The sequence below is a fragment of the Centropristis striata genome, chromosome 23, assembly GCF_030273125.1.
Source record: "Centropristis striata isolate RG_2023a ecotype Rhode Island chromosome 23, C.striata_1.0, whole genome shotgun sequence".
Classification (NCBI taxonomy): domain Eukaryota; kingdom Metazoa; phylum Chordata; class Actinopteri; order Perciformes; family Serranidae; genus Centropristis; species Centropristis striata.
Genome location: NC_081539.1, coordinates 19037454 through 19181632, shown reverse-complemented (window position 1 = coordinate 19181632; position 144179 = coordinate 19037454). Strand labels below are relative to the sequence as shown.

Sequence of the window (144179 nt, the reverse complement as noted above, 5' to 3'; positions counted from 1 at the left end):
TTTATGCCAGACAGAGGTGGGAAAAACACATCTCATCCCAGAGAATCTTTAAACAATCCACTTCAGTCCCAACAGGGCAGAAGAAGCGCAGGCAGAGAGTCAGCAGAACTCTTGAATGTAACTCACTTTTCAGGGGGAACACAATAGAGCCAGAGCAGGAGAATAGAAACATTCTCTTGTTTCATGAACAACATAATCACACCACTGTATTAGCCAACCAACACTGTGTACAGAAAAAAAGCACACTCCTGGCAATACCTCTAGAATTACTCCATTGTCTTTTACAGCAACTGATATCCTTATCACAGAGGCTCAGTACCTGGCTAGACTTTTAATAGACTTAATGTTCCACAACAAAATATCCCTCGAAACCAAACTCCCACTTGTGTACAAAAGTATTCAACAACAAATGACCACTTCCTCTTGTGCAAAGAGCTTAAAAAAGTCAAAGTGAGGTCAGCTTAGGGTGCTTTAAGTGTGCAATCAACAAAATAAGGTGTTCACAGGCAGGTTTCTAACTGAGGGCTCATTCTTACTCCTGATGGTTTATTCAAGGAAGACTGAGATGTTATTCAGATGGAATAATAAGTGGTTTGTTATGCAGTGCTGGTGGTTTAGATCAGACCACACATCCTCTGTGTGGTTTCACCTTCAGAACTGAGGCAGCATTGTGCCTACCAACGTGGTAGACTACACATTCACATTGGTGCCCTGCACAGACCGGGAAAGGGCATGACTCATGAGAGTCTCATGTCTGGAGTGTGTGCAGTGTTCGCAGCCCAGGTTTTGGAAAACAATACAGAAGGTGTAAGAGAACACACAACTGTGTATTCTTACTTGTTTATCACTTTCTTTGCTTTTCTTTCAAGGGCATAAGTTTGGTTTCAGACACAATAAAGTCAGAGGTCATTCAGTGAATTACTATGTAAATCTCTGCATCATTAATGCGGCAACCCTGTTTAAAATCAGATTTAGGTTCCTTGTTAGAGGCATGATACTAAATTATTCTCTTTTTGATTAATGTTCAGTTCTTTATGAAGAATATTAGCTATGACTATAAAAAAAGAGGTCCTTTTATTATTTTATATATTTTTTATTAATTTGACACAAGAACATGCAGTGGAGCTGGAAGAGCTTTTTTCTGTTTTCTGCCCCAACAACCTGCAATAGAGGTTGCACAATGCTGTGTTGCAAGAAGCTCTCGGATCCTTTAAATACAATAATGTAAAAATTACAAGTCAGAGACCTGCAATCAGCATCGTACTGAAGTAAAAATACAGGAGTACTACCAGCTGAATACTTGATGGTAGGGTGATGGTGATAAAGGGGAAAAAGAAAAAAGTTCTTTGACGCAAATTTGGAATCAGCATTCTGACTCTTTAGGGCTCTAATCTTTGCTTTTTAATAAAAGATAATTGTACCTCTTTGTGCCTCCACCAATTACCTTAATGAAACCATTTATGAAGTTCACAGGGAAAATGTCTCTTGTTAACAACTCATAGACATTTGAAACATGACAAGTCCCCAGCGATTCGCTGTTTTTTTAATAAGGCGTCACAAGACAAAAAGATTGGGAACCTAATCCTTAACACTGCATCTTATTTTTAAATCTCATCATATGAAAAAGTATGTAGATCTTAGGGCTGGGAGATATGGCTTCTATCTTGATAGAAGTCATTTCTTATCTTGATAGCAATATATCACAATATATAATATTTTCTGGTAATTCAATAAATAAATAATCCATATAAAATAACCAGAATCCAATCGTTAAGCTTGATATAAATATTGCTATAACGCAGTTCAGCCACTTGTTTCTCGATATCCCAATGAAAACACTATAGAAAAATATATACAATAGACGTTTTTACATAGTTTTGACAATATATATATCATTATATTGCACAGCCATAGTAAGTATGTATTAATGTACCATGAAAGTATTGAAAATTGAAATATAATCAGTTGTTTTCCACCACACTATGTAGATTTGGAGATGAAATCCAGGGCAAACCCAAATATATCTGCTATAAGTGCAATATTGTAAAGTGACTCCAGTGAGAATATTGACATCTTTGGACTTTGGTGCCAGCATTTGAATTTCACTGTTGACAGTAAGAGGACATTTTTTGTAGAGAGATTTTAGTCAAACAGTAAAGTGAGGAAGACATGCCTCCTTGATCCCCAGTGGAAAGTTTGCCTTCATTTCCTCTTCCTTCATCTTGTTTTTCTCTTCTCTGTCACTTCTCCTGTCTCCTCTTGTCGTCCCTTCTCTCGCTGCCTCTCTCTTGTCTTGTCCCGTCCCGCCTGTCTGTCCCTCTGTCCGTCCCTCTCTAAGGACCTCTGGCACTGACGGATGAATCCAGCAGACAGATGCATCCTGGGACCGCCTGGCCCGCCGCCTCTTGAGAGAAACTCCTCCTTGTATATTTAACAATTCCCCTCAAACCCGCTCAGCCTGCCTGTCTGCTCGTCAATCCTCATATCCGCCCTTCTATCTCTACATAATTCCTCTTCCTTTTTTCTTTTGCCTTCTCTTTTTTATTCCCATTCAAAAAGCAGGCGCCGCCCCTCTTTGTCTGGCAAACTTAAGTTCTTATCTCTTCACCTCTATCTGCGCTGTCTCCCTTCCTCTCTTCATATCTCTCCTCTGATCTCCCTCTGTATCTCTCTTCCGCTCCCATTTTTTCCTGCGTGGCCGAACTACAAGCAGTTATCTTTTAGATGTTATCGCAAACTTTCATATAAGGTCGGATAAAAAGAATATAGGGCGCTCTGTAATTTGGTTTTTCTCATTCATCTGCAGAGGGAAGCATCCTTTTGCAACTTGAATATTTCCTTTTTATTCGAGGATATTGCTCTGATTAGCCCTTCATAATGATTTCAAAGTAGAGATAAATGTTTTCATTTGCAGAAGATTAAAGGATTTTCTGCATTTATATCCTCTCATTGATCAAATTAGAGCTTCTTTGGCTGTTTGCAGCGGTGCGATAGATGAAGATCTGATAGTTCTAAACACATCACATCAAAAGAGCTTCTTATCGTATAATGATATGCTCTATAAAGATAAGACGCAGCGATGCACGTCCCATGAGGGGGAAAAAACTCAGCTACATTACCGCCCGCTGATATGAAAAACATATGGCATACAACATCGCACGAGGTGCAAATAAACACGCTTCCCTGTGCACCTGCTTTGGTAATAGGTGTGGGCTGCTAATTTAGCTGTGACTATACATAGCGAAGAGTGTCAGAGTCTCACAGGAGGCAGTCCAGTTTTGCTCTCACCTCAGAGGTACAAGCTGCAGCCTGAAAGAAGAAGCAGCTCCTATAAAAGAGAAATATACGAGCTGAGCGCCGCTATGAAATGATCCTCTCATTCATGCTTCAAAGTCATTCATCTTCCAGAGAAATACAGCTGGGTGACGGCCCAGAGAGGGAAAAAAGTGCGTTTCTCTCTGTGTGTGTTTGGTGACAACTCATGACTCATTTCACCCTTCAAATGGCCCTGTGGCGCTCATTCAGTCAATAAACAAAGACCAGCAAAGCCTCTTCACTCTCTCTTCCTCAAGCTCTCATTTGAAAATCTTCTTTTCCCCTCCGACTCATTACACCTCTCTCCCCCCTCGCTCCCGTTCTTCTCCTCCCCTTGACTGCTCCCTGGCTCGACCTCACTCATACAACAAACTCCAAACTTAAATAAGTTTACAATAATCGCCTCTCCTGTTGTCACAGAAGTTTGGATCCATCTCTGTTTAACCTTTCAAACATCCGCTTGGCTTGATCCCCAGTGAAAAAGAGGCTTTGGGGATTATTTAATCGTGACCCAAATAGAGTCTCCCCTCTTCTTCCTGTACTAGTGGTTTAAAGACAGATTCCTCTGCTATTTGAGTGGGGTTTTGAGGTTGTAGCGGAGAGAGTGAGAGAGAGAGAGAGAGAGAGAGAGGGACAGCACTAATGTAGTGTTACAGTGCTGGAGACTGAAGGCTGCTTCAGCGGCGCTAATTCCCTTTGACGTGCGGACATGAAACTGGATGTTTTACTCAAACCACAGACGTTCGTTCTTGGATCCAAGAAGCAGAAATAATGGCGCATGGTGGATCACATATCGCTTGCCTGTGTTTCCCTGCCACACGGTGAACTCAAATTATTTCCTACACCTGCCCCTGTGCTGTTTCTGCTGTTTAGCATGCAGTGTGAAATTATCACAGCTTCCTCTGCCTGTTTTACAAGGATCTGTCCCGTCAGAGAACTGCTGTGTGTGTGTGTGTGTGTGTGTGTGTGTGTGTGTGTGTGTGTGCGTGCGTGCGTGCGTGAGTGTGTGTGTGTATGTGTGTGTGTGTGTGTGTGTGTGTGTGTTTGTGTGTGTGTGTGTGTGTGTGTGTGTGTTTCAACACAATGTACACGTTTTATCACTTCGTTTCCAGCTCTTTTCACAAATCTGTCCTCATTCTTCATACCTGTGTATTGTGTTTTCCCTTTAACTCACTTGACTCCAGCTGTGTCGCATTAAATGATAATATTCCTTGCAGATAATAAAGTCACAATGTGTGAAAAAAAAAAAAAGTCACAACGCAAGCAACAAAAACCTTTCCGAGCTGACCTTGACGGAGAGAGAGATGTAACTCCGCTTTATCTGTAATGGAGACTTTGGTGAGGATAAACAACAGATGCTGTGGGGCTGTATTGTGCACACCGCTTGATAGCTTCCTCACGATGTCTATGGCAACTGTCATGACACTTTGGCCTTTAAAGAAGAGAGGTGCCATGGATGATAAACTTTCATTTTGCGGACATTTGCAGCTTTTTTGTGACTGACAGGGCACTCAAATCCCTTGCAGGAAACCTTGGAGTAGCCATAGCAACATCTCGCTAAATAACTGGTGGAAAAGAAAGCTGTTTACTTACACCTTGGCAACTTTCTCTGTTACGCAGCAATAGGTCAGGACGTATCTGATTATGCGGCTGCAAATAAACACGAAGATCCACTAAAAAGGAGCATAAATATTTTGAATCTTCTCACATGTGGGATGATTCTCTGGAGCTACAGTCTTGAAATCAGAAGTGGCAACGAGAACAAGGGAGGGATGAGATAATGGCAAAGTGGTTGTGATGTATAAATAGCCTGTGGTGTTGAGAGGACAAAGCACAGCAGGGATGAACAGCATACTACTTGAGCTATTGTTTGAGTCTCCAAGTTTACTTGCATAAGAGCAATAAATCATCCACTGAGGAGAATCTGTACGATCGGGGCTTCCATGCCATTCTCAGCCAATAAAGTCACATCTTTTGTGAGGATGTGTGTACAGGGACAAACTATCCCAAAGCCCCATCTTGCTGGTGTCAGATAAATAAGTAACCAAAGGGCCTTAAAGAGCGCCCAGGGGCCAGAGGGTAATGGCTGTTTGGTTTACACGTGCATGATAATGCCTTTCACTTTCACTCCCAGCAGGTCTCGACCCCCTGAGGGGACGCCGAATCACAAAGGTCGACGACAATGGGCTTGTCATTCAAACGGTTTCCATGGCGACCACACAGCCTGCCGAGGCCGCCAGGGTCATTTTCATCATGGAATCCTCCTGGCTGGGACTAATTGCTGTGTTTGTGCCGGTGTTCTGTGTCAGTGGTCGGGCAAATTCCCAACACAGAGCAAATATCAATCACGCTAATCATATGCTGCTTTTCACTGGGTGCTGGAATGTGTGGCTGCTTTACATTAACACAGGCTCATCTGCTGCTCATCTCTGCTATGACTCCATGGGGCAGGAGTGGAAGTGTTAATGTAGTTTAGGTTCTGAAACCAACAATTATTTACATTATCTATTAAAATACAAAATATAACTACAATATTCGTTTACGATTTAGATTGACGGTATTCTGAAAACACTCACCGTCTGAGGGATGAAGAGATTACTTTATCAACAGGTTATTTCTTCTATTTGGTTTGTTTGATGGTTTTAATCAGCAGGATTACGGAAAGTCTACTTGCCTGATTTTCATGAAAGCTGGTTGAGGGAAGAAGAACTCATTAAATTCTGTAGAAACACATTTACATTAACAGAATTTTTTTTAAGTGCAACAATGTGTGTGTGCGCTGTTCACCTGCCATACAGTGATGACAAAGGAAAGTCAGGAAACTGTCAAGAAGGTATATGCATTAATATAAACTAAAGAAGTTTTCCAAAAATAAGTATTTAGGGGAAAAAGTATTGAAGATATGTTACTTCATTTGAGTAATCTAAAGGAATACGTTAGAAATGACATTTTAGAACTTGTATTTAGAAATCTGTAGTGGAATATGTTTTAAAACTAACCCTCCCAACACTGCCGTTCAATCTGACACATATTTTCCAAATTAACTGATTATATTTAGTCTGTAAAGTGCCAGAAGATGGACTTCACGGTTTCATAAAGCCGACTTTGACATATTCAGTTTTCTCAAAGATATTAAATTTACTAGAATGAAAGATCACAAAATCCAGAAAATATTCACATCTGGGAAGTTAGAACGGCTTGAAATAAATTAGTTTTTTAGTTTAGTTTAGTTTAGTTTTTAGAGCGTTTCAGGGTCCAAGAGCAGAAGGTGATGTCTTTAAATATGTGAACAGTCCAAAAACAATGGATGTTTAGTTTACAATTATATAAAACACAGCAGAACAGCGAATCCTCACATTGGATTTATCCAAACAATGTATGAGTTTTTTAGCTTAACAAATTAAATTGATTTCTGCAACTATTCCGCTAATCGATCATCAATCGATCGCTGCGACTCTAATGTTGTTTTTTCTCCAGTGTTTCTCTAGCACTTCAGCTAGAATATAAACTGGCAATTTTTGCCAACAGGCATCAGGTCACATGATTCCTTGATTCAGCATTTCCACCCCTCTCTCTCCCTCTCGTTTTGTATTTCTTTTTCATCTCTTTTTCCTCTCTTTTCCTGGGGGACTTTAGCATCCGATGTCTAATAAAGGCCTGGACGCTGTGAGCCCTGAGTAATTCTACCATCTGGATGAGGGTCCCTTTTTTTCCATTGGTAAGCACAGTGTGACAGGATGGATGAGCCACAGCATCCTCGTGGGTCTGAGGCCATAAGATCAGAGGAAGCTGACTGTGTTTATCAGAACTGCAGCTTTCAAGTCCCGAAAGGTAGCACTACAACAACAACCGTCGACCCGCATGAATTCCAATGAAATGGAAAAGAGTGCTCTAGGTGCTTTTATACTCTGGACACAACATCTAAGTAAGAATTTGCATGTTTTCTAAAAAGGTGATCGCCTCAGGCTTGAAAATACAATGGTGAATAAGTGACTTAGTTAACAATTATGTCCGGCTAATCGTACACCAATCAGCACGATCAGGTTTGGAGATTAGCATTCATCTAAATCCGCTGCAGGGCCCGGTAAGAGCCAAGGACAGAGCCGCAGGGTAACTGAGGCGCACATGAACCACATATATATTATCTCTTTCACAACACCATTCACATTTTCACCTACAGCACAAACACAGCCTTCACCATTGTGTATTTACCTTGTCTAATCTTCTAGAAACCACTCACAGACAAAGACTATATTGGATGCTTTGTCACGGAGGGTTTTTGTGGAAGAGAAATTGTTGGTTTTCATTTAGAATATAAGAAAAGTTTCAATGAAGCTTTTGTGAAATAACTTTTTTGATAGTTTTATAAAACCTTAGAAGCTTTCAAGGACTCAGCTCTGGCTCTACCATTGTGTGGGAAGCCATGATGTTTGAGGTGTATGACTGGAAGGTCTGAAAACCTCAACAAAGGGATGTGCAGAATCAAAGAAACCTAGCACGTCCTGTCATTTCAATTCAATGTGAAATACGAGAATTAAACACTACACAATCAGCATGTCTCATAAAGGGCAACCTTTCTGTTCTTCTCCTGGAGAAAAGTGACATAATTTCCCCAACAGAGAACACAATGAAAATCTTCAGACTCTACTAGAAGCAAATACACTGTAAAGGTCACTTATAAAAGCAGAGACAATGGATCAGCAGCCACTGAAAACTTATTATATCCAGAAATCTTAACACAATTAACAACAGAGTGGGAAAATCTCCCATTTTGCAACTGAGCTTTTAAGGCACTGATATTTCCAGTACAGATCTTTCCAAAAAACTCTTCTTTTTTCAGAATCATGCTCAGTCATATTTCACATGCTCATACTTGTGCACTTGATGCAGTGAGCGCTGCTGAGACTTTTGCTTATGATACCTGAACATGATCCATTGTTATAAGATATTGAAAAAGGAAATGTATTTGTAGAATATAAAATACCTAATGATGGGGGACCTGGTGATGGTTGCACTCTGCCAGCACCACCAAGTGGCCACACGCTGCAGAGCAAAATGCAAAACTTCTAAAACTGATTTTTTATTTTGTAGGATTTTGGGGGTTTGTGGAGTATTGTGTGTTTGATGTGAGATTCTGGCATATTTGTAATCTGTATTGTATTTTAAATTGTGTTTTGACTGGAAAATATATGACAAGAAGTGAAAGTCATGGGTTTATTTTAAGGTATAAAGAAATACACTGCCTTTAGAAATGCAATTTCTGCAAAACTGTGACATATCTTTAGTATATACAGTACAATGTATAATAAAAGCGTCTTACCAAGTGAGGTGCCCAACTCCGGTTCATCTAGTAGGGAGCGAAGCTGCGTGTCTTGTCCCGGTGAGAAGAGTGTTACGGAGAAACAAAAAGATAAAGATGAGCTGAAGATGATATATCCTCCGTTCCGCTGCGTCTCTTGCCACAAATCGACCTCAGTAAAACTCCTTTCTCTCTCTGCAGAGATCCCTCTGAGCTCTCTCTCGTCCCTCCGGAGTCCTGTGTGCTATTTCTGCCCCACAGAGGAGCGCTCTGTGCCGGTGGCTCCTCGGCGCACGGGTTGTAATCGGACACCGCACTGTCGCGCTGCGCCACAGACAATGTGCCTCCGCTCTTGGTGGAGGAGACGCGGGTGCCAAAAAAAGGCAAACGGGCGCAAAAAAAAAAAAAAACTGTCCTTCAACTAAAACTAGTCAGAGTTTGTGCAAAGGAAGCCCAAGCGTGAAGTGGAGGTGGGCGATGTGTCCGATGCTGCTCTCAGTCACAGCTGCGCATCTCACGAGCAGGGTTTATGATGGCTGAGGAGTGCGCCCCCACTTCGCGCGTCCGCTCCAGCAACGAGGAGAAACGTGGCAGCGGCGCACAGCTGTCCTGCAGGTGGAGGAGACGGACAGTAACCAGTGAAGCTACAAGTGGGATGGCTCGGTTTTGGACTGTTTGAGCTAATTTGACATCTTTACCCAACCAAAATCTGCTGCTCTATTGATTCCAGCAGTTAAATCCCCCCGTGGGTTTGTCTCTTCCAGGGAGGTCAAAGGTCAACATGAGACAAAGAAAAACACTCACTTTGACTACTGGAATGTGAATCTTAAGGAGACACTACCGGTGAATAGTTTTAATTAATAGATATCAACATGGATGCAAATATTTGATGCATTGTCTTTTTTTTCCAATTAAACATTGGATAAAGCCAGGTTCAAAATTATTGTTTCATTATGTTGACAAATATGAGTCAAAAGTCTATACAGGGAATTTTAGATATCTCTTTTTATTACTCTGCACTGTCAACAGCCATAAGAAAATCAATATTGGCCACGTTTTTAGGAATAAAATGTTCTACAAATCAAGTTATGAATGATATATGAACAAGCCCTTCAGTTAAAACCTTCAGAATATTAGATAGGAATGAAACTGAAAAGTCTGGTGTATGTGTGTGTTGCTGAAGTGCAGATTTATGCCTCAGATGATAAAAAACAGATTCTGAAGAAACAGCATTTAAGCATTATTGTTAAATCCCATACATTCTGTAAGACACTACGGGATATCAGAACGAAACTTCCCCAGTTGATTCACACAATGTTTTTATTTCGTAATACAAGTTTTCTGAAATGTTATGCTTAAATATGCAAATGCGGCATTTTGTGATGCTAACTTTAGTACATTGAGGCATTGATACATTGAGGTACATCTACAGACGCAAATTGACAAAGGGTAGCAAAGTAAACACCTAACACCTGTGTGTTCTGGATGTTTTCATTCCACTGCTGTGAAAGAAGACATGTCATGAAAGCAAAACAGCCCAAACGGAAAGCTGTCTCAACCTTATGCACTTGGCCATATAACCCTAGACATCTAAAAACGTTCATTTTTAGAGTCTTCTCACCTGCACATCCTCAATACAGCGCTCTCTGTGACAGGGCTGGTAAAGATTCTGTTTCAAGGACACTTCAGCAGAGGAGATGCTCTCTAAAAGGTGGGCTTGAACCCTGTCATGCATATCTGTAACCACAGGGACCCAGCTAATAGTGCAGATGAAGTGTTTTGCATCTGCTATACACAGCCCAAACATTTTTTAACAAAGAAAACTAGCAGTAAAGAGAGATTCATTCCTTCACAACACAACAAATTGATCTCTTTAGAAAGCAAGTATATGTCATGTCTGATATGAGTGTGTGTGAGTAAGCAAGACAGAGAGCGACATTGCTGTTTCTGTGCCTTTGTGTATTTTAATAGTGACAACCCCAGTTCAATTACCTATTTATCCTCCAGTGAATGAAGGCAGCCTCTATCAAGCTCCATAAGCCCAAAGAGTGTCATACACAGCTTTAGGGCTGTGACAGCAAGTGTGTGTCTGTCTTTTTGACAGACATGCAGCGGAGTCAACAACAGCCTGTTAATACGCCTCTTCGTTCAACAGGAACGTGCTTCTGTGAATGCCCCGGCTCCTGTATACCCACATCTATATTCAAATCAGGTAATTTTCATAAAAATGTAGCTACCCACAAGGAGGAGGGAGGGGAGGAAGTAAAGCTGAGATTTACATTTCAAGTGGCCTCCGTGCAACTCTGGGAAATGCGTGGGTAACCTTTTCCTTTCTCTTGCTGCACAGGGAGCTTTCTTAAAATATCAGAACAGATTGGATGAAGGTATGGCACGCCAAAGGCCACGACAGTGCTTGACAAAACAATAAACTAAGTTCCCAAATGTTAGTTAGAAAATCATCAAAACATAGTTTGATCCACGGAAAGTGCTCTGACCTCCAGAACTTTTTCTCCTCGCTTCAGGAATTGCAGACTGTGCATGGGTTGCTCTCCAGTAATATAGATGTTTTAAAAGTGAAACCCACAGAGCTCCAGCTCTGGTTCACAGTGAGGCTTCAGCTGCCTGAGCCACACCGACAGGGCAAGTTTCATCAGTAAAAATAATGCAGTGTCTCTGAATGAGCCATCAGACTCTGTGATGGATGGTTTTGAGTACATTAGTTCATGATGGGAGGCCTGAGACAGAATGAATCAAACTGACACTGGCTTACTCCTCTAGTGTGTTTGTGTTTGTTTGTGTGTGTGTGTGTGTGTGTGTGTGTGTGTGTGTGTGTGTGTGTGTGTGTGTGTGGCCACCCTTGTTGCTCAGCATTCCTGTTTTGATGTCAAGCTAACGTAGTCAAGTTGCCAGGCAACCACAAAAAATTCAGTCACAGAAGGAGCCTCCTATATTTCACCTGGTCGTATAAGATCTCAGTAGGGTGTATTTGTGTGTGAAAGAGTGTGTGGCTGAGTGTGTGTAGTGTTTTATCTCTCAGCTTTGTGAGAAAATGGGTTTTTATATACTTTGTAGTCTACTAAGTGCAGAGAACAAATAATATTTTCAAAGTAATGTCATAGTAAAAGAAACTGAAGGCCAACTTTTATCTTTGCATTAAAAAAAGCCATACCAGAGGGGACATGATGATAATTTCAGAATATTCACTGACATCAGGGCCGTAGTTTTTGACAGGCAGAGTGGGCGCACTGGGCTCTCCAACAACGTGTTGGGTGGAGAACAGGTACTTGCGAGTGATTTAGATTTCTGCCACAAAAATTCAAAGAAGAGCTTGTGTTTGATTATCTCTGTGCCGCCTGCTATATACCCACCTCCATGACGTCAGACAAACAAACAGGTACAAATGATTTGGTAACGCTGTATATTAAGGTCCTTGTAATAACCATTAATTAACAAGTAATAAGGCCCTTGTAAGTCCTTACAAGATGCTTATTAACATTATTGTGTGCATTATTATAAGCTTATATAAGTGTTAATAATGGCATTACAAACACCCATGACCCACCCATTATGTCTTTGCCATGCCTTTATTAATCTTATTTTGTTTGCTTATTGATATTAAAATATACTTTATTGCTCATCTATTATAAGTTAACTATAAGTTAACTATGCTATTTGCAACTAGCGGATCTAAAGCGAGAACAATGCCTTATTACTTGTTAATTAATGGTTATTAAGGACCTTATTACAAAGCGCTACCCTGACTTCTTTTTTTTAAACGTTTGACAAATGCTCGGACGGAACTATTTAAGTGTTAGGCAACAAAACCGCTTTTTTGAGGTCACAGGAGAAAACAAGGTCAGGCTTAACAATCTAATGGACGCAGTTACATCATTGACCTAAAAAATGAAATAAAGAAAGTTTCTACACTAGCGCAGATGTTCTGAGTCAAAGCCCTGGGCAATGTCAGGTCTCTTTCTGGTCATGTCGCAGGACATAGAGTAGCTAGTTTAGGTGCAATTGGTTCCACTGTAAAATCCAACACCTTGTTGGTAATATAGATATGTATATATATATATATGCATATACCTAATGCTGTGGATGTGTGTGCATAGTCCACACCGAGGCCCCCCACGCCACTGCCTGGTAGTCTATTCAGTGTTTGCTTCCTGTGCATCTGTAATGGCTTATGTGCATGGTAAGTGTATGTATAAAGTGATGGAGGGAGAGATGCGAACAGCAGGCCAAGGCCTCGCTTTGGTGCCAAACCTCGGTTGACCGTAGCCGAGCCCCCGAATCCCTCTCTCAAACAGGCCATCTGTCATGCAGTTTCTCTGGCGTTTTCGAGCCCCAGGTCAGCTCATACCTTGCAAACACAAGCAGCCAACCAGCCAGCCACTGGGACATGCAAAACACACACGGTCACTGACACATGAATGCAACATTTTCACATGCGGGGGCTGAGATATGAGCAAATGATTTCACATATGCATGATTGTGCAAGAATGGCTGTGCATTTGAGTGAGTCAGAGAGGTGAGAGGACAGGTGACTGAGAGACAGAAGGGATCATTTCCCATGAATAAAAGAGCTGGGGGGGGGGGGGGGGGGGGGGGGGGGGGACAGATAGAGGGAGGAAAGGATGAAAAGCTAGCAAGGGTGAGAAAGAGAGAGAAAAGCTGGCCAGCTGTGAGAGACTGCAGTCATTCTTCACTCCGAGCTCCATACCTGCAGACTCAATGAGCCATCCCACGCTGCAGCAGGGCCAAAGCCATGCGATTTCTCAGGCTTACTCAGCCTTACTGCGCCCCTGCAGCAGCAGCATCCAGGGCCTTGTAGTGCCAGGACTCCACAAAGTCTACTTTCACTGCCACGCTCCACAGGAGGAAGGATTGGGCAATGATGCCGTAACTGTCACAGTGTCAGAGGAAGTATGTCTGCGACAGCGGGGACAGTACTTCTGGAGGTGACAGACTCAGCAAGATTATTACGAGCTGAAGTTTACCAGATCTGAGATAATACTTATTGAGACTTTGACCCCTTACTTTTTCAAGTCAAGCTGGTGTGGGTCTTAGGATTGGTTTAATGGTTGGTTCATCGCTTTTGTCCACACTGAAAATCAACCAGTCGTTTGTTTTCCCACAAAATTTGATGTAGATATTCATGGTGGCCAAAGGGCGAATCCTAATGACTTTGCTGATTGCCTATATTTTTCTTTAGCAAATTAAAGTTTTCACTTATCCTATGAAACATCTCAACATTTACTGGCTGGGCTGGCATCAACTTTAATACAGACATTCATGGTTCCCGGAAGATGAATCCTTAAGACTTTGATGATCCTCAGACTTTTCCTCCAGTGCCACTAGCAGATGGACATTTTGGGATTTTTTAATATCTCAACAGGTATTGCCAAGATATTTAATACACACATTCTTGTTCCTTTCAGACTTATTTATTACACATTTGGATCCATTAACTGTAAAAAACAAACAAAAAAAAACAAAAAAACTTTTTTTCAATACTTTGTTTTTACCACCAAATGCATGCAAAACTAACGGCATCCTATCAGCCTCAGATATCCTTTGTGTTTAGGGCCTGTCAGAGATGAGAATATTATTATGATTGTTATTATTATTATTATTATTATTATTATTATTATTATTATTGTTATTATTACTTATATTATTATTATTATTATTATTAAAGAAGCAAGATAGCTCACTGTTTGCTTCTTCCATAATCAGCTCTGGAAAAAAGAGATATGTGTGAGATGTGTGTTGAAATATGTGTTGAAATGAAATCAGAATGTTGAAAGTTTTAACATCTTCTCGATGGGAAGGTAACATTTCGTAACTCACCAAAAAACATCGTTCCACTTTTCCTAACATTACTTAAGTTAAGTCTGAAAGTTGAGCCAACAATACCCACCTCTTTAACAAGTGAAGACCGTTCACTTGTAAAAAGTTGTTGTAAAAAGGAATACTTCATAGTGTGAACTTCACACTCCCTGTTCTAACATCATTACAGAAGTTTACTTCATCTTCATCCAACCCTTACGGGTCACAGTTCACATCAGCACGCTACAGTGTAGAGGTGTGATCGAGTGTTGTTGGGGCTCTGTCCGTCCAAAGGTAGTGAGTGAATGGACTGCATGAGATAATGAAATGCAGCACCAGAGTCCAGTGGGGTCATCTTTCTCGCTTTCTGCCCAGATTCCGGCTGGCTGTATTTGTCTTTGTCCTCCCCTCTATAGCCCATGATGGATAGCAAAAAGAATATGGCTGATGGTGAGAGTTTTCTCTTCTTTTACTCTTCTTCTTTTTTAGTGCCTTTTTTTTTTCGATCACCATTAGCAAAGTGGCAAAGTTAAGGGCTGGAGAGATGAACTCTGTGAAATTCAATCATGGGAATTGAAGGTTTGGAGGCGTGAGGTCTTGGCCCCATGGGCAGTTTGGAGATTGCTTCAGATTAATTAATGTCAAAATGGAGAGGGTAAGGCTGTAGAGGACAATTATGTATGTGACTGCTGGGCATGGCGTTCACCATTCACAGTAAAGAGTGCAGTCTGCTGATTTTCCTCTGTGTTAAGAAGATATTTTATTCCCAGTCAGTAATTTTGAGAAGCCAAAAGCAATTTAAGTGAAGATAAAGTAGGAAAAAGCTACCCATGGCTAAATGGATAGAAAAATAAAGCCACTTATGTAAGTACTCAAGGCGCGCATAATCCAGAGAAGCCACAGTGGGGAAAACTAGCACCATCTCCAGTGCATTGTAATCTTCTGAAGGCAGACCCACAGTTAAAAGGGGACTACCACTCAATTAAAGAATTCATATTTCATTTATAAAGCTTTAAAATGTCCAGGCAAAACATATGAACCACCATATTGTGTATATTTATTTTAAATAATCTTGTGTTACTATGGCAATGCTATCAGCTAAAAGTATGACCTTATCAGAGAAAATCATCCTGCAGTCGCAACCACTTCATAGTCAGCGGAGGTTTACATCCCAGATTAAGCAGACAAACTGTACACTGCTCCTTCTGGCCGCAGGGGACTGAAGTGATTGTTCACCAGCACCAGTAAAGAACTGTCTCAGGAAACAGGAATAAATCCTCCAATTTCTAACTCAGCAGAAGCAATTTGTTTCTTTCAACGCCATCTTGTGTTTCAGGGTGACTTCACTGGCCTCTCGCCGCACGTTGCTGTCTGTTCTCTCAATGCACAAGTGTGTCCTCAATAACTGAGGCCACAGATGTCATACACTCCAATATTACAGACACAAACACTAGATAAATTAAATGTGCATGAAAGACTTAGCACCTTTGTCCTCGTTTTTCTCACTCTCACATGCAAACTCAGAGCAGAGCTAAACCCGCACACCGACCCACGTAGAGGGAGTTTGAATATGCGTGAACCGTGATGCACTCTAAGCAGGTGTGCACAGAAAATCAAGATTGGTCTTCTCGCTACGCTGGGTTTCTATCTCCAGAGTTTTGGAAAACCTTGATTTATGTGTGCTTCTTAGGTCTGCAGAGGAAAGAGAAAAATGTCAAAATCTGAGGTGTTTTCATAGTTTGCTGGTCTAACAGATGTACACAGACTGAAGAAATTAAAAGAAATGTTTAACTTGCATTAAAATATGTATGCTCTTGGTAAATGTAATACATCACTGGCTTTGTATATTACAGAGCTGATTTTTAGATCCCTTACATAACATTGACTTTCATAAAGCGTCCCATTAAAGGAAGGAAAATAAGCAGCAACCAAAACTTACATTAACTGATAATAATCAGTCTCATTACCGGGATATTATCATTTCTTATTATTCTCAGTAATGCAGATTCTGTTTTTATAATGAGCCTGCAATATGACTCAGGAACTCATTAGAAAGAAGGCACCTCTGGAAATACAGACATCCATCATCTCTGCACGTCTGCTGTTGGGGCCAACTCTAAAGGACTGGAGTGCACTGCCCATTCTTCTCATGACAAACGAACGTTGTTGACAAGCAAGGGGGTGCTTGGGTAATTGTTTTTGCCTCACTTTGGACAACTTAATTAATTTCAATTATTGGCAGCTCTTCAGTTTAGGGTTAGAAGTCAATGCCGGGCCAGGCTGTGCAGAAGAAGAAGAGTCTGATATTTATTTTTTATCAAAGAAAACATAACTGTACGTTGGGGAGGCAGCTTACCTGGGAGTATATTTAGACACACTTCTCTCTGAAGTTGTCTTGAGAGCCGCTCTGCCTACTGATACCGGAGAGTGAGCTCATGAGTGTCTAGCTGTCTCCACACAGTAGAACGGGAACCGTCAAAATGGCATTATAAGATGGAAGCACCTGCTTGTTTTCAGGGTATTTAGGCCATGCGGCAAAAAGGAAGAAACTCTTTTGCTTGGGCTTTGAACAAGCTTCCCCCCACCCCACCTCCCGCAGCCACTTTCACCTTTTCCCATCTTTGAGGCATGCCTTTGGACAAGATGAAAGCAAATGTCTGAACACATCAATTGGGGTACTCCAGACAAACTATATGGAGACAGCTCATGTGAAGTAAAGTGCCTCTAAAAGCAAGAATTCAAAGGAGAACAAGAGACTACCGACAGTTTGTAATGGTTTAATGGTATTGGCCAGACTGCATGCTTTTGCACTAAATTGAAAAAAATAAAAAATCACCACATGGTGGAAAAAGGTTTTTAAAGCAACATACTGAGGTGACTGGTAGGCAATGCAGTGCTTAATAATGAAGTCACCTCAATAAAAATGCTGCCGTTGTGATATTTAACCAACAATGCTCTTTCTCAGTCAACTACAATCCCAGAGAAAACCTGTCAACATTGCCTTTCACTGCTTCCTCTCAGCAGAAACTCAGCTAGCTTAGCACTTTATATTTATATAAGCACATTGAGTCTACGCCTGTTGTATGAATGTGCTATATAAATGAACTTTACTATTGTTCTGCTAATAAGCAGCTAGCATTAGCTAACATTTGCTAAGGTACGTTTTCCTCTGTCAGCCTTGTTTCTATAGTGAGGAAAGGTGACTACTGTAGTTTTCTATAGTACGGCAGTTTTACGGTCAATCTTGACCAGTCAAAATAGTTTGGAGGTGGAGCAAGTCACATAGCAAAAATAGAGACAGGGTGAGTAGTTTATTAGACAAGTGACACGTTGATCAGCCTGTTTACTAATGCACAGAGCAGGTTAGGACAAAATTTAACAGTCTGTTTGTGTGTTTGCATTACGTCCAGTTAGGAAGAGGAGAAAGTCCGTGAGGAGACCGACTGCCTGTGTTGTTTTAAAGGAGCAGTGTGTAGGATTTAGGGCGATCTATTAGCAGAAACTGAATAAAAAAAGTTTTTATCAGTATCTAATTACCTGAAAACTAAGAATCATTTCATTCACTTAGAATTACCTGTATAGGGGGCGCCCCGGTGGCACACCTGGTTGAGCGCGTACCATAGAGGCATTGTCCTCGTGAGCGGGCGGGCCGGGTTCGAATCTGACTCGGAGCCCTTACCGAGGCCCAAAAAAAAAAGGCCCAAAAATATCTTGAAAAAAAAGAATGCCCCGTATACAAAGTGGATGGTCTTACACAAAAGTCAGCCATATTGCACTGCCATGTGTCTACAGTGTCCCAGAAAGGACAAATCAAATATTGCCTCTAGAGATTTTTGCATGCTGATGTTACCTGAAGTCAACCGTAGGGACGGGAGAGTGAAGAGATATTCAGTTGGTTGTAATCTGCAACATCACCACTAGATCACACTGAATCCTAGAGGATTAGAGGATACAGGTACTTAACAACAAACCATAATATTGGGATAATTGTGAATTAAACCTCTTACGATGCTTCCTCAAGGAAACATCAAAGTTTGTAACAAATTTCATGGCTAACCAATCCAATAGTTGTTGAGGCATTTTACTCAAACCGACAGATGTCAACCTCATAGTAGCACGAGAGGAAAACTGAGGGGCTCATCATCTGGGAACCATGAATGTCTGCACAACATTTTGTTGCTCTACATGTTGACATACAACTGAAAACCCTGAAGTAGTTATTGAGATTCAGAGATCTTGGCCTCAATTTAATCAAAACATGACCAACTAACTATGTCAGCAGTGTAATTACAAAATATGATTAACCAGAGAGACATTACAACCCACAGTCTACAATATTTAACAATTAGTTTAAACCCTGGAGCAAGTTAAGTGGCATCAGTCAGTGAAGCTGTCAATTATGCTTGATGATATTTGCAGCTTGCTTTTATGTTGCAACATTCAATATTAGATCTTCAGCAGTTTTTCTTTTTCAGGCGATAACACTCTCTTCAGCAATTAGTCATCATCAGCTTCCTCAGCACGCAACACCTAACGGAGACTGTTCCATATGTGAGACATTTTGTTAACTGATGCCAGGAGATGAATGCCGCTCTGGTCTTCCTGAGTGCTGGATGCATATAGCTTCTGGGCTTTTTAAAGGTATTATATTGCTGTGTGAATCATGCAGGAGATAGATCAGTAAATATTACAAGCTGTTTGCTACAGATTTAAAATAATTAAATATTTATTTCCCTCCCGATCCATTATTAATTTGAGCGCTCATCCAATGTCTGGAAGAGTCAACAGCAGAAACGGAGACGTTCATTCTGAAGCCCATTATGATCAGAGTTTTTCATTGGCTTTTATAAGACCAGGATGTGCCCCTTTGTGGTGATAACAAAGCAGACATTATCAGTGCAGGTCTACATTTTAAGCAGCAAAATGCTAATTATTTCTTAATTGTATACTTGAAAGCTTTCCCCGAGGAAGGGCACTGATTTCCCAAGTGTGACCTCTCGGTTGGAAGAGGCAACAGAATGAATAAACAGCCTGACTTTGTCGAGCCAAGTGCATGCTTCTCACTTCAGCGACACGTGTATTACCATAATAGCTACATGGGGCCCCATCAGCACCCTGATTGATTGGTTAATTGCTCACAATCCCTCAACTGTACCCCGATGACCGCCTGGTGTCGCCTTAGGGATTGTAGGATTGTGTCAACATTTCCCCATGCCATCTCATTCATTCCCTCTTTCTGCTACTCTTCCACAGAGCGTGAAGCATGAGATTGGATTTACAGTGTAATGGAATAAAGCGCATTGTTCTCATCTGTGAGAGAGGAGGATAGAGCCCGATAAACCCCCCGACTTGCCCAGCTGGAAAGTTGATCAAAAGCTGCGCATACAGGAAGGAAGTATTGTGTTTTTTCTCGCCCTGTTGTTTAGTTTACTTCCCACAGAACACCACATATTTGGGTTTTCTCTGTGTTGTTGCTATCGATTTGCTCTGCTGTCTTATGCTGTGTTTCTGGAAGCAGAGTAGGAGTGAATAAAAGAGGTCATCATCAGGAGATCAAAGGCTCTGATGTGACAGGTGTAGTGTTTTCCTCCAAGACGCCTGTTGTGCAATTTGTATAGAAATAGACATGATGAAATTCATACTCGTCGGTTTAGTGCATTGTTGTGGCAGCTGTGATGAAGATTACTCAGCACTCTTGGCATTCATGCCACCCCAATGTGAAACTTAATCAGCAGAAATAAAATTATCTGCTTTTCTTTGAGATCTACAGAATGTCCATTTTTCTCTTTGACTTGCACTCTTTCATTTCTATTCACCGACTTTCATCTCAGTGAATAGGGCGCCATTATCAGTTAATTAACTCTTATCTGCTCCACTGTTACAATGATAACACTTTCCAGTGTCACGCCGAAGCATAAGTTACAATGTCGCCGCCGCCATCTATTACCACAACTTTATTTTCATCTCCATATGCGTGAGGTACAAGCAGAGAGAAGAACATCTATTTGTTCGGGTTGAAGCAATGAGACTGGAAGGTCAGACTAGATGTAATTAGTCGGAATCCTAATGACTTCTTTTGGAAGCTGGAGCTGGCAGCCTGTCGTTCAATTTATGCTCTTGACTTTTCAGTTGCTCTTTATCAGTGCGATAATGCAGAAGTTAATCACTATCTCGTTGCAGTGAACAGCACTTGGATGAAAGCTGCAGGTGCCACCGTCTGGAAATAATGTAATAATAACAATTGAAATTAGCATTTTAATGCATTTTAATTGCATTGTAATGGGTTGGGCTTCCGTCCATACCACTGCAAATGAGACATAGAGTAAGTATGGTCCTTTACCTGGTCCTTTGTGTGGCAAATCCACTGAACAATACTTTTGAAATAGCACTGGTGCTGGCCTAATGAGAAAATGGGAAGAGAAGACATTTTCAAGCAGAACACTTAATTCAATCTTGAAGGAGAGAGGGTAAACAGTGTTTCAAGTGGTTTTACTCCAACTATTAACTTGTTTCAAGACTGTGAAATCGGTTTATATTAGACTTTGAGAGACAGAGGACGTAGCAGAGAAAGGATAAGACAAAAACTTTTTTTTTAATTGGCCCTTTGATAAAAGATAATAGCATGTTCTGGTTGGATGGACATTCATGGTACCCAGAGGATGAATCCCAGACGATCCCCTGACTTGTTGCTCACCATAGCCTTATTAATTGTGAAGTGAAATGTGTTAAAAAGCTATGGGATGAACTGCCAATGAAATTTGATACAGACTTTTAAGGAGAATTAGAAATATTTTGGTGATGCCCAGACTGTTCTTTCTAATGCTTTCAATAATTGTGTTTACCTGCAGAACTAAAGATATTCCAATGAGACTCAGCTGCACTTTGTGTTTAGTGCCAGTTAGCCAAAATTAGCATGCTAACACACAAAGATAAAAAGGGAAACAGGGTAAACATTTGACCTGGTGCAACATGTTAACATTACTCCAGACTCTCAAACACATGGCAGAAACTCAGTGCATTTAGGCATGTAGACATGGTGAAGACGACCTGCTGAAGTTCAAAGTAAGCATCAAATTGGGGACGAAAGGTAATTTAAGTGATTTTGAATGTGGCATGGTTATTGATGCCAGACAGGCTGGTCTAGTATTTCACAAACTGCTGATCTAACAACTATCTCTAGGGTTAACAGAGAATGGTCAGAAAAAGAGAAAAATATCCAGTGAGCTGCAGTTCTCAGGGCCAAAATGCCTTGTTGATGCCAGAGGTCAGAGGAGAATGGCCAGACTGGTTCGAAATGAAAGAAAGGCAACAGAAACTCAAATAACCACTCGTTACAACCAAGGTCTGCAGAAGATCTCTGAACACACAACATGTCCAACCTTGAAGCAGATGGGATACAGCAGCAGAAGACCACACCACCACTTTATATATATAAATATATATATATATATATATATATATATATATATATATATATATATGTATATGTATATATATATATATATATATATATATATATATATATATATATATATATATATATATATATAATAGTAGCAAGCTTGTAGCCAAGATGCAAAAATGTAATTTTAATAAATTACAGATGATTCGACATGAAAGTCTTGTTCTGGTGTATTACCCTGAAGAAGACACTCAATTAATATGCTTCACATACATCCTCGTTTATTTGCCAAATCATTTCACATTATACTTATTATTATTTACTTTTGCACCACACTCCTTGCATGTAAGAATGAAAATGAAATTTAACCTTTGGGAAACTGAGACATTTTAAAACAATTATTTAATTATTTGAGAAACTAACCTGCAGGTAAATTGTTATTAAAATAAATTGCTTGTTGCCGCCCTGCAACTTCATATGAAAATAACCTCTGAAACAGTTGCAGATGCAAACTATCTCTCTGTAAATGCACAACAAGTGCACCACTAACCACTAACACACCAGGCGTTGCAAAATTAACTAGGCCCCCATAGCACGCCCCCCCATTATGTCTGATATAATATTCTAAATAGATGTAAAAGGTCGACCAAACAAAGACAGGTGCTGACGAATCATATCTTTTATCTCATATCTTATTAGACTGAATCTACAGCATCAGCAGAGTTGGCCAACATGCCGCATCAAAGAGAGTGTAGGTGTGGATGCGTCCATCCTAATTACAATGATAGAACGCTGATCTGTGAGTGATCTGAGAACACACACACACCTTGAGCCCGACTCTGATACCCTGCTGTTTGCAAACACACACACAAATTCCAACTATATTCCTGGCAATGGAGGCATGAAAACTCTTGGCACATTTAAACTCATTAAAATACATAGAAGCTGATGAGAAAATACACACACACATAAAAACCCAGCTGTAGTTTTGTGACATTCTTACACACACACACACACACACACACACACACACACACACACACACACACACACACACACACACACACAATCCAAGAATATTCCTGGTGTTGGCAGCATGACCAATCTTGGCACATGAAGTTGAATTCTGCATAGTCAATGTGAATGGGTCTGACTGCCTGTCATCTTTTGTGGACTCACACTTCAAGTTGTTTCTGTGAAGGAGCTCCAGTTACTCAGCAAGTATAGTTTGGCCCAAACATCAGGATTCAATTAAAATGTAAATTCTCGCTAAGCTGATAAACGGGAACAACAGTCTTCTCAGTCTCTCAGGCACCAAACAGGAGGCGTCGCTTTACAAAGAGACTTAGAAGTTGCTGTGTTGGACAGCAGGTGAACGATGAGGCACGGCGGGGAAAAGGCGAAATTAACATAAGGGTCGGAGGTCGGCAGGTTCCAGGCCATTCAGAGGGATTTACAGACTAGTCTCGTCTCTCACCGCTTCCCTCGCTTCCTGCACGAACACCTATCTTCTGTGTATTGCAGGTCTTTGTCTGCTGTATTGACAGCTCCCAGAAAAACTCAATCTGGTCTGCACCTGCACCTTTGAAGTTTTTCTACAAACTGCACAGGCGGAGACACATTGTTTGCAAGAAGCTGACACACTTCTTCGACTCGTGATACTTTAAAAAAAAAAAAAAGTCAGCAAATGCACGTCACGTCAACCCAATACGCCGGAGGGCAAATGCAACACTTTGGAACACTGACTCCAGATAAGAATTACAACATTTCTGCAAGTCAGATACATATTTCCAAACTTTTTCTGCACCAACTCTCAGCTGAGGAGAGACTTTCTAATTTTCACTTTTCATCATTCACATTAAGCCAGTGGTGGATATAAGTCACAAACTCACTTGCCTGGATGACAGTTTTCCATTTGGAGAAATTTTCTTAGATTAAAAATGCAACATATACTGACTCCAGTGACCAAGAAATTACCTCTGGGAAGAGTGCACTGCTTGCTTGCCATTCGGTGGATCTACAATAAGTACTGGAGCCATTTAAACTGATTATATCCAACATTAGAACAAATTCTTCAATATATCTATGCTCACACGCATATACCTGCCTGCTCCAGGTGCTCAACCTTCCCTCCTGACATTGAGACATCCTCACTTATCCTGTCATCACACAGACACGGGAGCAGGCCTGTCCCTGCCCTCTAGATTGCATCTGTGGTGGTGGGCCAAGGAGACACGATGAACCTGCTTATCATGCTGTTGACACTTGATGTTGATGAAAGCTTGAATGGACAGCAGTATTTTAAAAACACTCTGTGAAGCGAACCATACACTCAGTCCTCTGACTTTTAAAAAACTTCCTGTCCGTCATAGAACATTACACTTTGTGACTTGTCCCTTTCATCAGTGGTTGAAGAAGATCTTTTACCTATGAAAAAGCACCAAGAAAACACTTAAAATACTATATTCAAGTAAAAAAGGCTTGCATTTAAATCCTGCTTAAGGGATGACACTGCATTGGGTAGGGTAACCTAATAGATATCATGATGCTTCTGAAATTCTGTGTTTAAATATGCAAATTAGGTGTTATCTTATTAGCTATGTGCTCATTTGCATACATTTCCAGAATTGTTTCAGTTTGGTGGCATATTAGTGTCAAGGGTGCCTTTTTGTTTTAAACAGACGGAGTTCTGAATACATCTTTTTTATCCATAAATCATAAAATACTGTCAACAGCCATGAAAAAAAAAATCAATTTTCACCATGTTTTTAGGAATAAAATGTGATATAAATCAGGCTATGAATGATATATGAAGAAACGCTTCTGTAAAAAACCTTCAGAATATAGATAGGAATGGAACTGGAAAGTTTGATGTATGTCAGTGCTGCTGAGGTGAAGATTTCTGGCTCAGAGTATGAGAAAACTACCTTTAAAGATATGTCATTTAAAATTCTATACATTTTGCAAGGCACTGGGTGAATCGGGTAAAACTTTTAATTACCAGATCAGCATAAAACTTCCATAGTTGATTACTTACATTAAGATATTTGTTATTTGTTTTACAAGGTTTTATCAAAATGTATGTTTGAATATGGAAATGAGGCATTATTTAATGCAAAAGTTTCATGATGGTTGTTTCATACAACAGTAAATTCTTGGGGTAATCCTTGTATGTTAAATATGTTGAAACTAGTTCTCGACTGATGCTGATCCTGATTTCAGAGGGGTGAAACCGATATGGTGGTCGATATAGTCATTTTTTGAGCTGGAATCATTCCAATATCGACCTTTTTATGTGGATTGTGCAGCGATTTTTCCTCTGCAAATGGACCCAAATAGCTACTTTCTGAAATATTAAACTTTAGACATTTTTTTTTTAACATTGTTATACATTATTATACATTATAGACACAATGCTTTTCATTGTGGGCAACGCAGTGGTGTGGTGGTTAGCACTCTTGCCTCACAGCAAGATGGGCAGGAATGTGGATATGTGGTTAAGGATAATGAATAAATGAATGTTTTTCATTTAATCAGCCAATTCTATAAATGATAATTGAAAAAAATAAGGAATAAATAGGAATAAAATATATATATCTAAATAAATATAATTACCGTTCAGTTTTAGTCAACTGCAGACTATTTAAAAACTAATAAAAAAAACTAATAGCTAACACCATTTATAAATCACACCAAACAACATTCTCTGCATTATACATATATTGTGTAAAAAAAAAAGTTTTCATAGCAGCACATATCAGACGGCATATATACCATTACAGATTTGAAAGGCCAATATAGGCGGATAGTCAAGCTCTAGTTGAAACCCTCCTGTGGGGTCAGATTAGAAAGTAGGAACAGACAACGTATGTAGCGTATGTGTTGGAGGGTTAGGGTTAGACTTGTTGGGATTTTTTAAAAGTTTAATTTTGGGCATTTTTAGCTTTATAAGACAGTGGCAGAGAGAATGGATGGAGAGACGGACGGGAAGACAAGGCAAGGCAAGGAAGCTCAGGTCGGATTTGAACCCCGGGCTGCAAGGACTCAGCCTTAGTGGTATGCACTCTACCAATGATCCACCAGAAAGCCCCACTTGTTGGAAAGTTTTACCTCTGTTGGACCACAAACAGTTACTTAAATTAAAAATCTGAGCGGTTTAGAGGAGCGATCATTCTTTGGTGGAGCTGCTCTAGTAGTGTAAAGTAGAATAAAATGGAGATCTCAAGTAAAGTGAGTTCTTCAAACTTGCACCTCAGAGTAGTACTTGAGTAAAGTACTTTATCACTTTCCACTGCTGATTTTCATTATTAAATGCCTCATATGAGCAGCAAACAGAAATCAACAGTAAAATGGATTTTGTGTGACGTGTAAATGCCAGAGGAACTGTTTAGTGGGCAGTTTACACTTAAACTGACATGATTCACCCATCCACTTGAGATCTTTGTTTTTTTTACCAACCAACAAAACTGTTTGAAAAAGATGCCCACTTCCCAGAAGATCTGCTAAAGACCAGATGCTTATCAAGCTCACTTTCCCTATATATAATAACAGTGTAGGTCCCTCCAATTCCTTATTATTTTATGTACTTTAAATGCACATAAAAAAAATGTATATTTCACTGGACATCTGGTTACATCACACCAAGCCAAACCAAAGTAAAGTGTAAAAAACAGAGTGAAAAGTGAAGGTGTTCATACAGAGGAAGGGAGAAATCTGTTAGCAGTTAAATGACCTGTGAAACTCATTAACGTTCTCTCTGTTGTGATGTTTTACAGTCCTCGCACAAGGATGCAATATGAATTTGTGGCGAGTAGATAAAAATTTAAACAGTGTAAAATAACACCTCTGACGGCTTCCCCTCCTGAAATGACTCTGAGGTGTGAAATCAATAACAGCCGTATTTCTTGACATCTTATCCATCCTCACCCATGCCTGGAATGTGCTTTTCTAGCTGAATTCAAAAAAGGTGTGGCTTTTTTTTCAGCAACCACTGCATGCACACCACCTTCAAAATACTAGTCATTTCCTAGGCACTGCACCTATGCAAGGCTTGGAAGTGCAATACATCTTTGACAGACAACAGAGGGTAATTGAGCCGTCTATTCGGCTTCTCAAACGGCCTTGAAGACCTCAATAATCTTGGAAGGGGTTCGGTGAATATCCTTGAGGAGAGTGTTGTGTGTTGTATCCATTATACAGCTGTTTATACCGAGATGTAATGATTAGTAAAGCAGTTTAAATGATGGATTGTTGCCTGTTTCCCAAAATGCAAATATTTCCCCTGAAAGCATCAATTACTCACAGTAAAACCATGCACTGCATACATGAGTGACAAACACAGAGTGCTTATCTAACTATATTTAACACTGACACAAGATATACTCTCACACGTGAATACATGAATGAGTGAAGGCTGTATTCTTGATTTATTACCTTAATTTCAATGTTTGATGCGATATCTGAATAACTGCTTCAAAACAAATAGAATAAGGCATGCACATGGATTTTAATTTCCAAAATTATATATATTTTTTATCATTTAAAAACAGGCACTAGATGAAGGCATCTTTTATTATTATTCCAACAGTTCCACATTTATTCATTTCTCTTTTGTGGCTTGTTTTTATGCATCTGCCCGTTAAAATTATCTGATCTGTCTCATACACAATATTTTGCTTACCAAAAAAGGTTTATAATCAAGTGCACACACATTGTGAACTGTTCAAGCTCAGCTGATTTGTATGCAGCTTAGTGATGCAGCAGCTGAGAGGCTAAGATATGAAAAATGAATGTCCTTGAGTATCCACACTATACATTCCACGAGAGGGCTGTACAATTGATCTTGATCGAGCCCAATTATTTTTTTCCATCTGAAGTTTAAAACTTTGGAGCAAATGTCGATGCCATTTTCTGTCACAGAAATGTGTAATAAAAGACATCAATCAATACTGAAGTGATACAGGCTGAGAGCGCTGCTCAGCAACAGGTGCAGGCCGCTCGGCAACGTGGCTGACATCATCACTGGGGCAACACTGCTCTCTAGTGGCACATCACACTCACTCTTCCCCCAAGTTGGTCTTAAAGCTATACTCACATGTTCATGTGCTTTCACTTTCAGTCACCATAATCATCCCTCAAGTCCATGCTGGCTGTGAACAGATCCATTTTTTCACAGGAAGTTTCTGGAGTTCAAATCAAGCAAGTATCCTCAAAGTTAGTGTTTTTTTCAGTACAAAATCCCTCCACTGCAGCAAGAAAACACTGCTCGGGGGATTTCTCACCTAAAAGCCTTTTCAGTTAATTGTTTTATGTTTTGTGTAGAAACAAACTAAAAATAAAATTTGGGTTGTTTTGACATGATTTATTTTTAAAGGGCACCCAATGAGAATTTACCAACACATTTCTATTAAGTCATTGTAGAACCTGATAATGTAATAAATTCCCGATGATGTAATAACCCCGATAATGTAATAAAACCTGATAATGTAATAACTATCCAATAATGTAATAAAGTTCATTTCCCAATAATGTAATAAAGTATAACATTAATGGGAGGATATTACATTATCAGGTTAGCCTTCATTTAGCAAGTCCTGATAATGTAATAATTCCCCAATATTGTAATAAGCACACCACCCATTATTTGAGTTCAAGTGGTGATACTGTGTAGGCAACTCTAGCTCAAGAGCTCTAGCGCCACCAACAGGTCAAAGTTGAATGTTTATTAACTTTTGACCCGTTCATCCGTTTTTCACAAAGGAGGTATCCATGACACACGAATGACTTCAACAGCTTCTTGAAATCTAAAGGTGCTTGGTGTTATACTTTATTACATTATTGGTAAAAAGTGTATTACATTATTGGGAAATGCACTTTTTTACATTATCAGGAAGTTATTACATTATTAGGTTTTATTACATTTTCAATGGACTCAAGTGCAGATTTTTATTACATTATCAGGGTTATTACATTTTCGGGAATTTATTACATTATCAGTCATAACAGGGAATTTTGAATTTTGATATAACACTGGTATTAAATAGTTGTCCGTGGCCGAAAGGTTAGAGAGTTGGGCTTTTAACCATAAGGTTGCCAGTTTGAATCCCAGGACTGGCAGGTAATGGACTGAAGTGCCCTTGAGCAAGGTACCCAACCCCCCCGGGCGCAGAAATATGCTACCCACTGCTCCTAAGCATGGTGTGTTCACTGTTGTGTAAAGGATGGGTTAAATGCAGAGTATCTTAATCTTAAATAAAATTTGAAAAAATACTCCAAAACTCCTTTCAATACCACAACAAAAAGTCAATGGTAAACAAAAAATATTCTTTCCTTGTTTTGAAACAATGGTGGTACAGAAGAAGTCACTGAACACATCCTGACACATAGATGATTTTCCTTCTCAATGTTTCATCTTTGCACCCTTCAGCTGAAAAAGTTAGATAATGTTTCTATGGTTCTGTAGGAAGCTTCTCAATGTAAGAGAGTATAAGCCTGATGGTGTCTCCAGGTTTCTAATGCTACATTTCCACTGCAGTTTTTTTGGTGGGAGGTTTCCAATTAGCAAAAGTTGTGGATAGTACACCCATTTCAAAAGAAGTTGGAGCACTGTGTAAAATGTAAGGACAAGAAAAGAATGCAGCAAAATCAGAGGCAGGTGAATGCTTAAAATGGAAAAAGGGAACATCTTCTACAATGTCTTCTTTTGTGCTTGTTTAGCATGTGACTAAAACATAACTGAAACTACACTGCAGTCTAAAAAAGATCTAAATTAGCCTACCGACATTACTAATAGGTCATAATGAGCATAAACTGATATGATCTTGTAAGAATGCAGCAAGGGCCTAAGTGCACGTAAGATGCTGGACATTGAAGAAATATCTCTAGCCTGGACTTGAAGTTGGCAAAAGTGAGAGGTTAAGCATTTGAGTTTGTTAAAAGGTGAAATCATTTTTTATCATGCCGTATATAAGCTACATATTTTCTACAACTGAAGAATACAGATTGTTTATGGGCTACAGCAATGATAAATTAATGTTAAATGTTAAGAAATAATTTCGTATAACTTTTTTGTCACAGCCACAGGGAGCTCCAGAGCCAGCGGTTGCCTACCCCTGCCCTAACCCCACTGGCTGGTAGTCAGGTGGGTTTTAAGAGGTTAAATATATTGTCTTTGCACAGTTTCAATCGAACATTTGTCACAAAGTATAAGTAAATGATCACATTCTGTTTAAGTTTTAGAGATTGGCCCATCTTTTTTGGAATCGGGGTTGGGACTGTTTCGAGCACCACCTTGGTCAAGTTTCCAGGCGAGCTGAGCAGATAGGATGGGGTGGAGTTAAAACAGCAGAACACGGATTGATCATTAGTGCGAGACAGGAAATCCTGCATAAACCCACATTTTAAAATGGCCCAATTCTACACTTTACATTACTGCAGCATACAAAGTGAGTGCAGACATTCCTCGACTTGGCGACTGTCATGTTGAAGATTATGTCCTACGGCAATCAGATGAGATGAGAAAGCTGCAGGTACCATCAGCAGTGGGAAAAAGAAATAAAGGAATCTACCAAAAGGAGGTTGAGTCAGACCATGCAGTAGAACAGAAATACAAGACAAACCTTTTTAAAATCTGCTTGAAACAGAAACAAACACAAAGTAAAGCAAGAAAACACCAGCGCAATTATGAACAACAGTTTAATACAGAAGACGGATTTCTCCCGAATCAAAACACAAAAGTCAATTCCCCTTAACTCACAACGCTACTGAGTGGAGATCTGATACATCAACCACCATGGGAATGAACATGAAGTGAACAAACAGGACGTACATTACAGTGGGAGCCTTTAACACTATGGTTTAGGTGTTCAATCGCCTCCATGCTGCTGCTGTTAGTGATGTCAACAGAGTTCAAAGTTACATTCAGATTTGTACCTTCTGTTGCATGCTTCAGATTTTGAAATCACAGGAGAGATTTTATTTTAAAGGCGTCATTCAGCAATCCCCCACGATTTGTCATCACAATACGAAGAATCATCATTAAAACACATTTCAAATTCTCAAAGATCCCCTTTTATATACTTTCCCCAAAGGCCCCAAATACATTTATACAGCATTCATTTTGTTTTTCTTTCTTGTGTTTTTTTCCTAATGTTCAGAAACTGTACACAGATTATATTGTTGCTGAAACAAAACACGGGAGGTGGATCATTTGGGAGCATCTTGATACAGTGTCATTTCCGGATTCTTTTAAATGCAGTGATACAAAAAAGCAACAAAAAAAAGCAGTAACAACAACCCTTCCCAAAGCAATACTATACCAGAAAATATAAACACAAGAAATACACAAAGTTGGCTGACCTCTACCAGCCTGTGGCAGAATAACATGACAAGGAACAGATGCTCTTGTTACAAAAACAAAAACATTTTTGGTTAGTCTTTAGCAACAATTATGAAAAAAAGTAATAACTGAGTTTTGTTGATGATTTTTTTTAGCCTTTAGCTCCAAAAATAGGTTGGGCCTTAGCTCACAGCCCTGTTTTTTTTCTGCTTCTTAAGCTCACCATTACAATTCATAACTGACGTGATTATCATACTGCTCAATCTACAACTATAGAAAATGTGTTTTTGTATGTTGAGGGACAAAGCAACAATTTCTAGAGACCTGTTGTCCAATTCCACAACTTTTAAAAAACACAAGAAAATGCATGTTTATCCTGTTTGCACTCATTCTTTCTGGCATATAGGTGCTAATTTAAAGCAGCAACAGACAGAACCCCACAGCAGAGGTGCTCGTCAGCAGAGAACAGTCTCCCGTCTACTGCCACAAAGAGTTCATTTATTTTACCAAGTTGTTCCGCTTGTCCTCACTCACTTCCCTTCATAGATGTAATAGGCACTTGAATTGCCTAATGTCCCACTATAATCACCGTGATATATTAAACATAACCAGTTATGCTAATGAGGTAATTATTTAAGACAATTAGTGCATTCATTATCAGATAGTTCTCCGTCTACATACTTTGTCTTCAAATAACACATGTGCAGCTTTAATGAAGCATTTAGAGTAATAACAGTTTGCAGAAGTTGAATGTGCACATTTTTGCAGCAAGTTGCACAAAATCTAATTAGACTGTCTACACTATGAATAGTCTATAATGCACCATTATTAAGTCACTGTATTTAGAACAAAGTCTAGAGACACACACAAAGATTGGAACAGTAGACGGAACTAAATAATATTCATTTCCCCAATCATGCTTGTAGAACGAGACAATTGGTTTAGATCTGTGAAAGGAAGTGGCCACAGCAGGGAATAACTTTATAAAACAGAAAGTATCTGTATTTCTGCTTATCTGTATCTCGCTGATTCCCTTTGAGCTCCGAGGTCAAGGATATTATCCTCATCCTAGCTGGGAGGCAGGTTCTGCAGTGCTGACTGAGGCACACAGGCTTGCTGATGTCATCTGTTATTGCCGAACTCATCAGATGACCACTTTTTTTTTCTTTTTACACAATACAAAGTAGAAAAACAACTTGGATCTAAAAACCACCAAACACACATGCATTCTCACACACACACACACACACACACACGCACACACACTCGCATCCAAATAAACATCTGCTCTCATGTGATGAGAGTTAGGCTGGCAACGATCACTGAGGTTGAATGTAGGAAGGCAGTGCATGGAAAAGGCAAATTGGCATCAGGGATTGATTAGGTGGGCCTGCTCTGTGGCTCACTGTGGCTCACAGGGACGTCTTGCTGACTGACTTGTGTAGGGGGAGACAATGTGTACGGGGGTGGGGCTTCGTTTACGCTAATGGTGTCTCCCTCAGAAATGAGGGGAGGAGGATGGGAGGGACGAGGAGCGTCGGCGTCGTCGCCATTTGCGCACTCGCTGTATGGAGGGGGCTTCAGGTCATCCTCTGAAAGGAAAGGAGAAAACAGGTTAACCAATGGATCAGCACTCTGAAATATAAAAACTAGATTAGTGGTGCACGATTCATTAAAATAATATCTTGATTCATGCAGGCAATCATATTTTTATGTGTCAATAATTCTGCTGCATTTGTGCTAGTGAGGAGCTCCACTGTATCAAAACAACACTTCCAATTTCTCCCTTAGCTGCAACACCAAATGACAAGTGTGTGTTACACGGCGTGACAGACTCCACAACAACAGAGGGGCAGGACATTGATGTAAATAAATCTTACATGTTTCAGCTATACAGAAGCAGAATGCAGTGACAGAATACTTTTTAAGAAATAACAAAAATGTGTCAGAATCTCCAAATCCCAGTGATGGTGAGGAAGAACAGACAAAATGTTGTTGAAAAAAACTGACTCATTTTCCGTTTTGAATTTCTTCTTGTGGCCAAGTTGTTATCTTAGTCTACTGTCTGCTCAAATAATGTTCTGGTTTGCTGCACTCTTGATACAAAATTTACCCATTACCATCTTTGCAACCGCGGTACGCCCTCTCTCCCTCCATGTCTATTTTTGGATATCTGATGTTAGACACCTCAAATAGCTACAAAATTGCAATTTGATGCAAAAAACAAAAACAAAAAACAGAATGCAAAGTTGTGTCTGTGCAGAGGCTTTAGAAAAGTGCAGGATTGAGCCAATGGATGGCTGACCGTCATTGGCCAATGTGCCCAAAACCTTGAATTTAAAGCCTCCTGTCTAAGTCCTGACTGTGTTCAACCACAACACATAAAGTTGGTGGTCTGTGGTTTGTGCCAGGTTGTTGATAAACCAATATTTCTGTATTTTGTCTGATGTTACAATACCAAATCTATGGCTTTGATGTGATACCTTTCTGAAATATTTCTATAACAATATAATGTGATTACAAAGCAAACACCTAAGTTGAGCAGTTCAGATGGAGCGTAAAACTGCATTACAGAAGACAAAACAAAAACCCATAAAATGATAATAAATTCTGATGAAGCTCTGTGAGAAGCTGAGGATGGAAAAGCTGATAAAATCAGGAAAACAGCAGAGTAATTGTAGCGGTCCTGAGTCGAAGAGACATTTGTAACAAAGATAAAATAAAAACATACATGGAAAGAGTACAAAAAAATATAATATCATCCATGGGGATTTTTCTCTGTGGACATCATGATGTGCTCAGCTCTCATAGGACGCAAAGCTAAACTACAGTTATTATGATACATGTAAGCAGCATTAACAAAGTTAAAATATGTATATTACAGCAAGCTCTGAGACACCCTCTGGTATCTCCAATTAGAAAAAAAGTATAACGTGGGGACAAAAATGACGTTGCAACGTGTAATAAAATTAGCGCTGAAATGTCACCTCTTCCACCCGCTGTAACCACATCCTGCTGTCACACAGAATGAGCACTCCAAAATTCAAAATCAAATTAGATGGCACTGGCAAAAGAGGAGACTCTGAATCTTGATACAAAGATCCAACAGCTGACACCTTGGTAACTTGTGTCTTTTTTTTTTTTTTTTAAACTCACGATGACATGTTTAGAAACATGAATAGTGGAACATAGAATAAAGGAACTCAAAAAATGGTAAAAATCAACCAGCAGTATGTTGACTACATGAGCCTCTCAGTGGAACAAGTTTTTTTCCCTTAGCTTTGCCTCTGCAAGCAAAGCTAAGAACAGACAACACAAATGAGTTAACTCTCAACTTAACTTACACAGGAACAGCAGACATGAAGGCCTGTCCCTCTGGCAGACAAAAAAACCCTCGATGCTCTTGATTTGATTATGATTAAGCTACTGATAAGGAGTAATTTGTGTTTTTAAAGCAAACATAGATCTTTGGAGGGCTGGGACAATTTGCTTTTCTGCTCTGATCCTATCCCGATCATTGGCTGACAACGCAATATGTATATAAGTATTGCAGTTTGATATTATGATTTACTGCAATTTTTGCTTACTTTTTCAAGACCACACCATGGAAAAAGTTTAATCATACACTTGTTGGGGCTGCATATGAGGCATATATCCAAAAACAATGCTCATCACATGCCTGTCAGTCTTTCTGACTTCTTTCAGTAGCATCATATACACAAACTTAATAGAAAAGTGGTAAACAAAATGTACAACAGAATAAAAATAGACTGTTCAAGCTAGTTGCAGTGTTTTCTTTCCCATACATTGGTCTATTTGTGGTGAGCATGGTCAGACCATACGCCATCTTGTACTTTCTCACTTCGCTTTTGTTTTTCTTGGAACGGATGTGACACCACATTACTCATAGACTACCAAAATAAAAGCAGTAAGTCCCTTCTATCTCCGCACTGACTAAAAATGCAAATTGACCCAATACTAATATGGGAATCAATTTTTCCCTGACTCCTGGCACTATGCCCACACATATTTCTGAGCTCATTTAAGCCAGAAGAGACAAGTTTACCAATATAAGTACTGTACTTCAGTATAGGACTGCAGACTCCACCTAGGGTTAATTTGCTGGTTGTGGCAATCGCCCCTACAATCAGTAAGGCACAGACTGGCAATCACTGCAATGATTCTGATGGAGTCATAATGCTGGTGGTGTTAACCAAGATGGTGGCAAGTATTTGTCATGAATACTTCCAAGAAAGCGCACAACAGTCACTGATTGGTTTACGTGTGGGTTAGGTTAAAGGAGTAGTAGTTTTGGTCTTACACTGGACTTACACTCATGTGAAAAGGGTTTTGCTGCACCCATGGGGGCAGTGACAAAGGCTCTGTTTATGCTGTAACCAACGACACAGGTGACGTGCACCATGGGCTGTTTGAGTTTCAAATGCCAGTAGAGATCGTTCAAAGAGATTAACATTTACATTTAGTCATTTAGCGCTCATTTAGCATAAGTCGCTTTTATCCAAAGCGACTTAAAGGAAAAAATGGGAACAATCAAGGTATAGTGCAATAAGAGCCATTAGTGCAGCAATGAGTGCTAGTGACAATTCTTTAAGGAGTAGAATTGTGGTGTGGTGCTAGGAGAGAAGATGCTCTCTGAAGAGCTGGGTCTTCATGAGTTTTTTTTTTTTTTTTTTTTTTTTAAAAAGGTAGAGAAGGACGCCCATGCTCTGGTAGGAACTGGTAGTTTAAAAAAAACAAACAAAAAAACCTGTGGCGTGTAGAAGCAAAGGCTCAGTTATTTTCTCCTTCACGTATCAAAGCCATTTCCACTGAAAACTTTCTCACAGTGACCTCTGCTTTTTATCACAGCAAGGGAAATACGTAGCAACCGCAGAGAATACTCAGCGCAGGGCGGACTTTCCCCTTACTGCCACTGTGGCTTACAGGAAATTATGAATGAAGAAGTAGAAGGGGTAAAAAAAAAAGCAGAAAGCAATCTCCCCAGCTGAACTTTGATGCACTTGGGGAATGAGGAAGCAGCAAATGCATGGTACTGTGTTAAAAGAGTGTGTGTGCGCTACCTCCAGAGACTGCTTCATACGGTGGGGGCATGTCCAGGTGGGAGAAGGATGCAGCTGGTGGCAGCGCTGTGGAGGGCTCCTCTATTGACAGGTCATCTTGAACACCGTACCAGCTAGGCCACACAGATGTTTGCTGCAGAGGGAAGGAAACACAGCAAGAGTTAATGTTACGCAAAAAAAAGCAGAAGCACTTATAAATACACCGGTGCACATAAATCTATTAGCAGTGTTGATATTTGTATATTTGGCTTTAGCTAACACCATTAGGATACCAACCAGGCTGGTTTTACTGCACACATCTCTAGAGAAGACATTGCTGCTGGTAATTATAATCACTAAACAAACAGTAAGACAGTGTTCTTGGAGAGGAATGAATGAGACAGTTGGTGTGCTGGGCTGCCAGTATTATACCTCTTCTCTGTGTTTAAACATGTGTTTTCCAACAACGAGATGACCAGTATGGAACGTTTTCAGCCCAAACATGACGAGCCGTGTCAATCCCCCATAAAGTCGTTTACACATCTACCAGTAAACCGCAAAAAACAGGCAGTGATTTACATCACAGTGATCTACATTACACCGGCCTATGAGACTGTTAATACAAATGTCCAAGATATATTTTTATAATTACGTAAATAAACATACTGAAATTGCATGCCAGACATGCAACAAAAATCAGCATTTGAATGATGATTTTAAATTTCAATGTTGACTTTATGAAAGAAGCTTCAAACTATTCAGTACATTAGTTAGTTATTTTTTAATATGATATGGAATTAGACCATATCACATGTATGGATATAGCTCAATTTTTTTTCTTTTATATATAAATGCTGCACTTACTAGGGTTTGTCATATTTACTTCTTTTGTAATGTTCTTTTCTCATATAAATATATTTATTTCAGAAAAAGTTTGGCCTATTATGTTTCATAGGCTATTTTTATTTAAGATATTATTTCATTTAAATGTATTTATGTTCACTTAAATAAACGGATTCAATAAGACGACTTGTGAGATGTCATATTTGGCTTTGACTTTGACTGAACATTTGCTCTCACTTTGCGATAAAAAATATTGGGATATATATCATATATCTATATTGAGCCTAAATATATTGGAATATGACTTTTGGTCCATATCGCCCAGCCCTAACATTAGTAAACACATCTAAGGTTTGAGCATTATAAGCTGTCTTCTGTGAAGAAGCTCTCAATGTGTTTTTAATGATTGACGCCTTTGCAGAACGAGATCTTAATTACTTCAAAATTGCCATCCTGTTGTTGTGGGCGTGATAGACAGTGATGAAGAAAGATGCAGCACAAACAGACCACACCGAGTTCAAGATAATTACCACACAAATAACCTATAATAGTCACTGCTATTTCTGTAGGCCTAAAACACCGGAGCAGACCAAATAAGATGAAGTCTAATCATCTACAAACAATTAATCTCCTCCATTACTCTCTAGGGCTTTCATGCATCAAAAGTTTTTCCTCATAGCTCTACTGGGTTCACTTCATCTTTTCAGGTAGCTGCGAATAAGACTATCCAAGAGGCTTAGTGAGTGATACTACATCAAGAGTCCCCCCCCCCCCACACTATGTTTGATTCATTTAAGCTCAGGACTCGAGTCGTCTTGGCCTCCCTCCAGAAAACTTTCAGGGTGCCGGGTTATGGATGACCGCGGGGCCTCCCTGCTGCACATTCCATTAAAATCTAAACAGGGAACATTATACACCAGAGACGGCAGAGGGAACAAGGGGGAGAGGAAGAAAGGAAGAGGAACAGCAAAAAAAGTAAACGAAAGAGGAGAAAAGGGAAGGATGTAGGAGAGGTTGAAAAAGCAAATAGAAGAGCTGTGGAACAAGGACAGATAAGGGGCTGGAGGTATGGGAGAAAAGGTAGAAATAGCAAAAAGAGAAAAAATGAGTGTGAGGAAGAGGTAGAAGGGCTTCTGGGGTGGTTAATGGCTAATTCAAAAACTCTGAAGACAATTTTTTCAACTCCACATATTAATTGCCATGTTTTTCTCTAGTCTTGTTGAAGTGTATGTCCATTATTTATCATTTCAACAGCGAAGAAAGAATTTATTAGAACAGATTTTTCACTGTGTCAAACATTTCAGTACACCGTTGGTATTCCCCACATTGGCCCCACGTGTATTGCTAATTAGACACAAAAAAATGTCAACCTTAAACTGGATTTGACTTCAGCTAAAGATCAGACAAATATTTCAGATAGAACACAAGATATTATAACTGGTCTGGGAAAACCCAAGACCAGGCACCTCTCAGTTTCAATATTATCATTTATTTATTTTTACAACTGGGCCACTTCCTGTTGCACAAATATTCCAAACATTGCTAAAAATATCGTTGTCTGTGCCTCTTAGATGCAACTACTGCAATGATAAATATCTCAAAAGCTGGGGCAGTGTCAAGATGAACGGGAAATGACTAAATTGACTTTTTATGCACACCTCCATTTAAATGAATCATTTCCTAGAGAAATGTGTCAATGCCTTTGAAAGTGGGCAGAGAGGGCGAGAGTTTGGAGTGAGTTAGAAAAACGTCAGAGAAACCTGTTTTATTTGATTCACGGAGCATATTTTGGGAATGTTCTAAATCATGGAGATTGCTTCCAGGTGTTTTAGAGAGGCAGTAAAGCAGAAAGGCCCAGGGGGAAGCATGATCACGATGGCTGTCTAAACCTGTAGCATAGCTGTCCATACAAAAGACTCCATACAAACTGATGTTGAGGAAAGGCATTGCTATTCTACACGCATCACTGAAAATATCAATACATGTAAAAATACATTCAACTAGAGCTAGCACTTGAAGGGAACAATAAAAGATAAGCCTGCATTTTGTGGCCAAAATATGTCATCCAAGTAATTAAATTACTTAAATAGCAGCTCAAACTAGCCACATAAACTCACAATCTCAAACAAATTAAAGATGAGATGAGACCACATTATCTCGTGATTTTCAAGGGACAGGATACGTAAACTAAGATTTCAAGGAGAAATTGCATTCAACGCAAAGAACCTGTGTGACTGACAGCTGGACGTTTTGAGATGTAAAGATATAACGAGCTCTTCAAAGAGACATACATTGCTGTCAGTCAACGCCTGCCTTGCTGTCTGTGTCATTACTGATATTTGCACACAAAAATTTCACATGCATGGTTGAAATTTTACAAACTTGTTCCAAAAAAGAAAAAAGTAACAGTCAGACTTTCTAAACTGAATAACTGTCCTGCCAGACCTCTGTTGTCAACAAGGTCAGACAAACTCAACAGGAATATGTATGCATTCAGGTACATGCTAACCAGACACGTGTGCTTATACATCTACACACTTGCTCAGCATGTCAGTCAAAGTGAAATGCAGCCTTTCTCATCGTTCTACTAAGGGTGAAAGTGACGGTCTGTAAACCACATGCCCTCTCAAGAGAGAGCAAACAACTCCTCTGCAAAAATGTAACACAACTGTGACCTTATTTGACTTTCTCTTACTCCAGCAAACTCCAGTTGGATGAAGAAGGTGACAGTTCTGAGAACAGGGCCGGACCAGTTTCAATGTGTCCGTCACTGCGCTAAACAAAGCTTAAGTAGGTAAAGAGGAACTACACGCTTATTTTATTCTCATTGTACATAGAATACAATAGATTCTTGTTGGCAGGTGATGTTATCAGGATTACCAAACAACATTCACACAAAATTAGCTTGGATTTGAAAGTTTGGTTCAGCTGAATTATCTGGCCTCTCCCTCACTGTGACAAAATAGGCTAGACTGAGGTCTGTTATGCAAGTTAAGCTATTAAAAGATATTGGGGGCAATTGAACAGTAATGTTAACTGAAATAAACAGTGTGGCTACTTTGTACTGACAGTCTCTTGTACAACACATGTAAACAAACAACGACTCTCTCAAAAGGACCATAAATGTGTTTCTAGTGACTGTCAAAGCTCCTGCACATTTCAAGTCTTTCCAGCCGAGGAACAGAGTCTGACAGTAGTTTCTCATGGCTGGATAGCTCTGACTACCAGCTCTATGTCAATGTCCTTGAGTGGTGGTCAGTCAGTGTCCCCCTGTGTCACTTGAACCTCCTTTTCTGACTGCAGTCACACCAAATCAGGTGTTTTTGGAACGAGGGGAACAGGGTTGTTGGAGGTAGTAACAACGCTGCAAAGGTTGAGCCAACGTCTGTGTTAAAAGGTACAGCCATGGTGGGTCAAAAGGTGACAATAACAAAAACAGCCAATGTCAATAGAAACCAACATTTCTGGAAAAGGGTCAATATCGGTTGACCAATATATCGGTGTTGCTCTAATTATCTTCTCCTCTTTCTCTCCCTCTCTATTACATATACACACACACCTTGGAGAGCGATGCATAAAGAATGTGACATTCTCAGCACCGTTGTTTGGTTCAGTGTAAAAAAGCAAATTACACCATTCATTACACCAATATAGCAGAATATTTGTAAATCTCTACACTGTGTCACTCTGTTGCATTTTTAAAAATGCAGGGGAAAAAGGGCTCTAGAAGAATTTGAGATTGTAGTTATACTTTAAGCTCACTGTGAACAAGGTCACTTGTTCAGTTGAACAGCAACTTTTTGAGCTACAACAACCAAAAATGGTTCCATTACAATAATGAAATCAAGCAGACGCGCCTTTAGTACAATGTTTCTGTCCAGGCATGAGCTTGGACACCCACTCCGACCACCAGGGTTATCAAGAAAAAAACTCTTTGTATCTTCGCAAATCACAAGGGTGCCAAATGGCAACTTCTTCTGAAAGTTGGCTCCTATATTACTCAGCAAACCATACTCAAGTCTCTCAGCCAACATGAAAAGATTCTCTGTATTACAAAACCTTACAGTCTGCCACAATAAAGAGATATTCTGGAGGTGCAAAACCACTTGAGTAGTTGGCAGCTAGGTTATATCTTTCAAATGTAGGATGCTTTTGTGTGTATGTTGGGGTTTGGACTTACACTCTGTCTCTCACACATCTGATGAAGGTAGGCCCTTCCTCCAACAATGACTATCTGAGCATTGCGTGGGTTGCTCAAATATGCTGCCAGTTGCCTCTGTCTTGACCGGTACCAGCACACATAAAAGAATATCTTGATAATGATGAATATAATAACAACTCTGTAAAGGAAATGAGAAGGGGAGTGAGAAGGAGATGGCAACTTTACACATGAGCTTCAAACTCTAGTAAGATGGGAAAAAAAGGTGTAATCATTTCTACATCAGTTATACTCACATGTACCAGTACAGCTCCATTTGTGTGTGTTGTCAATCAGTGAGTAGAGGCTCTCATAGCTGGGAAACAACTTGCTGATCTCTGGCCAATACCACAACTTGCCCTGAAAGCATAAAGAATTTGGGGATTTTTTTTTACCCCTTAGAGGCTAAAATTATTAGCTTGCATTCTTTAATCAATTATAGATACATTTTAAAATACCAGACGCTAAGATGATCTCATCGGCTGAACTACGTTGAGTTAAATGTGAAAGCACTTTCTGTAACTTAAAACAGATGGTAAGTTTAGCACGACAGCTCCTCCGTTTACTGAGCTACCTCACTTAGCTAAATGCAAACACAAGAAAGGGGTTTTGAACTTACTGTATAGTGACAACTCGGCCTTGTGAGTTAGCTGGAAATGTGTGCCATGTCCCTTATCGTTTCGAAGATACGATGCAAGGAGAGCTTCAGGAACCAGCTGAGGCTACAGCTAATTTAGCTAGGCTATCGTGTAACAGATAGCAGGCCACAACAACAACAGCAGCCCTTACTCTATTTACCCACGCCGAGAGCAAAACAACAACTGAAACTGACCTTCTTTGTGAACATATCTCCTTGGTCTTATATAAAAGGCTACCAGATAGTTACTACGCAAGCTACTCGTTAACGTAACATTGAAGAAAAACACCAAAACTAGTCATACAGAGTTTAAGCTAGCGTTGACTGGCTCAGCACATCCCTGTGCGTTAACACTGCCTTTGGTTTAACAGTGGGCGGAACGACTGCTGCCTTTAGTGCTTCCCGTAAGCTGCTCCCCCACAATACACACGTAGATATTATAATTAATCGCTTAGTTTTTGTGTTGAAGTGTTGTTGTTGCTGCTAGAAAATGTATTTCGATTTTTTTGTGACCGTTGTATTAAAGTCAAACAGCACGGAGCTCCATTGTACAGAAAGCCCATCTCAGGTAGCTTCATGTTTAATTTACAAAAAAAAATGTAAGTAGGCTATGCCCCTTGAAAAAAGTACCGAACAGTTTTATTAAACGATTCAAATAGCAATACGCTATCTGCCTCCCCGAAGATTACATCTTTATATCAGCGTTGTAACAAATTAATTATTAATATTTTTAAAGGTCTTTCTATGGTGATTGCTGTGGCGTTGTATTTAGGTCCATCGTGAATGTAAATATTTCCGAGGGTCATTAAAGGTAGCATAGGTTCGTCTCACAAAAGAAACAAAATCAAAAACGTGTCATCAATAATGTCTTCACATTATACATGGATACACATATTTATTACTAAAATAATGTACAAATTGAAGGGACTGGCGGGATTACATTTAACTGGAATTGTACCTTTTATGATTAACGTACATGTGACAAATAAAATGTATTGATATATAAACGTATCAAAGGTGTATTTAAGAGACAAGAGTATTCCAACCATTAAATGGGTGTTCGTCGGGTTTCATCGTGATAGTACAATGATCAATAAAACTGCATGTTCAAATGTTTGTAAAACGTAAATAAACCATATATTGTAAAATAATCTAAAAGGTCATATCAGGTCTTTCATATCTCTCGACTCTTTGCCTCCATCTTGTGGCCAATGTTTTGTATTGCAACCTACAAAAGGACCATCAAAGGACAATACTTTTGCAGTAGATAAAGACTAAAATACATATGTAAATAGGGAAGAAATGCACGAAATTAACTAACTGGATGTGACAGCTAATTTCTAAGCAGCCCAGAGATGGTAAGGAAACTGAAGGGAAGGAATCTACGCCATTTTCAAGCTCTCTAAAATGACACACTTAAGTTTTTTTTAAACAAATGTTTTATAAGGGTTTTGTTAAAATAACTGCCAAAGCCCAAGTTAAACCATAAATCCAATTCAATAAAGCTTAAGATCAATCATAATGTCACCCATGGTTTTCAACCCAACAAAACAAAAAACTAGTATTTTGTTTCATGTTTGTTTCTGTGCATTTAACAGACAAACACTTTATTACAATTTAAAAGCATTACAGGTCATTTCAAAATTCAGGACATCCTGTAGTCTTTTAGTCAAAAAGTGATTCGTAGCATGTGTATTATTTATAAAACAATAACACATGATTTTTGGTGAAAGTCTTCACCAAATGCTCAATTGCTGTTGTGGTAAAGTTAAAACAAGCCAAATGTGTTGATGTTTAATACAGCAGCCTTTAATGGCAAATTAAAGTTCCATTTCCAGGAAATCTTCAGCTATTCATCCAATAACACAAACACATTTTATCACATTTTCATTACGCCTTTTCAAATTAGTGACAAATTGGAGTCCATTATCTTTCGGTTATCTTCCACAATGATGGTTCGTCTTGGGTAGGTGTCCACTTCCACAAATATGTAACGAAACTCGTATTTTCCAGTTTCGGGACTCTGTGTAATAACAAAAAGTTAAAACAGCACCTCAACTGGTGGATATCTGTAAAAACATTTTGAAGTAAAGTCAAGTCGAGTCAAAGTTTATTTATAGAGCACATTTGAAAAAAACAACCTCAGTTGACCAAAATGCTGTGCAGTTATTAAAATACAATACAAATCATACACAAATATAGTTATAAATAAAAACAATGAAAGCAATACTAAAAACAGTAAAACAATAAAATAGTAATAAAAACTCAATCCAAAAACAGTCAGAGATAAAAAATAAAATAAAAAGGTAAAAAGGTAAAAAAAAAAAAAAAAGCCAAGGATTCTTGCCTAGCTGGGACTGAACGCCAAGGAGAATACATAGGTTTTTAATAATGTTTTAAAGTGCTCAAAAGACTGTGCAGCCCTGGCTCTGTCCCCACGAGTACAGAGTCTGGACCGCGGTACGACCAGGAGCACTTGGTTAGACGACCTAAGTGCTCTGGAAGCAGTGGCGGTTCTACACAGGGGCCTACAGGGGCCACTGCCCCTGTAAAGAAGCCCTTGGTCCCTGCTGTGGCCCCTGTGTCAAATTAATAATAAAATGATCAATTTATAACGATGAACGACGGAAAAATTCTTACCTATTTTTTGTTCAAACAATATATCATTGTACACAAAAGGAACCCAGAATGTGTATATTGTATAATAGTTTAATTGTGCAATAAAAGCTAAATATAAAGATCATTCTCACTGTACTGCACTTTCAAAATAAAAAAAAGTAATTGTGCACAAAAAAGAGAAATGTCATTGACGTACAAAAATAACTGTTAATGTTGGTAAGTCTCATTGTTTCAATCAATGTAGTTCTTCCAAATATGAGGCTTTTAGCTAAAATTTGAATGCATAAATATCATTTTTGACGATTTTTAATGTGCCCCTCTGATTAAACACTGGCCCCTCCTTGGCCCCCGCAGTAAAATTGGTCTAGAACCGCCACTGTCTGGAAGTACTGTGGGGTTTTAAAAGCTCTGATAAATAAGACGGTGCCAGACCATTTAAGCACTTAAAAACAATTAATAAAACCTTAAACTGGATCCTAAAATTTACAGGTAGCCAGTGCAAAGATTCGCGGATGGGGGTAATGTGCCCACGCCGTTTCTTTCCAGTCAGCAGGCGGGCGGCTGCATTTTGGACAACCTGTAAGCGGCGCACTGCTGACTGGTCAAGACCAACAAACAAAGAGTTACAGTAGTCTGGGCGTGATGTAATGAACGTGTGGATGACTCGCTCAAAGTCATTCATGGGAAGATAAGTCTTTACTTTTGACAGTAGTCGTAGCTGGAAGAAGCTAGTTTTCACTGTTGAGCTTATCTGTTGAGTAAACTTGAAGTCAGTGTCCAGAATAACACCAAGTCTAATGCCCATATTTAGTCTTTGCTGTCACGTGTGAAATTACTTATAACTTATTTTTATTTTTCTTAAATATTGGCAAAGCTCAACATGAACTGAATTTTAACAAAGAAATGTACCAACCTCTTTTGACTCTGAGTGTACAGTTCCTTTGAGGCCTGGCTCAGAGCCTTCAATGTAAAACTTCAGCCTCATATGCTTCAGTCCATCCTTCAGGTACTCATGATGACTGAGGTGGAAACACACAAACAAGATACAAATACTCTTACACAAATGTGCAGCTTACTCATTAAATCATGTAAGAATACTCAACATCTTATTTACACAAAGTAACAACATTCCCACCTGACTTGCTGCCTCCTCCCTCGACGAGTTGTCTCTCCATAACACTTGATTGGCTCCCCAAATGCACCAATCACCTACATATTCAATACACAAAAAATGTGTTTTTGCACTTTACTTTTCAGCAGGAGATGAAATCAAGGTTTTGTACTGAACTCCATGCAGAATAGGTAACACACAAACCAATAATTCACAATAAACTCAGTGCATTGAGATACTTTTTGATCTCATTCTCACCTCTGGGTCTAACTTGACTTTGTTGAAGGCTTTCCCATAGACTTTATTTGGACTTGAGGAGGAGAACAGCTCCTGGAACACCACATATAACAGCCCACCTGAAACACACACAGAACAGCACATATTAGTGCCCATATACATGACTGAACTTGAAATGAGTGATACATGTGCTTGAAATTTTGAGGTTGTAGTCACCCGTCACTCCAATCCCGATGAGTACTACAATCAAGTAGGTGAAGTCTCTTCCAGCTTCTTTCACTGGAAGAACAATCAGTCAACTATAACAGTTTGGCACTTTATCATGTAAAATTTCCAAACATTTGCTGGTTACTCTTAAATAAATAGTGCTTTATTTGGCTTCTCTTGGATCAGATTTTGAAGATTTTGCATTGAGCTCTGGTCAGTTGTGACTGTGATTTGTCACAATTTTGAAACTTTCAATAGACTCGATATTATAACAATTAAGACTTATATGAAAATGATTAGATCACAGTCTGTAAATAACAAAGAGGTAAAAACAATCTTGCTACCTGAACTGTCATGTCTTGAGTGTTACCCTTCTCTGCATTTGAAAAAAGCCAACCTGTATTTGAATTTCAATGCAGTATCTGTTTGATATGGAGTAAGGATGGTCTCAGATCTATTATTACCAGTGGTGGCAAAAGTATTGACATCCCTTACTTAAGTAAAAGTACTAATACCACACTGTGGAATACCTCAACTACAAGTAAAAGTCTTGCATTCAAAACTTACTTCAGTAAAAATAAAACAGCATCAGCATCAAAATGTACTTAAGGTATCAAAAGTGAAAGAACTCATTATACAGAACGGACCCACTCAGGTTGTTAAATATATTCTAAATATATTATTAGATTGTTTGTATTGATGCATTTATGGAAGCAGCGTTTTGATTTTGTAACAATAGGGCTCATTTTAACTACTTAATATAATGTGATGAGGTTTAATTAAAAAAAAAAAAGTCTAATCACTTTAAATTGATTATGTTTTTTATGTTAAATCTTGAGCTGAAAAGTAACTTAAGACAGCAGCTAAATGTAGTAGAGTAAAAAGTACAATATTTGCCTCAAAATGTCGTGGAAATATTCAAGTAAAGTTCGTCAAAACTGTACTTAAACGTACAGTACTTGAGTAAATGTACTTCGTTATATTCCACCACTGATTATTATCGTCACACTGTTAAAATAATCGTCTAAGTCATTTTATATCAAAATTGTTTTTTTTTTGCCTAAATCATCTCATGACGCCAGCCACCTATGGTAAAATCACCTACATCCTCAGTTGATCAGATCATGTGATTTTACCCCTTTAAGATAATGGCCAGTCATGTCAAGTGTGTGTATTTATTATGCCTAAGTCAAAATAAATTGTGACTTAGGTAATTTTTTGAACATGCCTTTGTGACGTAAGAAAGATATGGTAACACTTTATTTTGAAGGTGTCTACATAAGAGTGACATGAGCGTGTCATAAACATGACATGGGATGTGTCATGAACATTAATGACACTTTGAAGTAACATTAATGCTCATGATACTTGTCATGTCATGTTTCTGACAGGCTTGTGTGACTCTTATGTAGGCACCTTCAAAATAAAGTGTTACCATATCTTGCTTAAGTCACAAAGGCATGTTAAAAAAATGTCATTTATTTCTCTTAAGTTACATCATTTACACACAGTGTTATTACTGTGCCAATAGCCATCCTTTGTTACATCCTTTTGGAGTGAAATGATCAATAAATGTCATATGTTACACTTTGAGAAGTTTTTTGTGTTTCCTGCAAAACTTGAAAAAATGAGTCTTGTAAAAAAAAAAAAAGACTCGTCTTTTAAGTGTTAGCACAAATGCATACATATTTATGAATCCAAGTTTTAAAAATATCTTTAAAAACATTCTATTTCCATACTGAGTAGTAAAATATTCCATTGTAAACACACAACACTGCCTAAGAAAATATCATGAGTGCCTCGCTTGCCTTTTTGTCCAGCTGAGGGCTTTGGGCTCCCACTCTGGTACCTGGAGACCGACCTGTCTCTGTCCTCAGGGCTGCTCTGATTCCTGGCAGTAGAGTCCAGTGAAATCAACCTCCGCCTCTGTGCCTGAATGAAGCAGCTCAGCACTGGAAAGGCACAAGGAGCCTCCACTCTCCTGTGGAGGCTCAGTCTCGACACTTTAGTAGATATTGTCCTGTGTGAGTGAATGAGCAAACTGACTTGTGTGCGTTTGCTGTACTGTGCTGCTGTCTGTTGTAGATTCCGCTGCAGAGCTTTCAATATCAGCGTGTAAGCCATGATCATGTCCTCTGTGAGTTACCTGCACAGTAAGCTAGCAAGTAGCAGAGTTAGCGCGTGTTTTGGCGACACTTCATAAAGCTGTAAAAACTCAAATACACTTACTCCAAGCTAAAGTATTATGAAATAAAGCATTGTATGTTATTAATGGACAACTTACAACACAAACTAACCTACAACTCGGACATGTTGTGCTACAGGGGCAGGCTGTCAGATAAGTGTTATTTGTAGTCCTGCGCATACTTTAGTCGTCACGTACCCTTCAAGGGAATCATGGGAGGCTGAGTTTTTAAGCAGAGACGCGATAGGGATTTTAATTTGTATTTATTTATTTATTTATTACAGTTACAAAGAAGAAGAAACAGGTTACGGAAAGATAAACAATGCAAAAAATAAAATAGAAGTAAATAATATTTTAAAAATAAAATAGAAGAATAATTAAATGGAAAAGAATGAAACAAAAAACAAACATGTTTAAGACATTAAACACATTAAGTGCATATGTTCACAGCTTTCTTGTTTTGTAGACAGGAGAGAGTTGAGATATACTGTTCAAATTCTGACTTCAACAAAAATAAATTTGTATTTTTTACTTGAAAACTTACATTTGTGCATGTGGTATTTGGCAAAAAGAAAAATTTAATTTATGCATCATCATCCTTCTTTTTGTGATCAAAACAGCCAAATATGCCATTTTTATAATTCAAAGTAAACCCAATGAATATATTTGTGTTAACCAACGAGGCAATGTCCTTCCAGAGTTTGTATGTGAATTCACAAGACCAAAATCAGGGAAAAAATTATCACCATGAATCTTCCCCAATTGATGACTTACATTGAGATAATCATTTTTTTTTTGGAATTGCAAGTTTCCTGAAATGCTATGTTTAAATATGAACATTATCAAAACAGAAATCTGAACACTGGCTATTTATTTTCTTGACATTAGATTTTCACAGAGGAGATTTTGGATATCTTCTTCAATCACTCCATAAATCATACAACAATAATATATTTGTATTTATGAATGTGCAAATTAGGAATTGTTTAATGCTAACTTTTGGTAAATTTAGGAGATTTGTGAAGATGGAAATCAAGATCTCAATGCATATTTTGGATGTTTTCTCTCTACCAGTCTGAAAGAACATGCTATGGATGCAAAATAGCCCAAAAAAACAAACAAACACAATTGCACAGTGCAAGAAAAAACAATGCTTTTTGCCTGTACTTAACTATGTAGGTCTTTGTATTATTCAATCGTTTTCTTTCAACTTGACCTGCAAATAACTATTTTAATCGTAACTGTCAAAAGGTGATGAAGAATGACAATACTGCTTACATGCTATTATTAATTATTAAAATTGTGCTTTTTTTTCTTCCAATTTTAACCTTATTTCCTTTCCTTCAGTGTATAGTGTATAGGTCAGCCTGTCAGTCTTTTGAATGTTCTTAAACACACAGCATTCAGTCATCCATGTCACACCTTCAGTTTAACAGCCACTATTACACTCACTGTGAAATAGATTCCCAAGGTAAAAGACTGTGTTCTGAGAAATGTGGTTCAGACATATTGTAACATTATGTAAATACAACACACACTGATGGCAAAAGTGAGCAGTTAGTTTTATTGAAATAAAGACCTTGTCTGCGTTTTCAGTTCCTTGCCTGTATGAGTTACAATTTGAGTGAGTTCACATGTGGCTTTTCTATTTCTGCTTGATCTGAAATCTCTTCCGCATGTTTTGCAAGTACATAGAGATTATGCAGTGTATTAAAAAAATAACAAAAAGGTGGCACAGTGATACAATGATCAAAAATAGGAGTACAACTAACAAACAAAATGATCACAGCATTACTTCAACAACCACAGTGCATGTGAAATTACATTTTCTACCTGATTTGGGAGATTGTGATTGCTTTAAGGTATTACTGTTGCTAGTAGAGATACAAGTAATATAAAAGGGGAACTTGATATTAAGTTATTGATGTCTGATATACATATGGAATATATTTTACATTCAGTTAGATATTTTGCTATTACAAAACTCTCCACGTGAGTTTCAGCTCCACGGTTTCTCCTGTGTGTATTAATCCTCAGGTGTATCTTCTTCTTCTTGTTTCATCTGAATGGATTTTCTAGAATTCCTCTGACGTTGCACAATCCTTTCCCGCAGGTCTTGCCAACATACAGCTTCTCACCAGTGTGATGTCTTCTCGTGTGGACATTCAAATAATCACCACAGCTGAAATCTTTCACTATATGGCTTCTCACCTGTGTGGATACTCGCATGCCTGGTCAATGCTGAAAGGTTGAAGACGTTTCATAGATGAACATTTGGCAAAACCGACAACCATCAAAATCATAATAAAACTTTAACAACCATCACTGGGCACTCACCGTTTAATTATTATTTGACTTTAATTTGGGAAATTACGATTGTTTCAAAATACAGAAATATAAATCCACATACAGCCACATGAAGGCAACTTTACACTTAATTATAGACATCCCATCTTCATATAAAGTGTCTTACACTCAGTCACAGAGATGTTCCTGTTATAAGTGTATTTCATTCAGTTAGTGAACACATCTCTACAGGGGTTTCAGCTCTTGTGTATACTTATCTTCATTCAAGAAAAACTTGTTTCAAAAAGTACAGTGATGATGTTACTCCTCACTTGTGTGGGTTCAAACAGAAAACCTCTTGTCTGTATGTAGATATGTAGGCTCTTCTTATTTGGACATTTATACCAACCATATGTCTGAAATCTTGCCCACCTTTCAAGTTTACAGCTTCTCACCTGTGTGGCTACTCAAGTGCTTTGTGAATGTTGAACGGTGAGAGAATGTGTTACCACAGGTATTACACAGGTACGGCTTTTCACCTGTGTGGGTTCTCATGTGGGCTTTCAAATCACTTGTACCATTGAAACGTTTCCCACATATTTTACAGGTATACGGCTTCTCACCTGTGTGGATTCTCATGTGAATTTTCAAATCGTTACTACCTTTGAAATCTTTGCCACATGTTATACAACTATACGGCTTCTCACCTGTGTGGATTCTCGAATGCCTTGTCAATGCAGAAAGGTCAAAGAATCTTTTCCCACAGGTCTTGCAAAGGTACGGCTTCTCACCTGTGTGGGTTCTCATGTGGACTTTTAAAACACCGTTACTTATGAACCCTTTCCCACAAATTAAGCAAGGATATGGCTTCTCACCTGTGTGGGTTCTCATGTGATACTTTACTGATGATATCCCACTGTAACTTTTCCCACATATTTTGCAAGAAAATGGTTTCTCACCTGTGTGGACAGTCACGTGTCTTTGCAAAAATGAATTGTTCTGAAAATCTTTTTCCTGTATCACACATCTGACTGACTCTTTACCTGTTTGAGTATCACAGAGACTCTCTGACAGGTCAGCATCGTCTATATTGTTACTGTGACTTCTGCTCTTGCAATGTCTCTTGTTCGATCCTGTATCTGCACTTGAGACAGAGTCTTTAAGCTCTTCCTCCACAAACTGAGTTTCATTGATACTCAAGTCATCACTGTGGTCACTCAGCTCATAAGTTGAAGTCAACATGAAGGTTTCAGTCTCCTGCTTCAGTACATGCTGCTCTCCCTCCTGACTGGTGCACGGTTCCTCCTGTTCCTCTTCAATCTGTAGAGGATCTGAGTCTTGATCTTGTTCCAGACTGGAGCTCCTCTCCTGAATACAGAGCTGCTGCTGGTCAGACAGACCCTCCTCCTCCTTACAGACATGTTGCTGTGGGAGTTCTGGAGGGACACACAACAAAAGAGATATTGCACCGTTAAAATAACAGACAAAGCCGAAAAAATACAACACGTCTTTAAACCACTAGGATCCTACAGGAGACACACTCCCTTGTTAGTATATTTAAATACCATTGAGGTTTTACCTACCTATAATGTTTAAATCTGTTTGGGGTTTCCAAACGTTATCCAACAGTCTGCGCTGACGGTCGAGCTCTTCCTCGTACTCGATGATAGTTTTTGCAAAAACTCCGAATATTTCTTCAGCAGCAGCTGTTAGTCGCTCGTTGACAAACTGCCTCAAATACTCAGCTGAAGACATTGTTGTTTAGTAACACATTAAGTTATTATCTGCACTGCGACTACAGCACTGTCTTCCCGCAGATGCAATACGGACAGGCACCGACTGTGTTGTTTACTTCCGCTGAGTGTCACGCTGTTAAGTTCCGACAGTGAAAGTTGCTGATGCTTTTCTTTCCGCCTTTAATTGATGACAATTTATTAACATCAGCAACATGGATAAATTATGTATATCTAAATCATTTATTTATTTTATAATTTTATCATTTATTATTTATTTTATTTATATATATATGTATATATGTATGTATGTATATATATATATATATATATATATATATATATATATATATATATATATATATACACACACACATATATATATATATATATATACACACACACATATATATATAGCAACGTTTTTGCAATTATTTAATTTGATTTTTGTTAACTCTGCTGGGTGACTCACTGCTTTAATAGATTGGCTTTAACCAGAAACCAATTTAATAATTGATTAATAATGTCATATTTCTTTCAAAAAATAAAATAAAAAAGCAAAACATAGTCCAGATACAAAAGTGAGGAATTTTATTAGTCAGTCCCAGAGATGTTCCTGTTACAAGTGTATTTCATTCAGTTAATGAACATATCTCTGCAGGAGTTTCAGCTCTGTGGTTTCTCTTGTGTATATGAATTTTCAGGTGTCTTTTCAAATTGTTACCACAGTTGAAACGTTTCCCGCATGTTTTACACACATATGGTTTCTCACCTGTGTGGATTCTCATGTGGGCTTTCAAAACACCACTAGATCTGTAATCTTTCCCACATGTTTTGCAAGAATATGGCTTCTCACCTGTGTGCGTTTTTAAATGATATTTCAATGAGCTTGTCCCACTCAATCTTTTCCCACATGTTTTACAGGAATATGGTTTCTCACCTGTGTGGATTCTCATGTGTCTCTGCAAGAGTGAATTAAACACACAATCTTTTCCACATGTTTCACATTTGAAAGACTTTTTACCTGTTTGAGTATCACAGAGACTCTCTGACAGGTTGGTGTTGTCTATATTGTTACTGCTCTTGTGACGTCTCTTGTTTGTTTCTGACTCCACAATTGTAGTTGATCTAGATTCTTTAAGCTCATCATGCACAAACGGAGTTTCATCGATTCTCAAGTCCAGAGTCTGATCATCACTGTGGTCACTCTCCTCATAAGTAGAAGTCAACATGAAGATTTCAGTCTGCTGCTTCAGTACATGCTGCTCTCCCTCCTGACTGGTGCACGGTTCCTCCTGTTCCTCTTTAACCTGAGGATCTGGGTCCTCTTGGTCCAGACTGGAGCTCCTCTCCTGAATACAGAGCTGCTGCTGGTCAGACAGACCCTCCTCCTCCTTACAGACATGTTGCTGTGGGAGCTCTGGAGGGACACACAACAAAAGAGATATTACACCGTAGAAAAACAGACCCTGAGCAGAAAAATACAACACGTCTTCAAACCACCACAACCCTACGAGAGATGCACCGCTTTGTTTGTTTTTTAAGACCTTCAACCATTTAGACATCTATCCACTGTAACTTTATTTTGGGTCGATCTCTTCCTCGTACTTAACAATAGTTTTTCCAGAAACTCTGAATATCTCTTTAGCAGCTGCTGACAAACTGACTGTCTCAGATACTCAACTGAAGAAATTGTTTTCAATTACAAATAAAGTCATTATCCGATTCAAGATTAAACTCTTTCCTGCCACTTCATTCTGCTAAAGCTATGAGTGCTTGTGTTGTTTACTTCTGCTCACTGTAACAATGCTAAGTTCCAACAATGGAGGTGCAGGAGCTTTTTGTGATGGCATTTTATTCAAAACGTGTTCTTCATCAATTGCAAGGATGTACATCTACATTACTTCATCCCACACACACAAAAACTGTATTATTACATAACCATTAACATTACCTGGCAGAAATCTATTTTGTTACATCCCAGATAATTATATCATAAAACCCTATATTTGAAAAAATATATATATGACATGAAATGGATCAGCATCAGTAGAACATTGTGATATGGGGCACTGAATTTACCTTTCAATAGACCACAAATGAGACAATATATAAGTGACTTTCAAGACACTAATGTCAACTGGAGGAGGTGGTGGAGAGATGCACTGTCAAGATATTCCAGGCCATCCTGAAATACCCAGATCATCAGCTACACAAAACCTTTATCGACCAAAAAAACAGCAGTGGACGGCTCCTCTCTCTCCGTTGCAGGATGGAGAGATTCAAAAGATCCTTCGCTCCTACAGCCATCAGGCTGTCTCATTCTTCAAGAGATTCTACCAAGAGATTCTAACTGAATTTCAGCTCGGGGATGAATAAAGTCATTTTGATTTGATTGATTGAACCCATCTGTCCCAAAACGTGAAGCACAGAGCAAGTGCTCAGGAAGTCGGGTAATGAAGTATAACAAGTGTGAAAATCTGCAGAGGGAGGAGTATAAAGTGTTAAGATGGCTCAGACTAAAACCTGACTTTTTTTCCTATGTGACCTCTGTTTGTGTCCCATTTGTCAAATTGGAGTTATTTAACAAAAATGTTCAGGGAGGAGCACTTTCTAGGTGGTTTTAGACAAGGATACATGTAGCCAACAATAACAAGAAAACTCTGAACATCCCCTTTTAAACCATTAAAATGCCTTTATTATAATGACAAAGTCATTTAAGACCTAAAAGCAAACTTGACCCTTATATAGTGGCATTTCACAAATAGGAATATTCTGCTTGGACATAGTGTTGTGGTACAGAAGAGGATTAGGGCCAGGCAGGAGGGGAAAAAAAAGAGAGGATAAGTAAAAAAAAAAAAAAAAAAAATTACACACTTTGAGATAAAAGTCAAAATGTTGTGAACAAAGTCAACTTTTTGAGTTTGTTAGACTGCAAGCTAAGACCTGATATTCCTCAATATGTCTACTATATAGCTAAAAAAATCACATTAATTACATAAATGCAGATTTTCCCAAAATAATAGTTGTAACCTTCTACCAAGATTGGCTCATGTATGTATTTTATGGATTTTAGTACTATAAATATTGTGATTTATGGAAACGCATTGCTGCCACACACACACAAAAAAAGGCTCAGTATCACTTACTTACGTGAAAACTCTGTTATTCGTTTCCTTACAGAGAAACATCCAAATGAGTGAATGATCCCTGATACTTGAGCTATATGATACACTAAAATAAGACATATCACACAGAGAAACTGAGTCTAACACTAGGCTACTGATATTTATCACATTATAATTGTGATGGTTTCACGTAATTATGTGATACTAAGCCTTTTTTAGTGTGGCAGTGATACACTTTTGTAGTTATTGCTCATTTTATGACTGATGAAAATCAGGTTATAGCTTGCAGTCTCCCTAACTGTTCAGATAGATTTGCCGTTTCTTTGAAACAATGTCCCTCTGATGACTTATTGACATGGGAAGAACCAATCTCTGAATAACTTTCCAACTTTACAGAACACAAAATAAAATTTCGACTTTTGTCTCGTAATTGTATTTCAACTTTATTCTCATCAATTGGACATTTTTTTTTTCAAACAGCATAATGAAAAAAAATCCTCCTCTCATCATTTTTTTTCTCCTATCTGTCCCCCATCCTCTTCCATAGATATGACTCAGAGGGGTAGATGAATGAAATCTCCAGTAGATAGAGTGGTTTGACCCAAAATATCCATTAACAGGTGAATTAAAAAGCATGATAGAGAATACAAACAATAGCAAATGTTACAGCGCAAATGTTTAAAAAAACAAACAAACTATGAATGTTTACAAAAAACAGTGAATCTCTGCCCCCGTTAAGGTCTGGGTATTTGTCAGCCTGTGACTTGTCCATGCAAAAGCATTCCTCAGTGTGTTTTTTGTTTGTCACCTTTTTGTTTGTAGCATGGGATACTGTCAATGCCAAAGGCTTGTAATGTGGATGGGTTGCTGTTAAGGCAATTCATATAGTGTCTAGCGATAATGTATTTAAGATTGCTGTGCAAATGGCATATTTGTGTCGGCTATCAGTTGGGGGGAAAAAATCCAAGATAGCATCCCTAATTTAAATATTAAACTACCTTTCTGCATGCACTCTTATACGTCTTTGCAAAGTGACAGCTTACCTGTGTGGGTTCTCATGTGGCTATTCAATTCATCTTTCCGTTTGAAATCTTTCTCACATGTAATACAAACATACGGCCTCCCACCCGTGTGGGTTCTGCTGTGAACTTTTAAATCATAGGCATTTCTGAAATATCTCCCACATGTTTTACAAGGATACGGCTGCTCACCTGTGTGAGTCCTCATGTGAACTTTCAAATCCTGGCATAGTCTAAAATCTTTCCCACACCTTGTACAAGAATACGGCTTCTCACCTGTGTGGATTCTCACATGCCTTATAAATGATGAAGAATCACTGAATCTTTTCCCGCAGGTCTTGCAAAGGAAGGGCTTCTCACCTGTGTGGGTTCTCATGTGTCTCTGCAAGAGTGACTTGAACTTACAATCTTTTCCACATGTGTCACATATGAAAGACTTTTTACCTGTTTGAGTATAACAGAGACTCTCTGACAGGTCAGCATCGTCTACATTGTTACTGTGACTTCTGCTCTTGTGACATCTCTTGTTTGGTTCTGTCGCTGCAGTTGATCCAGAGTCTTTAAGCTCCTCCTCTACACATTGGCTTTCACCAATACTCAAGTCCAGAGTCTGATCATCACTGTGGTCACTCTCCTCATAAGTAGAAGTCAACATGAAGATTTCAGTCTCCTGCTTCAGTACAAGCTGCTCTCCCTCCTGACTGGTGCACGGTTCCTCCTGTTCCTCTTTAACCTGTAGAGGATCTGGGTCCTCTTGGTCCAGACTGGAGCTCCTCTCCTGAATACAGAGCTGCTGCTGGTCAGAGAGACCCTCCTCCTCCTTACAGACATGTTGCTGTGGGAGCTCTGGAGGGACACACAACAAAATAAATTACACCGTAGAAAAACAGACCCTGAGCAGAAAAATACAACACGTCTTTAAACCACCACGACCCCACAGGAGACACACTCCTGTTAACTTTTGAAGACCATTTAAGTTGTACATACCTATCCTGTGTAAGTTTATTTCAGGTTTCAAGACGATATCCAACAGTCTACGCTGACGGTCGAGCTCTTCCTCGTACTCGATGATAGATTTTGCAAAAACTCCGAATATTTCTTCAGCAGCAGCTGTTAGTCGCTCGTTGACAAACTGCCTCAAATATTCAGCTGAAGACATTATAGTTAAATCACAAATGAAGTTATTAGCTGTACTGCAACTTCAGCACTGTCGGCATGGGTGGCTTGTATTTACTTCCGCCGAGTGTTACACTGATACGTTCCGGCAGTGGCAGTGTGGGAGCTTTTCGTTCCGCTTTCAACTGATAGCATTTTATTCAAAACTTGTTTTTTGAGTTTATTGCTGTATTCATGTGGACTTGGAAAAATCACGCGTCACAAATGCAATTTTATCGGGACCCTTAACAAAGCTTCAATCCACTTTGACCCAATTTAAATATAATTTGCTGAAGTCAGACTTTCTGGAGTCACTACACTGTAGAAATTGTGGACCTCTAAGAGTGCTTGGAATTATATATTCAGACACACAAGTGAGGTAGAGTATTAAATGACAAAAAGAAGGCACAGTCCCATTTAATATGATTTCTTATATTGTAATATAAAACAGTGATGACAGTCACTCAAATGTAATATGACTTTTTTTCAAAGATGTCTACAAGGCTTCATAAATAAATGTCCTTGATGAACTTCAAACTAAATGTGATTCGAAGATGCTTCATGAATAGACATTTGGTAAAAACTAACACAATGAACACTTGGCTTAGGAGATCACAATTGTTTAAAAAAAAAAAGTAAAACATTATCATTGCTAACAGCTTTAAACTGATATAAATTGATATATCATTTTAACAATATTTTACATTCAGTTACAGAGATGTTGCTATTATAAAAGTGTATGTTGTATGTTATTCAGTTAGTGGACACATCTCCACAGGAGTTGCAGCTCTGTGTATACTGACCCTCAGGTATTTTTTCAAGAATGTGACTCCACAAGTGCTGCAATTATGTGGCTCCTCACTCGTGTGGGTTCAAACAGAAAACCACCTGTCTGTATGCACTCTATTATGCTGTTGCAGCTCCTCACCAGTGTCGGTTCCTCTTATATGGACACTCGATTCTTCTTTACGTCTGAAATCCTTCCCACATTTTACAAGTATGCCTTATCAGCGCTGAAACGTCACTGAATCTTTTCTCGCAGGTGTCGCATGAGTACGGCTTCTCACCTGTGTGGATTCTTATATGCCTTGTCAGCGCTGAAACGTCACTGAATCTTTTCCCGCACGTGTTGCACAGGTACGGCTTCTCACCCGTGTGGGTTCTCATGTGGCCTTTCAAGACACTATTGCATTTGAAACCTTTCCCACATATTTCACAAAAATATGGCTTCTCACCTGTGTGGATTCTGATATGATACTTCAAAGATGATTTCTGACTGAATACTTTCCCACATGTTTTGCAAAAATATGGGCTTTCACCTGTGTGGACTCTCATGTGCCTTTGCAAGAGCGAATTATACTTAAAGTCTTTTCCACATATATCACATTTGAAAGACTTTTTACCAGTATGCGTATTACTGTGACTTTCTGATAAGTTAGGATGGTTTACATTGTTACGATGACTTGTGCTTTCTCTCCTGTCAGGTTCTGTCTCTGCATTTCTAGTCGATCCAGAGTCTTTATGCTCGCCTCTTTTTTGGCTCTCTGCTACTAGAAAGTTGTGAGAGAGGAGCTGGAAGTCACGGTTTGGTTCTGACACAACAGAGCTTTTAACTGACACATAGCTTAAATTCCTTTCCCTTGCTGCAAATTGTCTTTCACCGATACTCAAGTCCAGAGTCTGATCATCACTGTGGTCACTCTCCTCATAAGTAGAAGTCAACATAAAGCTTTCAGTCTGCTGCTTCAGTACATGCTGCTCTCCCTCCTGACTGGTGCACGGTTCTTCCTGTTCCTCTTTAACCTGTAGAGGATCTGGGTCCTCTTGTTCCAGACTGGAGCTCCTCTCCTGAATACAGAGCTGCTGCTGGTCAGACAGACCCTCCTCCTCCTTACAGACATGTTGCTGTGGGAGCTCTGGAGGGACACACAACAAAAGAGATATTACACCGTTAAAATAACAGACAAAGCCGAAAAAATACAACACGTCTTTAAACCACTAGGATCCTACAGGAGACACACTCCCTTGTTAGTATATTTAAATACCATTGAGGTTTTACCTACCTATACTGTTTAAATCTGTTTGGGGTTTCCAAACGTTATCCAACAGTCTGCGCTGACGGTCGAGCTCTTCCTCGTACTCGATGATAGTTTTTGCAAAAACTCCGAATATTTCTTCAGCAGCAGCTGTTAGTCGCTCGTTGACAAACTGCCTCAAATACTCAGCTGAAGACATTGTTGTTAAGTTACATACTATACAGTTATTATCTTCACTGCGTCTACAGTACTGTCTTTGTGCTACTTCATTATACAGTTAAAGCTACAAGCGCTTGGTTGATGCTAGAGCCAATCATTGACGGAGATTGATCACGGCAGCCAATCAGAAGCAGAGTAGGGCGGGTCTGCCGCTGACTTCCGCTGTGTGTTACAGTGTTAGTGCTTCGACGGTGGAAGTACAGGAGCTTTTATTTCCGCTTTCAATTGAATACATTTTTTTTAATTAAAAACGTGTATTTAACATAAACTACCCATTGTAATTAAGTCATTTCCCAGATTATATATTTCTGTAAAGACAAGCAGTGGTATAATACATATTCACAGTGTAGTCACAATAAATCACAGTAAATTTTAAAAGGTTGGTTAGGAAACGGTTATCTGAGTCCCTATATATATATATATATATATATATATATATATATATATATATATATATATATATATATATATATATATATATATATAAAGATGCATCTTTGTATTTAAATACAAAAAATATTGGACCAACAGCATTTCAAAAGAAAAATCAAATGATAATATGTATAACATCACAGCTATAAGCCAGAGCACAATGTTGCTTTCACAACCTGCAGAAACAAAGCAAAGCTAGATGTGCTTACCTGATGAAGGCCAATATCCGAAATCCAATTAGCTCTGTTTTTGGTCACCACCAACTCCGGAGGGAAATATCGGACTCTTAAGCTGTTAAATGCTCCACAATCATCTGAAAGTACATACTATCTTTATGTTTCCAGTAGTCTGTTTATATTATATGTAAGTTTTATTTCACCAACATAAGTGGGGAGCCTAAACCCTTGATTTAGTCATTTCTTTGCTCACCTTTTTCGTCATTTTCCAGGTTATATTATGTATGTATAAAATTAGATGTTACTGAAAAAATAAATCATCACAATAAAATCAGTAAACATTGGTTTATTGAAAACATTCTGTCCAGCATTTTCTGTTATCAAATAAAGATGCAAACAGATTAAAAAAAAAAAAAAAACACCACAATGAAATAAAGTTTGACAAAAGGAAATTAACTGAATAACGCTCAGACATCAGTAAAAGTGAGAATAAATCGAAGTTAGTAGATGTGTCAGTAGAGTCACATGTATGCACCCATGAAGTTTAACATCACTTTATTTCAAACATTCAGTGTTTCCGTCTTGTCAACGAGGTGTTCTGTACTCGTTTGGATATAAAAACAACCTGATATTCTACTTTAAAGAAATGACATCAAAATAAGAAATATAATATGAAATCAGCAGCTGAAATATGCAATTTCATATTTTAATGGTTACATGAAAATTATTTAAAAAACCTGATTTTGTCTTTTTTTTTCTCCATGAACAACTTTACATTAAAGGTACTCTATTTTTCAAAAAAACAACAGTTTCAGTCCCGTATCTGAAATTTTCAGTGTTCCATGGCTCGTCGATCCCAGCCACTTGTGGAGCACAGGAATAGGGAAAATGCATCTCTGCAGTCCCAAAACAAAGAAGAAAAACTTGCGTACACCACAAACCTTTATTTTTTTTTTCTCATCACAACACTCTACATTGTAAAAGTTGCTCAGGGCAACAGTTCACTCAAGATGCAAGGGGAGAGAAACCTTAGCTCCGAATGCTGTCAAACTTGGCAAGATGCAGAGGAATGATGCATCTGTCTGATGTATCTGCAGAGAGATGAAAACACTATTACTTTAAGTCTGTTCTGGGCGCCACACTTTTCTCATCTTCTGCCTGGGCTGCTTGTGATCGAATTGATTCAGACTTACCTAATTACTGAGGTGTCTGCCTCTATCTATATTCTGGCAGATGAGTCTATGGCTGTGTGTGTGTGTGTGTGTGTGTGTGTGTGCGTGTGTGTGTGCGTGCGTGTGTGTATGTGTGTGTGTTTAAGAGGGAGGGAGTAAAGAAGAGAAACAGGAACAGGTGAGTGTTTGTGTGAGATGTTTTCAATGCTTAAATATCTGTAACAGAAATGTTGTAAAACAGAGAGTCAACACATACATGAGTGCAATGTGTGCATAGAAAAAAATCTGTTTTATTTAGTAGGTGCAGAAATATGGATCTGTGTATGATTGTGTGTCTATGGAGTCAAAGGAGAGTGGAGAGCATGGATGTAAATAATACATAAATGACATTGAATACAGAAAATAATGTACACATAGATGGTAAATAGCTTCAAAAGCTGACACAGTAAGAAGAAAATAGGAACTCAGAAGTGTGTGAATGGTTTATGTCATTGTGCTCACAGCTATTCTCACCTTCCATATATTGCAGGTTGTTTTTCTACAAAAGCAGCCTGCTAACAGTGTTATTAGAGTGTGAAGCTGATCTGTCCCCTCTGCAGTATATATGGGGTTAATCCCATCAGGACAAACACAAAAAGTCAATTAACTTGTCTGTCAGAGACTTGCGATTATTTGAACCGCCAAGGACTTATTTTATTGTCCTGCTCGGTGAAACAAATCCTTTTGTTTGGGTCTTTCTCTAAAGCAAATCAGCCACAACAAATAAACCAACATCTATATGAATGTGAGGCGTGGATGGATAGAGTGCGCTGACAGTCTGAAGAAACACTGAAAGGGACAGAGGAACTGCTGACCAGAAGCCAACAAAATAAAGAAAAAAAGGTGAAGCTTTATTTTTTATTTTACAAAGCATCAGTAAAATCAGCCCTGAAAGATAATTTGAATAACTGTAAAAACTGTCATCCTTTCAATTTGCTCGAGTATAAAAGTCTGTTTTAATACAAAGATATTAAGCTCCTACAGTAGAAGAGAGTTAGAAGACAAACAGACTTGTAGTAAATACGTTTGCCAAAACAAAAAACAAAAAGTATTCTTTGTCAAAAGAAAAGAAAAAAAAAGCCTGTCAAAAAGTTAGTCAACATATTTAAAAGGGAGTTTGTTTTAAAATGAAAATGGTGAATTTCATTTGCGCAGTTGTCTTTATCTAATGATTTGGCTATGCAACGACATGCAATGCAATTCTTTTTTTTTACTACTCTTTATGTCCTATGACTAATGCATTAGTAGATGGGCGCTTTTCATCATTTTAATGTTAGTATGTTAATGTTTTGATGGATATAAAAGAAGCATGCACAAGCCACACTGTTATCCAAATTAAACTGCTTCTGGTTATTCCAACAGCTTTAAATTTAATTAGGTTAGTAATTAGTTCCAATTATCACCAATAATAATAATAATAATAATAATAATATTTTCTTCTAGATTTGACAAATGGCAAGCGTCTATAATTTGCTATAAAAATCATAATATGTATGCCACTCATTTGAAAAATACATGCCTAAAAATGAACTCAAAGATGTTTGATCACATTAATTTAGTTTTCAGTGAGGAATCTATGACAATGACAGATATGTTTCTGGCTAACATCCCAAATTTAAAGTTTAATAATGAATAATCAGTAGTCACGATCATTCTAAGGGTCCAGTTCTTTCCAGCGAGACAAAAAAGAAAAATCTGGATTGACTACAGTACGTACAGAGCTGACACGACTCACAGCATTTCATCTAGTCCTTTGTGTTCATCTTTGCACATGAATACATATTCAGTATCCTTTCGTCAAAGTGTCCCTTGATCATCAGCATCATGCTGGTGTAAATCTCCGCTCCGCTTTTTCATATGTCAGTGACGCCCGTTCGTACTGATCCAGGATTGCACTATTCTCAAGAAGTCTACATGATGGAGACAATGCAACATAATGTAGAACATAAGCAGACACACACACAACAGGACAACACATTTTTCACACTAAAACACAAAACAATGGGTAGCACTTTAAGTGTCCGCTCCATTATATGCAAGCATAAAGCTGCAAGCATGAACATCTAGAACTCTGCATTAAATTATGCTTTTGAATAAACAATTTTCTCTCTTCAGTTATTTGCATCACAGATGAATTCATCCTAATGCCTGTATTACTGTATTACATTGTGCTTATTGCAGCCTCATGATAGCACAGTCCTGGAGCATACACATGAACTGTTACACAGGCATAAATACTATGCTTTACAAGTAACCAAAGACAAAATCAAACACTACAAGTGACATAAATCATGCAAAACTACAGAGGAATTCTGTATATGTGTGTCACCAGAAAATATTTGTAAATTACAGAGATTAATAAAATATTTAAATAATCTAAGTGTGCTTTCTTTAGTGTGTGTGCAAAAAATCCCATTGTTTTTACTTAAGGGATGGTTCAGGGTTTTTTGTTATATGGGGCTGTATGAGTTAGTTATCCACAGTCAGAGGGGCAGCAGCAAAACGGAATTTAGCTAAAACAATTTTTAAAAGTCTATCTTAAAAATGTCATTATTAGTTTAAGTCTATGCAATATTTTGAATATTTTCACCGCTTTACCTTGCTGTCAGACGGCGCTGTTAAGGTAGAACTAAATATGTTATCTATATACAGTACTTGTCAAAGTGACCAGACAAAAAATAATTTTACTTTGTAGGACACAATTTTACTTGGTAGTTTATGCCTCAATGGTGTAGTTTGTTTGTTTTATTTTGACTTTGGTGTTTGAAATGGTCAGGTCAGATTAACCAATGTAACAAAATAACACAAACAGATTAAATGATAGAGGCAGCTAAACACCAGTTACTCCTGCGTTCTGCAAGGTAAAATTACTATTATTGTCAATGAAGTCTGGTGGCTTTGACGAGAGCATTGAAACAGCTTCAGTTCCCCCATCTCAAGCTTGTGACAGAGCTGTCTCACAGCAAGGTGAAGTGGTGAAATATAAAATGACACTTAAACTGATATTGATTCATTATCATGGGGCATAGGTAATCCACTGAGTATGGATAAGTACCTCATACAATCCCACTTAAAAAAAACTGAACTACCCCTTTAATAAAAACACGCGGGACTGTGTCTGCTTCTAAATTTGTGCTTTTGTGTGGACTTATTATAAAGCATCTTTACATGATTAATGTGATTTTTTTTCTGTAGGCCTACTGGGAGAAAAGTGCACAGGTTAGACATATTATTCCATAACAGCTTCAACTAAAGATGATTGAAAAAGTCCATGCTAATGAATATCCACTGAGTGATACAATGTATGTCCTCGGGAGGACATACAGTCAATTTGAGCATCACAAAGACTTCAAACAAACTCACTAGGAGGGCAAGATGGCTGCAAGCAAGAAAGCCATCTTGGTGAAAATGAACAAATAAAAAACATAAAAAAACAAAACAAAATATAAACCCGCGCAAAAATCACAGAAAAGGAAAAAAGAACTTACATAAAAGTATATACTGACTGGGCAAATGATGACTACACAACAACATATAAAGATTTTGATTGTTGGATAAGGGTGCTTACCTTGAGATTGTCTCTTAGACCCTAGTTGTGTTGTACTCTGATTCATGTTTGCTCAAAGAGCCAATGAGGCAGAACCTGAAATGTCACGGCTCTTTCATTTAATATCAAACTCTTTTTGCATAGAGAGGTCAGAATGCATAATGTGCTACATAACAGCAATAAACTTCATTAGTGCTTTGCTAGTCTCTGGGAGCCTTGCATGCAGACTTGTAGAAAATGAATAAACAGTCAAGAACACTCTGGAAAGAGCCCATAGAAAGTGCATGCAGGAAAGTGAATTTTTCCAAAAATGTACTCTGGTACATTCACATAGTGTTTTTGTAAACATGTACAGTTACTTTTCAAGCAGTCAAGGTGCAAGTACACAATAAAATATTCTTTTTTTTAGTAGAAAATCTTCATGCCAAAATATGGAGCTATAGAGAATATAAGTCATATGTTTTCAGTATCACAGTTAGGAATAGAAATGCATATTTTTTGCATTCATGTCAATGAAGATAGTCGTCTCTATGAGGCACCGATTCAAGCCCTTGTGTTAACAGTCAAAACTTGACTGATTTAACAGACAGAATTAATATCTTTTAAAATGAGGTCTGTGTTTGTTTTAAAGACCTCTGATGAACCTAAAAGTACAGTAGAGTTAAAAGGTGTAATCTATAAATATCTATTTGGGGGAAACTAGCAGGGGGCGCTTGACATGTTCCAGGGTGAGCATGCAAGAGGGGGCAAATTTGTCTATCATAATTAAGCCCTTTGTGAAAAAAAGTTTTAATGATAGAGAGGGGAGAAACAACAAGGATCAATGCAAAAAAAGAAGCTCATCATAATCTTAAAAAAATCATGAGAGGAAGAGGAAGAACAAAGCTAAAATAAGAGGAAAACAAAAATAAATGTAGGCCTAAGTATCCCACACACATCTCAAACATCCCCATCGTTAACTCTACGGTTGTTGTTCTTTCCTCATCAGAAATCTATGGATACTGACCGCTGTACTGCCTTTTCATGGCGTGAAAGCCGGTGGCTGGTGGTGGGAACTTCTTCCAGGTCATCGTCCAGGTCGCATCCATTGTCCGCTGCCTCTTGCGAATAGCTGTGCTTCATGACCAAGATGCTCCTGCGGTTTCCAGTTGACGGCAGCAATGGCCGCACCGACATAGGCGGCTGTGGGAGGTCTGTGAGCAGAGTGGCGGCCGCTGCCTCTCGAGCGCTCAAGTTCCCGCGGCTTTCTCGTCCACTGAGTGACAGCTGAGATATGTGGGCGGAGCCGGGGTTGGAGGAAGAGCCACAGTGGTGGTCGTGGACGCAGCGTGAGGAGGCACGGCGAAGGGCGTGGTAGTTTTCAAAGTCTTCCGCCAGGTCGACTAAGTCTGCTGAGGCCGCAGCGGCTGTGGTGGCGCTCCGTAAAGTACACAGCTCATAGTGAGGCGGCTCAAAGACCTCCTGGAACATGGTGGGGTCAAAGTCCTCACGCCGCAGGATGTACTTTTTACGTGGCTGCTTGATCTGGACGATGACAGAGACGATGAGGAGGATGAGGACGATGCAACAGGTGACGCCAATGATGGTCCCATTTGTGTTGTTCAGGTTGTCCAAGATGTTGGCTTTCCTCTTCTCTGTACAGACACAACCACAGAATGGGAACTTTAATGCAAATATTAATTCATATTAACATTAAATGACCCTCAAAGGTGCCTTATACCTGCATTCTTTCTAATCACCAGCAGGGGGCAACTCCACTGGCTGCAATAATAATAATAATCAGATTGTATAGAAGTCTATGAGAAAATGTCCCTACTTCTCACTTGATTTATGACCTCAGTAAACATTCTCTTGATGAGTTTTTGGTCTCAATCACTAGTTTCAATTCTTCTTCAATAAAGGAAGATGTTAATTTTTAAAATGATGGTACCATTTAGAGTAAAATAGACATTAAAGCAGGACATGCTTTAGGGCGTGGCTACCTTGCAATTTGCCAGCATGGCATGTTTTAGCAAATGGTCATGAAGATTTCTTGAAGACCAGCACAACTAAAGAAATCCTCATAGAAACAGAATAAGTAGAGTCGACATTCCCATTCAAATCAACATAGCAGGATGGTCAGAGCGGTGAATATTTTTATGGTTACCATTACAAATGCAAAGAACTGTGACCGTTGTATTTCTTTATAAACTTGCATATAATACATTGATTTATGGAAAGTCACAGACTCACTGAGGTGAGGTTTTACAGAAACAACTGAACAAGCATTGGAGCAGTAGGAGGCATAGAAACCCAGCTGAGTAAAAATGTGACAACTTGATGCTTCCTTCCCTCAGTCTATTCATAGCGTTGGAAAGCTCTTTGCTGCCATCAGATGAGTGACTTTAAATCACTTCTTAAAACCCACTTCTATATACTATTTATTTTATGTAATGTTTTCCATATTACTATTTTTATTCTATTCTATTATCTATAAAGTCTTTCTTTTACCTCCGGATTTGGTACTTATTAGTTAATAAGGATACTTTTCCTAGGGATCTGAGAATATCTTGTGATTGATCCTACACTGTCTTTTATCGTTTTTGTTTTTTAATGTAATAATTGCTTTTGGCCTTATGGCATCATTCTCCTTTGTGATTAACTGCTCTCTGTCAAAGCACTTTGTAAGCTGCTGTATTTAAAAGGTCCAACATAAATAAAGTTATTATTATTATTATTAGTATTATTATTATTATGCATTGTTTTACTCATATCTATTTCTATGGAGGTACAGTAGCTCACATGTAAAAAAAAAAATCCCTAATCTTCCATTTTACGTCTAATCGTCTGATCTAATCGTCCATTTATTAAGCTATAATGAGCTATCAAAAAGTTGGATATAAGGTCATATAGGGTCATGGCTATAGTCTATTTATCATGAGGGAAAGCACAGAAAGTAGCAGTGACTAACAGTGTATAGAGAGGCAATCTGTGGGGAGATCTGTGACATTTGAATGTTGGATGAACATGTAGCACAGCACAATGAGATTCAATGACAGTAAATGGTTACATTCAGAAGTGTAAAGGAGAAAAGAATAAAACTTGACATTTTACCACTAATGAGGACAAATGTGGGCACTGCGATGGCCCTGTGCGTTACTAGAGCAGAGAGAAGGCGGAAGACATAGCAACCGGCTGAGAAACATGGCCTCTTCTTGCTGAGTTCTGCACAATTTCAAACTCAGACTGTAGAGCGGAAAAGTATCTTAGTCTGAGTGAGGAATAGGCCATGCAGGATTTAATTAATTGATGCAATTTGTCATTCGCTCCGCTTAAGAGAGAGCTGCAGTACTGTACACGGAGTACACAGGCTTCTCTGTGTGCAGCTTTTCTATCTGATCTGAAAGAAGGAGGGAACCGGTGGGACTGGAAATTAATTGTAAAATTTAAAAAAAGGGGCAACTGGGGAGAAATTGTACCAGGTGGCAGAGAGTTAGTTCATATGCATATATACTGTATGTAAAGGAAAAACTGACTAGAACACATCTCAACTGCAAGCCAAGCACAACAGCGTAATGAACATCAAAAACACATTCATCGACGTGGGAGTTTCAGTGTTAAAGGGCTCAAGGGAGCCACGGTATAGATCTCATCTTATGTGCTTGGAATAGTGATGGGTCATGAAAGGTTGAGCAACAGAAGACTAATTAATTGGCAATATAATGCAGAGAAAAACGGCCTCATCTCCAGAGTATTCACACATCTCTGCTAATTATTGGAATGGCATTATATAGCACATGAACATGCTGCAATAAGAAAATCTCTGATCGAGGTGTAGATGAATAATGGAGCCGCTAGTAGCGAAACACTGAGGATCAATGTATAGATCCGGTGGCTTTAAAATTCAAATTGCAGTAAGGGATCAAACTGCAGAGGAAATGAAGAAATTAAACTGAATACACAGGACCTTGAGGCTTGGAAACAGGGTGAAATAAGGTCACCTTTAAAGAACAAAAACAAAGACAGGGAACAGGATCAGCTGTCAGATAAAATCTTGTCTTATAAATGATTTAATTTATTACATATAACAACTGCAATACTAAATACAAAAACTAGGTATTATATATTCATAGGTTAACACTCAAAAACTCAACTCAGAAATAGTAGCTAAATCCTGATTGCATTGAAATAGGTGACATTCGCCCCATCCTCTTCAAAACCAGTGACAAGTGCACAGAGAAATCAGAAATACAGATATCCCTAAATGGAATAACCAAAATTGGCAGAATTGGCAGAAAATAATGTCTTAATGTTGGATCTCATCCCTCATAGTAAGAATCTATATATAAAAAACACAACATGCAAACATATAAATCATTAACTTAAAAATGAATAACAAATTACTCAAAAAAGAAAAAAGGGAAAATTCAAAGGAAATTCAAAATATTAAGTAAAAATGATTCATTTCAGATCAAAATTCATGTGGACTATAATTCTCCTCGGATGATTATATGTTTTAATAACAGTACCCCTTGTTAATGGCAATACCACTCATCATCATGTAGTATCATGGAGGAAATACTAATAATGCCTCTAGAAGTGTTAATAGCAGACCTAGTAGCGACACAGAAAATGCTAAAAGTACCTCTGTGTTTCAGCACTACAAAGCTACTGCTCTCTATTAGTGACAAGTAGTAGGCCCATATGAAAAGTTCAGCACTGTTTAAACCAACTCTGCTTCCCAGTCGCTCTCCGTGGTGCTGAAATATTCAACTGTAGTTTCTTCCATGCTGCGTTCCAAATCGCTTACTTTTTCTTTGAATATGAACTGCAGCTGAACTTACAAAGGCCATACTAATGCATGCAGTGTGCACAGAATTGGGAAATTCTACTTCATCATAATGCTCCACCTTGAACTTTGACCCTGTGCAGAGAATTGTCGGTCAGAATCATAGACTGCATATGGTAGATGCTAGAACTTACCCACCGAACGTACTTACTGGAAGGCATAACCCACCCTACTCTGCCTCTGATTGGCTTACGATGATATTCTACCCTAACCTTAACTAATCTCACTCCTCATACCCAAATATAATCAACTATACCTCCTTCTAGAGCCTACCACTGGATATAAAGATGGAAGGCAGGACAGCTCCCCAAAAGTGAAGCCAAAACATCTCTCCTCCGGGTGGCTGGCTGTATTATAGCTCATAAATCCTGTTCCTCAGCAGTAGATGTTAAATACATGTTTCCAAAAGATGGTTTGTCTCTTCAGGTAGTTCTTATCACACCAATGTATGTTCATATGAGTTCATTTTTTATGATACATTTAGTTTAATTACATATGTGATGCCTTAAAACAGGGTGTAATGTCATGATGGACAGCTGTCATTGACCCGCTCAGGCTTAGCCGGTGTTTGGGCAGGAACTACAAATTGAAGCTCCACTGCCCGATCATTACTGCATGGACTCTGGCTCTGAATGACGTCACCATTGCCAGACAGCAGCACCTGTATCTGGAATATTTTGGCTTCATTTTTGCAAAGTGGGAAGAAGTGGAGACACATCGTCCATTCTTCATTCAGTCTATGGCCACTGGTCAACCAGTTGCAGTAGGAAATCCTGGTATTTTTTGGCATATTACATTTGACATATCATGCTGTATATTGGGATGTGTTAAATATTATTCTGGTATGCTATATATAGTATTATGGGTTTTGCAATGCATCCCTCGTCTCTCTCTTCATGATGCTAAAAAGTCTTACCTTTACATTGGTTCTCATCCCAGGGGTAGACACAGTTCTGCATGCCGTTACACACCAGCGTGTTGTTTATGCACATGTTACTGTGACAGAAGAAGGCATCTGCATCACATGGAGCTGGAAAAAGCAGAGCATATCAACACAACACTCATTAATGAAATATACTGTAGTACTGTTTTACTGAAACAATTTCCCGTATACTCATTCGCAATCTAATCAGAAGCCATAAAAACTGTGGAGTAAAAAGTGAAACTACTTTTTATTGAATCCCTGCTCATTAACAGCAAATGTGTAGGACACTTTAAATTTACTGCAGCACAAATCTTACAGCTGAGGAGATTTCCCCCTGTGCCAGATTTTGATGAAATACATTTGGATGGGCATTACTCAAATCAGACCTGTTCCCCCGAACCCATCTGTTCTTCATGAATTTTCATCCTCATCTACCTCTTCAAATATTTGCAGAGACAACTTGTGATTTGATTGAATTTCATGGAATGTGTTTGTGTGTATCTGTGTGGTAGCCATGACATTTTATCTGCACACATAACAAACCCCAAACAAATTATTTCTATTTATGCACAGCCCATGTCAAAAACTAATCTAAATCAGATCATAAACATGAGCACGGCCTCAGACACATGATCCATCATGGCACCTGGAACAGTGTGGCCCTGCACACAGCACCACCTTCATGTCAAAAGAGGCGGAGCCACCCATCAGCAGGACATGATCATTAAATCAGTGTGATAATGTTCCAGGCTCCATTGTATATAGTATATGACGGCAGAGCTACATGATTTAAACCCAAGGTGCCCTTGCTCTCAACAACCAATCATGCTAATGCATAAGCCAGCTGATTGGCCAATTCATTCCTCCCTACTGTCAACCACAATGAGGAAGAGTGCTACGGCAAGTGAACCACATGCTAATAGTTTGTTCTATTTGATCTATAGTGTATTGTGTAATTTTACCGTCAGCTTCCACATAAATGTAAAGTATCAACTTCTGAAATATAACACAGTGTGAAATAGAAATACTCAAAGTAAAGCGTATAAATATTAAACTTAACCATTGTGCATCACTTTAAAAAAGGACAAAAATGCTTCTATATAAAACTGGCCTAAATACAGCTGCAAAAAAAACAAATGGAAAACCAGGAAAACAGCATGTATTTGCCTCATGATTCAAACATGAGAAAATAAAAGGTACAAATCAGAAGCAAGTGCTCGAAATTGAAAGACTGATATAATAGAATGCATCATTTTATACTGTAATGGCCATGGGATAAAAAAAAAGTGGTTTAAATGGGATTCAATGGGGACTCTGTTGTACTTAATTATCTGAGTAATTCTATTTTGGCAACATCACTTATTATAGGAGCTGAGGTTGAACTTCCAATATTATGCACATATAAATATATATAAAGCTTATTTAAATATATGTTATATAAAGTTATGTTCCACTAATGCATAAAAGTATGAAAGAATCATCCATAGCAAGCACTATCTATTAATATATACACTCTCCATTATGCACATGGTCTTGTGGGAAAGCATGTGAAGGGTAAAAGTATTTTCAGACCACTTCAATTTCTGAACATTCTTCTGAAAGTTACTTATTTGCCAGTGTCGTGAACATAATGGATGGCTCTATTTAGCTGCTCTCTCTCTCTTTTTTCTGTCTCTCTCATGCTGTCTCTTTATCTCTCATTCTCTCTCCTCTCACAAACAACACTGGCACTGTGTACTAAAGCAGCTTGCCAGTGGTATGGCAGAGCTGGGGACTATTTGACAGTGTTACTACTGTGATGTATGGCTGTTTTCATCCCAGCACGCATCCCAAGTGAATAATAACACACCAAATTAGAGTGACTTATCTCTATCTCTCTCTGTATGCCATACTATCTGGGCCTTTGCCAGCATTTCCTGAGTCATATTGGCTCTGTGTGTGTGTTCTGATACTCTTCTCATTTTCTCCCCGTACCTCTATGTTCCTCTTTCCCATCCTTGCTCTTTCATTCACCATATGCCAAATATGTAACAGTTTGTGTCACCAGCAGAGGGAGCCCACTCCTTTACTTTTTGCCTCCTTTCTCCTCCACACACCACAGGGTGAGACCAGACGATATAAAGAGTAGGATCCACACTAATCTCCTGCGAAATTAATTTCAAGACATTCTGTAATAAAAGTGCCCTTTTGCCCACACAGAAACATCCCGAGTCACTGCTGGAAGCATAAATTAACTCCTAAATGAGTGGCTGATGAAAATAGTCTGGGTGTCTCTGCAGAGGAGGGCTCCAAAGGCACAGAGGATTCTGCAGTGAACTGTAGAAGCAACATATGGTTATCCTGACATTTTCTAGTCAAATAATCTTTATAGAGCTGTTTTTGTCTACCGTGAGAGTGAAGGATGATGCGTCTTTATTCTGTCGGATGCTGTCAGTTTTTATTTCCTTTTCAATAATGATCTTCACTTAAGTGCTCACACCTGCAGTGATATAATCTCTCCCTGGCTCTAATTTGGAACATTAGTGTCACTTACTACTTACGTACTGCTGATTCTTGTTTTTAACTCATGTCACTTTCTGTCAATATATAATTTTATTCCTGCCCTCATTGTCTAAATTGATTCCTCTGAATATGGTTGATAATAATTACTGTTACTCTGTGGGAGTCAGTCAGTCATCCTAATTTGCCAGCAGCTGGTACAAAATGCTCCTCACCAGTACCACAAAGGTAGAAAACATCTACTCTGTGCTGGCCTCACTTCAGTGGGAACCAGTAAAATATATAGAATAGATTTTGTTTGTGTATCAGCAAACTACTGGCCCGGCTTTCATGAAATTTAGTGGAAGGGTGTAGTGTGAGCCAAACAAGAACCTATTTCATTTTACAGCTGATCTGTATCATCATGTAGATACACAAATTATTTTTCACTTTCATAAACATTGTGAGGTAGTGCACAGAGGACTGCATTGGGATTGGGATCCCGTGGGACAACAGAAATCTCACAGGAGCTCTGCTGCAGATGGAAGCTGACTGTCAAAAGCATACACTGAGGCTCCCAGAAAAGCTAACTCTTACCTGGTGGATGGAGTCAACAAGTGATTTTGAAAAGATTAGATGAAAAATAACAACCACTCTAATTAATTGCCAAATTTGATTAAAATGATCAATTAATTCGACTCCAATTCAAGCATCTCCTGTAATTCGGTAAACACAACAAAGGTGTCTTCGGGATATTAGCAGCTTTTCCCACATTAACTTTTCATGGAACTCCATCTGAATTAATAATTTTGTGTTTTTTTGCTTTAGAAGCTTCTTGGCGTGTCCCGTGCTGCAGTACCACTCTCAGCCTGAACTGGTAAGAGTATGCTGATGGGGGTGCTGTTTGACCAAACACAGAAATGAATAAAAACCAATGGAAAAAAAGATTTGTATAATTAACTCTCATGTGCGGGGCCAGGCATGTATGCATGGTGGAAATATGTGTGGGTGCAGGCAGGTGTGGGATAAAGAAAATATTACAGTGACCTCCTAGTTTTCTTTGTTTTTAAAGCCTGGCATGGACTGGGACTAGCTTACACCTCTGATCTCCTTAGTCCCGAGTTTACTCATTCTCATCTACCATTTTGACCACTTTTGAATGTTTGAATCTTCTATTGAGTATGTTGGTCAAAATCCTGTTGGTGCTCTTAAGACATTTAATATGCATGCGTTCCAATAAATCAGATTGTATGTAGCACTGGGCAAATTTTTGTGAGTGGATAGCATTTACTACTTTTGCTATTATGTGAATAAATCACAGAATCTGAACCCTTGATATTCCGAATCCATCCATCCATCCATCCATCCATCCATCCATCCATCCATCCATCCATCCATCCATCCATCCATCCATCCATCCATCCATCCATCCATCCATCCATCCATCCATCCATCCATCCATCCATCCATCCATCCATCCACCTGTGTTGCTGTAAAATCTATTATCCACACACTACTGTCTTTTTTTTAAAGATTATTTTTTTGGCATGTTTTTGCTTTATTGAAAGTGATAGATTGAAAGGGGGTGATAGAGGGGAAGACATGCGGCAAAGGGAGCTCAGGCCGGATTCGAACCGGGCTCCACCGCAGCAAGGACTCAGCCTTAATGGTAAGCGCTCTACCAGTGTGAGCCACCGGGACGCCCCTACACTACTCTCTTTAATCCCAAAATGAGCAAGATAACAAGTGCATAGAGATGATATAATCTGATCTAAGATCTTGCAAAGATCCATATGTTAACAGACATTAGCATACTGTGTTGTTCTCAAACTCTTTCATGCATTCAGCAAAGAAGCTTTGCAAGAAACAAGAAGTGATGTGTGTAGTGAAGCCAGAGCAAATTTCCATCCTCAACCCCAGAGACGGGGTATCTGTTGATGAGGCGTAACAATGCTGACAGCCGAGATGTCACACAAGCACATTTATCACCTAAGACGTAATTGCTTCTTGGGTAAAGATATGCTTCACTTTCTTATACTTCACATCTGTAATCTTAGACTGTAGTTCAGCATAGCAGGAGTTTGTGTGAGTGTGTGGGCCTGGAAACAGAGCGGGATCAGGAGTATCAGCAGGTGTGAACACAATACAGATGATAGCTGTGGATGTTTGCATTTGGGAATGTTGCTCTCTCCATTGGAGCATCTCGCTGGGATCAGCAGCTGTGAATGGTTCTCTAAAAGCTTCTGGTCCCACTGGGAACCAGCAGCTGTGGACAAACAAACAAAGGCTTGGGTTCTACTGTGGCAAGGGAGTGCTTATTGTAAAAACTGCCCTATAAGCTGAACAATCCAGATACACACACACTGTCGTAGGGGTTACCAGTCTCTTTATTCCCCTCAGATGGGCATTAATTAATTTCTTGCTGTATTTCTGTATTACTCGTAACACCATTAAATTGTCCCTTCTGTAAACTGAACTCATCTCTGTATTTTCCATGTAATGATTTAAAAACTTTTTTTTGTGTGTAATTCGTTAAAATGTGTAGTTACAATCTTTCAAGTTCTCCAAAAGTGTTCCACAACTGTAGTACAAGTGAATAAACTTGTTATAAATGAATAACAATGTCAAGTGTCACAGGTTTTAAGGTTAACAGGTTGCCTACTCCTGCTCTGTGCTTACATCTTCACATTGTCTGTCCCAATTAAGTTACTTGCAATCAGCTGGATTCACAAGATCACCAGACCACGTGAGAATAGCTATTGGGGTCAAAACGTTTTTGCCAAATTTTTATCTGTGGACACATTTTTACAGTCGCATGTTGTATACCGTCACATCGTCAACCCTACTTAGAAGCTTCCTGCTACAACTGCTAGTATGTGCAGCAGGCCGCCATCAGCCCATTAAATGTCTTGTCACTATTTCATTCGGTTTTGGTTTCGGGTTTGTTAGATTTAGGTGCCGAAACTATGTGGTTATGTATTGGGAAAAAAAGTACAATGTAGCTAGGTTTAGGGGGAAAACACCCTAGAATTAGGCTCAGAAAAAAACATTAATGATTTGGATTAAACACCTTATGTAACTGAATGTACACATGACTTAAATTATATAAAAATTACTTTTTCTAAAGTGGGTCACCTGGATAGCCTGTGTTTGTTGCCATCTACCACCCTGACCTTCCTCCTTATAGCACATCACTTCCTCCATTGCTTCTGTAAGAATTGCTACGACCACTAGAGGGCAGCACCTAAAAATACCCATTATAGCAGCCCAATTAATGGCATGATAGCAGCCTTTTGTAACTTCTAGAAGGTTTAGAAGGCCCCTACAAACCCTCTATGAGGCTGATAACGGCTCATAACACCTATTCATCATGTGATAACGTTTGAACCGGGTGCACTTAGATATTGGTAATTGTCGGGGAGCACAGGGTTCATCGGGTTGGAATTTTCCTTTCCAGGTTTAATCATATAAATGTCAGGTGGCATCTTGTTCAATTAGTCGAGTCATTTAAATACCTTCCGCCTTTCAGTTTCTCAGGGAAATGTACTGTTAAATGTCATCTTATTATCTCCTTCTACTATTTCTTATGATTATGACAATGATAAAATAAATAATTCAGTGTTTTGGGTGAATAAGTGAGTGCAAACAGGTACATGCCATCACACCCTGAAGACAAATCTTACCCTGTGACAAAATGATAATGAATCCTAAAGTGAGCTGTCTTACTCCACTATTACCAGTGTACTGTAGTGTGTTTTACTTTTAGAAAAGACTTTAAACAAGTTAATTTGCAGTCGTAGCGAGTTATAAGTCAGCACCGGTAGACTGTGTTACTTGTTCTACTGCTCATACACCTGTTCGTTCTCTTTTCACTGACAGGGTTGGTGCAGTGCTGCTGAGCTGTGGTGGATGCTGCTCTAAAGGCGGAGGTCTGGCTGGGGATCGCCTGAGTGACTTAGGCAGAAGCGTTGCCCCGGCAACAGCACATCCTGGCTCTGCTTGGTGAAAAGGCCTTACAAAAGGGGACACTTACTTCACAACACAAACAACTCCGCTGCTAATGCTGTCGCTTATTCTATAGAAGCTAGACAACAAAGTCATCTCCTCCCTATGTACACATAGAGCTAATAAAGACGTGTTGTAGATAAATAAGGCACTGATTGTCCTTCAGGGTCTGATGGCTCCTTATGTGTTAGTTTGTGACATAAAATAAATCCAGTCAAGCATGGAAAAGTGAATCCAACGCTTTTCAAGCTTTAATTAAACACTAACTTTTTTTTCAATGCATGCGTTTATTCATCCTACTGTTTATAATTTTGGTAAGTTGTCTTTTCTATTCTTCATATTTTCTTTTTAAGCTGTTGTTTTTTGACTGAAGTACTTGCCTTAATCTATATCTATATTTTAGTACTTTGTTTGTTCTTATGCACCAGTACACCACACAAAATCCTTGTATGTTAAAAAACCTACTTGGCAATAAAAACTATTCTGATTCTGATTTATCTATGATGCATTATTTATTCTTCCCAATAGTCATGGCAATAAGAGAGCAAAATGAAAACAAGCATCTGGCATCATGTTTCCTTTTGCTATGATAAAAAATAAAAGTGCAAAACACCCTTTTGAAATTTAAGTGGATTTTTTTTCTTTAAAAAAAATTTCAGTCATTAATTCTTGCATTTGAATCATGTTAAATTATATTTTGGGCACATATTCTTGGATTTTTAAACATTTTTTTTTTGCTTTGAGAGATTCTTAAGCAGATGCAATATTCAAGAGTGCAGTGTTTGTGTGTTTGTGAATTTGGCATTAAAAAGCGGTGAATGACATTGACATACTGTACACTCACAAGCCTGAGACCCACTTCATTCACCTCACTAGTACAAAGAATGCCCTCTGCAACCCCTGTCAAACTACAAGCTCCCATCAATGAGGAGCCGGTGAATGAGAAAGAGAAAGACAGTGTATTTGTGTGTGTGAGAATTAGAATCTCTCCCAGGTGTTTGTCTGAAAAGAAAATGGGTAGATGTCAACAGCTCACCCTTTGTCTCAGTCTTTCTCTCTGTGTCTCTCTATCCATTTTTCTTCTCATCTATTAAGAACAGTGCTGCTAGTGCTGCAGCTAAAATCCACCAATACTGTCATATTCACAATAACCCACAGGCCATATTCTTTATTATGAAAATCTCATTCCTTGGTTTCCTGCTTGCTGCTATTTAAATGGTCATAAAACGAAATGGAAACCTGTGACAGCACCTTTCCTATTAACGGCATCCGATATAAGTTGCCATAAACATGGTCACTGTGCCTCCATCTTCCTTTAATGGCTACCACTAAAGACCAGACCTGTTTTATTTTGGCGTACATGTCGATGTCATTGAGTAGCAGTCTGGCTAATAAAGCTAATCAGTTCCCCTCAGTAGGTGGGTCATGCTGCAGTAAACATCTTTATGATGAACAAGACGTGTGTGTGAGTGCAGATATCTTACGTTCTTGGTAGGTGGTGAAAAGGATGCGGAAGCGGCTTTTGCGACTGCCCTCGTCCGCCCACATGCGGATGACGCCCAGCGTGGAGACCAGCATGATGTCGTTGGCCACCGTGGAGCAGAACTTGCTCTTCAGGTCTTCCACCGAACTGAGATGAGACAGGATGAGATATCACAAGTTTATTACCAAGAAACATAGACAATCGCTCTGAATCTCAATGTGAATCTCAATAATCCACCATATCATTTTTTTTAAAGCCCATTATCCTGTGATCACAACTTTATATTGAAGTTATCTCAAGATAACAAATTAGATTGTTCTTATTGTAGTGAATAATTAAATTACGTCCTTATCTAAAGATATGAAATATTGTTTTCTTTGATCATGATTTTAATATTTCATGATCTGGAGATAAAAACAAGTTACGGTTTTGAAATGAAACAGCTGTCTGGCTTTTCTATGAAAGGAATAATTTGATATTTTGGAAAATATGTTTCTTGATAAAAATACATAGATAACTCTTTCATAAGTATCTGTTCAATCTAAAAGCTAATGCCAGCACAGTTTTCTTGCTTGTTTTATCCGTTGTAGTTTTATATTCATGAAAATGTTGGATTATTCCTTTAACTGTAACTAACAAACACTTGTGTGAACCTTGTCTAGAATACAAAAGTACAATGACATTTCTCTTTGTTTTAGAAACTGATTCCTTTAGAGTAAAATCTGAATCTTTAGTTCTCAGTGTCACATGAGGCTAACCTGACATGGAGAGATGAGGGCAAAGGAACTACATCTTGTTAAAACCATTAATTCCTTGTCATGACATAATTAAATATTGAAGTCTTGACAAGAAAAAGCATGATTGTAAGTTGTTATCCTAAGATAAGGAGATGATTAAGTTGTGATCACAAGATAAGAGGCCCTACAATTAATTAGTAACTATGAGCCACATGTGATTTATCAATATGAGAAGCTGAAGATGTCACACCTGCCACCATCATACACTGCCACAAAGTTTCGCTTGCATTCGTTGGAATTGGCCATCTCGTAGTCGAGAAAACGCAGGTAGATCTGTGCAATGAAGAGAGGCAGAGAGGAGGGGAAATACAAAGAGAAAAAGGCAGACATCAAATGAGGAAATTTAAGGACATGACAGAGGGAAAAGGTGAACAAAAAAGATTTCAGCTCCTTCCTATTATGGCCTGTGCATCTTACTCATTATCCCGGTGGCTGATATAGCAGCTCTGTAATAAAATAAGACTGACAAGCTGCAGCTTGTATAAAGTCATTACACACGCATATCAAATGAAAATTCAGAGACAGACAGAGTCTATTAGCTTTAGACTCATTATCCATATCTGTTGAGATAAAGCATTACACAAAAACCTTCAACCTTGTTAAACTTTAAGGAGACCTTGGACATTTTGCCACAAGCTTTGGATGTTCATGAAAGTAAATGTCATCCACTTACAGTCAATTTTAGACTCTTTGTGTGAAATTCATGGACTCCCAACATACACAGTATATAAGAAAGACTTTCAAACCATGACAGATATATGGACTGTTTTATTACCTTAACAATCCCTTGTTAAGTGAAATATCCACCTTGCTATCCACCTTGACTCTTCACAACAGCTATTCTAGGTGAAACTCACACTTCCTCACTGCCTCCGCATCATTGTCTGTCACTCATTCATCAAGCTAAGATCGCCCAATCACAGCTATGGTTCCGGTTGGCCGGGCACAGCACTCGCCATCATTACGGTTAATGAGTGGACCGCTCCCGAACTGTGACAGGGAAATGTGACGCTTCAAATGCCCGAAGACGAAAGCTGCAGATGGAGCAGGATAATGGACCTTGCAATGTCAACTCGACAAGTGAAATGGATCGGAGGGGAAAAACAAGCTATCCAATTCCTCCTGAGATTTCATATTGGTGTCAATAATCTTCTGTTTAATAAAGATTTGTCATATTCAGCCACTGTTTCTGCTTTTTTCACAAGAATCTGGGATTTTTTTTGTCTCGGTGTGATACTGGAATTAATATGGCCTAATGTCACTGCTAGCTTCACAATGCAAAGGTGTATATATAAATAAAAAATAAATATATATATGAAAATATATATATATATATATATAATTGTTAAGGGTATAGTCAAGTTGAAGTTTCAAGAGGCTAGTAATGGGGGGGAAAGTACCTATAAGCATGTTAATTAGGTCACTTGGCTGTGTCATTCTATCGTCAGCTCATAACAGGCAAATTAGACATGAAATTGCCCACCCATCCACAAAGAAAGCGGTTAATGCAGCGGTGTGTAACCAATAAAAGCTAATTCAATCAGGAGAGACTAATTACAAATACAAAACGTAGTTGATCAAGTGACACTCAACTTTTTCAATAGACTTCATCTGATGGTAATGGCTGATTGAAGCATTTAACCTACGGTCATTAAAGAGCATATTCCCCCAGCTTGACCATGATACAGTAACTGATTGTGAGGCTTGTGCTGGTGCTGGGGAGGGTGCCTGGATTTTTGCTTCGTATTCAGAGATGGACTAATCGACTAATGGGACATGTTTAGGCTAGTGTGGTTTCAGAGTAATGGGCTATCAGCCCATGGAGCTGTCCCCGGAAATTGTTAGCATGCTAACATGCCAAAACTAAGGTGGGGAACATTGTAAACATTATACCTGCTTAACATCAGTATGTATCATCATTGTGAGCACATTAGCATGCTTATGTCAGCATTTAGCTCAAAGCACTGTAATGCCTGATTATCCATACACAGTAAGAAGTGGCTGACTAGAGTGGCTGACTTTTGGTCTTGTTATTATGTTTGACATATTTCACACCGGTACTAATGCACCAGTGCATTCCTCGCTGTGTGAGCTAAAGCCATACATGATCTATCTGACTAAACTCAAGGTCTTTTCACAGCTTATAAAAGTCCTGCATTAACATCAATGATGAGTTGTAGCTAACTCTTCATGCAGTTTCACAAGAAGGTAATGGGTAATTATTATTCTAAAAAGAGATAAGAATAATTAGGACTCTCTTCTTGCTGTATCCCTCATGTTACAGCTAATGGGTTTGTCCTCCACAGGTCCTGGATGGTTTAAGCAGAATAGGGGTTGTGGTACATTAGGAGCAGTAGAAAAAGGATAATGCAAAGTAAACCAGCACTTGAACTGTAGTTGGAAAAGCAGCACATCTCACTGAGTCTTATTTATTGAGTGCTTTACCTTGAACATAAGCACCACAGATGTACTACTATATATAAAAATGTAACTATGGTACTATTGTCACGCTGCCAACTGTGAACTGTGAAGTGTGAAACACTGGTGCAGGACAAACAGGAATGCAGCTTCAGGACATGGCTAGCATTGTAAGTGCTGACAGTTGCAGGCTAAACTTGAAAGAACCAAGAAACCAAAGTGTTTTCAATTATTGTTATTTGGTGGAAGGGGCAAACAGTGATAAAAGAAAAAAGCTCTTTCACCATACTGCCACATACACCCTTTTATGCTGTAAAAGATGACAGCCTTATGGACTTGGATCAAAATGATATGGATTTTATAACATGAAATGGTGTGAATGTCCCACTGACTGCAATCGTTTCTTTTTTTCGCTTGGTTTAAGCAGGGAAAAATAATAACCCCAGTTCTTCATGACTGCTATATCTTTGCTCAAGCTTTGCATTCACTGAAGTAACACCTGATCAATGTTAGGTACTAGATTTGACTGGAAATATCATCAAGAGGGCCTCATTATGTGACAGGGATGTGTGCAAACCAACAAACACATAAATAAAAGCTGCTACCAATGATGAAGAAATATCAGACTGCAGATGGCATCACAAAGCCAAATGACGGCAATGGATCAGATAGATACAATCACCAATTTGTAAAGCGAAAGATTGGCTCCAGCAGGAAAATAGGCTGCCTCCTCATTGATTCTGCAGCGCCCAATAATGACGCTGAATCCATCACTGACTGGGGAACAGAATATGTTCTCAGTGTTGCTTTAAAAGGTGCCGGTAAAAGTGTACGTGCTGTTCATTACAGTGAGAATGAATGTCCATATTATGGCCATTATCTTCGTGAAAAGATGCAGAAGGTGTCAGACAGTGCAGGCAGGTGTGGTAGAAAAAATCCAGACAGTGTAAAACAGACAAGACACAAATGATGCCTGTGGAAAATACAGTTATGAGTCAAAATGAGGCAACTGAAAATATTTCCCCACAATGAACAGCTGTCAGCTGAATTCCGACAGCTGTCCAAACAGAAATACCACTAGAAAAATACAGAATAAAGTTTATGAGTGTTATTTTGTCTATGTATGTATGTATATATGTCAAAGGTGATATCGTGTTACACAGCCCCGCCAATAACTGCATATTTATTTTCTATTTTTTTAACGTTCCTACTGTTAAAGCTAATAATTTGTTTTTGAGGTAGCTTCTGCAAAATCTACTTATAAGAAAAATGTCAATTGACACATGGTGGTGTAAAGCAATCACATTATGGCATTAAAATTGCTGCAGTGCTGTCACTTCTGGCAACAACACATGGTCATTATTGCTTACTTGCAGGTATATCTTTCAGTCACTCTCCCCTTTCCTTACATTTCATGCCATCCCTCTCTTTGCCATCTGCCATCTCACCCCTAAACTTCCTCCCTATACATTTAGATCTTTGATCAAATGCATTATTAAGTATATCTTTCCCTTATCCCCTCCTTTCCCATTTTTCCTCCTCCTCTGTCCCCCTCTCCTCCCTTTTCTCTGGAGCACTCCGGTGCAGTCTAATTAGAGCCTCCGGTATAGGATGTCATTATCTCTCTGCTGTTTCTGGCACACTGGGTACAGTGCAGTACTGTATCAGCATAGGGAAATGAAAGCACGTAGCACATACACAGTGTTTCTGCTGGGTGGCATCCTCCACTGCAGTAACATGTGTTTTAGACATAGTGTACAGTAAGTTTTATATATTTCATGTGAAATTGAGTGTGAACAGCGGTGGTGGCGGTGAGAGCTTCAGGACTGTGTGTGTCTGAAGATAGATTTGTGCTAAAAATTTTATTTGCTGCCTTGTCCATCAGTGCCAATGACTGTCAGCCTTTGGCCCATGACTTGCCTTGTGAGACACTCCTGCAGGGCGAAATATGACACTGATTCAGACCAAGGAAAATACATCATACTGCCAGGCTCGATCACTCTGTCGCTCTTTCATTCACATACCCAGCCTTAGACTCTCTTTCTCTCTCTCTCTCTCTCTCTCTCTCACACACACACACACACACACGCATGCATGCCACGCACGCAAAATTGACTTATGGTCCTCTTTGGTGCTCTAGCCACGATGTACTGGCTGACTCACGCACCCCACTTAGAGGCTCTGAGGAATCAATGCTGCTTTTTTGCATCGACCGGAACGTTTAAACGGGGCCAGGGCCCCTTCTTATACCTGCTTCAAAGGTACATTTATTGTATGGCCCCGCATGAGTGCTGATGGTGAAGAGAATGGCTCTAGGTGGATGACGCAGTCTTATAGTTCCTGCGGCCTTGGGGCTTGAAGTAGCTGAATCTGAAGGACATTTCTGAAGGGAAACAAGGGCGTTAGCTGGAAATATGCGACCCGAAGAATATGCCAGATAAGAGCTACTGCTGTGGCCATGAATCACAGTCACACCAATATTATCAGCCACGCATATCATGAGTTAGTGTGTGTAGAACAAAAGCCTGCAGTGCAGTATGAAAAACCTGCATGAAAAAGTACTGTGAAGAAATCACAGTTTTCATCAAAAAGTGTACCAAAGTTAAAATGTGGACTGTATGACTTTAAAAAGAACTCCACAGTGGCCGATGATAACATCTTGTAACATTAACAAGTGCTGAATTAGTGAAACAAACAGTGACACGGTTAAGCTGACATTGCAGCTGCCTTATCTCACTCATGGGAGTACTGGGAGAACGCACACATTCTGAGAACTGAAACCCACAAATGAAATCCTATAAAGTACGTTACTAGTTTGTATGTATTGACTTCATACCTTGCAATTATTTTTATTATGGTTAATCGTCTGAACCACAAGCACATTGAGGTTGTTTTTTTTTGTTGCTCCTGTCACTAGTTTCTCACTGCGGCCTCATTTTTCCCTGCTGTATATAAGTCTTGCACCTCTTTGGAAACAGCATAATCATGGCTAGATATATGGAGAAATCTGACTGGTCACCCCAGGTGTCACCCCATCATCCTAATTTATGATTGGCTATTTGCCAGGAGTCTTTAGGCTTATTCTTTTGAATTTTGTTGCTACTTTATGCTGTTTTTTTTTAAATGTGCATTGTTTTTTTTAAGTAGCCTACTTCTGTGGAGCCACTATTCTTTTTGATGACTTAAAAAGTACTGTTAATGTCACTCTGACACATTTTTGCACATGCATATATGCACTTCATGCCAGCCCTGCCTAAACAGTGCCCCACTTGGGCCACCCCAGTCAAAAAAAAGTCTGAAAATGTCAGATATACAGTAGTGTTCAATATACAGGGGTGAACACACCCCTTTCAATAATTGCCCAATTGCACAGCCTTAAGAGCGTGCATATCACGAATGCTGGGTCTTGTTGGTTTTCTGAGAATCTTCTGCACCTTCTGGTACCTTGTTTGCCATGTAGCAATAAAAAATATACTAAAAACCTGGATTAATCTGGTTAGTCACATTGGACTGCTATTATTGAACACTACTGTAATGTCATAAATCATAAAAAGTCCTCTTGTCTTTACGCTGTGTAAACAGCCTGCAGTTCAGGTTAACGTCAAAGTTCCGCTACATTTTTGTCATGTGAATCAGCTGAGTTATTCATGGCTTTGCAGTTTTGCATTTTTTTAATTATTATTTTAAGCTTATATGGTTTGGTTTTTGATGGAAGTGTTCATCAAACATGATTTTAAGGAGTTTCTGGCTATGACAAATGGTGTACTTTGGTGTGTGTAAAAAAGTAAACATCTCTTTCAAACCTACCGGCAGATTGTGTTGTTCGGAGGGTTAAAGGAGGTTGTTCTTTATATCTACATTTTTTATCTTCTCACAAAAATGCTTTAATGTCTGAAATTAAAAGTTAAACAAGCTTTTTGAACACCATTAAGCCATTATAGCATAAACTACAGGTGCATTTTGCCACACCATTGACAATTACTGTACTATAAATGTGACTAAACTCTTTAAATCCTCAAATCACAGGCCTCATAACAGTTTCTGCCCTTGACTGAGTTGTTGTAACCATAAAAGTCAAAGTAAAAATGTGGCCTTTTTATATTAAATCAAACCCTGCACCCAGATGAGGGCTAAAACTATTTCAGGAGTAGATTTACTGCAGTCATGTGCTGGACTGTGTGTCTGTATGTGTGTGTGTGTGTATATGTTCAGGCCATATGGACTCATATGAGTTATAAGTTATAGCGTTTATAAAATGTGGCACTGCTGCTCTCCCCTCGGGAAAATTTTAATCCTGTAGCATTAATGCAGCACAGGTAGCTCTGCGAGATAAGGAAGTATGTCTGGTGTGTGTTAGGGGATGTAGTGAAGGTGTGTGGATGTACGTCAGTGTTTGTATATGCATGCAGGGTGGTGTGGAGAACACTGGGAGAGAAAACAAATGCAGGCTGTAGGAGGCCTCAGGGTCAGACGCATGGCAACACTATTTCATCAGCACTAAGGCTCCCTCCTTCTCTCTCTCTTTCTGTCTGTCCGGTCTACCCCCACTCATCTCTTTCTCCTTCCATCCCTCTATTCCTCTTGGCAACAGCTTGCTGATTAAAAAAATGGGCCTGACCTCAAGTAAACCCTTCTGCCTATCTGTCTGACCCTAGCAGAGGAACAAGTCCCCCCGCAGCCACAGATATTCACATCGGGATAGTGCTGACAGCTGCACACAAACCCACATGCAATATCAAAGCTTCCTGATGCAAGCCCTGATCTGACTGCATGTGTGAAGGAATGATGAATGGAAGCAGCAAATTAATAGCAAAATACTCAATGGAGACTTGAAGTTGAAGCTTAAAGTTTCTCAATGACTGAAGACATACAGTCTCGCAGCGTCTATTTTACTTGATTTGTTGCCTGACGTAACTGCTGTCATAACCCCAGCTGATGGGAACACAATTTAATTTTATTATGTGACATTTCAAAATTTGGCAGTTAATCTAATTCACAGTTGGATGGGAGCGTAGCTTAGCGTCACTAACCTTGGAGCGCGGCGGAGCACGGATGTACCATTTGCAGTCGACGGCCTCTGTGGCGCCAGCCTTCCCGTCTCTGGTGATCTGATGGGACTCAACGATACCTTCTGGACCAACCATGTCATACTGACAGGCTGAAACACACGCATATGCATAAACACAAACAAATGCACACATTGATACATGTGTGCAGTTCAAGCAAGCACACATTGACTCACAAATACCACAGAGCTACAGACACGTACATACTTCAAACAACTAGAATAGAATAATACATATAACTGGAGGAAGCACAGTATAAATTGGCTTTAAAGTGAATGTGGAAACAAGTGAGACAAAGAACTAGAGAGAGTGAAAGGAAGAAACAGAGGCAGAGAAAGAGAGAGAGAGAGAGAGAGAGAGAGAGAGAGAGAGAGAGAGAGAGAGAGAGAGAGAGAGAGAGAGAGAGAGGGAGTATACCTACAGGGCAGAGGTGGGGGGACTCCCAAATCTGCAAAGTCCGGATCTGATGAGAGAGCAGAAGAGGGGTGGGGGAATTCATTTTTAATACATGATTACAAAATCAGGATCCTCACATAGGCAAAAACAACCAGGTGTACCAATGTAGAAAGGAACTTCCTGCAGAGAAAACAACAAATTGTTGCCCTTACTCCTAAATTATTTTGGCTTGGCTACACTCTCTTGTTTGCAGTTGCCTGAAAGAAAGCCGTTGGCATGTTGGCTGCTGCCAGTGTCGATTTCCATCATGCTCAGAAGGTCAATAATTGGAGTAAAAGGTCATAAGATCCAGAGTTTGATATGAATCGATGAGACTGTCCCCCCTAAAAAATAACCCCAGAGGTTGTTTGTATAGGCAACTTACTGTGACCCATATTTACGTTTATTGTTAGGTGGTGACCTCTAGTGGCCGTAGTTATGAGGGAAGCAAAGCAGGAAGTTAGGTGACGTAGAACAAAGACAGAGTCTGTTTAGGGCGGAAGGAGGAGTGGTAGATGAGTCAAACTAACACAGGACTTTGACCCAGGAGACAGCTGGCTGTGTTGACTAAAGTCAACATTGAGTTATTTCAACTTCATGTAACAAGCATAACTACGGAAGAAGATTATGGCCAAGTAGGGAAAAAAAAGAATGAGTTGAAATACAATAGACAAAAAGTCGAAATGTCGAGAATAAAGTCAACTTTTTGAGTCTGGTAAAGTAGACTGCAAACTCCAAACTGATTTCCCTAAATACGTCTAATATATGTCGGAAAAAATTCACATAAATAATATAAAAGCAAATTTCCCCAAAACAATAGTTGTGGTAGCCTACTGCCAAGAATTCCTAATTTATCTGTAGGGATATTATAGTTTACCACCCCCTTAAATATTGTGGTAATTGCTCATTGCTCAATCAACATTGATGAAAATCAGGTTGTAGCTTGCAGTCTACCTGCAACTGTTCAGATAGACGTGCCGTTTCTCTGAAACAATGTTCCTCTGATGACTTATTGACACAGGAACAACCAATCTGTGAATATCTATCCAACTTTACCAAATACAAACAGTCGACTTTATTCTTGACATTTCGACTTCAACTGCATAATGAAAAAACTTTCCTCCTCTCATTATTTTTTTTCTTCTAGCTGGCCCTAATCATCTTCCATACATAACTACATCACATTCAACATCATGTTTGTAATAACATCATGTAAGTACTGATTTAACGCAAACTAACCCTATTGCATTGAGGTATGAGGACCTGTAGCTCTCGCATAATAGTATAGGAACAAATGATCTATGTGGTCTTATGGGTTGGAGGATAATAATATATTATAATAACATGCATTTTGCATTTAATGGTAAGATTAAACCTATGTTTTTAGTCTCATTCCAGTTATTGTGTGTGCAAAAGTCTCCTCTAGCCACAGGTGAAGACTGTGGAAGTACAGTCCATTAACTGTGAAGTAATTTCTGATTTGTGAAAACCCAACTCTAAATTGCTCTTATGCTAACCAAATGAAGAGAATGAGCCCACCACAGTATCCCCACTCGCCTAAAATTATGTAAAACACCCTCATTAGAGCTATATTAGTCAAAATCTGGAATCAACCAAATTTACTGGCAATTAAGGCTTTGCAAGCAAATTTAGAGGATCAAGGTCAAACTCTTGTGCAGTAGATGTTCTCTTGGGGTTTCATTCAACATGCTCATCACCAGAATATGCAGCTGTATTTTACAGCAACTTTGACAGTAATTTGGTTTAATTAGGTTGAGTATAATAAGAGCAGATACTTTTTGTGAGGCAGAGTAGCTGTGAAAAACTGTTAGTTAGCTGTTAGTATGTTGTTTTCTGGGGGAATAACAGCTTGTCCAACTAAAAGCATGTGACAATAAGGTCACTTTCACGGTACTATTGACTTAACAGGACTGAATACAGTGTAAGTCTCAATAAGAATACACTGGGGATAATGTTTTTTGGACTGACACATTAAATGTGAGTAAGAACTCCTCTGAGCTCACAATATAAGTTTAAGTCTTATCTTTATTCCCTTTTGCAGAGTCAGAACAAAACAGAACTGAAGCTTAACAGAGATAAATGGAAGAGCAAAAACATTAGAAAGGTTTCAGAAAATTTTAGCAGACCGTTGGGGACTGCGAATCTAATCCTTAACCAAACTTTAACACACAGAGAATAAAAAAATAAACTTTACAAAGCTGATACCATACATTTTGTCAGCTAAATAAGATAAGGGAAGTGTCTGGTAAAGTTTTGAAAGTCAGCTTGAAGTGAAAAGGTTTTAAACACTTTTTTTTCTGTATAATGTTGCAATAAATTACATCAACAGGCCCGGCCTCGCTGAGGTGTGTTACCTCGTCTTGCTAGTGAAACATCAGTCTTGTCTCTTATCCCCATAGATTCAATATCGCTCCTCAGATGACTTCACACAAGACAGAAATTGACTCTTGAACAATGTCTCCTGCTCTTTCACGTCATCGTTTCTGTGTGCGTGCTTGTTTGTTATATCCACCATCCTCTCTGGCACAATTTCAGACACATCAGCTCCTAAAGCATGAATGACTAAGGTGAATTGTAATCAGAATTAACTTTTACAAAGACAAAAGAAATGATTTTAATGTTATGAGCTTTACTGTTACTTATTTAAAACATGCTCAGGCAACAATTATGAACACTACGAAAGTATTCACAAGATAATTGTTCTTCAGCCAATTTTTTGAGCTAGAATTCTATCACAATGGCCTGGCACGTCATCTGGTTGACATGTCGACATGAAGCATTGTCTTTGGAATTAAAAAAAACCTTCTAAGCTTTCAATACATTCCTGCTGATTCCATTTTATTCTGGCCTAGCGACACAGCAGTTGTGCTTTCAAAGATATACGCCGTTAGGCTCTGGGCTGCATTCATTTGAGGACAGAGCCTGCGGAAATAGGAAACACAAAAAAGGCTTCACATTAAATCTGATTGTTCCTTGCCAACTCGAGACATGGCTACCACTGACTGAGCTCAGTGTGCAAAATGAGGTCTGATTGCACAGCGTGAACACCTTGCCTAAATGTCACATTTTTTTTGTCTGTATGTATGCCCTAATTTTTCTGTCTAGACATGAGTCAGAGCTTCGGTCTGTTTATGCCGGACATGAGGAGCAAGCCTCGTATACCTGGCAATGCTGACAGAACACCGGATGAAAAAAAAAGTCAATGAAATTGCGGGTGAGGGAGGATGAGCATTCAGTGTGTTTGATGATGACACTTGCTGCATAAAACCTATAATCAAAGGAGAGAGATTCTTGGCCCGATTTCAGTGGAGCTCTAGCAGATTCAGAAGAGGTGAACCTCCCCTTATGGTGAAAAGAAGGAGAGCCCGTTGAATGCCTGTGACAAATCTAGCAAGGCTGCAGAAAACCCTCTCCTTGGCTCTTTCAATACAAACCGGGATGTGGTTAAACATTCATGTGAGCTCAAAAGCAGTGAGGAGAGGTGCTTAAAGTGGACTTAAGAGCTTCTTTTTCTTTACAATTCTTCACTGATTAATTGTTGCTTTCAAACTAGGCTGAAAATATTGGAGCTATTAAAAGCTGAATGGGGAATATAATTTTAAAATACAGGTGGCTCCTCTGGCCTTGGATAGTTAACTGGTAGTGAACAACTTTTTGTCTTTGAGAAAAGCAATGCTGTTGCTTGTACAGTTCAAACAAATCCACCCACATGGCTACGCTCTTGGAGAGGTGTTGAATTTCTTTCTTTCAAATCACATTCACTGTAATTTCCCATGTACTAATTCTCACAGAAGTGAATCAAAGCTGTCCAGCCTCTTTAAGTAGAGAAACGTAATGCCAGTCACTGATAAATGTGAGTCATGAGTGATATTTAATGAACACATGTGACTGAATATTTAAGTGAGCCACACATAAGACCCTATTACGGCTGCAACTAACTATTTTCAGTATTGAATTGTCTGACGATTTTTTTAATATTCATAATTTTGTCTGTAAAGAGTCAGAAAACGATGTAAAATGCCTATCACAGCTTCCACAAGACCAAGTTGACATAATCAAACAGCTTGTCTTGTACCATCAATGGACCTTAATGACTCAAAGATTTATACTAAAGGATATATGACAAGTAGTGCACTATAATTCCTATATAACCAATGGCATCATGACTCAGAAGTTCTTAGGTGGCGACCTCTAGTGGCTGTGATTATTATGCCAAAGGAGGGAGTCAAGTGATTAAGTTTAAAGAGCAACAAAGTCTGCGAATGATGGAGGTCAGTGTGTATGGACGGGTCAAAAAACAGTCATTTGTAGTTAATTTTTAAGTTCACTTCCATACATAACTAGGGAAGTAGTTAATAAACCCCAAAGTATGATAACTTTGTGGAGCCTAAATCTTGCCAACTAGTTTTTGAGGCTTTCAAGGCACCAATCACAATAAATAATTTTAGGTTACAAAATACAACATTTGCCTGATTTAAAGTTACTTCCTTATGTAACAACTTCCAGTCTTTTATCCGAATACAGAGATCGACAATTTTTTTTAGGTTAAACATATACAGATAATAACATCTCTGTCACCTCCTTTGTCTCCCTCTCTTTGTGTGTCTTGTCTTCTAACTCTCAGCACGAAAATGTATTTCCCAAAAATGTCTAACCATTACTGTTACTTTTATGTGCACAATATACATAAGCCCCCTTCCTATATCTATTCATGTTGGTTGACGCTTAGGTGTGTGTAGCGAGCAGGTAGGCAGGCCGGGAAGCAGACAGGAACGAGGGATGAGAAAATCAAAGTGGAAGACAGTTAATGAAACAGTGACCTTCAGGTCATCTGTGCAGGTTGCGCCAGAGATTTATTATTGGGCTTTGGCATCACTTAACCCACCACGATCACAAGGCCAAGCAACCTCAGAGGATAGATGCGTGATGTATGCGGGTACCCACACACGCACAAACACGCACATACACTTTTGATAAATGCTATTCTAAACATGGCAACAAAGATCCCGCAAAGAGGCTGCTGTGCCTATAAATGCCTCTCCGGCGACCCTTGACCTTTTTAGACTCTGGATCCTGAATTTCAATCAGGTGAGTTCCATCCCCTTCGCCATCAATCACCCCCTCTCCTTCGCTGCCCTCCTTGATTAATCGATTCAATCAATTACATGGATTGATAAAATGATTGATGAACTATATAAAGTGCGTGTACTCTTTCCATGGCATGTGATTTAACCTTGTTATTTATAAGCTGGATGCCCCGGCTCGGTCAAACTGTGTACTATTTGATTACAGGATGAACATGAAACTTCAAAAGCATCACTGTATGTGCTGCAATGAATAACAAACCCCATAATAATAAAATAAATTTGACCACACATACTGTATGTGCTGACATGTGGAATATGTGCTGCCATTGTATTCACACTGCAGCTTCTGTATAGTGCTCTCCACTGCATTGTATAAATGGCTTTGCCTGACTGAGCTGAATTCAGAGCACATCCACACATGGCCACACCCTCTCCTCTCTTCATAAAGCTCGACTAAGAATGTAATCTTCTGGGGCTCACTGTATTTACCCTTTGCAACACAAAAAATGCTCACTTTAAAGCCCGGGACACAGACTTTAAGTTGGCCTGCAGCAGAGGTCCTAAGTCCTTTTTCAGCCAAGGACCCCTTACAACATGGAGAACATACGGGACCCCCTCATTTATGATCTGTGTAGTTATTTAACATAGCCTATTTTTTTACACTCATATAGTCTTAGTTATGCTAAAAAAAACCCAACACAGGACAAAATATTACACGTCATAAGCATATCTGCACCATCTCAACACAGAACACCCATAAAACAATGCAATTGCCATCAATTTATTTAGCTGCAAGTAACAAACCCAAGGTTGTCATTATTCAAATATGCCTAAAATGCAACCTGCAATATAGCCTATAGATATAATATATATTGCGCTATGCTATGCCATGCAACAATGTACGCCTTAGCAAACATTATCATAAACATTGCCGCTAATATTACTACAGGTTTGAATATTTGCTTAGTTTATATGCTTTGTACTGTAGTTTTTTGTGAGATTTGTCCAAATGGTGTTGCCGTACCCCAACAGAAACATTTGCTAACTGCTAACTGCTGCTGTGGGCATTGTTGTGCATGAATGCCCTAAAAGAGCACGTTCATTGTGCTCATATTTTTGGTGAACAGTGAACTGAACTCATCGTTTTGCAACTAATGAACATGAACCTGTCACATCCATAGACTGTATGGTCCCATCGTTAGCTTGCTAGCATACATTCCATCCATTAGCTAGCTAACAGCCCATACATGCTGACTATTCTACTTGCTAGCCTTGCACAAAGTAACATTCCTATAATTTGTTGTCGCAACTGTCGCAATACTTCACTTCAACAAATAATGTAAAAATGCTTCTGGGTGACAGGAATTCGTTTTTAAATGTTTTATTTTTTTGGTCTCCCCCAACGTTGACTCCATGGCTACAACATTGAACCTACCAAACTGTTCTTTAACAAAATATGAAAAGGCAAATAAAGAGAGTGTGGAGTGAGACATTTTAGTCTTACGCATACATAAGATGATTCCTTAGAAAAGAACATGATGCCTCTGTTAAACGAAAGGAAAAAGTATGTGATGATAATTTAAACTAACAAATGCAAAAAACTTTTCATGGACCCCACATTAAGAATCACAGCTCTACAGCACAGTGCCTACACATACTGAGCTCCCTTAAAAAGCAAAATGCTGTCATCATTCTGTCAAAACTCTCCTCACACCAACTTACAGCAGGTATGCACCTGTGTATGAAATCATTGCTAGCAAAGCCAGACTGATGCACACAGAGAATTTACAGAAGTTATGTGCAAATGCCCCCAGAAGCAAACACGAGCAGCTTGCAAATGCCAGCTCAAATTTGCTCATCACATTGCTTCAAAAACAAGTTTATAATGCCAGCGGTGCGGCGACGGTAATTCAGTTTGGCAGCCAGGCGCAAAAATAATCATTAGGAATTTGTTCTAGTAAAAAATTCCGAAACAAATGATGAGTAGGCCCTGATTAGCTCTGTTTGGCTGTGTAGTGGGAAATGTCCTTTATTGAAAAAGTGCAGGCACACACACATAAATGAAACAGAGCATTGCAGAAGTGTCAGGAGATGTAAATTTCTAGTAACTGTACAGTCCCAGAAGTATTGTATTGCTCTTCATAATACAGGCACAACACTATGTTTTATTAATGAGACACACTACGTCTCATTTGGAACTGAACATTAGGCTCCACTGCATCCCCTCAGTATTAGCTGCAGAGCCAAATGTATGTTAAACAGCATATGAATGAGGCTCATGGTTATCAGTGTGTGGCAATATTCCAGCAACCAAAGGACACAAACATGCAGAGTGCACACACAAACACAGTCCCGCACACACATAAACTCAATTTCCCAGTGGCCTCATTTCCTCTCAGCTGCTCGGCGGTGACATTTAAATAAGCATCTGATTAATAATCTCTGCTAAAGTGGTTGATCAAGCTAATGAATGGCTGCCATTAATCACACCAGGCACAGCTGTGGATGGAGTTGGAGAGACAGACAGAGGAAGAGGTAGAGAGATAGAGTAGGGAAGGGGAAGGAAAGATTTTCCACTGTTTGATTACTTCCAGCCCTTTCAATCACAACTAAAGCACAATTTTGGCAGAGGTGATTGTGTCTGTCATATTTTCACAGTTCCCTGTATTGAGTGCGTGTCTGCAGTTTTCAATCTAGCAAGTCACCCAGCGTTCAACTCCCAAAACAAACCTACATGTGACTATTCAAAAACACTGCCTGAGCAAACAAAAGGCTTTTGTAAAAAAAAAAAAAAGAAAAAAAAAAGAAGGTATTTTTCAGATCAAACGGCACTGTTAACATTAGCCATGTAGCTAATACCCACTCGTCGGAGCTTTGTTGACCCCGCGGATGACAGCCCAACTACACAGAACAGTAGCTGTGAAAAGAGGAGGCCACAGGATCTGCCGGGGACTGATAGGATTCACCACACCCTGGGTGTCATGGCCAGTGAGCTGGGTCTGTGCCCTGAACAGCGATTAGCAGCGATGTGTACCCCAACGCCACGCCACAAGCAACACCAGCTACACACCAACGGTGCCGCTAAGAACTCCACTGAACTAGTCTGCAGAGGGGAAGAGAGAATGAAAAGTGCGTCTCGTGCTGGTGGTGCACAAAGTGACATGAATTACAATTTTTTTCTGTTGTTTATTCAGGGAAGCTTAACTTACAGCCTGCCCTTGACCTGTATTTATCACAGCAGCCAGCAGAACTATAATACAATCCAAAATATGGCGTGTGACACAGTGTGGGGGTCTTGCAGCAAAGAGATGTCAGTGGGAAAAAGCTGCTGAGTAATCCCAACCCCTGTCTCAACTAATCAATGGTTCAAGTGCCCTTGAGCAAGGCACTTAACCCCAATACTGTACGACCCAGTGGAGGCGCTCAGTATCCAGAAGAATCTGTTTTAAAATAATGAGATCATCTGTCGGAGCATGGAGGACAGACTGTCACAGCATTTCAGATAGATTACAAGAACTGTGCGATCTCTGCCCTTGTGTGTGAACTAATGATTCATGTGATACATTATTGATCTCCATAAGGGAAGCAGCTATAGGACAGATCTTGAGGCAGACAGGGATACAGTATCTGGCTCAAGGACAATGCAGCTGGGCACATGACACTCAGGGTCATCAGGTTCATCTCTTACCTCTAAACCAGTGGATCCCAACCTGCTTTAGTCTCACAGCTTCATGGCCCTGTCACATGAACGCATAAACACCTCCATCAACACCATATTTATTATATAAAAGTGGACTTTGTTGATACAATTGACCTGTCAGTATTTTGTTCAGTCATGTTTGCATTTGTACTACTACCACTAAGGGTAACATAAGCTCAAAATAATTTTTCAACAATTTATCCATAACTTTGAGGGAAGAAATTATCGTTAAATATTTTTTTTTTTTTCAATATAAAGCCGTGACAAACACCTAAAGTTCAATACATGTGGGCTACTTTAATATAGTAGCCAACAGAATAAAGGCTTTTTATATTTACTATTTCCTTTCCTTGTTTGTTAATTATTTAAAAGTGCCAGGATCATATGCCTATTAATTTTGAACAAGAGCACCCGGCACATTTTTTATTTTTTAATTACATTTTTAAAGGACCATTTCCCAAATCAAGAATTCATATTTTTCTTCACATCTGTAGTGCTATTATTCAATACAGATAACTTTGTATTAGTTATCTGTAGAGATGTCTGCCTTATCTCAAATATAATGGAACAATATGCAACTTCACTTACAGTGCTCAAAGAGCCGGAAAAAATAATTAGAAAAAGTTACTGTTGTGAGCAGTTTCATGTTGGAACTATTTTCTTTCTTACGAACTAGGGACGCTATAAATGTTTACATCTACGAAAGAAAATAGGTCCTACATGAAAATTCTCACAGCACTAACTTTGAATTATTATAAATAACTGAGTAATGACTTCTGGAGAGACATTGGTGTTGAATTTTTCAAATGTATTTTGTTTTTGTTTCTCTACGGCCTGTTATCTCCAACACACCAAGACATTTATTGATAAATAGCACTACAAGTAAGGGAAAAAATGATTGAAAAATGATTTTGGGGTAAACTATCCCTTTAAAGTTTGATCAATGTGAGACATTATATAAGCTCACATCAATTTTTCCTAATATTTTTATTGTGAAAATAACACTGGTTTATAGATGATAGTGGCGTTATCGTAACAATGGTATTTAATACTACATGGAAGAAGAGAGTTGTTGCTTTGAATATAAAGTTGGGTCTGAAATTCATTCTATAACAATCTTGATTTGCACTCCTAAAATGAGTTAATGAGTTTCTTGAGAATTTCTAACCTGTTAGGATCAAACTAAAAATACTGATAACGCATGAATCACTTTAATCATAATGTGATAGACAGGCAAACTTGCCACATAACACCAGAGTCAGTCACAGCAGTTTTCTCCTGGTCGCTACTCTCTTTTCTCTTCTATCTGCCTGTCTGTCACTGGTGTTGCCATGGTTAGAGTCACAAGTCAGACACAGAGCAGAGACGTTTTGAGTTCTGTTTTTCACTTTCACAAATGATCACTTACTTTACATGTATTACATATATAACAATAACAATTTACTACTACAACACACAAACTGATGTGTGAAACATACTAGAAACAAACTTCTTCAGGTTTAGCCGATTAACATCTGCAAATTATAGAAAAAAAGTCATACTTTTTGAATAAATTTACATTGGTACTTTTTTAACTTTTCTGTCTTACCATATACACTCACTGGCCACTTTATTAGGTACACCTGTTGAACTGCTCATCAACGCAAATATCTCATATCTAAAAAGTGATTTAAGTGACTTTGAACATGGCATGGTTGTTGATGCCAGACAAGTATCCCAAGAACTTCTCTTCTTCTGGGATTTTCACGCACAACCGTCTCTAGGGTTTGCAGAGAATGTCAGAAAAAGAGAAAAAATCCATTGAGAGGCAGTTCTTTTGCTGTTGCCAGAGGTCAGAGGAGAATGGCCAGACTAGTTGGAGATGATAGAAAGGCAACAGTAACTGAAATAACCACTCATTACAACCAAGGTCTGTAGAAGACCATCTCTGAATGCACAACACGTCTAACCTTGAAGCAGATGGGATACAGCAGCAGAACACCACACCGTCACTTTATTAGGTACACCTTGCTAATAACTCATAAAGTGCCGGTGAGTGTATATCAGTACATACTGTATATAAAAAAGAAAACCTTGATTACTTGCATATATATGGTACTGACATACTAAACTGATTCCAGAATAAAAAATTAAACGTGATAATTTGCGAATCCTTTGTCACATATTGAATTTAAAAATGTACATTTTATAATAAGAAAAAGAATAATACTTTGGATTTATAAGCACCTTTCTAACACTTAAGGACACTGTACAATAGTTTAAACAAGAAAAAACAGGGAATGAAAACAAGGCAGGAAATAAAACAAGACAAAGAGAGCGTTGCGGTTACAGAAAAGAACAAAACAAAGAAAAAAGAAGTACAGTGCAAACAAGCGGAGTAAGCTAATTGGAACAGATGAATTCTGATTCTGGATTTAAATAATGGGAGAGAGTCTGTGTTTCGGATGTCCGGTGTGTGTTGAGGGGGGGGGGGCAGAGCGGCTGAAGGCTCTGCTCCCCATAGTGGCAAGGCGGGTGGAACGTACAGAGAGGTTGGAGGAGGGAGATCGGAGGGAGCGGGAGGAGGTGGCAATGTGGAGGACACTGGACAGATAAGGAGGGGCGAGGTTGTGGATGGCCTTGAAGGTGTAGAGGAGGATTTTGTAAATGATGCGAGATTTGACTGGAAGCCAGTGGAGTTGCTGGAGGACGGGGGTGATGTGGTGGACTGAGGGGGTTTTGGTGATGATGCGAGATGAGTTTTGGACCGTTTGAAGTTTATGGAGGAGCTTGTGAGGGAGACCAAAGAGAAGAGAGTTGCAGTAGTCAGTGCAGGAGGTGACAAGACTGGACAAGCACGGAAGTGGTGTGGGGGTTGAGGGAAGGGCAGAGAAGGTTGATGCTGCAGAGGTGGAAATAAGCAGACCGGGTGATGTTATTGATGTGAGAGCAGAAAGATACGGTGCTGTCGAGGATGACACCAAGACTGTTAACCTGAGGGGGGAGGGGGAGACTAAAGAGCTGTTGATTTGGAGAGAGAAACTGTCAACTTTGGAGAAAGTGGATGTGGTGCCAACAAGGAGGATTTCAGTTTTGTCATTATTGAGTTTTAGGAAGTTTGAGGTTTTACGCTCAAAAACCTTAAATAAATACATGGGACATTATTTGTCTTTCTGGACTTTGGACACTGCGACTTGTCAACAAAACTCAACAAATACACCTCACGTCCCAGAGATCTGCTTGGAAGCAGGTTTTGTCAGCTGGTTAAATATGAGGGAGCTGACTGGAGTCAATTCTGATTCTGATCACCAGTTTGTTGGTAGTGGTACATTAGCACTTTGTTTGAGCCTCACAGATCGGGTGGAAAAAACAAGGGACCTGGATACTCACAATAGGACTTTGAAGCACATTCTCTTGAGCTGTATGAAGTTGCCTTACGCCACACATGCCTCTTACCAGATGAAGGCATAGATGAGTCTCTGCTGAAATATTCTGATACCGACTGCGCTGTGCTGCAGACTTACTCGGATGAGCTGGTCAGTGTGCTGCCAGGCTATATTGAGAAATTGGGATCTGGTTTAGGTAAGTTCACTTCAATCCCAAACGCTGTTGGACTTGGAGCATTGCTGATTTCCATGATCATCGAACTGTCCATCAAGAGCAGCACTCAAACACATAATAATACATACGGCATCATCAGACGTGTATTTGATGAAGAGAAAGCCTCAAGTGTCCGGGACACAATGTCAGATTATCTCGGGCGACATCACATATTCATAAACGACACACAATGATTAGAGGTGGAAATACAGAGACTAGAGGTGCAGCTGAGCAACCATCTCACCATCCTCAAAAACTCAAAAACGGACAGATGAGCAGCCGTGGGTTCAAATTCTGGGTTAATGGACCTTCCTTCCACCTGCAGATGTTGATCCATGAGGCTCGACTGAATACTCAGACTGGCAAACCTGCTTCGGACTGTGTTAATGAAATTGAAAATGCCATCAATTTGTATTTGCTGGATCTAGAAAATTTGCTGGAGAAATACAAGACTTACAGGATCAGTACTACTATTATGAGAATGTATTCTGGGAGAAATTGCATTTATTGGTCATGCATTCAACCAGATTGTTATATAAAAAATGAGGAGGAGACAGAATGTGAAATATATGCTCCAATGGAGGCCCTCTGTGGATCTCAACACAGGATTGACGTGTATATCCATCTCCAGTTTAAGGAGTCATTTTTATCAAGAGCAACCTCAACAATCTAATCAACCAAAATGGTTCGCTGAATCTGTCAACAGCAGGTTAGTTTAGTTTGTTTTTTAAGTTTACTCACCTTAAAAATCAACAGTGGTGAAAGAAGTATTTAGATCCATACTTCGTAAAAGTACAAAAGTATCAGCATCAAATTGTACTTAAAGTATCAAACGTAAAAAGTACTTTAACTACTTTATACACTGTTATGAGTTTTAATTTATAAAAATGTCTAATCACTTTAAATTGATCATGTATTTTTATGTTGAATCTCGACCTGAAAAGTAACTAAAGCTGTCAGTTAAGTGTAGTGAAAGAAAAAGTACAATATTTTCCTCTAATATGTAGTGGAGTACAAGTTTAAAGTTACATAAAATGAAAATAATCCTGTAAACATGACAGTGATGGGCAAATCATTTTAGGTAAAAGATTTTGTAAAGTGTTATTTTGTTATTACAGATTTTTGAATGGACCTGATTAAAAGACAGGGCTTCTCATTAATTAATTGTGTATATTAAGACTGTCTTGTTTCTAAACTAATAAATGTATCCTCATAAGTAGAAAGAAAATAAATAAAATATGCATAACATATAAAATCTCTGTTTCGTACACACTATTCCCCACATACTGTACAAATTAAACACACTCTGTTTAATCTGTTTATGTTTTTGGCTTTGGCTTGTTTTCTGAGGTCAATTCTGGGAAGTTGTCTTTGTTTAATTATACAAAACACTTAAAATACACAAAAAGGAATACTGGAAACACTGTGTGTGGTTTGCATTAAATAGTTTCTAAAATACACTGATGTGGTGTGATGTCCTGTGTGTTTTATTTGATTTACTGCTGTAATTCATTTTAATTTCAGTGACTAAAATGTCAGTCTTGTCTCCAGCCCATTGAGCATATTGGCTTTGCAGGATTCTGCTCATTTGTCAACTAATCCATCTCTTTTTCCACACATCCCTCTATATTTTCTCTATATTTTGTTCCTGTAACATTTCTTTTAGGAATATGCTACATACTGCAGTTACCGACACACACAGTGTATGTGCCACATCAAATAAAAGTGTCCATCAAGATTTTTGCTTTGAAAGGACAGCAGGGAATTTAGTTGGATGGAGTTTCACTTCATTTTGCACCTTTATTCACAGTGATGGATTTGAAAAAGCTGTTTATGGCTGTGTGTGTGTGTGTGTGTGTGCAAGAGAGAGAGCTCTTCCATTGGTTCAACTGTTAACTGCAATCCTCCTCCTTCCTTCCTCCCAAATGCCTCTGGGAAACAATGACAAGGGCACAAAGCAACGCTACTCCAGCACCTCATGAACAATGTACCACATGCTACATGAATGTGTGTGTATGTGTGGTTGAGCACTGGTATACTGCAGTGGTGTCGCGGAGTCTTGGTAGGTTGGTAATCTGCTGAGCTTTTAACCATCTTACTGCTGGATAGTTTTATTTGTACTATGCATCAATCAGACAATCGTGTGGTTTTTTTGTAGTCATTGGTGTAGTCATTAGTCTTGGTGTTTTGATGAAAACATAAAGGAGGGAGCAGCTTGCTTGTTAAGAGATTTTAAAATCTCAGCAGATGTTTTGGTAAAAGTGTGATAAATGGCATTGAAGACTTGTGAAACCCTGCGTTGTTAACTCATTCCATCCATCAGAGTCACTGTCTCCACTTACTTCTTCCTCTAGTTTGTGACTGTTGTTGGTGCTGTATTTGTCAGACAGTGCACTCTTTTTGACTAAGTTACATAATGTGTTTTGGTGTCTAGTCTATTTTACAAGTCATTGGGAGTAATGCTGCACACACTACATACAGTACATACATATATATTAAGGTGGATAACGCATCTCTACTTCCTCCAATTCAACAAAAATAAAACCAAAATATTCCAATTATGGGCGCTGCCATCTTATCAGTTTTACAACATCAAAAAATATTTTTAAGTTTGCCGCATGTCCCATTCATATTTATTAAACAGGATTTGGGACCTTTACTGCAACCAGTCACCAGGGGGCGATCAAGATGTCTTGGCTTCACTTTTAGGGAACTATCTATTTATTTTATACATTCTATGATACAGTATAAAAGTTGAATAAAGCCTATGTGCAAAATCTGATGAATTGCTTAAATGTCATTTGAGTCAGCATTGGTTGGGGCTTAAGCCTACAAAATAAAAATAAAATTAAAAAAATCATATCGTAGCATATGGGCAATATGGCCACCTTCAGCCCATGGAATATGTGTTTAAGCAGCGAGTTCACCATATGCCACAAGCTCTCTTAGCCTTAGCCAATCACCAATAATGATATATTCGTCCAATTGCTCAACTCCAGACCCCTGTAGCCCACTCCCCATCTCTGCTGAATGCTCGAGGCTCAGGGCTACATTAGCTGCTCCTAGCATAACAAACTCATGTCCTATCACACTGTCACTGGTTGAATTGTATCGTGGGTAATAGGTTCTCAAGACATAGACAAAGAAGAAGAATATTCTGAAGAAAAAGGGCGATATCTCTGGTTCTGCTGCATCAATTTTGGCACTGTTGCTATCCATTGTGAGTAGGAAAACACTGTTGGTACTGCTAAAATTGGTGAAATACATGCATGTACACACCATGACATCTCTGGAATACTGTACATGTAGCTATGATTGCGAGCCAATTTGTGCAAATGACAGTGCAGCATATTAAAGCACAATTTAAGTGCTGTTTCGAGTGCAATGCATTTGTTTGTGTATCTATATAAACTGTGTGTGTGTGTGTGTGTGTGTGTGTGTGTGTGTTTGTAAGGCACTGATGGCTAAAGCGGGAACCCATTCCTGATGGAGCAGTTAGTTGTCCCTAGGCATCACAGGTGTTTCTATCTAAGTGACGCCCCAATGACAGACACATTCCATCCAGGTTCCATTTGGGTAACCATGCAATAAATCAACACAACATCGCCACTCTGCCACTCATTACTGCGCACAGAGAGTCTGAGAGGCAGAGAGAGAGAGATACAATGACATAAAGGGACAGAGCGAAGACAGTTCTGCTGATCTGCAAACAATGCACCCCCAAGAAAGGTAATTTGAGAGTCTGATTGCTTTCTTGAGATAGTGTTTCATTTCGCTGTCATGGAATTATGTGAGGTAGCAGACTCCTGTTTCAATTTTCAGTGCCGCTCTGCATCTGTTCCAGAGGGCCCAGGGGGGAATCAATGGCTCACAGATTTTTCTATGCCAACAACAGGCTACAATTTGACCCAGTGGGGTGATAAACTGCAGCCAAATACGCTTTAGCTAGTGGCCAATACAAACACAAGTGGATTTAAGGGAAGAATGCAGAACAAATTGTTTGCCACGTAAGCGCAGTAACAGTTATGGTAACATGGTTTAAGATTAGAAATAATGCGATTTCAAGGTGAAATCGAGTGTAATATTAGCCTTTAAATAGACTGAATCAGTGAGCAGAGGGGAATAAAGGCGAGTGTGCGGAGAAACGTTTAAATCTGTGGTGGTGGAGAGAAACTGACAGAGAGAAAGAGATTATGAGAAAGAGATTAAGAAGCAGGGAGAAAGATGCAGATTGAGACTTTGGCCTCAGAGCTCCATGGTTTCTTTCACTTTTCCATCTCTAAAGTGACTGACAAATTGTTGAAAGAACCGAAAGAGGATTTACAGCTGCATTAAGAATATTACACCACCAGTGCAGCTGTTAAGCACAACAAGAGCTCTGAAGGGAACTGGTCATTAGACCAGAGGCAGAACAAGCTATAAAACCTACAGTTCTGGTAACAATCACAACTGTCAGCAGTGCTGGATACATTTCCAACATTCATGTTCCCTTTGAGGACATTATCCCTACAACACATGAGCTACTACAACAGCTACTTTTAATGTCTGATTCTGTAAACAAGGCTGGCAGCATGAAGTGCACTTTACTACTGTAGTACACGAGTGGGGCATTTATAGAGTGACACAATTCCTTTGAGGAGTAATCTAAGAATGATTTTGAACACTGAGCACTTGAGAAAACAGCATATGTTCCCCATAACTGAGACTGACATTTAATGACTGCATTACACTTCTAAGTATTTTGCAGCAGTGGTGAATGAATTAACAAGTATTCTATAGTAATCAGACCAGTAGCATTAGACTCCACTTACATGGTACATTTTTTTTTTTTAATCCTTTAAGTTTCAACTGTAATATTTAAAGAGGAACTTCACTGATTTAGAGTGAGTTTACTAGTCAGTAATGTCTTCTGTACAGTACATGTCTTCTGTGGCTCAGAAAGGAGCTTTATCAAGTAGCTTGTTAAGTCAACAGGAAGATGTGGATGATGATCAGGCAGGGAAAGTGTATAAATAAGATGCTATCAAGTTGAATAATGGGGAGTGTAGGATCTAGTCTCACTGCATTAATACTCTGAACCTCAAAACCTGCCAACGGATTTGAAAATTACGCCATTCATCTAGTGCAACTGCAAAACCCAGACTTTCATGTGAAACCATGATTTGAAGTAGAGATTGTGAAAATTAAAATAGTTTGGCACATATTGCATTGCGGCTACATGAAAAAGCTTTATATTTAGATTCCATTTTCTTGCAATGTTTGTAAAATGAATTATCAAAGATATTCAACTTCTTTTTCTTTTATATGATTTATAGCCTTAAAACTGTGGTATACTGCACAAAAAACATTTTTGTGTTCTCCCTACTTCTTGCCATGAATGAGCTGTTGCCATAGAGGCAGAACTTGTATATTCCAGTAAAACAATGAGGCCACAGTGAGTAAAATGTGACAGGAGCAAAGAAAAGCCCTGAACTGTTTGGGGTTCAGAAGGTTGAATTTGGCGGTTCTTTGTTTCTCTTTCAATCTGTCTGTCAAGAAAGCCCAGCCTTTAAAATGCTGAATAAGTAATTGAGTACTCTATTTGAAGCAGCAATTTCTCTTGATTGGCCAATAGTCTAATATTCATCATTTTAACTCTATTTTGCTCTCCAGTAACTCTATTTCCAGCTTCTTTCTACAGGCAGTGTAGAGATTTACAGCTTTATCCAAAACAAGAGCTGAAAGACACTAAAATGCTCAATTGAACTTAAAAAACTGAAAAATTTGTGAGTGCATCACTGCAAACAACCCCTATACATACACCTAGTTTTGATAAGCTGTAAAATGTTGATTAAAGAATCATCCACCACTAAATCTAACTGAACTTATGCTGTTTACCACACAAAATGGGGTAACCCTCACTTACAGCCTGATTGGAAAAAGTTCTGTTACAAAGTCTGACAGTACATGCTATAATATCAGCCCTTCCTCTCACTTTGACTTCTTCCCACCTGATTAGATGTTAAGCTGCACCAAGACTTCTTCCTGAATATTTTCCTCTGCAACATTTCACAACTAATAACCACCACGCTCTCTTCACACACGTCAGCAGCAAGCCGCAGCTTTCATTTGTCACCAAGGAGATGCAGCTTCTTTTCACGCCCCGGCACTGGCCTCTCTGACCACACAAACACTGCAGGTAAGCGGGCCGAGTGAGCACGTCATGGCTGCGGGGAAAGATGAAGTGGAGCTGCTCGACCCTGACGCGCACAAACCCACAAGCTTCGATCTCCTGTCTTCTTTGCTTTGACCCCTGTCTGTTGGGACACACCAAGTGTTAAATTGGCTGAATCAGAATGGAAATATTCAGTGTGGTGGGCTACCTGTGTTAGTCCCTCTCCACTGAGCCCAGAGGATAATCCATGCAGGGCTGGAGTCTCTTCAACCAGTATTGGAAACAGCGGCTGTATGGGGACACATAAGGCCGTTTTTGACCCTATTGTTAATTCATTCCACATTTGATCAAACCGAACTGGATTAATTTCCTCTTTTATGTAAAGAATTCTTATATAACCGTGAAAATAAAAGTAGGTTTGATCGTTTTAAATTGGATTTGTGGGGTTCATTTCCTCCCTACAAGATCATAAGCTCATAGTAAAACTAATATACTGTACTTTGTTCTATGTGCCATTGTCTTTCTCTTGCTCTTCCCCTCCCCTACTCTCTCTATGCAGTCTATTTCCAAAACACATTTCCTGCTAAATTTAGCCGACCAATCCTGATTGTGCATTAAGGCCATAACAGGCAGAAAATATTTACGCCAGTCAGCAAATTATTCTTGGAGAGACAGGGTGAGTGGCAGAGAAGTGCCAAATCTGGCTTCACACCAACCGGAACGCTCATTTTATTGGATGCTATTTGGAGAAAAAGAAGATTCACTTTGTGTACATCAAAGATTGTGTCAACTCTCCCAAAACGTCACATTAAGTATGAAATCGCATGAAATTGCCAGGTAAGTAATCACCTAGAATGGTTAAAAATAATGATGGCAAACACCCAGGCTGAGTGCTTTCCTTGCAGCATAGCATATTTTCAAATCATGGCCATTACATCCAAATAAGTAAATGCAATCAACAGAGAAAGAGAGAAGGAGGGATGCCCGAGAAGGGCAGGGTGGTACTGTAGTGACATACTAATAGAAATTTAATTTCTATCTGCACACTGAAAACTGCATTTACACTTGCAACCTAAGGTTTTACTGTTCCAAACAACTCCCAGCAGAGCAGACTAGAGGGTAATGGAGGGTGACCGCAGTGCTGGACTTCATTTCGCCAACAATTTGGGAACAATGAAACAGCTGAAATGCCTTAACACTGAAATGAAATGGGGGGTGGCTTTAGAAAATCACACCCTTAAGTATTTCAATAAGTTGAGCCCCTTTGTTATTTGCCTTCTATTCCTTTTAGCGGTAATACTATCATTGACAGTTTGACAAAAAGATCAAAGTTTTTGTGCAAGACTAGGTAAGGACTTTCTTGTTTCACCTTGCTTTACACATCCAATGCCCCTGTAGGCAGGTTCAGAGCCAACGCACAGAGCCAAGCATGCATTCATCATATCATAAATTTCCTTGAGATAAATACTTTAGCGCTAAATATCCACCGAGAGCCAAATCCCATAACACAGATCTATAAAATGAAGAAGCAACTGCAGGAGACCCACACTTTATATGCTTTCTTAACTGTTGCTTCATCCCCAAGAGGCCCCAAAAATCCTTCAGGTGTTTCTCAAGGAAGAAAAGAGAAAATGCAGAGGGAAAAGTCTTCTACCGCAGCTGCTGCGGTGTGTTAGAAGAGCTGAGTAAGGCATATCCTACCTGGACTCACAGCGGAGCAGAGCAGGTCAGAATGTTTGAGTATCTGTCAATTCCTCTTTCACACTGATCCAGGTCTAAAAGCTCAGCACTCTACTTTTACACTCATGGTTACTCTGCTTTCATCTTAGATTGCGATCTAACTTATTGATGGCTCTGGGAGCCAATAATCAATAACACAGTACTGAGATATCAGCACTTCAAAGCCAGAATGTGCACACCTGCACGTATGCATATACACAACCTGTGTCATGATAAATAGCACTGTGTAAATGTGTTTTTAATTTGTTCTATAAGCTACATAATGCATACGTCTAAATTAACCTCAAATCTAATTTTTTTTTGACCAATCACCGATCATGGGATCTGTTTAAAGCCTTAACGTGTAGCATTATTGATTAATGGCAATAGAGTTAGATAACAAGATCGATACCACTGTTAAAAATGTCTGTAACATATAAAACTCAAGCTAGCAACTATTTAGCTTAGCACAGCATGAAAATTGCATGACAACAGCCTGTCAGAGGGTAATGGCATCTGCAAGCAGAACCTCTGAAACTTTCTCAACACCTTACATCTTGTTTGGTCAATCCAATGTTTTACACATCGCAGTGTAACACTGGTAGGTGTCACATACTGTAGTCCTCCTCAAAAAATGCCCCCATAGGTTCTAAAAGCAGCTAATTGCAACTTATTTTTATGTTTATTGTTGAACGCCGACATCTAGTGGTCGTAGTAATCATGACAAGAGCAAAAGAGGAAGTCAGGAGACCGAGTCTAATGAGCAACACAACGGGTCGAACAAACACAGGACTTTGACCCAGGAGACTGCTTTTTGTGCCAGAAGTCAATGTTGCGTTATTTCAACTTAACGTAACTAACATATATACACGGTTGCACATAAAGTATTAATTTTTTGTTACATCTTTCCGTGAAATGATTGTGACAAAGTGATTTATTCTTGACAGAAAAAGTGTATATCTTCTCAAAGCTCTATTAATCAATCTCTTACAAACATCCCAATGAAAAGAATTCGGATTGTGTCTGAAAACAAAATGATTCCAACTTTATGAGCGACCGTGCACGTTACTTCACATGAGTAACTATGGCACATGCTTACATACAGAAGGGAATTAAAGTAACACATTTTCTTATTTCCACCCAAACCATGATATTTTCCTAAAGTTAACCAAGTAGTTTGTAAGCTAAACCTAATCAAACAATGTCACACAACTGCAAGCATTACATTTAGGTATAAGAATGTGTGATGTCCTGCCACTAGTAGAGGGGCTAACTTAGGAAAGGCTCCGCAGGATTGTATTATAGCGTAGGACCAAATTATGTGGTTGTAAGATTTAGAGGATCTCTTTCCCTATGGTTCCACACTTTATGCTAAGCTACGCTAACCAACTGCTGGTGGTAGCTTCATATTCACTGTCCCTTTAAATCAACACCATCACAGGAGAAAAGACTTGAGATTTATTCATTGCAACAAAACAAGATGTTAAATCCACTTTCTCACACAGACACAAATAGGTTTACACACATAAATATACTTCCACTCACTGCAGTGACACTTGATTAAGTCCCTGTTGGCCCAGCAACAAATATCAGCATAAACACTGAGCCACTGATGAACTATCAACTGAAACACTCCCACACTGCTGTGTCCTTTTCCTGCAGTCTCACCGTCACCATGCTATAAGGGAGACTAGCTTTAGTGCCACGCAATAAATTTCAGTCCACCCTCATCCCGGCACATGACTGATCACTGCCGGCACTGCCGGATTTCATTGAGAGGAGGTTGAGATATGAGGTTGTTATAGTGTTGTGGTCAATTATACTGTGTCTAAAAGATCTTAGAGGGAGAGTCCATGCAGGGCCCATCTGCACGTGTGAAATGTGTAAAAGTACATTTGTACCCACGCTGCATGTTTTTGATTCTACATTCAGGATTTGCATGCATCGGCTTTCAGCGTCCAGATGTTCCATTTTGTCGTAAAGCTTGCCGTCATTGCTTTTATGACTGCTCTGACATGCTCCCATATGGATACATCTTTGATGACAGGCTGCTCATTTCAGGCAGCGAAAGCCACTGAAAGGCTTTCTAATAAGACTGGACCGCTGCCAGAGTCCGCACTGTAACCACTGATGGACAATCACATTCAAATCTGTTCAGTGTAACCAGTCTAACAATCTGATAAGCACTCATACACAGAAATAAATTAAATGGTTTCTCCTTTCATTCCCAAAGTACGTAGCATACTGCTGGTGTTGTGCAGAAAATTCATTTCCAAATGAACAGCTACAATGCAGGGGTTTAAAGTCGTGTGTCTGCATGATTACTGGTCAAGGCAGCTTCTTAAGATTCACCGTTCTGTTGCTGACCCTATACTCTGACCTCCATGTAGAAGAAGAAAAGGAACAAAAGAAGAAGACTGGAATAAGTAAGTGGGTAATAAATTAAATCCTCAATGAAATGCAGAAATAACTATCATAAGCCATGGATTTCTCTCGCTGTATAATACAATCTTCTTGAGTTTCTGTTTGAATGGTAACATTTCAGCCATGCTAGCATCCGGATGACCTCTACCTCCAGATTCAAAAGTCTCAACAACTGTTGCCTGGCCGCCATGACATTTAGCACAGATATTTATGGTGCCAGGTGGATGAATCCTAATAAGTTTCGTGATCCTCTGGCATTTCTTCTAGCACCACCATGATGTTGACATTTGTGGTTTTGCATGTAATGTCTAAACAATGATTGGATGGATTGGCATGGAATTCAGTACGCAAATTAATGCCAACCTTTCGGATGAATAGACTCTTTTACGGCAGATGTTTTGTCTTGAGAAAGCAGGAAAAACACAGGTGCATTAACAAAGACTGCATTCCAATAGGTGGGCCAGCTCCAGGGCTTGGTCATTGTGCATGCTTAATTGCTGAGTGGAACTTTTAATGGAATGGGGTCATTGTTAATATTATTATTTACACCCATGCTTTTCCTACTTTGATAAATCAAAACGTTTGCTGTTAGAAGGGTCTATGTTTATAACTTTTATAATACCTTAAATGGACTGCACTTTTATAACGCTTTTCTAGTTTTTGCAAACGCTCAAAGCGCTTTAACACTACAGACAGCGCTCATTCACACACACACACACACACACACATGTATGAATGTTGTGGCTGAGACTACTGTATATGCATGGTGCCACCTGCAGCCATCAGGAATTCACACAGCGATCAACGCAGCATAGGGAGCAATTTGTGGTTCAGTGTCTTGCCAAAGTATACTTCAACATGTAGGCTGCCATGGTCACGGATCGAACTACGATTTCTGAACGATGGCACCTTCTCGTCAAAAACGTTATTTCTCTAATATTTAGATGAAGGAATACCTGCAAACTAATTACATAACCATTAGCCAAACTAACTAACTAACTAAGATGATGAACATGGTAAACCTACCTGTAACATGTAGGCATATAGGCTACCGAGATCTCTTACATGCTGCTCTTATGCATGGAGTCACCAGTTTCATTGATTATAGTGGAAGCACAATGCTGCAGCAAATGCTCCGTAAGTGGTCTGCATACATTACATGTTCAGTGAAGCCTGTGTCTTGTTTCCACATGGGAAGCAATTTCAAGAAATAAAGTGGAGCTGCACAGTGCAAACATTAGAAGACTGCTTCTAGTGAGCATTTCCAACAAGGAACAGTTTTAACTGTATGTGAATGTAAGACAGGGTGTTACTAAGAAGTAAAAAAAAAAAAAAAAAAGCGGATAAATAGTGAGTAAGTCTCTGTGGGACACCGACTGATAGCATTTAATCTAGAGTGTGACTTCAGGAAGTCAGCCCATCCAGTAACACTGTCCCCTTCCACTGATATCCTTAGTCGATGCAGGAGCAGAACAGTCAAGCTGAATCTATAATCAGTCTGTACCAATGGGCTCAGTGTGAGACTGCCCTTGAGGGCTAATCTATATGTGTCCCTAGTGCTTAGGATGCCCATGAAATGTAGCAACTCCAAGCCTGGACACTCAGAGGACTGAGATGCGTGAGACTAAGGGGGAAAGGTCTAATAACTGGATTGTTGCTCTGTCTCTTTCGGTCCTTATTCATATCCTGTTCCTTTTTTTCTTCCATCCCTACTTCAGTATCCATCTATTTTCAATTCTATTGTAACTCACTGCACTCAACCTCCCAACACCTCACTGAAATATCCGCTTCTGTTATGGATAAAGGAGAGAAACTGTTGCAGGGGCTATCAATAGAGGAATCTGTTTGTGCAGATATATGAAGATTGCAGAATGTTTACTATAGCCTATACTGTGGAGGCAGATTATATTGGGATAACACAATTGTATAAAACGGATGAAAAAAAATGGTCCCTGAGCTCTATTTTTTACACATGTTTTGGATATCTTTTAAACCACTATCAGCTACAACGCCAACTATTTATCATTTGCAGTAAAGTTACGTTGATTTTAATCTGGAAAACAATGAAAAAAAGATAATAATCCTTTCCAGATCCTCTCTACTGGGCTCTGTGTACTCTTAGTTTTTGATGGCTTTGCCCTCTATCAGCTCCTGCAGTGCACTTTTAATATTATCCTTCTACAATATTTTAACAATGCTCTTCAGGGAGCTCCTGGCACACTTTGCATCCTAAAACTTAACTTTATAGTTCACTTGTCAAGGTGATGGTGTTGATTGGGCAACTACGTTTTTTTTTTTATAGCAAATTATAATAAAGAGCTGTACACCTGACCTCTGACAGGGCTTAGACAGTGCAGATTTTGGTATTAAAATCAGCCCTTCTTCTGTTTATGGTTATATATGCATACTGTGTGTGTGTGTGTGTGTGTGTGTGTGTGTGTGTGTGAGGGGCGAGGGAGAGAGAGAAGCTGTCAACCTGCCAGCCTCTCTCTCTCTCTCTCTCTCTCTCTCTCTCTCTCTCTCTCTCTCTCTCCTGTCCTGTCAAACTCTCCAGCTTGTGCTTTCTATCCCATGGTGCAGAACAGAGAGGGGTTAGGAAAGCCTCTCTTTCCCTCCCTCTCCTTCATCTTCCAGCCTTTGACCGTCATTCTTGAGTTGAAAATGTCAAACGGGCCGTCACCGAGCAACTGCATGACATACTGTCAACATTTCCACCCATCATATCTAGTGTCCGACACAAGCATTGTGTTGCGGACTGTTTAACATCCAAGCCCTATATCCTGGAGTTCAAGTGTTTGACATAAACAGCATGGCTGTACAGTAGGTTTCTGGATCTGTGGTCTCTGTGCTCTGTTGTCATTGTGAGGGTCTAAGGTTACTAGCCTTGGACTCATGAGAGTGATGACAGCCCAGAAACACAGACACTAGACTCAGGCCCTGAGGGTTGCATCATTTGGTCATGTCACACGCGTCACTTTGCATCAGGGATGTTGAGTGTTGCCTTGTTAGTAACGTCACATCTGTGTCAAGAGAACCAACTCGATGGGCAACGTCGGTGTGATATACAAGGTTGCAATGACTCTTATTCTTTTTAAGATTAGTCATCTACATGAACACTGTGGGCCCTGTCTTACACTGGGCTCATTGCTAGTTTCAATGACACATTTGTCATTTTCACATCCAGCATCCACATTGCGTCTTGTACTTGCACCCATCTGTGCACCCATGGGCGTTTTGCTCTTAAAATGAAGTGTGGTGTGCTGTCTTGAGGCAACATTGACCAACAAAAACATCTAATGTCTAAAGTTTTTTCCGGCTGTTCCGGGAAATTGTCCTAAAAATGGCACTACAACATGTAAAAATATTCTCTGGTGGATGTTCTGTCGTAGGTTTTAATGGGTTGCACAGGGTACACCACGTGTGTACAATCTGCTTGAATGTAACATAATTTATGTTATACCCAAAACCAACCCATGACTGATTAAGAGGCTACATACTTTGCCCCTTGCACCTTATTTTGTTGCCCAGAGTGTGCGCCTTGTAAACTCACAAAAGTGAGTTGGAGATGCCCTAAATGCACATGCGCTTACATACACTTTAGACCATGCTACAGATTGTTTAAATAGGGCCCATAATGTGTATTCTTGAGGTATTACAATGTGTTGAATGCTTTTTCCTAATCATGAAACAATTGCAAAGCAGATTTTCTTTTAATTTCAAAATGCATCTTCAACACAAAAAGGCATCAACTCATAAAAAATAGTGCTTTACAATGCAATAGTGGTCCCGTACATCACAGGGACCTTTAGTTTAATACTGTCAGTCAGCTACAATCGTTTCATTATGGCACACTGCTGAATTGCCAGCCACGATTAAATTGTGACTATACACAAAAGAGTGAAACTACATCTATAAAATTCTTATCCAGTGGATAAGTTAAAATATTTGCAATGTTGTAGTTTTTTTCTTATTTAAGTTACATACTCCCTGCTGTCAGATGTTTGATAAAGATCACAATCAATAAAGCTGAATCAAAGCTGGTGAGTACACTACGTCAACAACAAGGTTGTCAAATGACCTCCAAAACCACTTGAACATTGCCTTCAGGTCCATATATCCTCATATCACAGTGAGGGCAGACATGATGTTTATCGCATCATGTTTTTTTATTGCAAACTACAGTGCAGCAATATCACATGCTCTTGTCACAACCAGATGGCAGCTTAAAATGATTTACAACATTTTGATGTGTTGAACCTGTTTGTTTTGCACACTGTTTCACAAAGAAAAGAAATTAAGTTTAAAAGTAAAGTTAGAAATGTACAAAGTGCGTAATAAGTGCTTAAAATTTCCTGCTATGGAAAATTCTACCCATCTCTTAGATCAAACAGATGTGCATTATTATTTCACATGTGTTTAACAGACCAATAAAGTCCACTAAGATGCATAGATCTGACAAAGATATGAGTCTTTCACCTCATAAAATTTTCATCTTGGTGAAAAGCATGGAGTGTAAATTAACAACTTTATATTAGTCTTTGTTTATGAGTTTGCATCATGAGCTTTATGAGCGCGCATTTGAAAGCACTGTTGCATGAAATTAGTGGAGCATCTGTGTATTTTAGAGTGCATACGGCATGCATACACTGTGGCGGCATAGATAAAGATGTTTAGTACATAAATTGACTCTACTAGTATCAGTGTATGTGTGTGACTGTCCATTAAAATGCATCCCTAGCCCCCCTCGCCTCCGCAGGGGAGATCAACTGTAGCTTGAAGTTTAAGGTTTCCTCTCAGCGATTGCTGCAAACACACAGGAACACCTTGTGCATATCGCTGGACCTCCACTGGAGAGATCCAGGGGGAAACTATTTGAAGTTAAAAACATTTAGAACCTCCCCCACTGAGAGAGACACACATTTTATCATTAAGAACACAAGATCTGCAAATATCTGCCTTCTGTCAGTGCAGGTTCTGATGCAGTTTCTGTGGCAGGCTCTCCCTCTGCCAGTTTTACTGCAGGTATGTGTTGTGTGTGTGTGTGTGTGTGTGTGTGTGCGTGCGCGCGCGCGCGCGTGTGTGTGTGTGTGTGTGTGTGTGTGTGTGTGCAGCCGTACAACAAGAAGAGCTATTTACCAGTTGAGAAAAAGCTAATGGGCAAGTACAACTGAAGGGTTTTTAACCTCCTCAGGCTTTTTTTTAACATTTCCCTAACAACCTTCATAAATTTAAATTAGGCTTATTTTCCTCTTACTGTCACTAGAAATTCAAATTTGTTAGCAGTCACTATTTGAAGTAAGTGCTTGGAGAACACACACAAGAAAAGATTTTCTTAATAAGTGTATCATTTGTAAAGAGAACTGGATTTTTTATGCAAAAAAAAAAAACGTTTTGAAAGTTTTGAAAACGTGTGCAATATGTTGCAGTGAACAACCTACTGAAAATATTAAACATATATATTCAACATTTTACTACACATATTAATGAAAGTGTAAGCCAAAGCAAAAATGAAAGTTGTACACTCAACTTCAACACAAGACAAAACACCAGAGCATCACTGTGAGACCAGATGTGGCACACGATGTGGTTTTTATCTTGTTTTCATCATCATTGGAAACCAAAATCATAACTGAAAATTCAGTAATCACCAAGCCCTTGTTTTTGAGTTTAAAGGAGTTAAAATGTTCTCCAGCCTCATTTATAAGCAGTGATGGTGCTTTTTTCCCAAATAATACTTGCAGCTTTAAGGAAGGATAAGGCCTACTTGGCAGTGGGACTCTCGCCTGCCACCAGCACAATAAGAAGGCAACAGGAAGCTAGCCAAGCAGTAGCTCTCAGCACTAGCTGTAGGGGTCTAAGCAGCAGGGAAGCTGTACCGCAACATAGCTTTTGCTACGTTTCTGCCAGATTCGAGCATGAATAAATAAACACAGCAAGATCTGTCCAATTTTCCCTCAGCCCTGAGGCTTTAAACCAGAATACTTCTGACACCTGCTATGATCATTCATTATCCTTCCCTCACATGCATTATTTCACAGGTGCCAAGTTAAAAATAGTTATATCTATTTTTTGATGGGTGCCAACGAATAACTGAAATAAAGCCTACTTGTGCTTGACACAGCACATATTGCCAGATGAGGAGATTACTGCTTGTTAAGCTGTTCTGACTGTGGTTCCTACAACCAAATTACTCAACAGGTCACAGTTCACTTGTTAGAAAACAAGGGAGCCTTCTGGGGAGAAGAAGAGTAACTAAAACAAAATTGTACTGCTCCGTTAACGGTCAAGTTTAATTTTTTATTAAGGACTTTTACCACCGCTGAACAGTTCAGGAGTAAATAAAAATATGTAATACATGTGGTTTGTCTAGGGTTGCAAATTGTCTAATTTTCTAGAAACTTTCCATTGAAAGTTAAGCTGAGGAATTTTGGAAATTTGTAAGTTTGTTTGTAACTTAATCGAGCTGTCATTATTTTATTGAACAATCAATTATTAAATTGAACAACAAAAACATGAATGTTGAGTTAAATATTACTCATCCCCCCGACCCCATCCATTCAAAAATTAAGTGAAATGAGTTCTGGTCTTGTTTCTTTAATATGTTAGACAAACCTCAATATTACACTAGAACCCTCCCACTTGATACCGGTTCCTGGGGTTCCTCTAATACCAGCCAGTCCCACTAAGAAAGATTCTGATGTTGGTGCTTTTGCCTCACTCATACACTGTAAGGAATTTTACTGTAAAATAACAGTAAAATACTGGCAGCAGGGACGCCAGTATTTAATGTTATTTTACAGTCCACATACTGTAATTTATTTAACAGTATATTACCATATTTTGGCTTACAATATATGATCATAGGATAATGGTGTGTGTTATTTTACAGCAATTCATTACAAATAGTGTTTAATGCTTTTAATTTGTAGTTATCTACTTTTATTGTTAATTGACCGGTTTAAATCTTAATTTACATGTGAGGGATAAGTATTTTACAGTGTTTTACAATTATTATAAAATACAGTAGTATACTCTTGTAAATTCACCGTAAATACACAGCATTTTGTTACAGTGTAGCTAATAGACATATTCGGCTATAGAGGAAAAGTTAAAAATCCACCTTCAACTACATCCTGACAGTTTAATGTCTTTGGCAGACTAGCCAACGAGTCTAAAATATAGTTTCCTTTGTATACATGCAAGCTATATTTAAAATTCCATGTAAATGAATATATTGTCATCAGCTGCTACAGTTCAACTTGTGGACTTATCAAATAAATAAATATCATGATGTAGCAGTAGTATACATAGCTAATGTTGGCATGTTTTATATTCCTAATACTTTGTTTCTTAAAGCTAACATTAGTCAGCTAAGTTAACTGGTAACGTAGGTTGCAGTAAAAATATTAAAGGTTTATTTACTGTGTTCAAATGAACAATAGTTCATGCTAACTTATGACAACATGATAGAACCCGACAAATTTTTAACGTCTTGGTCTCTTGCAAATGCATCTTCATGTGTGAGTTTCAAAAAGTTTACACGGTTGGCAACACTCTATCCTTATTTTATTCCCCTCACTTTTTTATTTTATATGATATTATATACTGTGTGTGTTTTTTATTTATTTATTTTTCTATGTGTGCCTTTCTTCTCTGTCTCTCTGAGAGTTTGGGTTGAGTGGTGGGTTAGGCGAAGCTGTTCTTTTCTTTCTGTTCTAACAAATAAAAAAAATAGGGGGGAGGAAAATACCTGATTCCAATAAAAAACTAAACAATTTAACATTGGTAATAATTTTACTGTGTGCATTTTGTTTGTGACTTCATTAAAATACCACTTATGCTGCATCAGGGAGGCTTTCTGTGATTTCTGAACAATTTTGTTACTCAACTTAACTTTGAAAGGACAGCGTTCAATATTCATTAGAATTTATTAAAAAGCTCAATTTCCTATATTGCTTATTTCTCAGTGTAATGTATTGAAAATGAATGAATAAATAAACTGGTGGCACTTTCACTCCTGCATCCCAAACAGCCTCTGTGCTATCAACATGCCTGTGTGCTGGAAAGTGTAGATTTTTCCACACTTTCAGTATATTTGTCATAAATAATGCCGCTGCTTTAGTTGAGCATAACAAAAAAATGTCAAATACAGAGTACTGCTCGGTAACACCTTGCTGAACCGAGTGAAAGCTGCAGCTGAATCTGTGTGTGATTGTCAAAAACAAGCAATCAGCAAGTCACATACTGGTGGGATATCTCCCAGAACTACTGACACTCACAGTGTGTGTGGAGCCAGTTAGTACTACGTACCCTGCAAAACAATATGTGCACATTGAGATAATAACAAGATAATTGTTAGTTGTCAGGAATTAGTTCTCTAAGAGCTCTAAACTTTAATGAAGTTTGGTTATGAAGCAGTAATAAGACAAACTTTGTAAATCATCTTGAATGACGTGCACAGTCAGTATCCAAGGGTGAGTGGTTAGTCAGCGAGACACCCAGCATGGTGCTAAGAGACGGAGGCAGGGTACAACCTGTCCGCCGCAAAATGGCAGGAATAACAGGCTGACACACAAAGACTGACACGGGCGAGAAAAATTGGTCCTGGCTGTCGAAAAAGTGAGACAAGGAGAGAGACAGAGGCACAGGGAGGAGGTTTGGGAGTAAAAAGAGAATACGGAAACAGCAGATGGTGGAGAAATGGCAGGGGCTGGAGCGAAGGAGGGAAATGAAAGAATACATGCTATTAAACAGTATCTAGGAATGGGAGAAGCAAGTGATGGCGAATGGGCAAAACAGAGGCTGGCAAAAGCAGAGAGAGATGGAAAAAAAGACAAATGTGAAGGACTGAAAGCTGTATGAATTCAAGTATGAGAAGCAGGTGATTAGTAGTGATGACTCGATGTGAGCGACTACGTGTGTGTGTGTGTGTGTGTGTGCGTGTGTGTGTGTGTGTGTGCATGTGGCTGCTGATGAAGGATAGCTATCTAGCAGGAAAGGGAGAGAGGCAGAGGGGAGAGAGAAAGGCCACCAGCCAAGTGGTCTAGTACCATCCTGGGAGAAACAGCATCTGTCTCAGCAAAATAGAGAGCAGCAATCAATAACTATACAGTTAAGGTGTGTGTGCATGCGTATGTGTGTCACTGGCGCATTGGCCTTTGCAGCCTGCTTACACTGCATCTACACTGCTGCAATTTGATAGAAATATACAGTATGTGAATGATGTGTGAATATGGGCATGTTTGTCCGGTCTGAGGAAGAGCCGTGGGCTCGAAACCTCACGCAGAAATTAATCTTATAGATGAGCTAGTCAGTGTGCCGATCTTCTTTTTTCTTTTTTGCTGTATTTCTTGGATCCAGAATGCAACCTAATAGGCAAAAGAATGTGCCTGTCTTTCCTATCATGTTTGTCCCAACCAACCATTTTTGTTGTTGTATTACAAACCAGCAATCTTCATATGTTTTCCGCTCTGATTTGACTGACAGTAAATGCATAGTGAAACAACAATACAGTATTTACTTGTTGTTGTTCACTATTAGGAGCCTTAATCCCATGGCCAGTCAGGCACAAGAAAAAACAAGAAAATTAAAACGATATCAACAAACCAAGGAAAAAGCTTGCCTGCTGCAGCCACTCCTAGCAAGCTAGCTGTGTCTGAACTCATCAGCTATCAGTCTGTTTGTAGAGATCAGCTGCTAGCTTACTTACATCTGAAACATAAAAGTGCAAGCTGTTATGCAATGTCAATGGAAAGCTGTGGCAGCCGTGCCAAGCTGTGGCCGCTTAATTCTGCGGCAAAGTGCAGCCAAACTTAAAGTCAGGGAGTATATAGTTTAACTTCTAGCGGCTTATTGCGGCCAGAGAATACCTGCAACTAATCAGTTACCAGAGTCGTGTTACTCTGAAACACATGGATACAACCCCCGACTGCAGAAAAGTGGAATTATTTTGATGAGACACACTTTGCTGCAATAATTATATGGTGACAGCAGTGATGTATGCTGTCTCTCATGAATTGGATGCACTGATGTGAAATTTGGACAGATATTCATGGTTACCCGAGGATGAACCCTAATTAAGTTGGTGGTCCTTTAACAGTTGATCTGAGGCCTCCATCAACTTCACTTATACTGCAAAATATCTCAACATCTATTAGCACGCTTATATGCTAATAAGCTAAGATTGTGACCATGGTTAACATTGTACCGGTGATGCTATGTATAGTGATATATATACTGATGTTAGCATTTAGCCCAAAGCACTGTCTCTGAGTGCTCCCTCACAGTAGACTCTTCTTGTGCACACTGGTAAATTAACTGTATTACTTTTTTGCAATAATGAAGCATCATTGCCATGCCTATTCTTTCACTATGTTGATTTGTAAGCACTTTTAGGAAATCATTTGAATCGATTAGGACATTTTACAATGCTTCTCGTCAAGACTGTGCAGTTTCCCGCTCCGCCCGGCTACAAACTGAAGCACACGGTCAATATGGTCCCTTTATCTCATCTGTAACCTCTCCTTTCACAATATTACAGCCATAAATACACCCGGGAAGGGGGGCTGTAATCTCACAGTGCAGCAGCATAATACCAAAATCCATTTCTATATGGTGCCTAGTCCTAACTAGAAAGCGCCATTTAACAGTGGCAACATATGGCTGGAGATGATATGTAACTATGAAATTCAAAGTGAAGCAAGATCAGCTTTATGCAAATATCGGTTTCTGTGACCAGTGAAGAATGTAAAGTGCAATCCACATAATGGATTTTCATCCCTTACATGGGTTTACTATAGAGAGCTTGGCTGTTTTTTTTTCTTTCTTATAAATAAAAATATGATTTTATTTACCACTGCCGGGAAAGTATGCAAACATTCCTTAACATATAAATGGACACAGTCTCACATGCACAACACACACGGATTTATGTGGATTTAAGTGTGTCTATAGCTACCAAAAGATGAATAACTACTGTATATACACAGCATTTATTTCTGTATCTAACCTTTGAAGTGTAATAAAAAATGGGGAGAAACACTCTGATCTCCCAGAGAGAATAACCCTGTTGGTCAGATTCTCCGCAATCAAAAGGACTGTCTGTTTCTCAATGCGTGTCAGGGGGAATTAAGACCCCTGAATGAGAAATCAAATCACACAGCATTTCCTTTCATCTTCTCTTGAATCGATAGCATGTCATAAAGTATGTTGGAGCAGACCTTGCAGCATTCTGGCATAATTTACCGACAAGGATGACTGCTTCTTCATTCTTTCGCACGGTTTCAAATAGAGAGGAGATTCTTGCGACACCTTTGAGCTAACTCCCCGAAAATTTCAGGTTTTATCACAGTCACACTGACACGCAGGGATTAGACCTTCATCAGAGTATTTGTCCTTACAATGCAAACATTTCCGTCATCCAATTTAGTCAATTTAGGCTTTCCCCTGCCTGGGTGTTTGATGGATGTCCAGAGTAGTTGGCAGTGGAGTGGAGAGTAGGCTTTGATGTTCAGGCCCAGACTGTTAGAGTATTCAGGTTGACTTTGATAAACCCCATTAGAGTGTCGCTATCTCTCCCTCTCCTGCTCTCTCTTTCTCGCACACACTTACAAGCTATGAGACTCAGAGGAATGGGTGTGAGGGCAAAAATACAAGGTTGCTCCGGCACTGCATAAAACCTGGGTAAGTAAGTGAAGACGTGGATGACGGGGGTGGGGATAAATAACCAGCATCTGCTTACAGAAAGGGAAAGCAAATTGATTGAAATGACACAGGATGAGTAAAAAATTCAGATAGTGACACAGGGTTGTGTTATAAAAGATTTACATATGCAATTTCAGGCTTTAGTCACCATAAAAGATTGAGAGATGTGTATCTCCGCGTCACCGGAGACAGCTGGTTCTTTGAATGTGCCGGCACAGCCGCAGCGGGCGAACACGAGCTGGATCATAAAAGAATGAATGATTCGTCAAGAAGTCTGGCGGAGGTCGGTACTCTACATGCACGGCAACGCAACGCCCCATTCACCATTTGCCACTATCTAAATTGAAAAGAGTATTTATACCAACTTAGGGATCAGGAGTTAATGGAAGCAGTCATGCATCAATTGAGTTACATAAAAATGTCCGTTGGAAAAGGGTGAGATAACTACATCCTTTTAAAAGATTTTTAATTTTCTCAAATTGGCTTTTTGTGTCTGATAGAGGGAGTATGTGAGTGTAAGTGTGTATGTGTGTGCGTGTGTGGTAGGGGGTTGTAGGCACATTACTGTGAGAGTTTTAATCAGACATCAGAAGGGGTATTAACAGGGAATGTGTTAAAAGAGAAGGATCAAATAAAGATCTCACTCCAATGTAATGAAACGCCGCTCTTTGGTGAGCTGGCTAATCATGCCGGCCAGCACAGATTGCTCAAAGCAAAGAATAATAATAGCAAAGAGTGCAATGACAGAGATGGAAAAGTGATTATAACTTTGAGGTGTTCGTATATTACAAAACATGTAATGAAACCTTTGGCACAATTGGCTGACACGTCGTGCCCTCATGTAAACTCTTTTGTCACTTGATATCCAATGCCTCTCTTATAATCCCATCTGTTAGTTTAAAGGCAGGAAATGCTGTAATTTCTGTTGCACACACATCTGAACCGCAGGCAAACTGTTGCCTGCAGCTGATGAAATCCCTCTCACATTTAAGGAAATGAAAAACCCCAATCCCAATCAGGATTTTACTGAGAACACCAGAAAGAGATTTAGAGGCGTGTTGACAAAACACAATCTGTGCAAAAACAAAAAAAAAACACTAGGCTCACTGATAAAAAAACAACAACAAAAAAAACATGCTAAAGCAGCAAAGGCATATTCAATTTGCCAACTCAGCAACTGCCATCATAGCTGTAGATCGTAACATCATTGATACTGCCCTTGGTGCTGAAGAGGGCAACAATGTTGCAAAGTTATGGATTTAACCTTCAAATAAAACTTTATAAGGGGCACATGGAAGACATAGTTCCTGGCATCGCTTTCTCAGGCTTGGCTGTGGATTTCAAGAAACACAACTGACTGTGATCACACATAGAGCTCAACAGTGACCGTCCACTTTTTGAAGGGCTCTGGTTCCGAAAGTTAATTTCCCTTTCATTCACCCCACTGATGCTTCTGAGAATCCTTATATAAGGAGCTATATAAGGAGCTAAAAGCCTGGAACGAAGCCAACCAGCAAGAGATGAATTGTGACCATAAAACTTTTGATCCTGAGCCAAAATACTGATAAAAAGGCAAAAGTACAAGACTGTTCCTGAAAGTTCGTAGAGTTCAATGGTAGCAATATCTCATTAACTACTAGTTACTATCCGCAGGACTTGTACGGACACATATACCATCTTTTTCCAATCTAAAGCTTGTGGTAAGTGGATGGTTACAACACTATGGCTGGTAATCAAAATCCGGGATTCAAAATACTAATTGGGCTTTCAGTTTCAGAACCTTGCGCTCTATTAGGGAGCCACTGATGTATCACATACTTGGCACTGCTGGTTAGTTGAGGTGTAGGAGAGCTCGGTTTCTTGATGGTTAATGTCAACATACGGCCTCAAACATTAAAGGCCCAGCAGGCTGTCATTGATTGTGAATGGCAAAATAACATCTTAGACTCAAAAGTGTGGGTATGACAACCGATCAAACTTGTTTTGATATTCTCTGGAAAATGAATCACAGCTGGGTTTTTTTGTTGTTTTTTTACTCCAACTCAACTCTGAACACAACAAATGTAGAAAATCTTGATGTCGTGGTAAATGACTCCCCATTCAATATGATAGAGTTTTACAAAGCTATAGTTCCTGGAAAAAATCACATCGTCCAGGAAATGAACTAGTTCAGTAATATAATATAGCAGGAGAAAATGACTAATCAGAGCTGTGTTCATTTTTAAAATGCTCAACTACGTCTACAGATGTAGTTTCAACCTCTGGTTAGCACTACACTTTCACTGGTCAACATAGTGCAGGAAGCTGTGGTAGGAGAGAACCTTCTCAAACTTTTCTTTGGATTTTTTAAAAAACTTTTTACGTGGGAAAACCGCGTCAAACACAATATGAATCATAGCAGATTATTTTTACACACCTAAAATAATGACTTGAAAATGCCTTCCTCATTCTAAACAGGTAAACAATAAATACTTTACAACTTGGCACTAAAATGCCAGGTTTTCTTTCAATCACCTTTGTTTTGGCCGACAGGGCAAAACCACAGATTTTTGACAAGTAGCGTGTCAAGAGATCCACCGCTATGAGCTAAAACCTCACTCCAGAGCTAGTGCCACCAGCAAATGAATATTTAAGCCACGCCAAAGCCCTCCTCTCCAAACACTCAATTTAAGCATTTTCACTGAGCTCTTTCTAGCACAATCTAAGTTTCCACAAAGCCTCGCCTCTTCAGAGGCAGAGCACGATAAAATCAATGACTCAGACTTCCCTCCCGATCAGTCAATCTCTCCTATAAGCTACAAACACACAATGAGTTTTTTTAAAGGGGGATTTAAACCTAATCCCACCACCATCTCCTGTCCCCCACTTTTCTTTATTTCTCTGTCTGATGTATGACCCAGGGATTCTGTTTCAGGCCCTCTTACCTTGCTCTGTGCTGTGGCCGTGGAGATTAGTGCACGGATGTGTGATTACAAACACAATAAATGATACTATGTGCTGTGGTAGAAAGGCCTTTCTCATGAGTGCATCAATTGTTCAGCATTTTGCTCCATGTCAAAAAACAGAGTCCAGCATGTCAAAGGTTTCTGAAATGATGAGTGAAGTTTATTTCGCTCAAAGACAAATTAATTTCACCTGGCACAGTGCAGCCAGAACAAATATAGCATTTCTACTTTCTATAATAAAGAGACAGACTTAGAGAGGGACTGCGAAATATCAACTAAATCAGAAGGTGAAGTTGGCAGACTTTTGAAATAGTAAGAAATAAAGTGTTGCCCGGAGGGCGACAAAATTCTGAGCCGAGCCTCACAGATTCAACCTAATCTTTTCTAATTTAAGAAAAAGAAAATTATGTCCTCGTGGCACACGGCTATCTAGGGAAGGGATGGTGATTTCAATCTCACTTGAATTCTACATCTTGCCAGAAGAGCCCCAAAAGGCTTATGCCTGAATATTTAAGATTGCTGTACATGGCAAGGCTGGTTATGAATACGTTTTTGGAGGGAAACGGACAAACCTGACCATTTTTACATCCAGTACACACACCAAAAAAACAACAACGTCACCTCAGCAAACAAACTGGAGCACAAAATGAAAAGGATTTTTTGATCTGAGAGCTCAGATGAAGCTGCTCAGTGGAGGTCCAGTGTGTATGTCTGTGTTTGTGCGCGGGGATTAGGAGTAGCATACAGATTTGAGTAGTTCCCGCAGCTAGAATCCAGCTCCACTTGGATGAGAAATGTCCTCACTGCACACAAGGCTACAAAAATAAGAGAGGACTATTTTGTCATGCATGTGCACAGTGAGCATCAGAGGCGCAGATAGACATAGTAAACATTTGGGGCTCAGCTCAAACCTATGGGGATCCAACGGCATAATGCCCCCAGGGAGAATTATTCCACCATTTACAGCAGCTACATGCACTATTTTTTTTAAGCCAGTTGATACTAGAATGCCTAAAAATCTGCACATCATTTGAGAAAAAAAACATGCCACACTATGCTGGAGTAGAGATAACAGAATCTGTGTTTAGCTGACAAATCTGCTCTATTTGAATCCATCCCATAAAAATTTGGGCTTTTCTGATTGCAAATCATTGATCCCAAAGAATGCTAAATGTAGTTGTCAATACCATAAATTGGAAGGCCAAAAGAAAAACATTTACTTGAATACATCAGAGATTTTTTTCAGTAGAAGCAAAGTACAACCTCGATCCCAAAAAAGTTGGAAAACTGTGCAAATAAATATACAAAAGTTTTCCCAGTATGAATCTCAACTATTTTGGAATTGGGGTTGTAGTCGCGGCTGATAATGATAATGTTTGGGACCTATAGATGGCATTATTTTCCCAATAACAGAACTTTTGCATCATTGAATTGTAAGTAAAACCAGAGAAACTGAGGAGAAATGAACCAAAGTCTTAAAGATTCTGGGCTTTTGAGAAAATTCTCTGGAGTCCCTGAAGCCATCCTCTCCGCTTCACCCCTGGTGAGCGTCATAAACTACTTCTTCCACCAGCGAACTTAACTGTTACTCTTGTTCACACAGAGACTCAGCATGGGTGATCATTGCAAGATGTCTTATCTGCACATTTTCTAGAAAACAGATTTTCGGCTCAGTATTGTCAGCAAACAACACTTCTGCAGTATTGCATTCTTGCTTGACTGTAAACCTGACTATCCAGGATAATAACAGAATAAAAAATAAAAAATAAATGTGCTGAATCGTTGAACAATCGCTGTTTTTGACAAAGGATTTCCCCCAAAACAATTTGATCCCCCTGCAGCAGATCAGATATTTAATTATAGAGAAGGAATAAACAATCATAGTGCACGTGTGAAAGATAAACTCAACACATCTTGATATCAATCCTGGAGATATAAAGCAACTGTCACAGAACAACTGTTATCTAGTAATGCTTTTGTCAAGCACTGCAATCTAAACATGCAGAGAGCAAAGTGTTAGGGCAATAAGATTTTTCAAGGCTGTTTGTAGGGAAGTGAAGAGTCGTTTGTATGCATGTTAGGCACAGAGGCTTATTAGTGGCCACAAGGTAAAAGCCAATTGGCATCCTTTTAAAGACAGTGGTGAGAAAAGCCAGTGTCAGCTCAATGAATATTCAGATAGAAGCAGCAGCTTTGAGGGGACATGGAGCAGCCCCAATCTTTTATCAGTTTTCTCACAGCGTGGTCGTAACCTATTCACGGCAATCCAAATATCTTTCTGTATCACCGGATTCTTCTTTCATTTCTTTTTGCTTTGTCTCTTCGCGTCGCTCACATATACAGCAGCACATGCAGTGCAGTGGAGCTGCGGCTGCTCTTTCTCCACCTCAGCTTCCCAGAGCTGTACATTTTCCAGCGTAGGGGAATAATGAGGGCCAGCAGTGGTGGGTGGCCATGTGAGTCGCATTGTATAGGAGTGTTGTGATTAATCGAGCTTGCCAAATGGAAAATGAAATGCCAGCAAGGCCATGCTGTTCAGCAGGCTGTTAGTGTTTGTTTGAGAGAGGGAAGAGAGAGATGAACACACATGATCGACTTCCTGACTTTTCCAGGTCCTTGCTCTTGGCAATCTGCCAGAAAGACTTGAGACGTCCAATGGAAGACGCCGGTATTAATTGACTTACTGGGCCCCGTTGGTGTACAGTCAGTGGTCTGAGGAGGAAATAAAAATGTTCTCTCGCACCCTCCTGCACCTCAATAATCACAGATGGTTGAGCAATTTGTGCTTTGACGGGGATGTAAGAAGACGAAATGTGCGAGAAAGGCTGATGGAAACCAACACCTCGCTAAGAACGTTTGTGATGCTGTCATCCTGACACTTCTTTCAGCAATCATGACTCGAGGCTTCAGAGCAGAGCAAGCGCCTGACACCTTCAGCAAAAAGTCAACTGAAAACAACTGCAAAGAACGCCACGCAATCTGTTTCACAGCCCCGGGAAACCAAATGTCACGTGCACCTTTAGGACGACAAACAGTAAACATTCAAATTTAACCTGGTCTTTCCTGTAGGAGCTTTTTAGCACCCGCAAGCTCACATAATGGATCCTCTGGGTGCAATAGCAATCATTCACACAGACCGGGGTAAAACTGGGGGGAGGCAGGAGAACCAAGGAGGTCTTTCTGTGAAAAAATGTAGCCTTGGCCTGCTTGGAAAGGCTGTCATTATGGTTATGAATGAGCAGGCATCACTTCAACAACCTCTCCCAACCCAGCACAGATACAGACTATTCTGTTCTGCTTTGTAGACAAATTTTATTCCATTATTAATACATTGAATATTTCTTCCTTGGTTGAACCTGGGGAACCCTAGAATAAATAAAATATGATGGACTGAGAGGAGCCTGAGAATTACAGTCAGTTTGTAAACCATAAACCACTTGTCAAGGCTTTTCTATAAGCCCATCAAACTGTAATGATATGCATTAACCCACCAACACAGCCCCAACAGTATATGGCCCAAGCTGCACTTTCATTTCATGAAATGTGCCATCAACTCATTTTGTTGTCATTTCCGATATGGGAGTATTATATATTGTTGTGGGCTGCTCAACTGTTCTATCATCCGGAAATGTTGTGAGGATTACTCAAATTTCACATTTTATAATCCCATCATGGTCATGCCCTCCTTTGTTGTTGAACATTGACATCATTCCCCCAGCTGCAAAACAAAAGCTTGCCATTACCTATTAGATTACCCTGATGCCAAATGTGATTTAGGTCCCTTTGGAATCAGACATTTGCTCTTAGATGATAAGCTGGGAATGCAGAGTCCAACCCACTGCCAAAAAAGGATGTAAGAAAATGGGGGAGCAACGTGTAGATAATGAAAACACACCATCCATCATTCACTCTCCTTTTGAGGCACTTATTAGACTTTTTATCCCTGCATGTTAATACAGGAACTCCCTCAGGAGGCATCCCGCTGATGAGAAGATGAAAACAAATGCAGAACTCGCCAAGCATGGAAAGCAATCTGCTCTGCGACGTCCTTCGAAAAATCAGAGGTACAAATCAGGAGCGATGAGCAAACAAAACTCATTCACCTTCCAAAAATGAAAAGACCTTTTCAATCAACTCTTAAGAGAATAATTCTCCAAGACGTTTTCAATGGGTTCAGGCCTTAATGTGTGCAGAGATAAAACACACAGCTCAATCTCATTGCTGCCTAATACAGCATAATGGAGAGAGTCGGGCTCTCAGCATGACAGCCAAGGATCCACCATGGTGATAGGCTAATGAAACAAAGAGCCCTAGGCGAGCTGTTATGCTTACAGAGCAAGGGGCGGGTGGGGGGAACACACTTACAACATTCCGGCTAATTTCCAGAATGCAGAATGCATATCTGAGAGCGAAGACCACATGCATCATGTGTACAATGTAGCAAGCACGCTGAATACACAATAGGCCACTCTATTGTGGATGTAGCGCCGGAAGGACACAAGGGTTTAAACAGGAAGGCAGCCAAATTTCTGAAACAGATTGAAGAGATGAATGGTGTAGATACACATGCACACAAATACACATGTTCCAACAAACTGTATGTTCACATGGGTATTAATACATATGGTGTGTGTTTGTGTATAGTAGATACACAAACACACACCCCTTTGCTCCAATCCCCCAAACCAAACCACAAACACTCCCCCACACCCAGCATGCTTTACATTACTGCAGCCTTCCAGCTACAACAGAGCGGTGCCCTGACCCCCACAGCATCTGTAACTGAACAGCAGGCCTGGCTAACAAACTGCCACAGAGGATGGAAGCAGGAGGCAGGCTGAGCCGCTGATTGATCTGCAGGGTAATTGGCTAGGAGCGGCTGAAACAGCCAAAGGACGTAAATATCAGCCGTCCTCTTGGATAGTGAGTTAAGTTCCACGAGGCGATAAACCCTGACTGGTTGTCCCCTGAGTGAAGGCTCATTGTGTGATAACGCAGGCGAACATTTTGTGCCAGGATGGAGCAAGGTGTGATGTCAGAGGCGGATAGGAGGAGATTCAAGTGGAGTAGAAGTGGTGCAGAAACAGGATAAAGGTGCAGACACACAAGAAAGTGACAGAGTGGAATATAACCACATGTCTTTCCTAAGTGTGTGGTTTTAGATTTTTTTTTTTTTTTAAAACTGTATTTAGAGACTTCTCAGACCCTTTCAGCAACATTTTTCTAAATACGACTACCAAAAAATTTAGCGATTTATTCAGACGATCAGGGTAAAAGCGAACAGCTGTACTGTTGTTCATTCCCATGCATGCTGCTTAAAGTAACCATAGTCCACAGCTCTCACAGCTTTCTTCTTGTGCTGTCCACAAGCAGCCAACACAACCACTAAGCTGATGCACAGTGACATCACCAATAAATGCATTGACACTGCCAATCGACTATCAGTGTGATGACGATAAACAACCAAAATTTTCTGGGGTTCTGGTTCAGCCAGTGGATATATGGATATCTGGGTCATGACTGTCTGGTGTGCTGATAGTAAATGTATATAGAGCTGATATATATATATATATATATCTTATTTCTATAAACAGATATCTGTAGCCTATATGAATGCAGATAAAATTTTAGCTCAAAATCTAACTTGGACGACAAACAGAAATCAGAACGCTTCCAATAAGAAAATCCTGTCCTGTTGTTGACAGATCATGCATTCATGTAGATATCGGTTTATAGAGATTGAGTTTGTTAATTTTTGCTGGTTCGTGCATGAAGGATAATTCCTGTTTCTTACAACTTCTGTTGGTTATGATAACATTGTATTCATCAAGTAATAGCTGAGATTTGGGGACATGGTTACTGTCACTGTAACAAATTCAGACAATGCAAGAAAATTTGAGATGATTAGAAAGGCTGTAAACTAGACAAAATGCCAACTGCATTATTGTATCTATACCCCTTTAGTTAAAGGTAAAACAGAAAGTGAGGACACCTGGTATGGTATGTAAAGTTAAACCAGGAAGTCAGATCTTTTTCTGTGAAGGATCTTTATAACTAAACATTTTGAAGTAGTACAATGTTGTTATTGCTGATAGAAAAATGATGGCCAAACCTATAAAAAATGACAACCAGGTTGGCATAAACTGGAGCTATCCTTTAATGCGGACAAAAGCACCACAGAGGCATGTTAAACATGTAACGCCAAGATAAGTGAATGGGACATCTCGCTTCACGTGGATCTGGTGCATAACACAGAGCATGAGCCAGGGATGTCAGGAGAGAGAGGAGGAGAGAAGAAAAGAGGTAGTGTTAGCTGGGAAAAGAGAGACAGAGAGATGAGTGAGGAGAGCGAGGGTGGGACCGCCCTCTTCCACAGCTGCAAGAGGTGTGCCTGCAATGCTAACTCGCTCCATCCATCTCGTTTTGCTAAAACAGAGGCAGTGTCGAGGGAAGGTGTCTTCAGCTGAGCTCAAACGTAGCAACTGTCATCCTCCCTCACCGACATATGAGCACAGGAGATTCTTTCGGAAATAAGATTGATGTGGGCAGCCCGAAACTCAAAAACACAAAGCTAAATGAGGGACTCCACAGGAAAAAAACAAAAAAGGGAGCTTGTTCTCCAAACACACAATGTCTGTTTTTTTCTTTTTATTTTACAATGAAATGAGTCATCTGAAGAATACACACAAAAAAAGAGCCGCTTTTTTTCTCTTAAGCCCTTTCAGCTGATGGCATTACTTTGGAGAAATTGCATTACACATGAGGAGCATACCTACGCTGTGAGTAATGTACACCTACACATTTTCCCAGCAGAGGAAGAAAGGCCCATAACAATCAGAGAAACAGTTGGCAGCGCTGAACAATCAGTGAGAAAACTCCCAGAGAATGTGACTTGCACTGTAGGGAGCATTGATGACAATAAGCATTAGAGCAAAAAATTGGGATGCTTTTTTTGTTTTTGTGATTCATGATGACTGACTATAAGCAAGCAGCTCATTCAGGCAAACACTCTTCACTGAGGTCTTGGGAGAACAGCAGAAAATGCACCACAGGAGATTTCTCTCTCATGAATTTCATCTACCGTTCCTCTGTGCTCCTTTGTGAATCTGAATCACTACTGTACCAGCGCTGGGCCATAGAAAATGAAATTTACTCCCAGTGCCTAAGGTGCTATAGCAGTGTGAAAGACAAAGTTTTGACTGTGTCTTCATTGGATTAAGGTTGAGAGGTATCACGATGGAAAAAGCCAGACCACAAGCTCACTTTTCACTCTGAGACATCTGTTCAGACTGCTGTGCGAGTCATGATGCTGCAATTGTATGGACTACTTCTCACATAAAAAAAATATTAAGAATCTGGTGAGCAGTTTAGAAGAAATTTGACATTCAAAGACCAAATACAGCCCAGCAACTGGCACAAACCGCCAGTCAGTGTACTCGTTCATGCACTCGACATTTACCCAGATCTTATGAAACAACTGCATCTTCAAAATAAGAGCCCCATGTCATTCTTCCTTTTACATAATGCAGTCTATTTTTTGGCCAAATTATAAGGCTGTATCTAATGGTTTGAAGCTTCATTAAGTCATAAATTGGCATTTGAACTGTAAATTTAAATGATGCCCAACTTTTTTTTAATCGCACGTGTATTTATTTTGTTTAAAACCTGGTATTTCTGGGTTAGTATACACCATTTGTAGAATTAAATGTAAATGGTTGCTGTATATGATTTTTTTCAAACTTGTGTGATTCACCTCCACGATGCAAAGAGACATTTGTTGGAGGAAAAAGCAGAAGGCAGCATAGGAGATTGACCTTAAATTTAGCAGCTGTAGCAACTCGATTTCAGCCAGTGCAAACCTAATTGCCGGAGCTCTGATCCTGGACTGGCAAAGTCAGGGTCACCATAAATACATATAATGAAACTTTATTTCTATATTAAAAAATTTGTTCAAGGTATTTAAAATAGAAGACAGACATTCAAAGCTTAATTTAAAAACCTCAATAGAAGCTTTAAATTATTATTATTAATAATAATAATAATAATAATAATAATAATAATAATAATAATAATAATTTTGTTCAACCCTAACTCATTACCTTAGTTACTTTTGGCTCATGTAACATAGGAGAGTAAGTTAAATTCTGTTTTACAGTAAATAGTAACTATCATGAATAACAACATACCTCCTGACAGACTGGTGAATGTCAGTGTCCTTGCAAACCTAATTCTGTGAATTCACTGGATGCAACTGAACAAAAACAGTGACTCAAACATTTAAATGTCGGGTGTTGCCACTGGCAAATGACTTTGGAGGCAGATGTGAAACTGGGAAGCTGAACTTTCTGTCCGGCCCAGGCAATGTTGCCACCGGAGTTAGTTCCTTCCCAGAGCCAAGAGTCGATCTCTACGGTTCAATTTTCAATTTTCCAGTTTTAGCCCATCTAGGTTCAATCTCATGGCCCAACCTCCTTTATGATAGGCCCATATATCCCATTCCAGCTATAATCTTAAATGCCATTTGACTCATTTCATTGCAAAACGATTCTCAGTCCAGTTAGAGCTTGGTTGGGGCGATAAGGCGCCTCGATCAATCAGTGTCATCTTGATCATAGATGCATTAGTCATGGCCTGAAGTCTTAAAAAACATACAGTTACAGTACTACTGAAGGTGCCTCGGGTAACACGGATGCTGAATGGCATGCTGACCAGTTTCCATTTGACTATTTTAAAATGGGAATATGTTTTTTTCCCCACTATATTCCCTCACATTTCAATTAAAAATGTTGGAGTAAAGATATTAAAAGGTATTTTATCAAGCATTTTCCACAGTCCACACCTAACAACCACTAGTATTGTAACAAAATATATTTGTAAAAATACATTAGATACTCAAAACTACACAAATCCAGTTTCATTTTTCTTAAAGCGACACAGAAAAGGCTTCATATTTCATCTTTAAATGTACTCACAGACCCACAAAAGCATCACATCTAAGAAGCAGCTGCAAACCTAATGGGCCACATGAGAATACTTGATATATATTTTTCACATCCCCACCATATTTTCAATAAAGAAACAGTGTATCACCAGTCCTTTGGTCAAAGAATTGCACAAAATACTGTCTGCATCTACACAGAGCAGCATCTGCTTCACCACCAGGTCTTGGCTCTGCACACAGCCAGTGATCCGAGCGCGGGGAGCAAGAGAGAGGGGGAACTTGCAGCTTTTATTTGCTCTGGCTTTGGCTTAAGGTGCTGAAACACCACTTAATCTACCAGTCCACAGGGTTCTAAGGTCACGGCGCCCTAGGACGACCTGAAAAGCAGAATGCTGCTCAAATTCCCCAGCAACCTTTGCACACACAGAAATATACACACCATGTTCCCTTCACATAGTCATTTTCCCTGCTGCACATGCTATAGTCATCTACAGTTTTATATTATGTGTCAGAACTATAAGGCTGCCTGTCACAATGTAACACCTCGGCTTTGTTGCTGACCACCAGTAATGATGTGCCTACAAGAGGTAGCTTTTTATGTGCTATGAAGCCTCTTACAGTGCCTGCTTTAATGACAGACAGCTGAATCGACTCATTATGCTTCGGTTCTATTTGCATTACCACTTGACTGACATTAGTTAGTGGTGCAATATCTCACTTTTAAGTTGACACTTTTAAAAACTTAATTATCGTTCCACTATGAATGCATTTGGGCAGAATAATGACAGATAGGATGGAATAATAAAAATAGAAACTATCCAAGGATTTATTTTGCAAAGTCAAAAGCAGCCATGGCCTGAGGCGTCCAGCACTTTCCTCCACCACATCACAAGCTTCCCTCACTTAATTGATTAAACTGCCCTTTATGTGTGGAGTTGATTGCAGAGTAGTAGAACTTGATGACTTCTGCACTGCACTTACAGTAGGCTCTGCATGATGCATAACATAACATGTTAAGGTTAAGTGTAGCCTACTGCAACTTGGTATTTTTGAGACTCACTAATGGGGAAAAAAGGAACACTTTGACATTTCTTAAATACCTCCCATGTCTGTACATTTAATGTGAAGTGCCACTTAGCTTAGCATAAACAGCAAGACTGGCTTTTTCTAAGGCCATATTTACACCTGCACTGCAAATTACTTGGTTCTTACCTAAATAAAACAACTTAGATTTAGAAGTGTTAGATAATTGATCTTGTTTTAAGAGTTAATTTCTTATTTTAAGTGTTCAACATGCTTATTTCTAGATTTAAGAATCTTAGTTAAAAAAAATCTTGTCAAGTGAAATTATCTGTCCATGCAGCAAGACAATTTCCCTCAGATTTAGTGTTTTTATCTTGTTTTTTGACATCCCTTTTTTGCAGTGTGGGGCCAGATGCATGAACAATACATTTGCAAGAATGGTGGAATTCGTGCTCAGACATGAGCGAGGGGGTGGTGGAGGGTCATACAGATGTCAGACTTTCACCCAGGAAAGCGGAGTTTGTGTCCCATGTGAAAAAAGAAGTAAACAATGTGGTCGAAACATAGCTACATTTCTGTGCCTCCACGTTTTTACATAAGTACCGGTATGTCACTTGCAGTAGTCACGTTACCCTCATAATATCTTCACTTCCAGCATTTGTTTTTTCACTAACTGCCTTTTAAAACGTCTAACCACAAAGTTTTTTGCCCTAAACCCAGATCAGTGGTTATGTAGCCTAAATTGAACAAAACTGCAGGCTTTTTTTCTTTTTTTACAACCGTGAATAATGATATGTGCGCTATTTTTAGAATGCTCTGCACCGCAAACCAAAAACACTCATATGGGTCGTTTTGGGTCCACCTATTCTGTCGTGCATATGCACAACAAATGTGTACACTTTCCCCCCACACGTAGAGTGTTTAGATAGTTTAAATATATGTAAAAAAACAATGTGGGGTGAGCTGCCATCATAGAAATGGGCCTTTTAAGTTACACTCCAACACTGCCGCACAACAACTCACTGATTGCTGGATTGCCTAATTTGGTGTGAATGCAGCCTAGCACAGCCAAAAAAGCTAATAAGCACATTTCCTAATTTGTTAAACTGCTCTTTTAAGTAATAGTGTGTGTATTCGGATGGCACCTCTGAGCTGCGTGAGCTGTGATGATTCATCAGTGAGCCCACAACTGTTTGGTGGGCAGAGGTATTTCCTCACTACAGTGTAAGGTACGCTCATTCAGTCAGGTAACCAAAGTGAGTCACACCTGCAGTTTGCCAGATGGACTCAAAGGCTGGGAAGCTTTCGTGTTCTGATCCTAACACAGGTGCTAGACAGTGTTATGAAGTGTGTCTTTGTAGCTGAATTTACTCAGTAGGGAATAGCTGTATATGTGATTCTCAAGTATATATTGAAAAGGTGTCCTTCCGTTGAGAACAAGCTACAGTGTATTTTGCAGAGGTAAAAAAAAAAGACTGCTGCAAAAGTTCTGTGATGCAAGGAAAGAGCGAGCATGAGACATCTGGGTGTAATTTGTTTGACAAATAAATTGCGCATCACATCACTGGGACAGTGAGTTCATTTAGTGACTGCTGAGTGTATCTCTAGTGTCTGTTACACCAGCGTCTCTTACTTCCTGTGATGCCACATAGCATCTGCAGGTTTAAAGTGCTTTGTTGAAGTACCTCAACATTTAATATGACGCTTGCTTTTGCGAGATTCCAGTCAGTGCTTCTTCATCCACTGGCTGCTGTGCTAACAGCATTAGTCATCAGGAGGCTCTGAGAGGACACTGGCAGAATGTGAAGGAGAGGCGGAAGAGTTTCTATCTCTCCGCTCCCAAAATGACTGAGAAAAGAGAGTAAGAGGAGCTGATTCATGTCACCTTTGTTGCCTCTTTTTTCCCTCTCCCATTCATCAGAGAAGCGCTGTGTGAATTAGCATGGTTAGCAGAGCAGCTGCAGATGTGAGACACTTCACATCGCCAGATTTCAGAGTATCAAGTCGAGCGAATTCAGGACTTTTATCTTCTTTAATTATGTTAATCATATGCCACAGATATTTCCTATCAAGTCGAGAGGCCGGGCTTTTTTCTTTCCTCTCAGCAAATTTTCAATGAGACTCCCAAGAGAAGCAGGCAGAGGAAACAATACTTCAATTGCATGTTACAGAAAATGTGGTTCTTTATCTCTGACTATCAAGGGTTGGAAGTAACAAATTGTCCTTCCTGTGTATCTTTTGAAGTAATTTTTGTAGTGATGCTCCTTGCATTTATATACTGTACTTTCTTTTTTATTAACATCCATTTGGTAAAGAGTTCTGCAGATCCCTCATTACAGCATGTAATGCAGATCTCAACCAAGAAATACAGTTATACTAAATACTCACATTTATTGATTAAGTAGTTTTGGAAAATATACTTATTTGATTTCTTGCCAACAGTAAGATGGAAAGATCAATACCAATGTTTGCACAGTAAATAAGAAGCTGAAGCTGACTAGCTTAGCCACTTAGATGTATGAAAACCAAAATTATGATTATGTACCGGCCAAACAAACAAGATACAGTGTTAATCAGTGAGCTGTAAGGTGTGTGCAGCAACCTCTGGGAATGGAAAAAGCCAGCGCGGAAGTGCCAACAACTGTAGTTCCTTGAAAGGCCACTTGAGACTGGCTCCATGTCAGTCAATACCCATAGACCCCCTATGTCAAAATGCCCAGGAAAATTAAAAATGGTATTGGTCTCTATAGGGGTTTACATATAATTAAGGGTGAAGTCACAGTCTATGGTTGAGACAGAATGGGAAATGAACTCTTGAGACGGAACGAAGTCATTGGAAAGCTCCGATAAACACAATTAGCCTGTGCTGTGTGAACTGTGGCGAAGGTGTGTCCACAATAGTTGGAAATGTTTACCTTGAGAGAAAAAATCATTTATCCGACGGCTTTCTGAATGAACTTAATAAACAAACAGACGAGAGGGAAAAGGAGATAAACGAGTGAAAGAGTTCTGAGATCAGTCAGAGGCTGAGCTGAACACATAAACATACACACTATAATAAACTCAGTCTGTGAGCACATTTCCAGTTAACCTCTGCTTGTGTGACACAGGGATCAGCTCTGACATCATTCGAATCCGTATGCAGGCATAAATCATCCACCTGCCACCCACCCAAATTAATTATTTTTCTTAGATTCAGAGCCAAGCACCCACATGGGCATTTCACTCCCCCTCTACCAGTTGCTGTATGCTATGTTGCTGATGTATTGTTCTGATGTATGAGTGTTTTATCAACGATTTGTTTGAATGATTTATAGATGCTGATTTCTGTGATTGTAATGTCTCTGTAGCAAGTATCGAGGGACATTTAAGCAGCGAAACAAAAAACTCTGGTCATAAACTCAGGAAACAGAACTAAACTTTTAGTTTCTGAAATAATCAGTGAGTAATCAGATATAATGAGGATACGCTGCTGTTCCTTGTGCGTAATTGTGCATCACAGGGTTGCACTTGACTGACTAAAATCAACTTAAAATGAAGCCCAAAGCCCAAATAGAGTGTTAACTTTTATGGCTCAATCCACCCTATCTGTCGATTAATTGCGGTGCCTGTGAATGCAACTACAATCTGTGCACCACTAGTCTGTGCAGCTGGTAAATGGGCTCTTTAGGCTGAATCAACATGGACTATAAGAAGTCTACTAATGCAGAAGCCCAGCTAGCTGTTGTCTGTTTCAAGTCTTTGTACTAAGCTAAGCTAACTGGCTGCTATCAGTAGCTTAATTTTTACTACACAGACATGAGAGTGGTGTCAATTTTCCCATGTAGCTCTTGGCAAAATTGCAAATAAGCGTATTTCCAAAAATGTTGTACTATTTCTTTAATGGTAGCATAGTTAACATGAGCTAAAACACATCAGAAACAATAAATTTACTGTCTGATATAGCTACACAACCAGCCATGCTGCTGGAGAGCACTAAGTAACACATATGCAATAAACGTCTTCAGAGAAAAAGTTCAAATCGAAGCTGATAGAGCTAATGTGTATAACGGCTGCAGGGTAAGAGATACATGCCTCAGCAGACAGCAGTCTTTACTACACAGAACATATCCTGACACTCCCATGAAATGTGTCGATTCATGTTTTACTTTTTGTTTTTCCCTTTCCAGCTCCTTTCTGAATTGCAATAAGTATTGTATCTGACAGTGTAGTTTTTACACTGAATACAATAAGCTACAGCAGTTTTACCTTGGTGTCGTTTTACATAAGCAATTTACTTGCAAATGTCAGAAATATAACATTGTTTCTGTTTAACAGTCCACGGCCCTTCACTTTATTCCTATTGACTGCTCTCCTTGACTGTAATATCCCATGAAGAGCTTCACCGTTCTGATTTCTTGATAACCACAGGCATACAGAAAGCCTTCAGAGATAAATCTATAGCCTCTCTTCACCTTGATAGCGCTCTTTTCAACAGCCTGTAGCTAGGAGCGTGGTTTTCGGATGAAAGGTCGATGTACTGAATAAGTGTTCATCATATAAACAATGATCCACTCAAATCTCCAATGGTAAAACTAGCCCTGAAGGTGCAGTGGATGTGGAGACAAATTGGCATACCGCTCGTGCTTCCTGGCACTGTGCCTTTTGAGGCTCAAACGCACCAAAAAAGTTGACAGTGTTATTAAACCCAGTCGAGTGTAGGTGAAGGAATATTAAATCGTGGTTATGCCCTGATTCCTTGTCATCAATCCTCACGCTGCTTCAGTAATGGGATCTCAACCAAAGATGAGGCAAATTAAGAAAGCCAAGGTTTTACACACAAGCGTAATTGCCACGATTGTGTTCGACAATACCGATTAGTTTGCCACGCTCTCTCTCTCTGCTTTTCCCAGCCCTGCAAACTGAGGAGTGGTGCTGCTGAACTGAATTAAAATCCGACACCGCTCCACATCACTTCAGATATAGCCAGAGAAGAAATAACAGCCTAGCCAGTCACAAGAGTGTCCCAGCCAATGACAGTATATTGCCAATGGAAATACTGAGTGTGTGCAGACAGACAATCAATAAAACTGCAAGAGGCTCCCACAAGGGCGAGTTCCCTGGATGATGTTTGTTATTCATTTGGAGCCTTGCTGTAAGAGCTATAAAGCATGGATATGCTCACAAAGAAAGAAGTGAATTGACAGGAGTAGTAAGGCAAAACAACTACAAAAAAAGTACCTGCAGTGAAGTTGTAACTTGCTGAAAATCCCACCGCTTCCAGTTCACCATCCGTAACAAATTTTATCCACAGATATCGGCCACTACTCCTGATATCAGGCGGGCTGTGCTGACCGCAGTAGCGTCCCAGTATCGGGGAGAAGCCAAAGGGCCCATCCCGAACCTCGATGTTGTCAAATTTACATTCCCAAGAGGACTCGATTGAATAATTCTCCTCAAAGTGTAGATCAATACACTGCCTCGGGGGTGCTGGAAGACAGAATGAAAATAATTACAACCTAGCACCCAGCGGGGAGTAAAATATTAGTCATGCTTTCATTGACAAACGTTCAACTTGTTTCATTATCAGCACGCCCACACGCTCAATACTTCCAATCTTGGCTGTTAGTCAATTAATCTCTAAAACACCAGAGCTGTGATACTTATTAGCTTTTACATTCACTTTGGTGATTTTATTAACTTGATTATCTTCCCTGATCATTCAAATACAACTGCGTAATATGCGAAACACCAGCCTGTTTAATAAACCAATACATCTCATGACTCTCTAATCACATACTGTGATATCTCCCCAGGATAACCTCAGGAAAGCTTCAGTTTCAGAGAACTGAAAGCTGAGTCACATCGCTTTAAAAAAAAAAGAAAAAAAAAAGAGAATATTTACCTTCAAGGATGTAAACACACTCTGTGTCTGGAGGGTATTTGTTCGGGTAATTGGGAGAAGTGAAGAGCCCTCCTTCTGGTTCTTTCACCCAAGTTCCACATTGACCTGCAGGCTTCACTCCAGAGTTGTTCTTCACTAAAATAGCAACAGCAAAAAAGTGAGAGATTTAAGCTTTGAAGAGAGGGCATTGAAGGTGTAAAGACGTGCAGCTGTGGTGATGGAGATTACCTGCTGTATCCTTCCTTGTTGCCCCAGACAACCCAAGTATGAGAAGACTTGCAACAACTGTAAGAAAAGAAAGACAAATACATTTTTGGTGGAAGACTGTGACATGCACCTATTGTTGTCTTTTTTCTGTTGTTTTCTCTGTTTTGTGCGCAGCTTGATTTCAGCTGAGGGAGGGTTGAGTCAGCAAGGAACACATTTCAGGTTTTGGATTTCATGTGCTGTATATCAGCATTATGCTAATGCTAAACCTGTGCCTGCCTGTAACCTTAAAGAACTCCCAAACAGCACACAATACCTCAAATAATTAGAATACCTGGTAATTCTTTTTATTTTATCAGGTATGATTAATTATATATTATTCAACGTAAAAAAAATGGAAGCTCAGAACATATCCACCATTGGCCTGTAGTGTTACTTTGTACAAATACATTATCTGAACAGTCTCTTGTCAGCCATTAGTCTTAACCAAAGTTATTTAAAGAGTTTTTAGAAATAATAAAAAAAGACTGAAAAGTAAAGTTTTTTCTTAAATGACCAAAAATGTACCACAAATGATTAAAAAATAAATTTTGTAAATAATTTAGTTACAATAATGTACTTCCAAAAGGGGAAAAAATAATAAAAAAATTACAAAAACAAACAAACAAATAAATGTTAATACATAAGATAGAAATAATTTAAAAGAATCAAAGAAAGGATAAAAAAGCATAAAAAGTAATTTTAAATTTTGTATCCAAAAATGACTGCAAAATAATAAAAGTAACGAAAGAAATTACTTTAAAATCATCAAATAATGACAAAAAATATCACAGTAACTCAAAATGACTCAAAATGATAGAAATGTGACTGGGTTACAAATGATAAAGAATAACTTAAAAAAAAAAAAGACTAGGTCAAAAAATAAATAGATGTAATGAAGGTTTCTACCGAAAAATGTATATCATGAGTTGTCACAGATCAGTTTTCTTTATATGATATTAAAAAACAGCAACAATAATTTCCACAGAAAAAAAAGAAAAACAGCCTACAATAACTTGCAATGTGACCTTCAACAGTGAGTTTACAGGTTGCAGGATGTGTGAATCACCTCATTCTGTTTGTTTTATCACCATTCTGCTTCTATTTTGACTTTGATCTGTTGCTCTGATATTTAGCTTCGTTTAACGCCGATTAAAGGATTACTCTACTTCTCTTTCGTTACAGTACGAGCGAGCGAGCAAGTGTGTGATCAACACGAATGTCTTACCGTGATGGAAGCTGTGCCCATGTACCATGTCTGTTCCTTTCACAAACGGCTTCAGACTCAACTAATTCCATTTAGATTTAGGAATACTTGAAGAGAAAAAAAAAAGATTGAGAATAGAGTTTCTGAAAATTCACTCCGGGAGACCGCTCATACCATGCAACCTTTCCGTGAAACAATTTTTCTTTACTCCTTGATAACAATCTTCAGTTGGGAAAAAAATTCCTTGCAGATGAACTAATCACCAGTTTCATATAAAACCAAAAACAGTTCTAAACACTCGCCCGATTTCCATCCAAGCGTTTCTAATTCCCTTTGGTGCTTTTGATGCACTGAAAGGATTAATAGTCCCGTCATCAGCCCTTCTCTAATCGCTCCACCTTTGCAATCTTCTTTGGGAAAATATCATGGACAGCCTTGTTTTGTCCTCTTTGGTCCCTTTATCAGGAGAGGGGATCCTTCAGGAGCATGGGAAACCAACAAACACTCATCTCTGCAGCGTTTTCTTCACTCTTTTTGCGGTGCGTAAAATCCCCTGGAAAACCCCACCGGGTTGCCAAAAAAATAAAATTAAGTGGTTTTGCGTTTGGGTTTCATTTGTCGCTTCTCCTCCAAAAGCTGTCAGTATTGTGAGTGCATCCCTCTGTCTTTGCTTCTATCAAGTGGAGAGTCCCCGCAGCCAGCAGGAGTTAATGTATGATCTGCCTCCTCCTTCCTTCCGTTCATTCAACACTACAGTCGTCCAATGCGCCACAATCCTCACGTACTTCTGAAGCACGCAGTGAAAACTTCTCCAGGACACGACTTCATCCAACCACACGTACACTCACACACACCAGAAAGAGTAGAGAAGAAAGCGCCTCTGTGTGTGTGTGTGTGTGTGTGTGTGTGTGTGTGTGTGTGTTGGAACAATAAACACGCGCAGCAGAATTCATTTCAGCTCGTGGAGATCTACCGCGCAATGGAAAATGGAAAGGTAAGCAGAAAAAGCCAATGAGATATGAAATGGAATAAACAAGCAGGGGCGCATACATGTCAGGGAGTGAGTTCTATCAGCGTGATCAAACATGGAAAAAGCTGCAGGATGAAATAGACTGGAGAAATACAGCATTGTTATGTAGAAACAACGAGAAGCATCAAAGCACGTCTTCCATCCTGTTTTTGCTTATCAGAGTCAGGACTGTATTTCTGGTTAAAACCATATAAAACAATGTTTTCTAACATTTTTTTTTATCTAAGGTACCCCCACAGTCCTGTCATGTGAACTCCCTATTGATTCACAATGTAGCCCATGTTCACAAATGATTTACACTATTCATTATGTAAAAGTCTGTGTTTTCCCCCCATACAATTAAAGTGTCAATAATTAGGTTGGTTTGGTCAGCAGTCATACTACTTTGTCTACTTGAAATGAAGCTGAATGTTTCAACTGTAATCCTTAACCTTTAGCTAATTATTTGAACTGTTTAGTCAGTAGGCGACTTATTTTTAACCATTTATTTATTATGCTAATTTTAGCTAACTGTTTCAACTATGTATCCATTGCTTTTAGCTAATTATTTGATTATTTAGTCAGATAAATGGTTAAAATAGAGGTAGCCTACTTTTAGCCAAATTTTAGCTAACTATTTCAACCATGTATCTATCACTTCCAGCTTATTATTTGAAATGTTTAGTCAGTACTTTTAGCTAATGGTTAATCCGTTACTTTTAGCTAATTATTTGAACTGTTTAGTCAGTAGGCTACTTCTATTTTAACATTTATCCATAAGGCTACTTTTAGTTAACTAGTTCAACCATGCAACTATTGCTAATTATTTAAACTGTTTAGTTGGATAAATGGTTGAAATAGAGGTAGCCTACTATGAG

The 144179-nt window shown here is 39.2% G+C and overlaps 8 protein-coding genes across 12 annotated transcripts in view; all 8 read right to left on the bottom strand.

Annotated features, from left to right (window-relative positions):
- sema5a (sema domain, seven thrombospondin repeats (type 1 and type 1-like), transmembrane domain (TM) and short cytoplasmic domain, (semaphorin) 5A) overlaps window positions 1-9188 on the bottom strand; it is a 138267-nt gene extending 129079 nt beyond the window's left edge. For 2 of the 3 annotated variants that reach the window (XR_009389902.1, XR_009389901.1), the window contains exon 1: window positions 8636-9188. The gene's annotated coding sequence lies outside the window, so the exon portion shown is untranslated. The remainder of the gene's footprint in view (window positions 1-8635) is intronic. The other variant, XM_059326841.1, reaches the window with a different exon arrangement.
- A 21340-nt stretch (window positions 9189-30528) lies between these two features.
- si:dkey-118j18.2 (uncharacterized) lies at window positions 30529-43133 on the bottom strand. Its single transcript, XM_059327204.1, has 5 exons — window positions 41906-43133; window positions 41544-41646; window positions 41269-41428; window positions 36267-36399; window positions 30529-32777 (listed from the first exon to the last, which is right to left on the bottom strand). Exons 2-5 carry the CDS (start codon window positions 41561-41563, stop codon window positions 32566-32568), a joined length of 525 nt encoding a protein of 174 aa, XP_059183187.1. The 5' UTR covers window positions 41564-41646; window positions 41906-43133; the 3' UTR covers window positions 30529-32565.
- A 354-nt stretch (window positions 43134-43487) lies between these two features.
- Window positions 43488-48457, bottom strand: timm21 (translocase of inner mitochondrial membrane 21). The gene is made up of 6 exons (XM_059327374.1): window positions 47906-48457; window positions 46107-46169; window positions 45912-46009; window positions 45678-45751; window positions 45456-45561; window positions 43488-43946 (listed from the first exon to the last, which is right to left on the bottom strand). The coding sequence occupies exons 1-6, from the start codon at window positions 48225-48227 to the stop codon at window positions 43824-43826; spliced, it is 786 nt and encodes a 261-aa protein (XP_059183357.1). The 5' UTR covers window positions 48228-48457; the 3' UTR covers window positions 43488-43823.
- A 1374-nt stretch (window positions 48458-49831) lies between these two features.
- On the bottom strand, window positions 49832-52411 carry LOC131962192 (zinc finger protein 582-like). Of its 2 annotated transcripts, XM_059327161.1 has the most exons (3): window positions 52152-52411; window positions 51276-52004; window positions 49832-50523 (listed from the first exon to the last, which is right to left on the bottom strand). In XM_059327161.1, the coding sequence occupies exons 1-3, from the start codon at window positions 52321-52323 to the stop codon at window positions 50456-50458; spliced, it is 969 nt and encodes a 322-aa protein (XP_059183144.1). In that variant the 5' UTR covers window positions 52324-52411; the 3' UTR covers window positions 49832-50455. The 2 variants fall into 2 exon arrangements, with proteins under 2 accessions (XP_059183144.1, XP_059183143.1); XM_059327160.1 differs by lacking the exon at window positions 49832-50523 and having other exon boundaries at window positions 50531-52004.
- A 481-nt stretch (window positions 52412-52892) lies between these two features.
- LOC131962196 (zinc finger protein 699-like) lies at window positions 52893-54467 on the bottom strand. Its single transcript, XM_059327164.1, has one exon. The coding sequence runs from the start codon at window positions 53864-53866 to the stop codon at window positions 52934-52936; it is 933 nt and encodes a 310-aa protein (XP_059183147.1). The 5' UTR covers window positions 53867-54467; the 3' UTR covers window positions 52893-52933.
- A 506-nt stretch (window positions 54468-54973) lies between these two features.
- Window positions 54974-57871, bottom strand: LOC131962195 (zinc finger and SCAN domain-containing protein 21-like). The gene is made up of 2 exons (XM_059327163.1): window positions 57436-57871; window positions 54974-57294 (listed from the first exon to the last, which is right to left on the bottom strand). Exons 1-2 carry the CDS (start codon window positions 57605-57607, stop codon window positions 56444-56446), a joined length of 1023 nt encoding a protein of 340 aa, XP_059183146.1. The 5' UTR covers window positions 57608-57871; the 3' UTR covers window positions 54974-56443.
- Window positions 57872-58005: 134 nt separating this feature from the next.
- Window positions 58006-60233, bottom strand: LOC131962194 (zinc finger protein 773-like). The gene is made up of 2 exons (XM_059327162.1): window positions 59667-60233; window positions 58006-59519 (listed from the first exon to the last, which is right to left on the bottom strand). The coding sequence occupies exons 1-2, from the start codon at window positions 59836-59838 to the stop codon at window positions 58570-58572; spliced, it is 1122 nt and encodes a 373-aa protein (XP_059183145.1). The 5' UTR covers window positions 59839-60233; the 3' UTR covers window positions 58006-58569.
- Window positions 60234-61153: 920 nt separating this feature from the next.
- On the bottom strand, window positions 61154-143129 carry neto1l (neuropilin (NRP) and tolloid (TLL)-like 1, like). 2 transcript variants are annotated; one of them, XM_059327266.1, is made up of 12 exons: window positions 142314-143129; window positions 141068-141124; window positions 140840-140974; window positions 140176-140424; window positions 87646-87687; window positions 87189-87316; window positions 79931-80013; window positions 78945-79090; window positions 70969-71082; window positions 66231-66858; window positions 65246-65320; window positions 61154-61557 (listed from the first exon to the last, which is right to left on the bottom strand). In XM_059327266.1, exons 1-11 carry the CDS (start codon window positions 142339-142341, stop codon window positions 65260-65262), a joined length of 1671 nt encoding a protein of 556 aa, XP_059183249.1. In that variant the 5' UTR covers window positions 142342-143129; the 3' UTR covers window positions 61154-61557; window positions 65246-65259. The 2 variants fall into 2 exon arrangements, with proteins under 2 accessions (XP_059183249.1, XP_059183250.1); XM_059327267.1 differs by lacking the exon at window positions 61154-61557 and adding an exon at window positions 61780-63587.
- Between the last annotated feature and the right edge of the window lie 1050 nt (window positions 143130-144179).

What these genes read in the sequence shown, in the direction of transcription:
- LOC131962194 (XM_059327162.1), bottom strand. Translation starts at nt 59,838, where the DNA reads ATGTCTTCAGCTGAGTATTTGAGGCAGTTTGTCAACGAGCGACTAACA. An exon ending in AACAGATTTAAACAGTATAG is followed by an intron (nt 59,520 to 59,666) that starts GTAGGTAAAACC and finishes GTGTCCCTCCAG; the next exon opens with AGCTCCCACAGCAACATGTC.
- LOC131962192 (XM_059327160.1), bottom strand. Translation starts at nt 52,323, where the DNA reads ATGTCTTCAGCTGAGTATTTGAGGCAGTTTGTCAACGAGCGACTAACA. An exon ending in AACAGATTTAAACATTATAG is followed by an intron (nt 52,005 to 52,151) that starts GTAGGTAAAACC and finishes GTGTCCCTCCAG; the next exon opens with AACTCCCACAGCAACATGTC.
- timm21 (XM_059327374.1), bottom strand. Translation starts at nt 48,227, where the DNA reads ATGATCATGGCTTACACGCTGATATTGAAAGCTCTGCAGCGGAATCTA. An exon ending in GCCCTCAGCTGGACAAAAAG is followed by an intron (nt 46,170 to 47,905) that starts GCAAGCGAGGCA and finishes TTGTTCTTCCAG; the next exon opens with TGAAAGAAGCTGGAAGAGAC. An exon ending in TACACTCAGAGTCAAAAGAG is followed by an intron (nt 43,947 to 45,455) that starts GTTGGTACATTT and finishes GTTATTACACAG; the next exon opens with AGTCCCGAAACTGGAAAATA.
- LOC131962195 (XM_059327163.1), bottom strand. Translation starts at nt 57,607, where the DNA reads ATGTCTTCAGCTGAATATTTGAGGCAGTTTGTCAACGAGCGACTAACA. An exon ending in AATAAACTTACACAGGATAG is followed by an intron (nt 57,295 to 57,435) that starts GTATGTACAACT and finishes GTGTCCCTCCAG; the next exon opens with AGCTCCCACAGCAACATGTC.
- si:dkey-118j18.2 (XM_059327204.1), bottom strand. Translation starts at nt 41,563, where the DNA reads ATGGAGCTGTACTGGTACAT. An exon ending in ATGGAGCTGTACTGGTACAT is followed by an intron (nt 41,429 to 41,543) that starts GTGAGTATAACT and finishes TTTCCTTTACAG; the next exon opens with AGTTGTTATTATATTCATCA. An exon ending in AGATGTGTGAGAGACAGAGT is followed by an intron (nt 36,400 to 41,268) that starts GTAAGTCCAAAC and finishes TTCCCTCTGCAG; the next exon opens with CAAACATCTGTGTGGCCTAG.
- LOC131962196 (XM_059327164.1), bottom strand. Translation starts at nt 53,866, where the DNA reads ATGTCTAAATGGTTGAAGGTCTTAAAAAACAAACAAAGCGGTGCATCT.
- neto1l (XM_059327266.1), bottom strand. Translation starts at nt 142,341, where the DNA reads ATGGTACATGGGCACAGCTTCCATCACG. An exon ending in GCAGTGTATGATGGTGGCAG is followed by an intron (nt 79,091 to 79,930) that starts GTGTGACATCTT and finishes GTCTCATCTCAG; the next exon opens with TTCGGTGGAAGACCTGAAGA. An exon ending in TTTCACCACCTACCAAGAAC is followed by an intron (nt 71,083 to 78,944) that starts GTAAGATATCTG and finishes TGCTTTTTCCAG; the next exon opens with CTCCATGTGATGCAGATGCC.